Source organism: Xenopus laevis, chromosome 1S (genome assembly GCF_017654675.1).
Source record: "Xenopus laevis strain J_2021 chromosome 1S, Xenopus_laevis_v10.1, whole genome shotgun sequence".
NCBI classification, from domain to species: Eukaryota; Metazoa; Chordata; class Amphibia; order Anura; family Pipidae; genus Xenopus; species Xenopus laevis.
Window position 1 is genome coordinate 88,722,899 of NC_054372.1, and position 144,179 is coordinate 88,867,077.

General features: G+C 38.1%; 1 protein-coding gene across 1 annotated transcript; it reads right to left on the reverse strand.

Moving 5' to 3' along the window:
• Nucleotides 1-29,687: 29,687 nt before the first annotated feature.
• LOC108704663 (one cut domain family member 2) lies at nt 29,688-75,058 on the reverse strand. The gene is made up of 2 exons (XM_018241326.2): nt 73,709-75,058; nt 29,688-30,299 (listed from the first exon to the last, which is right to left on the reverse strand). The coding sequence occupies exons 1-2, from the start codon at nt 74,736-74,738 to the stop codon at nt 30,007-30,009; spliced, it is 1,323 nt and encodes a 440-aa protein (XP_018096815.2). The 5' UTR covers nt 74,739-75,058; the 3' UTR covers nt 29,688-30,006.
• Between the last annotated feature and the right edge of the window lie 69,121 nt (nt 75,059-144,179).

Below are 144,179 nucleotides of genomic sequence, written 5' to 3' on the forward strand. Positions count from 1 at the left end.
TAGATTAGAATCTGTCACTGTGTGTCAGTTGTTTTGGTCTGGTCTTTCATTCTTCAGTTACTCTGCCCTACTGTGATTGAAAACAAATTACAAGACATGGTCCTAGAAACCATAGGGGAAAACTCATTTTTAACATTTTATAAATATGTTTAAGCTTCCAAAGCAAATGTTTTATTTTATGAAGAGTTTATTTTCTGTGCATGTCTCTAGTGGCAAAACAAGAAAATGTATTCAAATATTGTTACATTTCTTCATTGGCAATTTCAAGGCCAAAACAGCCATTAGGCAAACTACATGATAATTTAGGGTGCAATAATGAGCAGAAGTTTGCAGCACATGACTTAATATTATGCTATTTCATTCCACCATAAAAATATACAGATATTGGAAATTCAAATATTCCATTTTTAATTCAAACTTCACATACATTTATATTGTCAAAAGGGTACAGAAACCTGTGGGACCAATTCTAAAAGGCAACAGAACACTCTGCAAGACATTACACTAGTCTTCTTTTGTTTTCAAAATCAGGATCTAGTATACAGTGTATGACTTGATTTTGAATTTTACTTTGTATATTCAATCCTTTCATTGATTCAGATTGTAAATGTCAATTCATTCTACACTTTCTTCAAGCACTGTATTGTATATACTGCATGTTGAGAATTCCCTCTCTGAACAACTTTATGTAAATGTTTAATGAACCTTTACTGTCACTACAACTGAGATGTCTATATTATACTCTGCAAGGGCTATTTAGGCCATTCTGCTTTCTGGTGTAAAGGGGATGATGTTTCACTCTATCACACTTGTGTGATCTGTTATAGAACAAAATGTTTACATGTACAACTTGCTCTATGGGTGAATATTTGTAACAACTGTAAGTGTTGTTTTACTTTGGCAGGTATCTAAATTTGCATACCCTTACCAGGTCGAACTTCTATGAGTAAAGAAAAAAGTGTGGCGGTTTCTGTAATACCTAATTTTGGGGTTAGGATTTTTTGCTAGTGATCCCTTGCTAAGCAAGGATTTTTATCTCCCTGTAGTTTAATAATAAACTGGCATCTCTATAATGGAGCACCTCTTTTTCTCTTATTGGTTGTAAAGAACACAGGAACTATATAATTGTCTTGATTGAGGTAAAAGCAAAATAGCCAAAAGGAACACTTCATTACACTTCATTTTTCAATGTCTCTCCTTAGTTCATCTCTTCAAGGGGTAAACCTTTTAGCCCTAGGATCAGGCTGAAAGAGCAGTAATTGGAACTGATAGCAACTATAGTTTGGCTTACTAAGGCTTGATTAAAAAATAAGAGGTAGCTGGTCAAAAACATGACAGATGGATACAGAAGGAGGTGCAGTGGTGTAGCTATAGAAGAAGCAAGCCCTGCAAGTCATGTCGGGCATAGGGTACAAAGGGGCCTGGAATGCAGTGTCTATAGCTTTAAAGAATAACTCCACCAGCTGCTTTCTTACCTTTGGCCAGGAAACTCCAGCATGGGCCTGGGAGAAAACGGGCGGGGGCCGGAAGTAGGTGGGTGCAGGGCAGATAGTAGGAGGGAGGGAGGTTGGGGATCAAAGTGCGCCAGGCCCCTCTGAAGATTTTTTTGCAGGGGTGTCTGGTGTGCTCTTCTCACGCCACTGAGGAGGTGGCAAATGCAAAGGTAAAAACTTTTAGAATTATTACCACTGTTGAACCTACAGGTAGTACATGTACAAGTAGTCGAAGCCAAATGAAAGACAAATTTAGGCTTTGGGTCAATTTAACCTGCCTGTGCATCTGTCAATTTCACATTTTTGATGTTTCAGCATCTTATAAAGGATTCAACAAGGTGTAGAAAGACAGCATTTCTAAAGGGAAAAAATGTCAGGATAAGAGGTTGCAGTTTAGTGTGTGAATTCTGGGGAAAAAGCTATAATATATTTAAATGTATTAAATGTATTTGGTATTATACCTGAACAAAGCATAAGACAACGTTGTGAGCCCCATGCCAAAAGGACCGAACAGTTGCAGGGTGATAAAGAATGCAGTCAAGGAGATCAAAGCAGTGGTGTAACTACCGGGGGAGCAGGGGGTGCAATTGGACAAGGGTCCGCACCCCCGCAGGGCCCCCCAGCAGATTGCAGCAAAGAAATCGGTGTGAAGGGGGTTGGGGGGGGCAGTGGGGGAGGGGCAGCTGCACGGCTGCACAGCCCGCATATGTTTTAGGTTTAAAATAAGTCAACTGGACCAATAACTTTCAGCTTACAAGCATGAAATGGTGCACAAATATGGGTGTGCAAGTGAATATACACTTTTTTCTCTTTATCAGCAACCCATTCACATTCAAAGGAGGACTTGCAGATATAGCCTTAATATCGGCCGAACAATCGTGCAGTGCAATCTCCCGACCTACAACTAACCATTCAGATCAAATAAAGTAGTAAAAGAACAAATCAGGCTATATTCTGACAGTTACAGAAATTGTACGAAAGTTATGTCTGACAAATTCTACTGACAGTCGCCCATTGATATCGTCAGATAGGCAATACATGCAGTTAAAATATAGTTAACCAACCAATCTTTTAACCGATCGACTAATGGTATGAAAAATTTCAGGACCATCCACACATGGTTCCGAAAATCGTATAAAACTTTAGTTCGTACGATTACATCTTTCGTCTATGGCCTCTTTGTCTTTAGACACAAATCTTTCAGCTTCCATAATGAGGTGCATAGGTATGCATCAACCCTAGTGGATGCATTTACAAGGGACCCTGGGAAAAAAATAGTTTGCATAAAAAGTTCCTTGCACTTTGCATCCAGAATCTTTTTCCTTTAGAGAGGTCTAGTTATTTGCTAGAATTTTTTGTCTCAATCCTGTGTATCAGCTGTTCACATAAGCCAGGAACAGCCCTTGTATTTCTTATAGGCTGCAACTTCCATATGATCCAAAACATGCTCATTATATATAACTTATGTTACTGACCTACTACATGTCAGCCAGTAGCCAAGGTAAGGCACCATTTATTTACTAATGAATGATGAGTCAAAGGCACTTTAAAAATGTGTGAGTTACATCAATCTTGGGAAGAATTAATATTTATATGATCACAGTTTAGTAAACCGGATGCAATTTTTTAAATATTAACTGTACCCAAATGAATTATTGTGTTGTACTGCAGTTTAATAAAATGTGCCTAAAGAGGTCCATGTCCACACACCTAAACTCAAAAAATATAACTACCATTATACTACATGTAAAAGTAATGACTCCAGTTCTTATCCAGGCAGATAAAGGGAAAGGCCCAATAGTAACATTTATGCTATAGTAAGAATCCATTCAGTGGCCGCCCACTGCTGTGAAATGTACATTACATAATAGACTTCAGCACATATTTAAAAGACAATGTTACCTGCAATTTCAAAGCTGTTCATATGCTTTAAATGAAGCATTTTTAAGAAGCCCAAAGTCACAGTGCTATGGGTAATGGCACATAATGCATTTTGGCACCAAAACAATTTCTAGCTAGAGGGCAACAAAAATAATAATTATAATAATAATAATAATAATAATGCTGATCTTGCCAGTGCACCTCTGGGTCAGGTAATTTGTGCTTGGAAATGCAAGCAATAATTTATTTTTGTGATTATATTGCAATTTTAGTGATTGCATTTTTCACTTCTGTGTTGCTGATGCTTGTTTGTGCTCCATAAAACACTGCAGAGAGACTAAGGGAACTAACATTTATTTTTCATTTGCTTTGATTGGATTTTAGTGATTTTATTGCATTCTGCATTGTTCATAAATACTTGTTTTTGCCTGCAAAAATCTGATGTGCAGTGTTTTAAATTTGGGGGAGGGGGGCTTCTACAGATCACACTGATTGTTTAATTCTATTCATATTGAATATGAAACTGTTCAGAAGAACTCTGGAGTTCATGTTTAGGAGATTATTTATGTAAGGATATATGAGAGATAAAATGCTCCTAAGTATAAACATTAATTTTCTGAACTTCCATAAAAAGACACTAAACTTAACAATCTTTGCAGTTAGGTAGTTTAGAAGTTATATGCTTGCTTATAGAGTAACACGAAAAATAGTACAAAGTAGCAGTGCACCCGCAAGTTAATAAATGTAACAAATAAATGTATCAATTGAGGAATTCCAGAGTGAAATACATAGTAACTTCTGTATCACTTCAGCAATCATCCAGTTAACTAGTTCAGGTGCTGTAATATTTAAATACTTAAAACTCAACTTTTATTAGTCTCACTAAAACATTTTTTACCACAAAAACACATCATTGGGAATCCTCCTCAATGAAGCTGGACCATGTCCATAAAAATACACACAACTTAAAAACACACAACTTAAAAACACACAACTTAAAAACACATAAGTGGACAAGTAGGGGAAATAGTGAGCTGGTATACATTCAGCCACTATCTATACAGGTATAGTCAGATGTGGGGTATATATGAATTACCCCCTTGTTAGTGTCTATATATAGACAAATAGTAAGACGCTCAGTATTAGTTCTGATAGTTGTTAATTAACTCCAGAATGCCACAAATCAATGGCTCCACTTAGTAGCAAAAAACAATTGTGCCTTATTGTAACCAAACGTGAATGTTGTACACCAAAGATTACACTACCCAGTAAGTAGTCAGGCCTATAGCTCAGACCGCCCACCCAGACCACCCTTCCGTTAGTTTCCCAGAGTGATTCTGCCTAGCTACGTAGGGAGCAGAAAGGAGCTAGTCCCCCACTGTCCACCTATGCCTCCCAACGCGTTTCACCGGAAAACCGGCTTCTTCAGGGGCATAAGTTTAGAAGTTATAATTACAAAAGTGTACATGACTTTCTGGGATCAGCTTAGTTTTAGGGGCTCCTACTACACATCAGTTTTGCAGTCATTGAAGTAACCTCCATTAAATGCATATATTCTATATGCTCTACATTTAGTAATCCTATGCATATTGAGCATTAAACTTTTCAGAAGATATTCCTATCTATGATATTTTATTTTTGTGTCAAAGAACATGTAGGAGATTAGGGGCTAAAGTGCAACGGTTGAGTAAATTTTAACAAAACGTTGGAATTTCTACTAGTGAGCCATTTCTCTGAACTAGAAGAGCCAAATTTCTGGTTAATGACTGGAAATTCAGCTCTTAAAGGAGCTGGCTTTTTGCTGCCCTTGGTAACTCGGGGGCTGCTGCTACATGAGTCGCCTCATGGCATTAGTGCACCTGAAAGCAGCCACTGGCCAGCCGAGTCTAGGAATTTGTGCAGGCTGAAGTCCTTGCGAGTGGAGGCAAGAAGGAACTGGAGCACAGAAAATCATGATTTTTATGAAAAGTGTACACAATTTTTTATTAAAGTAAATTGAAGATAAATAAGAACTATACCCTCCAAACAATGTTGGTCTCTACAAAAATAAATTGAATAACAGCTCATATGTAAAACCCTGCTTCATGTAAATAAACCATTTTCATAATAATATATTTTTTTAGTAGTATTTGCCATTAGGTAAAATAAATAGAAAATTGGTATTTTTTAAAAAAAAGGGCCGCCCCCTGGGATCATAGGATTCATGGTGCACACAAACAAACCATACATGTTAGTTTTGTCTTTTGCTTCCACACTACTTCCTTTTACAATTCCTGGTCACATGATCTCTGAGGCAGCACAGAGACAAAATCATGTAAAACGGCAATATTTACTTAAATATATATACCAGTTTGGTTAGATTCTTTAATATGACTCGGGGAGGCACATTTATCAAGGGACAAATTTCTAATTAATTTGAGTTTTTTAAAACTCCCATACACTCCCATGAATTTGAAATTTGACTAATCGGAATTTATTAATATAATTTAATTTTTCCAACTCAGATGAATTTAAACAACCCGAAAACTGGAATCAAAATCAAATCAAATTCGATCAAACTCAATTCGAGTTTTTTCTCCAAAAAAAACCCAAAACTGTCAGGAATGCTGCTAACATCTCCAATTTGAACCCTGGACCTCTCCCGTTGAATTAAACAGCAATTCGGCAGGTTTTAGGTGGCAAATGGTCTAATTCAAATTCTTAAACAACTAGAGTATGATAAATCTCGAAAATCTAATTTGAATTTTTTAAAAACCTCGAATCGAGTTTGAATAACTCCCTAGTCGAATTTGGTAGTTTTGACCATAGACAAAATTTTAAATTTCGAATTTGAATTTTTAATTCAACCCTTAATAAATCTGCCCCTTAGTTTATTTTAAATTATCTGTTGCTTAAGTATTCATTTTTGGTGTATAGTTTTTTTTTTAATCAGACTGTCCTTTGCCTTGCCATCTAAAGTAAACTGATATTTGGAGTGTTTTTTTTTAAATTCAGTTGTGTACTAGTTTAGGATTTTGATATAAATAATTCAGGAATGTTTTGTTCAGTTGTGTTTTCACACATTATAAATGTGTTTCTTATATTTTTTCTATATGTTATCCACAAAAATCTGATTTAAAAAGCTTAGGTCCTGGAAAACAATGCGAAGTTTTCATAGATAACCTGAAAATGATTTTAATGATTTGCCTTCTTCTGTCTCTTTCCAACTTTCAAATGGGGGTCACTGACCCCATCTAAAAACAAATGCTCTGTAAGGCTACAAAATGCAGAGGCGGGCCAGGCTGGCTGGGCAACCCAGGCAGCCAGCCCCCCCCCCTTTCCTCTGTACCTCGCTCGCACGTGCGAACGTCCGTGGTGACACTCGCACGCAGTGTGCAGTGACACTCCCGCACGTGCATGGTTAGGCTCGTGTGCGCAAAAGGGCTTGTAGAGGAGGGGTAGGCAGAAGAGATAGCTGCCCAGTGCGCCCCAAATTGTTGCGCCCTGGGCAGCTGCCTCTTCTGACTACCTACCTATTTCCGGGCCTGACAAAATGTATTGTTATTGCTACTTTTGATCAGTGTCGGACTGGCTACTGGGATACCAGGAAAACTCCCGGTCGGCCCAGGTGCCAGTGGGCCTCTTGCTTCTAACCATTTGACCTATTTCATGGCTATTACCTATTTCTTTATGGGAACAAAGAGGCTTGGAATAAAAGAGTTTAGTATGTAGAGAGAAGAGACTAGAAGAAAAAAGAGGTTGAGTGAGGAGGTATGATAGTTTGGAAAGTGGGACCTCAACCTATGGTTTTCTGTTGGGCCCCTGGCATTCCAGTCTGACACTGCTTTTGATTACTCATCTTTCTATTCAGGCTTCTCCTATTCATATTCCATTTTTTATTCAAATCAGTGCATGAACTGCAGAGCTGCTCAATAAAAAGCTAAATAACTCAAAAACCACACTGAATGAAAACCAATTGCAAATTGTCAGAGAATATCACTCTCTACATCATACTAAAAGTTAACTCAAAGGTGAAAAACCTTTTTTTACATTGTTTTTACACAGATCTTAATACTATTTTTCGCTATACATATAACCTGGTAATTGAACAAGTTTACAGAAACATCTTTAAAAAAAAAAATAAGTTTAATACTCAGTTTTCTGTTAATATTTTTCTGCCAGAAGTTCTGGGTTTAAAGTATGGCCAAGCAACCGCAACCCACCACCACCAATGTTGCACAGAAAAGTACTTAGAATAACACTTGATGACAGGTGCTTGCAAAAATAAACTTCAATAATTTTTAATGAGATATATTCTCATTTCTCAGGGCACTTTGCTTTGGGAAGGCCCTTCTTGAATTTAAACATATCCTATTAATTTTATTTTTAAAGAAAAAACACAATAGTAGCACCATTAGTGTCATAAATTTGTCATATGCAACTGTAAATACATAGAAATTTAGGTTACATATCATTACATAGGGATTCTGTCATGATTTTTATGGTATAGTTTTTATTTCTACACGGTTTATACTGCAAATAATTCACTCTACTGTGTAAAATGTAATTCTTAACGCAACAAGTAGATTTTATTGTAATATTGGTGTGTAATATTGGTGTCTAGGCAGCCATCTCAGGTCATTTTACCTGGTCATGTGCTTTCAGAAAGAGCCAGCACTTCAGGATGGAACTGCTTTCAGGCAGGCTATTGTTTCTGCTACTCAATGTAACTGAAGGAGTCACAGTGGGACATGGATTTTTACTATTGAGTACTGTCTACTAGGGATCTGTGATCTGGTTACCTTCCCATTGTTCTGCTGATGGGCTGCTTTGGGGGAAGGGAGGGGGTGATATCACTCCAACTTGCAGTGCAGCAGTAAAGAGTGACTGAAGGCAGATAAAAAATATGCTCCCCATGATCAAACTTACATATTTAGCAAGGGGATGCGCGGGTAAGTTTGAAAAAATTTGGCAGACATGGACGGATGCGGAAGGACTATCTATTTTGGAGGATTGAAATACATCTCACTAGGTTGAAATGCATAAGACATATTGGGAATTGTATGTTTAACATATGATAAATGTATGGAACCCCCAGGTGGAAACCTTACCCCTTTCTTCTATCTCCCCCCCCTCCTTTTCTTGGCTTACTGCATAAAACCAATAAAAACTTTTGTTTAAAAAAAAAAGTTTATGAGAGCACAAATACCATGACTGGGGTTACCTGGGAAATTTACAAAATGTCTAGCCCCGTGTCAGATTTCAAAATTAAATATAAAAAAAATTGTTTGCTCTTTTGCAAAATGGAGTCCAGAGCAGAAGTCTGCTGGAGCAGCTCTATTAACTGATGAAAAAATGCTTTCCCATGACAGTATCCCTTTAATTTGGGTTGAAAAAAAAGATCAAAGTCCATCAAGTTCAACCCCTACAAATGAACACCAGTGCACATACAGTATATAAACATACCTATACAGACCTATGTATACAGTCACTTATATATCAAATATATATATGCAAATTAAAATGACATAGTTGTTAATATTCCTTAAGGCTAAACATATGTATAATAAAATAAAAATCTGAAGTTGAAATTTGAATCATTGAAGATCTATGCCTTAAAAGTTATTGAGTACATACTGTTTAATAAGTTTGATAGAATTAGAGAGGTTCCTGTGAATCCCATTAGTTTAAAAGCAAACACCAGTAATAACCCATACAACACATCTTTCCAAGTCCAGGTAGAGCCGCACAGGTATTGGATGGGTGAAATTTGAACTTCTGCTCAGCTCATTCAATCCCCACAGGACTTTACCAGGACTTAAACTTCATTGACCAATAAGAGTACAGAAAGCTGTTACAGGACAAGAGAAGCAAGCACCTGCGCTCCCGCCCTCCCTTCTTATTTTCGCAGCTTGCTGACAGCAGGGGGCCCATTAAAAGAAGTAAGGGCAGCCATCCAAGGGCCCTCCAAGACCCCTAAACCTTCCAGGACAACTGTCCCGTCCTGATGGTGGGCCTGATTTTAGAATCTTCATTGAAGTAGAATAAGCACAAACGAATGCAGTACTTTTCTGCAAGCAACTGTTTATTCACGATGTTGATCCTGGCGCACTACTTACTGAATTCAACCCATACTCCTGATTGCTGCAAGGTGGTAAAGAGGGTAAATTGTGCACAGGCACATGCGGCAGCAGGTTGCCATCAGGTTTGATTTATGCCTCTGCGTTGAGTGAGCTCACAACTGGGGTTGGGGACGTGAGGTCTGCACCTGAAGTGGAAGCCCTGGTGGGCCCACACAGTCCATTCTGACATTGTGTTTCAGGCCATAAAGGACCCATTCTCAAGTGCATTTGAGCAAGGGTCCTTTATAGCTGAAACATGTTTTGGTTAATAAACAGTTGTTTTCAGAAAAGTACCGTGGTGGCTTGTTCTCATACCACTTCAGTGAAGATTCTATTGGGAACATGTAAATTGAAAATATTTTTGCCCTTTTTTATCCACAACGTCAATTGTTTCTATTTGACTCTTTCTAGATTATCAGTTTCTAAGGGGCTGATTTATTATTATGTAAAAAATCTTCTTTTTTGGTGCATCTCACATAATGAGGCAGACTTTCTCTTGTTTTTTTTTCCTTCTCTGGAATTTATCATATGTATTTATTTTGACATTTGAGAAACCATGCTTTTAGTGTTTCTGACAACAATTAAATAATTAATACAATTTGTGAACCTACATAATTATACATTTGGGCAGATTTTTTTTACATTTTAGTGATATTCTAGAATCTAGATGAATAATGGGAATATATCAAATATCTCTCAGGCATTGGACAAGATCTTTTAAGTATCAACAACTTCAAGAAGCACAGAGCAAGCCTGCAAGGGAGGAAGATGGCTCTTGTGGTTAGCGGAGACTTTCTGGTAATTTCTCATTTGTATTTAGAAGTTACATTTGCCTTATTATATCAGTGCAGAAAGAAATTTTTAAAAGTCACTCTTTAAAGGGCAGTAATATTGCAAGTTCATATTTGTTGATGGATCACCTACAGATAAACTGTTTCTTGTTAACAAATATGCTATGAGAGCAGTTTTATCCAACAGTCCTGTAGAGAGCCATGAATGGCATTTGACCTCTGTAAGAACTAAACCCATTGTGTTATACATGGTTTTTCTGTTATCTGCTATGTAAACATGACCCTTTTTTACCCTGTTCTGCTTTAATGGCTGTGCCCATGACTACTACACAGTTGTAATAGTATTTCAGAAGCAGGCATTCAGTTTTTATTAGTGCAGTATTTTTGGTGTTACTGGCCTTTTAAATCTTATATGATTGAAGCAGTTGCACTTGATAAATGGTTGTTATACCTGAAACATGTCGTGTCAATAAATGCACATTGCAGTTATTCTGCCTTTGGCCGTATCCTTTCCTGTTTTACCTTTAAACTGTCTTTAAGTTTGGTTTGAAGACCCTATCAATGGTATTTGCTTTAGGTCGGCCATAACAGCAAAATGTAATACAGGTATACAATCTGTTATGCATGTGTGCATGCAAGAAGGCAACTTATATTCAAATATTAATATTTGTCAGCATGACCAGGGAAGGTAAGGAGAGGGTGTGCAGGGAGCGGGTGTGGGCCGGCGGGGCCCAAAAAAGCTGGGGCCATAAGGTTTTTCCCCGGTGTCCCTCTGGCCCAGCCTGACCCTAAGGGCAGGAATCAAAGTCCAAACAAACATGGAGCCTATTATCTGTTTTGATTCCTTCCACCCTGCATAGTAATCCGTTTTTTAATATTTCAGACCATTGGTCATTTCCATTGTGTCAAGGCCGCCGGGAGCACGAAGAGACGCGTCTGCTCCCGGCGGCGAACAATCTAAAATGGAGGCACCCAGTCGGCCCACGTGGACGCTGGGAAGCCAGCGTCGCAACGCCAACGCATGTAAAAAACGCATGCGCAAACACGCCGGCGCAAGCACGCCGGCGCAAGCACGCTGGCGTAGCGACGCCAGTGACGTCACTATGCGCCAAATTCAACTATAAAAGGGCACCCAGGACGCCAGAAGGGCGCCCATGAATAGGTTCTGCTACCCTGAACCTGGGTTCCTGTTTTCCTGTATCCTGAGTCCTGATTCCTGCTCCTGCCTTGATTTTGACCCTCTGCCTGGACTCTTGTTATTTGATCCAGTTCTGCCTGCCACTGAACTCTTGTCTGGACTTTGACCTTCCACCTTGCTTAACCCTTTGGATACTGCGACCGTGCACCCTCAAGAGGGCTTCCTCCTTGATCCAGACTACCTCCCTGGAGGGAGCTCCCGGCTCCCTGACACATTGAAAATGAATTTATGTTTGGCCTAGTCATACAGTGTAACATCAATTTTACATACCTGGATTTTAATTTTTTCCTCAATTTACACGTTTTTTTTTTTTGTCTTTTGACACCAATTTAAAATGCATAATGAATTTTCCTGATTTTCACTTTACACCATTTTTTTTCTGGTCCCCTAAAAAATGTAACATGGCGGTTCTATTATATTTAAATTTGAATACTTCTGGTGATGCCCTCTTACAACTACTTATCTTCCTACAGTGGACCCGGCCAAGTGAATTGTGCTTTTAAAGGAACAGTAACACCAAAAAAATTAAATTGTTTTAAAGAATGACAATATAATGTAGTATTGGTAAAACTGGTAAAACTGATGTGTTTGCTTTAAAAACACTACTATAGTTCATATAAACAAGCTGCTGTGTAGCAATGGTGGAAATTGAAAAAAGGCTATATGGCACAGGTTAAATAATGGATAACAGATAACACCATTATGTTCTACAGAGCTTATCTGCTTTCTGCTGTGTAACCGGAGCCTTTTCTCCTTTGGATGGCTGCCCCCATTGCTACACAGCAGCTCATTTATATAAACAATAGTAGAGTTTCTGAAGCAAACACAGCAGTTTTACCAGTGCAGGGAAACACTGCTTCATGTTTTTATTACTTTATTACACTTTTTTGATGGTACTGTTCCTTTAAAAACAGAAAACTCACCCCACTGGAGAAAGGCTGTTGGGACAATGATAAGGGGACTTTGCCTTAGATTAAGAGTTAGTAATACATTTTAAAGTAAATTGTAACTGGAAAAATATTTGCAATGAGCACATTTAAGATGACCATCGATGCAAAGATGGAGAAAATTGAAAATTGAGAAAAAAATTTCATACCATGGCGATTGGTCATTTAGTCGATCGGACAAGTTCGATTTCTATCAGCTAAAGATAATATCATCTGACAATATCAATGGGTAACTGTCACTACTATTTATTTGTACATAACACACACAGCTTTTGTACAGTCACGGCCAGAACTTTGTCTGATTCATCTGCATGTCTATGGCCAGCTTTACACCTTTGTGCAAATTAAATATAGCTTTTGCAGACCAGGAAACTGCTTATTGACCACTTTTGCTGGTGGAATTGGTTGCTATGTGATAAAACTTATTAAAAAAAATAAAAATTTCATAATTGTCGCTCTTAAAGAAGAAGGAAAGGCATCGTACACTTGGGGGTGCCAAATGTTAGGCACCCCCCAAGTGATTGTATTAACTTACCTGAAACCCCGGGCTGGTGCTCCTATCAGCAGGAATCTGCATCGGCCTGGGGTTATACCAGTGAGCACCAAAGAGCAATCCACTTCCGCCTTCTTCCTGGGGGCAAAGCATGCACAGTTTAACAAATAGCCGACTTTTATGTTAAAGTACAGCTTATCATTCTACTGCGCAAGCGCAGCCGCGTGAAGAAGATGGAAGAAGATTTCTCCGTACTGTAGTGCTCACTGGTATAATCCAGGGCCGGTGCAGTTTTCTGCTGATAGGAGCACCAGCCCGGGGTTTCAGGTAAGTCAATACAATCACTTGGGGGTGCCTAACATTTGGCACCCCCAAGTGTACGATGCCTTTCCTTCTCCTTTAAGCATGCCTTTTAAGTGCACTATGCACAATTAAATTTGCAATGCAGTCAATAAACAATATTACATGGATGAATGCATTTTTTCCGTTTACAGCTTTTATCACATTTTCTTCGTTGTGTTTACTGGCAACAATGGGAAATTGTATTTCTGTAGTTAGCAGTGCTCTGAAAACTGAGCCTAATACAGTATGCAGCAAGAAAGCAAGTTTGGTAGGAATAAGTATGATTAATCTACATAAAATCCTGATCCAAAGTAAACTGGCAGCACCACAGCGACACAGTATGGCTTAATAACAAACACTGTGCTTTGTGCAAACTGCAAAGTCCACTTTTCAAATGCAGTTTTTTCCTACCAGAATTCTACTGTCATTGTAGCTTCATGCTAAGTTCCATTTAGTGCAATTGCCAGCAATCCTCCAAAAAGCATGCTAGTATCTTTGCGCACACATAAATCAAAGCTACCATCGAGGTTGCCATGTAGCTGGCAACATGCTTGGCACACTAATGCTTACATTGTTAATACGGGCATCATTGTGCTGTTTGCTTGCTGCAAGTCAATTGTGCCTATAGATGCAAACCACATGCAGGCTAGTGGTACTGTAATTCAAGGAACCCTGGCATCAAAATGTACATTTGCTCATATTTATCAGGACAGGCTGGATAGCGCTACCAAAAAATGCAGAGAGCATGTATGGGCACAAGAAACATTTTATAAATGGCATTAAAGGCAAATTTTGTGTCACTCTCCATTATTAGCTATATCCTGACTTGTTATAATGGTATGAAGGATTCAGCTTGATTGTGACACTGTGTAAGGTTAGTGCCACATGGGCTGAAGTCGGCCTGCTTAAATACACAGCCCCTATGTGGGCATTAGCTTCTTATCTTGCCTTTATCTAGAACTGTTGTGTCAGCTTGGATGCAGGCACCCTTGGCTAATTTCAGTACTAGAATACAAATTCTTGAGTTACTTTGCAGAAATCCACTACGCTGCTAATGCCAGCGTAGGGGCTGGTTTGTGGCTTGTGTATTTCAGCAGACTAGTTTCAGTCCCCCATCTGGTATTAGCCTTTAATATTCTTCAGCATTCTAGATTGTGTTTTAAAACTATTTGTTTGTTTTTTTTACAGGGGTTCACGCTTTTTTCAGTTCATTTGTTTTCATATTTTTCACCAGAAATAAATACTTTTTAAAATAACTTTCCATTTTTTTTTTTTTATTCTTTTTTTTTTTTTAATTGAATCTTAAAATTGAATGTTCCTGTCTGGCAGTTTACTAATCCAGGCACAGATTCTGAACTGTTACAATTTGCTACATTTTGTTGCTACATTTCATAGCAGCATATGTGCATTAGCAACTGTTGTATCTATTGTAATTCTATTATAATTCTAGTATTTAATGAAACTCAGAAATTCTGCTCAGTGGGGCCAAAGATAACAAATCAACTAAATGTATCAATTTAGGACAGTTCCCAGAGCTGCTTAAATTTAAAAGGCATAAGAAAGTGAAAAATGAAACTTTATATTTGAACAGGGCCGTGTGGACACCCAGAGGCCGGCATCATCCACCTTCCCCCCGCCTTCATCCCACCCCCCCCGGAATGCGCCCACCCACAGGCACAAGACACACGGGGTGGCATTCTCCACCATCTTCCCACCCTCCCAGGATCGCAAGCAAGCACCATCAGTTGATCTTACAGAAGGGTCAGAAAGTGCAGAGATCTGCTTGCCTAGAGCCCAGAGTGCCCCACATGTGGCATTCCACCTCTTTAATTGTGCTGCCCTAGGCCTGAGCCTTTGTGGCCTGGCCACAAATTCAGGCCTGGTCACAAATAGATAACAGAAAGTAATTGAAAAAAGTTTATTTATTCGAGGACACCTGCCACGTGCCTCCTCTTCCTCCGCCATTGCTGTTTCCTAGGGCACGTGCACCCACGTCTCGTTTCTCTCATTGACGCGGACGCGCTGGTGTGATGACGCCAACGCACAAAGGGACACAATAAAATACTAGGGTATAAAAGGGGAATTCAGTCTTGTGCAAACTGCCCATGATAGGTTTATCCTGTGGTGCTTTTGAGCCTTGGGCTATCTGTTTGTTCTTGTTCCTGATTCTGATTGATTCCTGTTGTGACCCCTGCCTGGCTTTTTGACTATTCTGACTTCTGGATCCTGACCCTTACCTGAATACCGACTACCTCTTCTGCTAATTCCCTCTGATTGACTTCCTGGTTTGCCCCTTGCCTGCCTGACTACATTTATTCTCTGCCTGCCCCGACCCGGTCTGATCTGATTACGATTTTGTCTCACATCTTTTACTGTGACCTTCAGCCCAAAAACTCTTGCCTTATAGTTGTGCCCCTCTGCTTGTCTAGAACCCTTCGCCTTGCACCTCTCAAGTAGCTGAAGGCTCCTCCCGAGGCCAAAGGCGGCTGCTACAGGCAGAAGCACGAGCTGAGACCACGGTGCTTGGCATCGGTTCTAGATTTAGGGTGCCAACCGTTACAATTATAAGTTACAGAGAAGTTTCATGACCATATAAAAACAGGAGGCCGAAGGGGTCTGGCCTTGGGGGGCAAGTGTTACATTTGTGCAAGTGTTACATTTGTGCAAGTGTTACATTTGTAACATTTAGTAAGATAGAGAATGATCATAAAAATGTGGACAAATCATTTTTATAGTTGAAAATGGTAGTGTAACTCATGCAGTACCACTTCCAGGAGCTGCCTGAGGCAGTTCCTGCAATGGTGCCCCCCTTGCCCCCATTGTGTATCTGGGGCAGGGGCCTGCTATTGTAGAGAACACAGTTGCACTCTCTTATAGACTAAGACCCAAATGTCCGGTTTAAAAACCAGGAATGCAGCTTTTATTAATTCAGCTTTTTGCCTCACCATTGTTGCAGCGCCCCTGACCACTTCCTGCATGAGTCAAGCATGAGAACCTTGAGTAGAAAATGTAACTCATGGGAGTGGGGGTGGAATCAGTTAAGTCACCTCCAGTGATGTGGGGTAGCTCTGTACTCATGCCACTGTTGGGACCCCTTTTTTCAATTAACAAAAGTTCTGGTATTTTGTATGCATGTTATTCTTTGTAGCATTATAGATTCCATTATTTCATTTCCCTAGTTACCACTATTGCTTCTCTTGTCACGCATTTTTTTTTTACATTTTTGTGTCTAGTTAACCTCTTGGTCCCGAATCTGCTAGTTTGACTTAGATTTAGTTTTGCTTATGCTACCGTATGTGGGATTGAGATGTTCGTTTATTGCATATCCTATTTTTGGTCACTGGGTGGCAGTTGTTCCTTTCTAATCGTTGTTGTTTACTCTAGTCTTTGTAATACATATTGTGGTTATTGTTCTACAAGCACTGGGGGAGATACTTCTTGTGGTCAGTTAAGAGGATGGGGTGGAGTAGCTGCCATTTTGCTTGCCAAATTCTAGAACGAGCTATAGCTGTTATTGAGAAAGAACAATGTTAATGCTTGATAGACCAGGAAAAAGAAGGTTCAAGTGATCTGACCAGTGGATAGTTAGTTAGAAAATGGCCTTTCCTTTTGAGAAATATAACATTTTAAATTGTTACTGTTAATAAGGTTGCTGCATACACTGCTGCCTTGCCCTAGAAAAGAATCCACATTGATTCAGCACCAAAGCTCGAAATGATTCAGTGCCTATTGGGAGGTCAGCTTACTACATTGTTTGTGCACAAGCTGGCAGTTGCAATTTCTTGGTTACCAATGCAGCTGTTCTATATGCATACTATTTTACAGCTATGCACCACAAGAACCTTACATGAAGCTCGACTATCTCTTCTCTTGCTCTAGATAGCAGTTGTGGAAGTTGCAGGCTTTTGGTGTCCTTAGTCACAAGAAGCTTAAAATTCTTTGTCCATTACACATAAGCCCCCCTCCAGGTTTAGGAAGATGGGGACAATGCAGAATTGCAGTATGATTGAAAATGGGTGTAAATATAAACTTTCTGTCACTTTGTTGCTTTTCAGCCTAGAGGCGTACGCATAGAGCAGGCTTTTTGAACTATAAGGCCTTTTAAATTATAAGAAGACGGGTGCATAACTGACTTACTATCAATGCCCAGGGAAATAGGCTAATCGGGCAGTGCACTGAGATTTTACAGTTTATTATCAAACTGCATAGTAAGTTTAGTAGGGATAGAGAAGGCAATCAGAGTATATATATGTAGATGCTGAAGCCATTATGCACTGCTCTGATGGTATAATAGTGTGCTTTGGACACAGTATCCACAATATAATGTGCTTAAAATGCCATTGTCCTATGCACTCATTGAGCCAGATTCAATTCAACAAGTAAAAATAATTTCATGGCTTATCACATGAAAAACCATGGACGAGATTCAATTCAAAGAAAAAACTTTTCTCCAAATTTAGCCTATTCATGTGATAAAGCATTCTGAATTGAGTCTTGTCCATGACTTTTCACGTGATCTCGTCCCAGGATTTTTAATGTGATAAAACTTTTTCTCACTGAATTCAATCTGGCCCATTATGCTGACATTTTCCTTGTCCTACTGAAAAACATGCTGGACTTGCCAGAATAGCCAGTGGCCTTCAACCCCATATATTCTAGGGGTTGTCATTACTCACTGTTCTCAATATAATGTGATGGAGGATGCCAGTATTCACTGCTGCCACTGCATACAGAGGGGCTGCTGCCATGAGGTAAGTTCAGGCAGCAGCAGCCTGCAGGTTACCAGTGGCAGCAAAAAGCTGCTCCTGGTAAATTAAAGAGCCAAAATTGAGATTGCAAATGCGTTCTCTGCACTAGCGATCCAACCAGACCTCAAACCACTCCGACACTTGGTGTGGGGGCAGCAGCTGAAAGGCCACTTCAGATGGCGAAAACCCCAGAAACGCCCCTGACTACATAACATGCTTTTGGTTAACAGTGTTTCATGATTTTGGTGTACAATATGCTAATACCCATGGTACTCTCTAATAAATTGGCTAGTGCTCGCTGCTAGGTTTTCCAGTATCCCTGAACTCACTCTATAATATCTAGATTGCCAGTAGACACCTGCTGCATAGACCCGGAATACAAATACAAAAAAATGGAATGCTAACTTTCTTTAACAGTGCAGACTTTGTAGAGTTAAGTATTCATCTTCAGAGGCAAGCTAAAAGGAGAAGAAGCATAAAAGTTGTTGCTCCTTTGTCCCTAAACTGCCCCAACAATTTAATTCTATACTCTCCATTGTACACGACAGGTCTGCAGTTAGGTCATTCCCTCATTGCTGTATTTAACTCTTGACCCACTCCTCACAGACCTTAACTACAAATAATAATACAGCCAGGGACATTGCACCCATGAGTTGAAAAACTTGCTTTAGGTGGCAGCACTGAATAAGTAACCAGGGGTGGCAAAAAGCTCAACTCAACTGAAAAAGTGTTTGGAAGGTGAACAACCCCCTTTAACCCTTTTACTGCCAAGCACATGATCTGGCAGCTCAGCAGTACAGAGGTTCCTTGTTGCACTAGTGGTGTTTGCCACCGTGCAGTGAGTCCTAGCTGCCCCCATCCCCCTAGGCAATGAGCCTAGGGGGCTGCCACGCCTGTCCTGTGATGTGATCATTGCAGGACCCGAATTTACCTGCTGTTGCCTCCTTCTGACCCTGGACCCAACCATGTGTGATTAGCACTGCCCACTCACTTCCTGCTGCTGATCTCTGTGATCCTGGACCCTCCATCTCTGCAAAGGACCCCTTCTTCTCCTAGAAATGGTAAGTGCCCCTTTTTTTACACATTTACACACATACACTCATAGATGCATTTACACATACATACATGCATTTACACATACACAGTACAATAGGAAGTTTTTTTTATTTATCTTCTGGCTTTTTTTGTTTTTCACACAAATGCACACAGTCACATACACATATACACACATTTATACACTTTTTAGAGCTGTACACACACAGGTATAGATTTTTTTTAGTTCTCAATTTTATCAGTTTCCCTCTTGTTATTTCTCCAAAAAACTGTTGATTTCCTAGCGTGATTATCGGATCAAACAATCTGACCTCCAACCACTTTGCCGGATCAGTTATTTTGTTATTTTATTGATTTGCCTAATTGTATTTGATATTTGCGATTTTATTGCGGTTTTTATGCTTGCATTGTTGTATCTTGTGTTTTTTTAGCATTGTTTGCAATTTGATCATTTGGACTACAAACACATTTTTAGCAATTATGGATTTGTCAGAATGTGTACTTTACAAAATACAAATTCTTTTTAAATAAAAAAGATGGGATAGTTAGGTTCTGTGAGGACTACAGGAAACTGACTACGTTGACAACGATATTGCCTATCACGTTATTTAACACTTTAAATATAGTACTTTAGTGACATTAGGGAACAGAAAAGTGATTAAGCTAATAAAAGTTATTATCTGCATTGCCGATCTAGCTATGCATTTTCACATAAAGAAGGTTATGTTGACCTTATTACCAATGGCACTAGACTAAACAAAGCTAAACTAAAAAACTGCTGGCCATTAGATCAGATTAGCCTGAAAACCTTTATCCAGAAAGTTCAAAATTACTAGAAGACCATCTCCCATAGAGTCCATTATAAGCAAATAATTAAAAAATTTAAAACTTTTTTCCTTTTCCTGTAACAATAAAATAGAACCTTGTACTTAATGATTAATCTGTAATTAATTCTTATTGGAGGCAAAACAATCCTATTAGGTTAACTTTATGATTTTTTAGTAGACTTAAGGTATCAAGATCCATATTATGGAAAGATCCCCAGAAAACTTTAGGTCCTGAGCATTCTGGATAGCAGGTCCCATACCTGTATTCCAACAATGTTTCTTTTAGTTGTTTGTGTTTTTTATAACTTGATGAGCTAACAATGACTTTGCATACATTTTTATATGTGCAGTGTATCAAAATAACTGACTGCTTACATTAAGTACTACTCCTGGAGGAAAAAATCTTCACACATCTACAAATGTGCAAGAAAAGCTGTTATATCAAGAAACTTCTTCAGTGCAAGATAATTCCACTCATCTCAAACTTCAGTTGGATTATTGCAAGTGTTGATATAATTTGGTTACTTCAGATCATATGGAACTGGCGCATCTATACAACCGTTATGATGATACCATTGTGCTACAGAACTGTACTCGTCTCAGGGACTTTAACGTGGATAAGTGAGAAACTTACCTTTTAAAGTAGGAATGTCATGTATTTAACTTGAATCACCTTTTCAGTTTTACCCATAGACTTATTAGAGAAACATGGTCTACCTAATATGCTTACCTGACCTTATTAGCAAGAAATAAACACATAATATGTAATCATATACTTTATTAACAATGATCTAATAGCTTACTCTGGTAATAATTTGTATATTTTCCACTGGTGAATTTGTTTCATTTTTCTTTTTTTCTGTTTTTTAAAAAAAAGAGAATTTTCACCAAAATAGAAAAAATGAAAAATCTGACTTGTTTACCAAAACCTCTCACTACTTTCTTCATCCCTGCAAATCAATTTTAAATGATAGATACAATGTAATTAGAATTTTAAATACAGGTATGTTTCCTGAGAAGTCGCATTTTTTTCAGTGGTGACTGAATGGGGCTGACGTCACATCAAATGATCAAAAGATCAAGATTTTTGTTTTTCTTAAAATCCACTCAACTATGTTTCTTTTAAAGATAAAATTAATTCCATAAAGTGGACAAGATCTAATCAGACTAATGGGTACATAACATTTGAATGGAAACAGGGTTGGACTGGAGCCTTGGGGGCCAACTCAGGCTGCAAACGAAGGACCTTCCTAGCATCCCCGGGGCCCCCCTCCCGACCTTCAGTTACCTGGCCCACTGCGAGGTCAAGCACGGACACTAGTAATGGGCGAATAAATTCGCCTGGTGTGAATTTGCAGCGAATATCCACATTTCGATGCAGGCAAATAAATTTGCGAAACCCACAAAAATTTGCCGGCTCAACTTGCCTTACTATTAAAGAGTTAGAGTTAATTATAATGATTTCCCAAAGTTTTCAAAATATCAGTGAAAACATGTTTTTACCCTTTGGGTGTCCCCTCTGAAAGAAGGAGTTTGCTGGGCCCCAATTTCATTACTCAAATGCAAAAATAGGCTACAGGAAGTAAGAATCATACACAGAACAACAAAACTTTTGTTGCTACTGTGCATGCCCTGTCTCCTCCTCATTTCTGTAAAACAAATGTACTTCTTTTTAAACTTTGGTGTATAAGGTCAAGTAAGTGTATTTGGTTGTCCATATATATTTTATACATAAATGCTTATTCTTTTTGTCCAGGTGAATCTCTTTTCGCTCCATTACTATTTATACTAAATATATATCATAGTCAGTATAGACAAAAGTCAGCCCTTCTGCACCGCTGTTAAGTAAAATAGTTTTTATTGCTTTGGTTCTTCCGAAGGGCAGCATGGCAGTAAATATGCCTGGCTTCTCATCTAATGCTTTCCTTATTGAAGCATTCTCAACAGTCATCAACAGAATAGTAAAATCTGTGTTTTAGCACAATGATTGCTGTGGTTAAGAGAATACTTCAGCAGATGACAAGGCAGTTCCCTCATTTGTGTATACAGCACTTTGCATATTTTTTTCTGTTTAAGGAAAAATGTTGACCATTTCTCATGAATGAGTTATGTCTTAAAGTATGATACTGACATTTTTAGCTCAAACCACTTGGATTCATTCATGTTAAAACTGTATTAGATTTTTCAGAACTATCAGATATGGTATATTTAGTTCAGATCAATCCATTAAAAAAGCATTCTATCAATATTGAACCAACATCAATATTGTTGAATTAAACAGAGAAAATGTATAAAATGTTATTGATTTATAGAATCAATCGGACTTGATAAGCCAGTTGGATAGAATTGTTGAAAACGACTAAAGGCTTTTCAGTTAATTCTATGATATCTCTGTCTATATTTTTCGATTTAAAAGCTTTACATGTAATAGATTAAATACTTTTTTCCCCATTTCATTTAAAGGCTAGGTTTGTAGAAATTCTAGTGCTTTCATGCTTATAATTTTTATATTTGCTTTGATTAAAAGCATTTTTAAAATGAAAATGCAGCAATCGTTCATTAAATGATTTAAAAATAATTTATTGAACATAAATTGCAAAAACATACAACACACTGAAAAACAGGAACAGATGAACACATGAAAGATGCAATTGTCTTCAAAAATGCTCAAAAGTTGGGTGTCAGTCTGCAGCAGGATGCAAGGGTGGTTATCCTCCGAGACTGCCCCCTACAGCAAGGCCCTGGAACTTCACACTAGACAAGAACACATTATGCTTTTGGGTAAAGTGCCAAACACAGGACATCTTTGGTTCTACTATAAATAGCATTAACAATATCATCATGATACACAGTCACAATCCTCCCAGCAACATTGTTTCTGCAGAAAAGAACATCTTTGGTTAGAGATTGTCATTAACCCCTCAACCCCCCCCCCCAAAAAAAAATTCTCTAGTTTTTTTTTCTTTTCTTAGTTTTCTTCATTATTTCCTTCAAATGTGTGAAAACAAATGTAAATATTATCAGGCTTCATTCCTTAGATCATAAGTCAAAGGTTTGTGGACAGTGACATCAGCTAGGGTTTATAAATACCATTGATATATCATTAAATTTTCTTGGAGATAAACATGGTATATTTATTACAACCAACCACAGTCCCTGAGAGGGCTTTCATTTTTAATATCGATCTCTTTGCTTCAAAGTGAATTCTGTTATGTCTGTTATTGATTTCATATGCCAACAGCAATTTGCCATGCCACATGGCCATACACAGATTATAAAATGGAAAATGTTTTGCAATCCTATTGTTCTGTCTACTGAAAAGAATAACTAGGGATACATAAAATGTAATAAGTCCTCAAAACACACAACTATAGCTAGCCAAATGTGTTATCAAAAGCAACTTTGAGTTATTTTTGGTAAAAGTAATATTTTCACCCAAGACAATGTGACAGATTGATTAGTAGCACAACTGTTACCAGGTAAGCATGCCAGTGTTACTAATAGGGAAGAAAGTGGCAAACTGTTTTTATACTTATTGTCATTTTGTGGCCCCTCTTCATCATTACGCCTGTGGGAGGCTTGCCCAACAAGTAACGCATACATGAAGTCTCCAGTTCAGCATAATCCTGAGCTAAATTCTGAATTCGTCAATTCTCTTCTACTAACTCACTAACAATAAGGTTACTATCTTGTTTTAAACCACCCTTCTCACATAATTTAATCACTGGTCTGGCCTAACACAGAGACAGGTATACTGAAGTTTGCCAAACTGCTTGCTGCTATCCAAATTGGTTAGCCTTCTATGGTACAAACTACTGGGTTCAGCCACCTCTCACTTGTAAAGTTTATTAAACCCCATTTAACATGTTCTTGCCCTAGTGCTTACCTTAATGTCCATTTCACACCTATGCAGTTTTTTCCATAGATGTCTTAACAAGTAAAAACGAATGTATGTGTATTTTATGATATTCCTAAACATACATTGTTTGTGAGTCTTGAAAAAAAGATTCAAGAATCTAAAGCAATCTATTCCATACTGAAGATGAAAGAAATAGATAAAACAGAGCACACAGGCTGGTAACCTTAATTTATATTAACTTATAGTTTAATAATGGGTAACATACAGTCAGACAGTGCATTTTTGTAATTTATGAGTTGTTTCCCAAGCAGAAGTGGTTAAAGCAACTGACCACTCCACTTAAAAAAATTGCAAACCATTTTAAAGTTTATGTGCTTCAGATCCTCTCAGTTACTGTACTGGGCTCCAGGAACACCCAAAAGGGTTAAAAATTGCTTTACGTATGGCAGGGATTGTCAGTACCTATAAATCTTTGGTTAATACTGGGGGATCCTGGAGTCATACTATTAACTGGATGGTATCTTAAACTTTTAAATAGCTTGTATTTAAGGACTGAAAATGTTTGCAATACTAATGTAAGATGCTTCTCGCATCTCCCGACCTCCAAGTGTAATTGACACTAAACTGCTTCAAGGTGAGTTAAGTGCATCTTAGACTTTGTATAGAGATAATTACTTTGGTATCTTTCTCCAAATACAAAGAGATTCTTGTTCTTGCAGCAAGTTCTAAATGTCGACTTGCAACCACACGGGAGAGAGATCATATTGACAATACAGATGTGTATTGACATAATTTGGAGCTGGATCCTTAATGAGGAGTTTCCAGTTAAGGGTTGCAAAATTGTATAGGTCCTTGTATTGACCATGTGATGTTCAGGCACCTCCATCCTATTAGTGAAAGAACCTTTATACAGTTTGCCATTGATTCATGTTGGATTACTGTTTCATGAAAATAGCTATGTATTCAAAGTAGATACTTTGATAACTGATTGTCTCTTTCTATTCCCTTAGACAAAGACACTCATTAGTTTGATACTATGTTAAACACACTACAGATAGTGCCACACTTTGACTCTGACCATGGCCTATGCCACACATCTTATCAGCTGGAGTTCAAAGACCTGGAGTTCAAAGACCTGTGATAGGACATAAACGAGAGAGCTTGAGTTGTTGCTTTATGGAAACCTTTCACAGTCCAGAGAAATGTCTGAGGGTCTTGGTAAAATATTACATTGTAGAAGCTAATTAGTAGAAAACCCTTCTTTCACAAATCCATATAAAACAAATTCTTAATAATGCTTGCAAAGTCAAAGAGTAACACACATATATTAACACTATGGCCCCTGTGAAATGAGAATTAGAGAATGATCTGCATTTGTGCAGAAATACCTTTTTGCTGTACAAAATGGTGCATAATAGACTTTGTTAGGCAGTATGGACATTGAATTTGCTGTCTCACTAAAAGTGCATTACCCTTGGTCTCCTTCTATTACATGGGGTACATTTTTGTGCTGATATTTAAATGTTGTTTGCTTATAATAACAGTGCAACATTTCAGTTGATGAAATGCAATTCTAAGTACAATGAGATGAGATCCCCAATCCATGCAATGCCCCTGCACCTGCAGAAATATCTCTGGTAGGATCCATCCTTAATCCCCACGCCTACAATCAAGGAAACAAAAATTACAGTACTGTAAGAAGCAGACTATTTTCATGCATTAAATTATCATGACGTTATCCCTTATACTGCTACCCTTCTCAAATTACAATTTAAACACATAACAAAAAAATATTTCCATAGGACAGGTTAGAAATTAACAGGAATGAGCAAAATAAAGGATATTTGCCTCTCATTGCATTAGAAGGCCCCTAGAAGGAAAGAAGACATAAGAACTTCATGTCTAAATATGTATTTCCTAAATTTCCTTCAATTAGGTAATTCCTTGCACATTCAATGTGTTTCCCATTTTACGCATCAAAAAAAGAACATGCCACACACCTCTGCAAAAAAAGTAATAATTTAACAATAGAAAGCTTCAAGTCACAAATTCAAAGACTAGCTAAGTATGTTCACATAAACTATACATTAAATATTTTGAGGTATTTCAGAGAAAATTGTCATAGGCTTGAAAGGTCTGTGCTGAAAGAGTGCATTTTTAATATTGTCAAATCTTAGAGAGGGTGTGGTTAAAGTTAAATTTTAGCTTAACTCATAGGTGGCATTAAAGTAGGTGCATTTGACCTGAAAGAGACTAAATGAGCCTCTAATATTTGCTTTCGGAATGCAAACAACTGTCGGCTGCTCATGAATAACAATGAAGAGGCTGAACCTTTGATTAAAGCTTATTCCATGAAAAGTATTATGCATTCTAAACAATTTATCTAAAACCAGATATACCCACTGAACCACATAGATCAATTTAAGAATGTATTTTGTGCAGTCTAAAAATATGTCAATGTTTAGAAGAAGTCGTTTGAAAGGAGCTAAACTTTTAGTGAGACTGTTATCTTTTGGGAACGAACACTGAGAGACTTATTAATTATCAGTTATGTTCAGAAATGGCAAGAGAAATGTAAAAAAAAAAGTGTGAGTTTTTTTTTACACAACCCCCAATTGGGTTGTTTTCAAAAAATAATATGTTTGACAAATCAGCCCCTAAAATCTAAAAAGACAGATATGCCAGACACAAATTATCATTTTTGGCTTAAACCTTCATATTCACATATTCAAAATGATTATTTCGTATTGTTTCATTAGTTCTATTTAATTGAGCCTTTATTTGATTGCAGAATGGGTAGACATTTTTATGGTCCCAAAATAAAAAAATACATACACAAAAAAAGTGTACATGTTAAAAGTGGTCTCCAAATAAATTATATTTTAAAGAGGATGCTACAGACTTTTGTTTATATAATTTGTGAAACAATTTAATAATTTGTGGTTTTCCTTACAGAAAATGAAATTTAAGAAATATCCTGTCTCCTTTACAATCCCTCTCCTTAGGTGCTTGAATATCAATGGGATGACTCAGGTAACTAAGCAATACTAAAGACAAGCCTGCATGTCGCTCCTGAAGACCCAGCCAGTATTATTTTCTCATTGAAGATAAAATAGTTTATAACACTGAAATCCACTTGGACAGCCCACACAATCGTGTCTATCTGATATTACAAAGATCTAATCTCCATTTACTGCTTGCCTTATGTTAAATGGCACCCTGTACAAAATAGTCAGTAACCCCTGACAATGAAAAAGACAGCATGCAACATTTACAAATCATATATCTCTTTCAATGCACATTCATAATAATACTCAACAATATTGATTTCACTGTCATTTGTGTGTGTATATTTAGAAGATCACACATTTGACAACCCATTCTATGAAGAAGCTTGTGTGGCCACAGAGGGGGAACACCCATTGACCCCTGATTTGACTGATAGTAATTAAGGAAAACATGTTCCTTCATATCTCTGCACTGTGCAATACTGATTGGCACATTAAATAGAAGATGTACCACTTTATATGGGTATTGAAGGTCAGAGAGGAATTCCATGGCCATATATTTCTACAAATGCTGGCATTCTGAGGTGATCTGCAACATCCTCATGATCTATAGCAAGGGGCAGATTACTGTATTTTTTTTTTTTTAATAACATACACAATTTACATTACTAAGCTCCTATAGTAACTGATGATATTGCTCATATGTTTACAGGGATATATTTTAAAGGTTTTATATGGCTCCTCTGCATTAAAATGCATTTCCCCATGAGGATGCGTTTCTCAGACACTGAAGACCTGTCTCTATGCACAGGTATACTTTCCAGTGAATCCAGTGTAGAAGGAAATAGATCACAAGCAAGTGCTCTTCCTTCTGAGTAGACATACTGTAGCTTTAGTTCCATTTACAATCTGTCAAGAAAAATTCTGTTAATCCTTTACCCAAGTGTAACCAAACAAGTTAATTTCTGAGAAAATCCCCCCAGGATATTACTTAGAGAATCATTAGAACATTAATGCTGAAAGGCAAATTGCTCTTATAGCAGTAGACAGTACAATCATCAAAGATCTAGCATCTTATATGAGCACAATACACAATAGAGCAGTTATCAGAAATGTTCTTGATGTAGGCCATATGTGTATAAAGAAATATATGAGTCAAAAGCCAATCTTGATTCCTTCATCATAATGAGAAACTTATAGGTTGATATAAATTTTTCATTTCTGGTTTATGCATACAAAATCTTTTGTTTATTTCTAGCATTAGTGCCCTTTAGTCCATGTGTGTGTGTGTGTGTGTGTGTGTGTGTGTGTGTGTGTGCCTTTAGTCCGTGTGTGTGTGTGTGTGTGTGTGTGTGTGTGTGTGTGTGTGTGTGTGTATATATATATATATATATATATATATATATATACACACACTAACACTAAATTGTTACATATGGTAATTAGGATACTGAATGATTACAATCTTAACTAAAAGTGTCTTTCTGAAAAAAGCTATAGTCAACCTGCCTTTAATGTTTTACTTTGCACACAATCTTCATTTCTGCCTTAAGATAAACACATATATTAGACTTGCTATTTAAAAAATGTGAAAAACTTGGGTTTAGAATATATACGTTTCATTTAAAGCCAGTGGAAATATGGCACAATTAGCAGTAAAAAGTGCATTTCAGCACAGACCAGGCAAGTAAGAACAAAATCTTTGGTATCAAGTGTGATTTTTCAACCACTAATCAAAAATTCAAGTGAGGTAGCCTTTTCCTTGAGGTTCTCACTAGAAAAGTCTTTTATGTCCACTTATTGTGGAGCAGTAGGGAAGTAAAACACCAGCCACTTGCACCAGGTTTAATATTTTACTTCTCTGTCCGGTTTATGAATCCTTAGATTTTATGGGAAAAACATTTTTGTTTCTAGGATATTTTTTCTTTGGCAAAACAGATTTTCAGATTCATTTTTTTTTCTAAATTCATTTTCTGTTCATTTTCCTCTTTCCATTCTTTAAGGAATCTTTTTCTCTTCTCCAAACAATAAGTAGATTTTTTTTTTTATTTCTTAATTGGTTGCCTTTTTTTGTGAAAGGTTTACTTTTCAATTTTCCCATTTTTGTATATATTTACATTTATTAATTTCAATAAAGGTGCCTACTTGCTAAGCACACAATTCACCTTAAAGTAAATCAAGTTAAGCCATTTTTTTTCAAACACACAAGTGATGGTACAGTTACATATATATATATTTACCCGCATCATTTTGATAAAGTTCATTAACCTCTTGATCACCATCACCTTCCCATTTTATACAGATTTTAATTCTCTGCCTCCTACAACTAAAATGGGGCAGGTATGTTGAAATGTTGTCTTCTTCAAGAACAAAGGATCCTAAAGAGCTCTTCAGTATTAATGAGGTTCAAAAGAGTATGAAGTCTTTTTTAAATGTCACACTTATGAGACACCTTGGAAAGTTTAATTTATCTTTGGTATAGTACCATCTCCTATAGACAGCATTAAGGCAGTTGTTATTGGCACTAAAAACTGACCATCCTATGGGAATAAAATCAACTAGTTGTTTCCTTTTCAAACTTGCACAAAGTCTTTTCTCCAAAATGTACATGATATTGTATTTTTTGTCAAATCATTTGAAAAGGAAATTGTATTTAAAGAAATTCCTCTGTTGTAGATCTGGGTTGTGATGCTTTCTGAGGTGGTTTGTAGTATTATGGATCAAAATTATATCAGTATAGCCACTTTCTCAATAAAAATGAACTTAAAAGTGAACAAAAGGGAAGCTTTACTTATCCGGTTAAAATGTGCTTGTAGAATCTTTAGTTTTAGATGTCCTCTCATTATTTTTTGTTCAATTTCTTTGTAGATCATAGATGACATACTTTGCCTCTCTTCGCTGAAAAACATATTTGGAATTCTGAAAGAGCAGCAAGTTAAATGTGCCTCCTTTTACAGATGTGGCCTGATTTCTTTTTTTTTTTTTTACAATAATTAGGTATATGGAAGTCATAACAGCTACCTTTGTTAATGAAAATCATGAATTCATTTTCGATTTTAAAAATTGCATATTTTGAGTCCAGCACATTTTTGCCATCATAATTCATATGTTGTATTGATTTATTTCATTTTAAAATGCCTTCAACCTTATTTTATAGGGAGCAAATATGTAGTGCCCACAATTTGTCTCCTGCAGCAGGAATTATTTATGGTTTTGTTTGGTTTTGTCTGATGCAACTGGGGATTTCCTGGAAAAAGATGACAACTCATGCTTTGGAGAAAGTGCTTGTGGATGCAGAAGGTATTCCAGGATTTGACCCTGGCTCTTCTAGCCACCGGTTCATGCATCGTCGACGTGCATTCATGAAGAAATTACTGACTGTGTTAAGCTCCAGGCCTAGCTGCTGAGAGATGGTAATCTGCATTTCTTTGGATGGACGCTTGTTTTCTTTGAAAATGGCAATCAAGGTCCGTCTCTGAAGGTCCGTGAAGACCAGCCTTTGTTTTTTGGGCTGAAGGTTGCGGTCCTTTTGCTGTTCTTGTTCTTTGCGTTTACAAGCTAAAGCAATGAGAGATAAATAAGAAGTTTTGTTAGATTTAAAAGTGAAACTGATGCCATTATAAAGCACAATCCACAAATTTTTTTTGAAGGCTGTGGTGCTTATTTGTGAACGTTGAACAGAAATGCTCTAGTGCGGCACCCCAATTACTGAGTAAATTGCCATGATCATTCTATGCCATGTGGAATACTAAAATCAAATCTGCCCAATGTTAATAAAGAAGCCCCAGTTATTCATGTATATAAAAATCAAATTGTATTAAATTTTAATAGTTGTAGTGAATTCCTAATGTATTTTACATCATTAAGCGAATGCTGTTTTAGTTTTTCCTGTTACATCTTTCAGCTTGAAAAGGGTCTAACTGAAAACCTCATGTAATATTTAAAAAGCAGTGTGGAAAACAATTATTCTGAAGAAAAAAAGTTCAGCGTTCTGACTGGGATTCTTAATGTTCCTGTCTGAGTCTCAAAAGTCTGACACCATTGACTGAACAGGCATAGAATCTCTTATCTGTAGACCTGTTATTCAGAACTATGGGAAGGCCATTTTCCATAGAGTAAATTTTAAGCTGTAATCAGACCTTGTACTTCATGTTACTTAGGCTGCACAAATCCATGTTTTTGGCACAACAATCCTACTGTGTTTATTATATGTTTAAATGATTTTAGCAAATTAGGCTATGGAGATCCACATTAAAGAAAGATCCCTTATCCAGAAACCCCAGGTCCCAAGCATTCTGGATAATAGATCCTATACCTGTATCCTATACCTGTATCTGTACCATTGCATGCAGATAATGGAAGAACTGAGGCAAGTTACTTGTGACAGGCATACAGAACTATTACTATTTGCTGTCCTGTGCATTTTGGATGCCTTGGATAAAAAAAGCAAATTTTTATTATTTAAACCTATTAAATAACATTGGTTTTTAACCAAAGTGGTTAAAATAATTAATAATTTTATAAATACAAATGTGCTTATAATAAAACTAGACTATTCTAAATTACTTAAACTGGGCATACACTCAGCAACTGGTTGGGTTATGACGTCAATTTTGTACATCTATATTTCTGTATTGCCACTTGGGAAGCAAGATAGGCTTATGTGTGACCCTATCAGTCCATGATTATCAGCCAGCTCACAAATTACAGACCCAGCACCCATTAACTCCCTCTTTGCTCTAGCTGAATGAGAGGACCATCACACGGGAACTGAATGTAGTGAATAATTCTATAAAATAGGCCCCTAAAATCATTGTGTGTGGTTCCTGGGCATTTGGCAATCCGCTACCTCTATTTTAGATGCAGGTTAAAGCACATTATATCCAAATTCTTATCCAGTTTTATCATGCACTAACTGAATATGAAGATTACAAAAAAACTATTTTGACTGCACTTACTATGCTTTTCCCTCTGCTGCTTTGCATAAACTAGTAATGTTTAATAGTAAGAGATGTGAGATACCAGAAACATTGCGCTTTTTGAAAGCAAAATGAAAGCAAGTGAACACACACAGGCAAAAGGTTCCTTTGATGATCAGTCATTGTTTCTGCTTTTTGCTGACAATGCACAACCTAGTTCTCCCTCGATCCGTCTTAATGCTGCTGCCTACAAAGAAAAATCAATCAAAACTTCAGCCACATATACTTACAGCTGAATGTGAAACTTTCACATGTATATACTTCTTGCAAAAGAACAGCCTTAATTGAAATTGTCTTTAAAGGGCCTGTAGGACAATAAAATAAAAACATTTTGTATGCATTTATTTTAAATGTAATTTGCTGTTTTCCTGCATTGGTTATGCATATGTTGTGTATTTGTTTATGAAGCTACTACTATGTATGCTTGGGAGCTACAATTCAAGTCTCCATTTTGGTAACTTGCAATCTAGTGATGTTTGGGCTGACAAAAAAATCGATCTGCACCAAACCCTAACTCAAGCAATTCCAATCCAAACCCTACCCAATACCGGCACAGTAGCTCTATTTATAGACCCGTGCCTGATAGACCTGCCCACCTCTGATGTCATGGAGTTGAGGCAGATACACATCTATAAAAAGAGGCTGCTTGGAGGTGGAAGCCAGTAGTGTAAAGTTGCAGGGAGAGTGGAAGGAGGAGCTCAAACCACACCTACCCATGACCTGGCAATCTTCTGCTGAAGTTGGCCCAGGCCCCCAGCCTTTACAACATCAGTTGGGACAAAATAGGACAAGGTTCAAACTGCAAAAAATGAGTGAGTGAAGTGACTTACACCTACCTGAAGCTCACTAACATGTCTGAATGATGATGCACAGGCAGGTGGTGGGAAGCTGCAGGGCAAGAAGTCTATACAACTGTATGATCTGTAGCAAAGATGTTAGGGCCTGATGAGTTTAAGAGGTCAGTGGAGTACTTGGGGTATGGGTATTGGAGGGTTTGAGCTCAGAGTCACTGAAGAGACTGTGGCAGGAACTGTCTGTGGATAGATGCCAGGACAGGGGGCTTTGTTGTGCTCACATTTTGGATAGTGCTGGGAGCTGTGCCCTGAATATTAAAGCAAGCTTTGTGTGTTCAGCTTGGATAACTTGGGAGCCCGGCTTGAGGATGTTGAGATGCTGTGGATGCCGGTTGCAACTCTGTGTGAGCCACGGTGAGTTAGCCTGAAGGAAAGTATCGAAAGGCTCCAGCATGTGTACCCTGTGTGAGGACAGGCATTGTCCATAAGCCTGCTACATGGGAGCAACTACATCTGTCCATTTGGAGAGGTATTTGGGTAGGTGGCGCTACCTGGAGAAAGTTTAAGAGTTCTTGAGGAAAAGGGACTGTGACTCTGAAGTGTGACTTGGCAGTGTGGCTGGTAAAGACTGTGCAGGATTGGGACTTTACCACACAGGATCCCCACAGCAGGGGCATTATTAAGATTTGTATTTTAAATGCAATTTGCCTTTCTTCTATGTTCTTTATTCTTATATAAATGTGTATCTGTTTTACTGGAACTGTGTGTTTATTGTGCCTAGTGGGGACACCCATAGGTGCATCCCAGGATCCCGCTAGGTGGACCCTTTCATTTAGTAAAGGGGAATCAGGACCTGTGTATAATAAGATATTAATGATATACCTGTATATCCTATAATACATGTGGTGTCAAAATAGGGTTGTAACTAGCTTTATTAAAACCAGTGTTCTAAAAAATGAGGAGGCAAAGAATCCCCCCCCCCTTAAAGATTTACTTTTGATCACAAACTCAATTAATGGGAAGAAAGTGGCCAAGAAAAAAATCATTCTTTTATAACATAACATATAACAAGCCGAGTTAAAGCAAATGTTTATATTGAACCACAGAATAGAATGAAGGTAGAAATGTAAGCAAATACATACCCCCATAGGTTATAAAAGGCATAAAGTTTTTCCAGGTACAGTAATCAATACCAACCAATAAGATAAATGCTTTTCAACAGGTATTCAGTAAAAGCTTTCTGCTGACTGGTTGCAAGAGGTGATTAGACCAGCAGCGACCTATTACAACATTTCCCAAAATAATATAGAACCATTAACATGGAAATAGTGAGTCAATTATCTTTCACCCAGTTCTGTGCAGAGGAAGTTAGGCAAACCTTGGTACATGCAGTACCTCCTCTTGTGGGTGGTGCACAGATTCTCTAGAAAGCAGAGAAGCTTCAAGACCCAGAATCCATAAGTTCACAAAGAAACAAGGTGAGTGAGGAGTTACATTACAACATGAGCCTAAGTTGGGTGGAGAACTGGTCCCTGTGAACACAGTCAGACTATAATGGTTTGTTTCAATATGTGGAATCAGGTATGTCTGTGTAAAAAATAGATATATATGTTTATTTTTGATGGTTTATATAGTGTTTACATACCTTCTCTACATAACCCCAAACTGACTGACTTCATGTCAGAAAAATATATATTTACCCTAAACGGCTTTTACACACTTTTTTTTTTTTGTGTGTATAAGATCCGGTCTGAGAGCACCTAAACTGGATGAGCATTCAAAGTTGCCTTTTATTGTATTTGTGTTTCATTGCTACAACATACTGCATTCTTTTGTGACACATGTTCAGGGCTATATTTATATATTGGTAGCCGAGGTCATGTGCCTAGGGTGGCAGCATTAACGAGATGAATGCTTATATAATTGCAAATTTTTATTTTTAGACATTAAAAAACATCTCCAGCAGCCACCAGAAATGACTACCTGCATCAATCTAGCGGCAGAGCTGGGTCCGGGTGTGTGTGAGCTAGTGTGAGGTTTGTGGGGGATGAAGTCACTTGTTTGTACAGTAGTATGTGTGACATCACTTCCACAAATGGGGCGCAATTAGGTCTGGTGTCTAGGGTGGCACCATAGCTAAATACAGCACTGTGCCCATTCAAAGAACAAAAGAAAGAAGATTTCTTTTGGAACACACACAAATGTACTGTGCATTTAAAAAATATGTATATACATTTATTTTTTGCTCTCAGCATGTGTTTTTAAACACATAAAAAAGACACATGCATAAGAGCCAAAGTTTAAAGAGCAAAACAATGACCAAATATTATTCCTATCATAGGGTAATGATTATGCACCAAGTAAATGAGGTAATGTAAAAAAAACAAAAACAAAAACCAGGATATATTTTCCGTTTAGATATGTAAGGAGGGCTGATTCAGCACAAGTAGGGCAATGTTTTAAGATCACAACCAATGGTACTTCTTGGGGGCTAAGATCTTTCCAGAGTGTATAATATGTTCAGACTATCTACAAGTTATCTGCACAAAGAATGCTCTATTGTCAGCTTGTTTAACATATCCAAGTTACCATGTCCTTAGAAAACCCTTTGAAACAATTATTTGGTTGCTGGTAAACTAAATGAATATAAACTAGTAAAAACTGTTTTGTGTTGACAATAGCTAATAACATTAAAGTGTGTTAAATGAGCAACAGAGCCAGCATCCTCTGTGACAAAGGGATTTTGTTTTGTTTCCATGGCCTATTACACAGTTGTGTACTTATTTAAGAGTTCTTGAAAATAGAAGTCACCGATTCATGAAAATGAAGAGCTCCTTCAAGGTAATAGGGAGGTAAATGGTCCTGTAACTCCCAAAGACAAATTGTACCACCCATAGAGAAATCTATGGAGCATTTTAAAATGACCTGATGCCTTTGTATACTGTCCCTTACTGCTTCTTGATGTCATTCTTATATTCACAAGCCCTCCTTTTCTTCTATTTATTAAACCTTTGCAATTATCCTCCACCATTTGTCTGTAATATAACCTGCAATTTTCAACACATTTTAGTTAAATGCAAGTTATTTGCTGAAAAATACAAAAGGCGTGACAACAATTCTGACAAAGATTATCTGCTGTCCTTAAGTGGGTCGTTTAACCGTTCCAGCTTATTCATAAGGGCATATACACAAAGAGGTGTTTTCCTTCCAAGGATTCTGTACAGACCCTCATTTATTTGCCTTTTAATATATTGATTTTGTATTTATTTCTTCCAGTACACATGGCTGGATTCTTCATAAAGCCCTATTTCAGTGCAGCAAGTCAGGTTGATATTTCAGAAAGGTAGGAAAATTATATTAAATGTGCCTGGTAAAATAAAAAACTCTTGCATATTTAAGCAAATGTTTCCATATGCAACTGGACAAACAATTTATTTTGCATACACTTACATCTTCCTCACACAGAAGAAAACTGGAAATGTTGATTGAAAAAATGGAAGTCTGCAAATGTGTATGCTCCCCCACTCCAAAGAATAAATCAACGGCTGTCAGAGGCTATCAGACTGCCACTATATCATTCCTTCCATCACCTACAAAAAGCTTACTTTGCTCACCAACCCCTTGGATGTTGCTCATGTGTTGTTCCCCAACTCTTTTTACATTTGAATGTGGCTCAAGGGTAAAAAACATTGTGGAGCCCTGCTTTAGACCCCGAGGATGCTACCTACAATTTTTGCAAGAAAGTCTGCAAAATCTTCTGTTCTCCCCACTAAAACATTCTTAATACATTAATGTAGCAGGTGGAAATAAAAGGTGGATGAGTAACAAATACTAAGAGAAAAGCATTGCAGGAGGGCATTTTTGGCAGGTTGGCTGAAGGTACTGTAGGTTTTGCTACCACCCAAAATTTTTCCCATGCCGCCCTGCTCTATGACTGCCTACACTTCCGGAAGGGAGGTGAAAATTCTGAGTGGGCCACAGCCTCCTTGTCCAGACCCCCCCCCCCTACTGAGTTCCAACCTGCATGCCAAGAAATAAAAGAAGTAGTGAGCCACAGGAACCATGTACTCAAACATCAGCTAGAAACCCAAATTTCATCCATTTGCACAAAATCTGAACTAGCAAGATTGATAAGGAGCTCGTATTTTTTTATGGTAGGGAATGTATATATGCTAGGGAATTAACCATGCTCTCTATATACACACACCAGAATAGAATTAATGCAATTCGTATGGCGTCCAGGTTTTTAGCTTCTAAGTAATAGATCCAGGCAGCTGTGCTGTGTCTATTCCCACAGGAGTGTCTCCACTGAATCAAATCTTTGTTGTCCTGAATATGATATAATCAGTGTAAGTAATATAATATTCAGTATAACACAGTGAAAGACTTTTGAACAAAGTTTACTACGAGAGTACGGACCTGTTCAAATATTCTCCACAAAGAGCCATGGGTAGTGTACATGCCCTTGCCCAGGTTTTAGCTACTGTATAAATACTAATGTACAATACTTAATTTTGCATTGAAGTCCACCATTCACAACTCATATGCGTGTACTAGGAATATCAGTTGATTCAGTGAACTGGCACACTATCTACCAATGCACAATATCTTATGCATCTGGGCAATGGATTTTACACGCCCCTAGATATTGCAGGCACAAGAAGACTGTGTATGTGAGCACAGTATGTACTTAATATCTGACCAGACGCAAGTGTTATAGAGCCCCCTTACATTTTGCACATGTTGGGGCACATTTATCAAGGGTCGAATTTCGAAAAAACCCTCGAAGTTAAATCCTTCGAATCCGAATATCAAATTCGAAGGATTTCGCGCAAATGCTTCGATCGAACGATAAAATCCTTCAAATTGAACGATTCCAACAATTTTAAGCGACCAATCGAAGGATTTTTATTTGATCAAAAAAATGTTATAAAAGTGCTGGGGAAGGTCCCCATAGGCTAACATTGAACCTCGGTAGGTTTAAAGTGGCAAAGTATTTTTTAAAGAGACAGTACTTCGACTATCGAATGTTCGAATAGTCGAACGATTTTTACTTTGAATCGTTCGAATCAATCGATTTGATCGAATTTGACCCATTCGATGGTCGAAGTACCCAAAAAAATACATCGAAATTCAAATTTTTTTTCATTCGAATCCTTCACTCGAGCTTAGTAAATCTGCCCCGTTGTATTATTATAAATAAAGTACCCCCTGTTGTAACATATAAGGGTATTAGAGGTGACCTTGGGGTTCCATGACCTTTAAAATCCATTCAGTCTTTTTTTACAATAGCGGGTACTTTATTCACTATATTGTTATAAAATAAATATGCACTACACTAATACATATATTGATATTGCAACTTGGGTATTTTATTAGGAAAATGAGCCTCCAAATCAACAATTTATTTTTGTGTTTTTCTTTCCTTCCCCACAATTCATTGACTACAGCAAGGACTTTATATCTCTAGAGAATGATTTTCAAATGATGGCAAAGAATTTGCCTGCAATGCAACTTTGGCGTCTTCCTAAAGATCTATTTTATCGACAGGCTCTTGCACCCACTCAGCCATATGTGTGACAATAGATTTTTCTGTCCTACTCAACTGGTTCGTATACAGAAGTTCTCAAATTTCCTGCTATGGACTGCTTTTGGTCTATGACATAACTCATTGTGTGCAGACAACCCTGAGATTTAATACAGTGTTCTCCACTCATCCCTTTCATGTATGCCTTGCTCTATATGCAAGATTTCCAGTCAACCTTATTGAGAAAAATCAATAATACAGTTCTTGAAAGAGCAGTTTATATTCATTTGGGAAAAAATAATGCACAAAACTATAAATAAACCTGTGTAGCACCCATAAGGTTTACTGAATAAATTCACAATAAATGCACCATGTTGCTTTATATATGTACTGCATATGTGTGTGTATTTATCTATACACGAGCACATGCACACACAAGGTTTTGCACAACTTACATCTAAAATTAAAAAGATGTACTGTTTGTATTTGCTCAAGACTTCACAAAACAGTACAACAGAACTGAACCAACATTCTAATCCCCCCAACCTTGAATGATAGATGATAATACACTAAACAAACCATTTCAGAAGCAAAACAGAAAATGATGGAAGACAAATTGACATGAGACATGCACATTGGTGGTGAAACAAAGGTGAATCAAAACTATCCTTCAAATACTAAATGGGCACTCCTATTTCCACATGGTGTGGACAGAGCCATGATGGCAGTGTATACCATTCAGTGGGTTCTGACACAAGGTGACAGGGAATTCAAATTCACTGCATCCCAGGCAAGTAGCCCAGGCCTCTGTCAATAAGAGTACAAGGGGGTCATATACAAATGCAAGTGCAGTGTGTAAATTGCAAAGTTTGTTGTAGATCACTATATTTTTACTGAAAATGTTTCCTATTATTGTGTAGCCAAAATTGAGTTTGCCTTTTGACTTAAATTTTGCAAGTTGTGTCTAGCACTTTCAGAGAAAAGGTTGTGTCACTTCTGGAGATTGCATTCAAAACAGCACTTGCATGCAGTGGGCACTAGTCACTGTGGGAGCCCTGAAGATACTGCCAGGTCCACAGTAAGTTTAAGGAACTTAATTAAAGGGTAAGGTCCTAAAGCCGATGTTTTTTACATTTTTCTTTCTTACATCATTATCATACTGCTTAATTTCCAAGAATAGCTGCAATGGGCAATAATAATCCTCATCCAGTTTTGGCCTTTATATAAGTAGGGCTTTAGATAAGTGTAGTGTGATGTCAGTTTAATACAGCTAACCATAACCCACTTGAAAAATTTATATCATGCCATTAGTCCAACTCACTTTAAACAATACGCGTTTACTCAACAGTATATCTAAATATATCACTAAATAAAGTCATCTATATACCCTATTATCCCAGTACTCCACAATGTGCTTTTGAATGAAATCAATACCTGCCCATTGTTTCTGCATGATTAGTAGAAATATTTTCACAAAGGAAAGGCCTTGCTTGGCAATTGATGTAGGGAGGAGTGAGAATTTCCATTGGGTTCAGTATAATAGTTAAGCCCCTTTTCAAGGTTTCTGATTTTCTGTAGCATCTTGTGGAATGTGATATACTGGCATACCAAATTGCAGACAAAAGGACATAAAGGTAATCTCTTGCGGGCAAGGACCTTTATTTATATATATTATTTAATTTTTTTGTAATTTTATTGATGAGTTCAATTACTGTAATGTACAGTGCTGCATACACAAGTAGGACTATACAAATAAAAACATATATAAAATACCCACATACAAATACCTTCATTTTGAATATTGGGTGAGTAACCTAAGAGGACAAAACACTGAACCCACTTTTCCAAACGCTCTCTATTTTGCCATCACACAAGCCTCCCTATTTATATGTGTACAAGTAGATGCAGGAGATGGCAGGCCTCACCATGTTGAGGTAAGCCCTTAAATTTTTTGGATTGTCGCATGAAAACCGCAATTTTTTGACGCCAGAAAAGTCTGAATTTTTAGTAAAAGCATCGGAAAAGCCCAAAATGTAAACCAGCGCAGACAATAATATCTTCAAATTGCAAATAGGACCACTGCCATTGACCTTGACAGGTTGAAGATGGAGTATTTTCAGATTCAGACAACCCGAGGGTTTTTTTGTCCACTAAAAATTCAGATTTCATAGTAAAAAAATTCAATTTTTTTGAGTTTTAAGCATTCGAACTTTAATAAATAACAAATTTAAACAAATCATATCTATTTATTTTAGATAAATTTCCCTTTTACTCTCTTACAAAGTAGCTTGTATTTGTTAGTAGCTAAATTGCATAGCTCCATATTGGTGGCAAAATAATCCTGTTATGTTTTTGATGTTTAAATATTTTTAGTAGACTAAGCTATGGTGATTCAAATTATGGAAATACCTCTTATCGGCAAAGCCCCATATTCGAAGGTTTCTGTACAACAGATTCCATACCTGTACCGAACAGGAGAAGTTGAGATGTGTTTCTAAAGCATTATAGATAAAAACTAAATTTGAGAGAATGTGCAAGTACTACTACTGGCCATTTGTCAGTAACAGAATCAATATGTTCAAAATAAATACCTGATGTCTGCACAGCTATTAGAATGGGTGCCTGTCTCATTATGACAGCAGTGCAAATGCATTGCCCAACTGGCAGTTATCAGCATCTAAAAACCATTTGTTTATACATAGCCTTTAACATTTCCCTTGTACATTAACAGTTTACATTGGCTGCTGATTCAATTAAATGTATTGCAAAGCATGTTGCCAAAATATAGTACCTATCTGAGGGCTTAGCAAATCCTTTATCAGAAGTTTACATTTAGCATGGCTTATTGGTACAAGAGCACAGAGTAGCACAACAGGGGTATGATTAAAAAAATCAGAAAATAACCCAGTGTGTTTAACTTTGGATACCGTATATATTCATTGCCAAATGCATACTAATGTGCTTGAGAGTGTGTGTCAAATAAAAGAAGTGTCAGAGCAGAGTGCCCTGACAAATTCATGGTCACAACCACTACCAAATATCATGTACATTTTTTAAACCCATGACCACTTTGCAGTTTAGCTTTTTGTGCTTTTAATTAAAAATGTATCATTGTTTCTTTATTCTGTATCTGCAGATACACTTTGCAAGAAATGCTTTCTTCAATTATAAAACACCATCAGTTCCTGATCTGGCAAAAAGGTGTCTACTGGCAATTTGACACATTATATACTAAGAGCAAGGATAATGGTAGTATAATCCCTGCACATAATATAGTCATAAAGTAGGTACATCCATCCCCGTGTTATTACCCAGTGATAGGAATAGCGAATGGAATACCCAACCTATAGTATTCAAGGAATAAGTGAATTGCCAGCACATTATACAGTCAGAGCAACAGGTAATAACTTCCATATTATACAGTGAGCGCAATGAGTAATGAAATAGCATCCCCGTCACATAATTATAATGTGACCCCAGCACATTATAGAGCAAAATGGCTTAACTATATTATATGATGGCAGCAGTTGGTGAACAGTGAAAACAGTGAACTGTGGACTTTGGCCTAAGAAATCTAGAAACTGAGAAGAAGTGAACACAGAAAGTGAATTATATTTTGAGAAACAGTGGGAACTGGCCCTCCAAGCACATTATACAGTAAATAGGTTTTGGAGCTGAAATCCATTATATTGGCAATGGGTACTGGCAATACAAGTACATTATTAGCTGAGGACATTGGCACTACTACACATTTACAGTAAGAGTGAACAGTGGAGTCTGAAACCCGAAGAACATAAGATGCAGTGAAAGGCAATGTAAATTTGTTCCCAAGCACATTACACTAAAAATCAGTGGGACGCCTGTAAACACAATATACAGGGTGAACAGCAGAGGGAGGAATTTGCAGACTATTTCACACCACAGCTTTGTAAACATGTAATTCATTCCATTTTTAAAATATGCCCAATGCCATAGTACATTACATACTTGTTCCATTAGATGCAGCACATTTGCAGGCACAATTAAAAATATTATATCTTGATGGTCTGATGCCAAGTTAAAGCCTTCCTAACTTTGACTGCCAGCTATTGATGATAGTAACATAACTAAAATCACAGCAAATATTGCAGGATATATAATCTTCTGATGTTTTTAATTCAAATTCCCTTAACCCACGGGTAGGCATTTCAAAGAAAAGGAAATCTGAAACTGGATTCTCTTCCCAACCTTTCTCAGAATAAAGCCACGAAAACATAAAGGCAATGGAATGCAAGTGGGATTTAAAGTCTTTATAAATAAACATTAATGGCACAAATTTTTCTCAAATCATACTGTAAGTTTACTTACAGCATGCTCTAAATGTGTTTTTTGTAAGATATCTATTTAATTTGTATCTCTTTCCCTTTTAACTCCCAAGGTATTTCACCTGTTATCCAGAATTCTCTGGACCTGGAGTTCTCTGGATAAAAGATCTTTCTGCAATTCAGATCTTCATATCTTAAGTCTACTAGAAAATCATTAAATAAACTCAATACGCTGGTTTTCAATAAGGGTTAATAATATCTTAGTTTGGATCAAGTACAATGTACTTTTTTATAACAGAGAAAAAGGAATTCAGTCTTAAAAATGAGGAGTCTATCTACTTTCATTTTCTTTACCACATTTTCCTTTGCTTTCCAGCGGTTTCTTTGTATGACATCATTTTATTGTGATGTGGCCCTTCAGACATGTGCTAAAGTGGAATCTCTGACCCACTACCTGGAGAACAGCATGGAGCATAACATGAAAATGATAAGGATGACACTGAAATTCTTTTACAGGTGTTTTTTTTGGCTACCTGGAACATTTACAGAGTATAGGCTATTATCAATGACACTGCTTAGTGCAACGTGGATTGAGCTGTTTATTCATTGGAGGGCTGCAGAAATAAACTATGACCAGTAACATAAATAGTAGGAACTTCAGTAGAGATCCAGTTTAACCCCTAAACATCTGGAAACATCAATTTCAAGGAAGAAAGCTTTAAAGATCTGTGAGACAACCAACCAGTATTTCTGTACAGTGTGCCAAGTTTGCTGTAGAAACCCAGAGCAAAACACTATTAATTAAATCATGGATCAATACTATTTTATTATTTACAAACAGCTGAGACTGTAGGCTACGCATTAAAAATGAGAGTTATTAGTTTACTGAAACTCTAGAAGGCTGAAAGTGTCACATGTATGGCTGCTTAAATATTCTGGTAGCCTTTGCAGGTCTGTATTCAATCTATTTATTTAAAAAATGGTGAACCCGCACACATTTAGTTTAAAGTTAGTACATATTTTTCTAAATCTCTGCATTTTTATGCATTTTATAAATGTGTGAAATATTCAGCAATAATAATTGTAATATGTAACTGCAGCGTGGTACAACCACAAAGGGTCCCGGGGAAGAAAATAATCAAACTTTTACATTACAGGTTTGGTAAAGCCAAAAAGGGCCAAAAGTTAATGATACATGGATGGAGCTTATGATATAGGTAGACAAAAGACTTGGCATTGTTGGGGTGGTGATACTGGTGGAAAAGGAGGGTCCAGACCCAAATTTTACAGTGAAGCCAGTGGGCATTTAACTGCACCACTGCACCAAACTGACAAAAGGCAGCACACAACTGCGTTTCAGTAGAATGCATCTTTTAACGTTACTGAGGTATGCTTTACCTTATGTAGCATTACTCAGAAAACAATGCTTGGCATTTGCATTATAACCCTTAACATTGCAGGACTAGCTTTCCTGTCAGCCGCTCAGAGAGAACACTTGGATTTTTTTCTGCTGTGAACTTGTTACCATGGTGAAAGGTTTGCAAAAAAAATCAATAAATATATTACATTTTTATTAATGCAAACCAATCTGCACTTTACTGATATCTGCAAATTTTTCCCACATGGCAGCTAATCGCAGTGTTATCTTTACACCCAGACCTAAGACTGATCAGGGGAATCCCAAAATTCAGATTAGAGATTTATTAATCTGATTTATAAATGTGCTGGGGAATTAACATCTTAGAGGCTGGTCATACCGAAGGCTCTAGGATGCAAACATTTGTACTAATTACAGTACAAGGTAAATACACAGAGCGACCTCTCTCATGAAATAGAAATCGCCTCTGCATTAACAAGTGATTATTAATGCCAACATTCCCTCTATGCCTAATGTTAAAGAATTTTTTTCCACTTCCAGCCTCCAATCAGTTATTATATCTGCCAAATTGCAACTGGTAATTTGTAAAGGGGAACTGACTAATTTGTGACATGCTGCATTTAAAGGATTTTATTTAGTACAGTTTTGGTTATATAGCACGGTTATTGCATAATATGATATGATATGAAAGTCTCTCATAAAGATGCAGGTTTTTTAGAGGAGAATGCAAAGAGAGAAAGCAATGGGAGGGATGCTTATCAATCACATATTCGTAACCAGGTGTCTTTCTCCTTTATGGAACAGTGAACAGAATATTCATATAATGTTTGTCTGAAAATGTGAAATTTCTCTGCAGAAGTGCCTTGGTTGAATCTCTGGCAGAAGGAGGGAGGGGACAAGAGAAGCAAGGAGAATCAATATTGCCTAGGCCTGTCAATTTTATTGATACCCCCTGGAGAAGCGTTAACTACATGTTTGATATTACTGGCACACTGGTCTGATAATTACGTGTCTTGGGGTTGTTAAGACTTGGCCAGAGATAATGAGATATGGGGAGTCAGCCGCTCACACTAGGAGGAAGCTGTTATGGAGGTGGAGAGAGGTTTTCTTTATTTCTGTTCTAGTATTCATCTTACAGCCTCCTTTATTTTCCACTCAAATAACCAGCAGACACAGTTCCAGTGTTTCAGGGCAAAACGTTATAAAATAAGGGCTTCCCTTCCAGGTCCATCAACGTTATAAAATAAGGGCTTCCCTTCCAGGTCCATCAAAGTACCAGAGCTTATCTGTGAAAAGTGAACATAACGTAACAAAACCTTTTAGGAGCCATTTATTTATACTGGGAATTGCTCTAAAAATGCACAGTTCTCCTGAGAGCATCTTGAATGTAGTTACCGAAAGACACTGATGTTCATAAAATATGTGCTGTAGAAGCACAGTTTAAAATGGTACTGGTTTCTACAGATAAAAAGCCTGCCGTACACTTTGTAACCTTCCATAGGAGATTTCCAAACCAGCACACTACAGAATGAAAATCTTGTGTACGCTGCCTAAAAATAAGCCATTTTCCTTGGCATGGCAAAATTGGGCGAGGTATGTTGAGTAGCTCCATATATTAAAAAAATCCCTATTGCATGCCTTCAAAAATGTTGTGTTTTAAGTATCTAATAATTAATTTGCTTACCAATGATAAAAATTATTTCAACATGTGTGTGGATGTTTTCATTCAGGTAATGACATAAAACAACTGGAGTTGCTGAGTAATCTTTCAAACATTTTACCACTTAAAATTCCATCTAATTTTTTTAGGCAAAGGTTGGCTGAGGTGTAAATTTTAATAGAATCATTATCACCCACTTACAAATGTACCAAGAAGCTTATTGAGGCAGGTGATACTCCGTCTAGTTAGTACATGACTCTTTGTATGACTTGTGAAACCGCTGGGGTAAAGATGGTAAAACGGCATTGCTTGTGATTGACAAGTAATTTTGCTGCCCAGTTTCTGTCTGGTAAAGTGTCAAGTTGCATTTGTTGTTAACTTTTTTGAGTAAGAGAGGTAAGTACAGTTATGGTACCTGTTATCCAGAATGCTTGGGACCTTGAGGTTTTTCAGGAAAAATTATTTAAACATTAAATAAACCCAATAAGAATGTTTTGCCACCAATATGGATTTGTGCATCTTAGGTGGGATCAAGTACCAGGTACTGTTTTATTATTACACAGAAAAAAAGAAATCAAAATGAATTATTTGCTTAAAGGGGTTGTTCACCTTTAAATTAACTTTTAGTATGATGTAGAAAGTGAAATTCTGAGACAATGTGCAATTGGTTTTAATTTTATTATTTGTGGTTTTAAAGTTATTTCGCTTTTTATGAAGCAGTCGCTGATTTGCAATTTCAGCGGGATGGCACTCGCGGTGCTTGGTTTTCCGAAGTCGCCCGAAGTTGCCTCACAAGAAAACTTCGGGCGACTTTGGAAAACAAAGCACCGCGAGTGCCTGCCCCCAGGCGATTTTCTTCTTAGCCGGAGGAAGGCAGATCGGGGAGATTAGTCGCCGTGAAGAAGAGGAGATTTGTCACCTGTTGACTAATCTCCCCGAATCTGCCCATGTGCCCCGACCCTAAAGCTACATTGATGACAAAGTAGAATTGAATTACTGCTTCATCTTATTATTGTATAATATTAACAAAGCAACCCTCACAAGTCAGGAGCTGTCACATTGATCATACAATGGCACAACTAAAAAAGAATACTGTATGTTTAATGCAGCAACCTAACAAGGTATGATGGCATGAGTAAATATAGGTGCAAAAAACCACAATTTTTTGTTGAACAAAGGCCAGTTATACTATGCACCACGGTCAATTAATCAGTGGAGTATCCATAGAGGGGTAAGTGACTTATCCATATTGTCTGTGGTTTCTACCCAAATTACAATATGAGTTAGTAAAAGACAAGCTGAGAATACTATTTCATGGTATGTGGTCTAAGCTTATCATCTTAGATGACTAACAGCTCATTATTGGACAAGAGCAATGCATTTTTTGTAAATAATTATAAATGGTGCTCAGTTATATGATTTTTGCCAGATGACACATTGAAACTTGTGTATTATAAAAAAAAATAGCTCACCACATTAAAGTATAAGGATCCTATAAATCACCAAAGCCTTCAATCTGGTGGCCATGAAACTCTTTGGTGACTTATAAGATCCTTATTTTACAATAGGGGGTACATTATTTCCTATATACAGCACCAAAAAAGGCAATATGTTTACTGTTTTAATTACATCTATAAATATATTGGTTAATCTATTGAACAATACACTCTTTTAGCACTTTTTATCTCATTTTCTTCTCTGTAATTCCTAATGAGCAGGACCCCCTCATTTTATTTTTCCTTTTTAAAAACATCAGTTAATAGCAATCCCCGAGATGAATCCCGTAACAAAATTGCTCTGTCTCTCTTTACTGCTGTACTGCTAGTTGGAGTGATGTCAAACCCCAGCTTTCCCCCAGCAGCCTTTCAACAGAACCATGATCAGATAACACGGTAACAGCTGTCTAAAAGGACATGCTTTATGCTGTGCTGTTTCTAAAAGCACAGGGTCTTGCATAATAAACTGATATTAACTGATTAATTAAAAAAATGTCATTCATTGGTTTGAGAATAACATTTTAAATGGATGGTAGAATGAATTGATTGCAATGTATACATTGTAATATACTGTATAATAAAAATCATGACAATTCAATTCAAAATTGTAAACTCTCGCATGCAGCCCCCCCCTTGAACTACTACCAATATGCAATTGTAACTGTACAGCTATCCTTGTAAAATGTGTGTATATGTTTTGTCATATATTTGTATCCCTACTCTGTAAATTGTTGCAGTAGAAAATGGTGATGGGTGAATTTATTCGCCAGGCGCGAATTTGCGGAGAATTCCCGTGATTTGCTTCCGGCGTCAAATAAAGGGCGCCGTCTTTTCGTGAATTGTACGCCATTTTCCGGATTTCGTGGGAAATTCGCAAGTTTTTCGGCGAAGAGAAACGCCCCAAATTCGCCCATCACTAATGGTGCTATATAAACAATACTTTGTTTTCCTTGATTGATCAGCTTTACAGCATGTATTGTGTTCCCTTTTTGTATGTATGTGCTACTTTAAACAGAGTATTTGACTACACTGAACTTGGGGGGCAGCTGCCTGCTCGGAGCATAGGTCCCGCAATGGTTTAAAGGGGTAGTTTACTTTTGAATTATCTTTTAGTATGATGTAGACAATTATGTTCTTGACTTTCAAAGTTGATAAAGGAAATGGAAGGTCTCAATTATTTACAAAAAAAAAAATGAAAAGGAAAGGAAAAAGTTACTGAAATAAATTTTCAGTAAAAAGTTGATTCAGGAAGTAGTGGCAAATTAGAGAGACTTCACCTTTCTTTCCTTTTACCAGAGCAGTTGCACATATGTGTACCCTTTCTAGCTCATGAATAAAATATATATATATATATATATATATTCTCTGTTGCAAAAAAATTAAGCAATGTGATTGCACAAAATGGGGCGAATAATATCTATTTTTAAGATGAGGTTGTCAAACTGTTTCCTGTTCACTAACATATAAATTAAAGTGCTTTTCTCTAACAAAAAGGGGACCAGAGGTGACTGAGTCATGACCTCCCACTCAATGAAGCTATACATTTATTGTTTTGTTGGTGTTTTCTTGCGTTTTACAACTAGAGCCAGAGGTTATTTGTTGATTCATGACCTCCCACCTATGCAGTCAGTTATTTTTTGTAGTACCTCTGAGTGCTACTAAAACTGTTATTGTTCAGATAACACCTTCTTCACTAAGATGTAAATACTGCAACCTGCAAGAGACACGACGGGGGTTATTTACTATAATACAAAAATGGCTCACTATTATGTTAAAACAACAACTCCCATGCTTATCTTTAACGTATTTATCAATACATTTACTCAAAAAAATCTGGTGTGGGAAAAGACTCTAAATAATCATGAAAAGATCTGAAACGCACACTTTTTTCCGATTTGATGCCTGAAAACACAGATCTTTTCCTATAATCAACCGAAAACCACAAAGTAATGGTATTATTGTACGAAGCCCAGCACAGATCATGATATATTGCAATTGTAAACGGGATATCTGCCATTGACTTCTACATGAAGTCTGCAGGTCTGAGTTGGAGTACTTTTTTTGTCGGACTTTAAACACCTTCGGGGTTTAATAAATCACGTAAAATTCAAGTTTTTTTCCTACAATAAAATTGTGTTTTCCCTTTAAAACTCTGACCAGAAAAAATTGAAGTTTACTAAATAACCACCTAAAAGAAAGTCACATACATACCAGAACTGAAAAATAATATGGTCAATAAATATTGCAGGAAATCTTACCGGAAAACACTGAGAAAATCCATAATATGTCTATTTACATTAAAATATGTACTAATACATTTTCCTGTTAACACATCATGCAAAAATAGATGTATATACGAGCTGACTGGGTTTAATACACATCGTTCAACGTACAACATAGTAATCAATGTTGACAGAGGCTATTATTGCAATTTTGGAGTGGGAAAAGATTGTCTTTCTTATTGTGAAAATAATTTTCAGGCTTTATTTGAGTGAGAGAGAATTTTTTTCTCTACAAATATTTTCATATAAAGTCACTTTGCTGTATATAGCCTTCTTAGCTGGAGAAAATACATGTCAGGTTCAGAATTTGAAACCTGGCTAATAATATTGTTTATGGTTACCCTAACTGTAATATTTTGTGGGTACCTATTATCACCAGATGGTTCATAGAACCCTGTAACCCAAAAAAACTGATTGCTGAGGGGCCTAGGAAATCCATTCACATACCTTGTTTGGGTAGGGATAGATAGATGATAGATAGATAGATAGATAGATAGATAGATAGATAGATAGATAGATAGATAGATAGATAGATGCTCAGCTCAGACCAGACGAAGTGCAATGGAGTGCATAGTACTAAATCCCAAAAAATGTTGGCGTCTTTTACTTTTTTTACTTTCAGTGTGAAACTGCCCTTTCTTTGTGTATAAAACATACAAGATATAATACAAGATATAGGCAGATTTTAAACAACTGTTGATGCATTTTATCTATCAAAGCACAGTTACTTCAGCTAATGTATTCAAAACAGTTGCTAAATATAGTGACCCATTTTAAGGAAAAAAATAGATTTAATCCTAAACTGGTAAAAAATAAAATATGTAACAATGGTCAAGATTCAGTTCAGTGAGAAAAAGGTCTATCATGTGAAAACTCATGGACGCAATTAAATTCAGAAAAAATTATCTCCAGGTTATCACCTGAAAACTCTATTGATGTCTATGGTAAAAACCAGAATTAGATTTGGAGAAAAGTTTTTCTCCTTGAATTGAATGCATGAGTTTTCACACGATAAACCATAAGATAGTTTTTTCTCACTGAACTGAATCGGACCCAATATTTATTTTTTTAAAAACATTGCTGTTTATAAATTAATAATGTTTAGTTTTTAATGTTATACCATGTAGTATTTTAAACCATTTGTATGGTTAAGTTCTTATATGTCATTATGTGTTGAGGAAGGTGGTTAATATATGTGCACTTGAAAGTCTGTATGGAGATTTTACATTAGGGTTACATAAAAATAAACATTTCTTGATATTGGCTAATATGTCTGCTGTTTGAAATTAAGAGGATGTATAAAAATCAGAATTTTTAATGGAAAAAAAGCTTGCATTTTTCGAGATTTATTATACCCAGAGGAAAATCTGCCAAGGTTGTATATAAGTCAATGGGAGAGGCCCCTATCCTTTATGGAAGTTTCTGTGGTTTGCACTGGAATTAGCCCAAAAATTCAACTATTTCTGACTTTTTTTTCAGGCAAAAATTCAAATAATTTCGGCTTTTCAGGAAAAAGGACCCAAAAGATTGAGCGATTCTGGAAAAACTCTGAAAAAAATCTTAAGATTCAGATTTTTGCTAGTTTTTTTTTCGTGTTTGTCCCTGATCCGATGAAATTGTGCTTTTTTAATAATAAATAAGGTCATATCTAGATTCTAGTGTGGTCTGACTTTTTTATTTATAGTGTCAGAAATTGGAAGGGATTTTGATAAATAAGGCCCCACCATGTCTGCTTCATATAACTGCCGACAATTACTGAGAAAGAATAGTATAAAAATAAATATTGTTCAAGCAAATATAGTTCAAATCTAGCATTCTTTATTTTATTGTTACAAGAAAGTAACCAAAAGCCACGTGTTCTAGTGATTTTCATCTGCCTCCGGTGCATCTACAGATATTGCTTTTACTGTTACACTTTGTTATTCCATGAAACAGCATATAAATGGAATGTTCATACCACAAGAGAAACTTATCGAATTTGATTCCCAGTGGAAGACTGTAGTTTTTACTGACTGTGGTATTCAATCAAAGACCTGTCCCTAGTTTATGCAAAAACAATGTTTCATTCATTTTGTCTATTTACAGTATATAGTGAGTTATTTATATTATTCCACAGCACTGTACAGAGATTATTCGTCATTCACATTAGTCACTGCCCTGTGGAGTTTACTATCAAAGGTCCCTTTTACCCTTAACGGTTAATTTTATCAGGGGCCAATTAACCTGTGTCTACTGTATGTGTTAGAGAATGGGAGGAAAACCACACAGACACAGGAAGAACATACAAATTCACTGATCAAGCTGGAGTTCAGGTACTGCATGCAGAAGTGCTTCCCATTATAATAAGCAGGAGTCAAGGGTGATTTAGGCCAGGACAGATGTTTAAAGGAGAACTTAACCCTAAAAATCAATATGACTAAAATGCCATATTTATATTTTGAACTTATTGCACCAGCCTAAAGTTTCAGCTTCTCAATAGCAGCAATAAGCCAGGACTTCAAATTTGTCACAGGGGGTCACTATCTGTCTGTGACACTCACATGCTCAGTGGACTCAGTGGAGCAGTTGTTGAGGGGTCGTCACAAATTATCAAGCAGAAAATGAGGTTGGCCTGTAATATAAGCTGAGCTACAAGGCTGATTATTAAATTCTGATGCTAGATGCACTGGTTTCTGTTCTTCCATTTAGTAATTATCTGTATTAATTACTAATCAGCCCTATATTGTGACATTTAGGGGCAGATTTACATAGGGTCGAATATTGAGGGTTAATTAACCCTCGATATTCGACTGCCGAATGTAAATCCTTCAACTTCGAATATCGAAGTCAAAGGATTTACCGCAAATTGTTCAAAGGATTTTAATCCATTGATCGAACGATTTTTCTTCGACCTAAAAAACATTATAAAGCCTATGGGGACCTTCCCCATAGGCTAACATTGACTTCGGTAGGTTTTAGGTGGTGAAGTAGGGGGTCGAAGTTTTTTTTAAAGAGACAGTACTTCGACTATCGAATGGTCGAATAGTCGAACGATTTTTAGTTCAAATCGTTTGATTCAAAGTCATAGTCGAAGGTCGAAGTAGCCAATTCGATGGTCGAAGTAGCCAAAAAAAACATTCAAAATTCAAAGTTTTTTTTATTCTATTCCTTCACTCGAGCTAAGTAAATGGGCTCCTTAATATGGGGCAGAGTTTTAAAGTATGACATTAGAACTCATCACAGAAAAACTCAATTTCTATTCATTCCTATGGGATTTTTAGAATCGTATTTATTAATGGAGTTCACCATTTGATAAATATGCTTTTAAAAATCCCATAGGAATGAATAGAAAGTGAATGAGATTTTCTGTGGCGAGTTTTAATCTCACACTTTGATAAATTTGCCCCAAAATGATGTGTACTGTATATTTTGAGTCGGTCCCTCAGTTCAATAGGTGAGAGCAGCACAGAGTATGTGCAGTGAATCAGCAGAAAAGAAGATGGGGAGCTACTGGGGCATCTTTGGAGGCGCAGATCTTCCCTACTAAAGGGCTGTGGTTCCTTTGGGCTGGTATAGAAGCATAAAACATAATTTACAACATTTCTAGCTACTTCTTTAGTTAAGCTTTAGTTATCCTGCAATATTATTATCCACATGTTAATTCTTGATCACTGTGTAGTTTTCAGACATGAAGCTCCAGATGTTGGCAAATTTGCTGGGTTGATTCCTATTCATATAAAATGGAAAATAAAGTAAGTGGGCACTATTTTCCACATTTTGACTCCCAGAAGGGAGATATACTAAAAGTGAGCAATGCAGAATTAGACACTATGCAGAAGTTTGCCTTGTTCAGTATTGCAGCTAAAACAGTCATCATTTGGTTGTAGGCCCATTTTGTGTACTCATTGTGGTATACTGTATACATAGTACTACAGTTTATATAGAATTAGTTTGTCTCCCTTAAGGAGGACTGCTCAGTGCTCACTCCTCTGTTTTCCTGAAAACATTACAAGATACTGTAAGTGTACTCAGATCAATATACTCTTCCCCCCCTTACTTCCCCCCTCTTCTCCTTTCTCTTCTTTCTCTCTCCAGTTTGAACAATATATTTATAAGAGGGTGCATTTGTAATTTTGTGCTAAGTGCAATAAAAAAGAAAATCCCAATTTGTCATGTTTTTACCCACAGTGGAACATTGTTTCATATGATTAAAAGTTCTGCTTATTTAATAAATTTGGAGCAAGTTGCACTGGCATTAATGAGGCTGTTCCAGAACAGGCAGCATTCTTTGCATTCTGCTCGAACTATGGAATTATATTTACCATCTGTTCAGATCAGGGGTAAAGTACAAAACTCCTATTGTGGCAGAGTGCACTGTACCTTGAGTTTTCTGCATGAAAGTAGACACAACAGGCAATGCAATGCACAGCACCAGAATGAGGGAGTGCATATAAGAGCAAGCACATTAATGGAAGCTTATTGTTAAATGGTGCCATTCCACGCCCTTTGAAAAAAAAAGTGCTGCATCTACTATCATAGCAGACTATTGCCCCAAGCATATCAACAGATTCACAACAGAGTCTCTAAACCTATCAAACTTATATAAAACAAGTGCAAGAGAATTCTGTAGGTCTTTAATGAGTCAACTGGATAGGTCTATCAATCATCCCGCTTGCCTCCTCCCCATCACCCTTATTTTGATGTACTGCACATCCTTAGCTGCTGTGTAATAACATTTTTCAAGAGGTGGTTGGGGAGTTGAGTTTGCTTGATCACAGTTGAGGCTGGGGCCATGCTGGTTTGTGAGTGAGGACAGAGAGGGGGTGGACTCCTCTCTCTGCATTGCTTTGGCAGAAATCAATACAGATTCAGTTCAAACCAGCTATAGATCAGGTCTCTGAGCAGCTGGCTGTATATAACACAAACAGCAGAAAATAAATCAGAAATCAACATATCCAATCTTGGCAAACACTTTCCACTCACCCTTACTTGACAAACCTTGCACATAGCTTTTAGTGGGTGTGAACAAGATAAGCACTGGGCCAAAGCAGAAAAATAATTTGGTTTATGTCTATAGAATAGCCTCAGGCATAACAGTTTACAGTCACTGTCCTGTCAAGCAGTACAAAACAGGAGTTAAAAAACGGTGTACATTGTTTGCACTGCAAAATATGAAACAAATGTATTCACCCATGCATAAACACAGACACATATACATTTTTTTAAGCTTCCCTTGTGTAGATAGGTAATTAAATACCTTATATGTTTTATACTGCTGTGGCAATGTTATAAACAGAATTAATTAGGCACAAGGAGTCTAATTACATAGAGCTTATAGTCTATGTTTTAGGCTTCTGATATCCAGGTGAATCCAGAAGAGTTGCCCAAAATTTGTACTTTAATGTTATGACGAAGCACTGAATAAACCCTGTATGATTTTGGTATCACATTTTTACAATATTTTTTCATAGAAAAATGCTACAGCAGTGTTTTCTTATTGATTTTTCTGCATGAACAATGGCCTAGCTGCTTTATGTTAAATCTGTGGAATAAGATATATACATACATATATACTGTATATAATTATTTTTTACTACTATACAAATTCAAATAATAAGCAATAACAAACATTGGGTGTTTAAGCTTATATCATACTATGTTAAATCTAAATAGGTTTAATACAGTATTGTATTTACATAATTGACATAATTGACATAATTACATAATCTAATAAATGTTTTAATACATTTATTTATTAAACACTTTAACCAAATCCTAATGTGTTCAGCCAAACTAAACTTGAACCTTTGAAGTATATCTGCCTGGGCAACTGCCCACATCATTTTTTTGTTTCTAAATTTTGCAATTTTTACAAATATAAGTGTAAATACGCTAAATCCAAAAAGTATTCTTTTGGTGTATTGCCATTTTAAAGTTATTCATAGGAATCAATTCAATACAATGATAACCATCACCTGTCTATCATACAGTACCTTGATATTATGATGTATTATGATAATATGATGTTGGCTTTTAAACAGTAAATGCTACCTGCTGATTGGTTGCTATAGGTTACTGCTCCTGAGCAAATATAGTGTCTTAATTTACATAACCATAAAAGTGTGTTGTGTATTGACATAAGATGCATAATTTTTGAATCTGAAATAACTGCTTTGCCATCAGTTAAATATTTTAAAAGTAACGCTATACTCATAAGACCCGCCCCCTCATGCTACTTGCCATAACTGAGCTGACTGTTTAAAAAGTTTGTTGAAAAGTTTTGATATGAATGTCATAATCACTATATTCTTTGCTTTATGGAACTATGTACAAATGCTCTATGTGATTATAATCTATTATCCTATAATAAAAACAAGTTATAAAAAAAAAGTAACGCTATACATATCCAACAAATATGTGTAGCTTCCTTGAACCTAAACGGAAATCATAGAAATGTTTATGCAATGGGGATAATAAATAATGTAATTTACTATGAACTGCTAAAAATAAGTATTATTTAAAGGATTTTTTTGAAATACAGAGACATGGGCATAGATTAGGCAGACAGCTAAAGCATATGCCTCTTTACATATATGATAAGTTAATGATATATTGCCAGCATATTTAAGTAAAGTGTAGCAGCCATTGACTATGTGGCACTTAGTTGTCACTCTCAACAACCTCCAACATCACCCTAATTATTCACCAACCATTAGCCTAAAAATTGCCATAAAACAGCTATTCACATTCAGCTGCATCAGTAGCAAAAGCAGTCACCCGCAATTAATTATTAGTGGTCATTGTTCTCTCTAAATAAATCACACCTGTCTGTATTACACCACCATGCAATATTTTACTTTTATTTAATTCTCTCTTATATCAAGGAAACATACAACAAAACTAAAAATACTTGTCTTACATATAGTATGCATTCATTTGGAATGTTTTTAAGCACTGATTTTTAGATCAGCTCATCCGGCAATGCAATTTTAGCTTAGCAAAAGAGTATTTCTATTAGGACTGGTTAGGGTGAAAAGGGCTGAAAGGAGCCAAAAAGCCCTTAGCTAGCAATTATATGCAAAGTGATGCCTTCTGAGTCAAGTCCTACTTCTCAGAAGCCATGTTCCAATATCTTGCACTGATGAGATCTAACAAGATCGAAACAGGCTGTCTACAAGTTTGGCTATATGGCTCTGAACCATTAGGCTGTATCTGTGATATAAACCAACGGTTCTGGATGCATAGTTGGCCAAAGGGACACAAAGGAGTGATTTGCATGTCTCCACCCATGATGCCTTATGGAAGAATTAAAACTCTAATTTTTGGTATCTAGGCAGTGCTGTGTATATGGCATGAGACTAGTAAATACCTTCTGATAACAGAAGGGATCAATTTGCATATTAGGAATCATAAAACAGCAAAGAAAAAATTCCTCCCAGTTTCCTGTTACCTTCTGATTGACACTAGACATGCATAAACACAGACACTAAACACAGACACATATACATTTTTTTAAGCTTCCCTTGTGTAGATAGGTAATGAAATACCTTATATGTTTTATACTGCTGTGGCAGTGTTATAAACAGAATAAATCTGGCACAAGGAGTCTAATTACATAGAGCTTATAGTCCATGTTTTAGGCTTCTGATATCCAGGTGAATCTAGAAGAGTTGCCCAAAATTTGTACTTTTATGTTATGATGAAGCAATGAATAAACCCCGTATGATTTTGGTATCTCATTTTTACAATATTGTTTCATAGGAAAATACTACAGCAGTGTTTTCTTATTGATTTTCCTGCATGAGCAATGGCCTGGCTGCTTTATGTTAAAACTGTGGAATAAGTATGCATACATATATACTGTATATACTTTATTTATATTTTTTTTTACTACTATACGTATATCATACTATGTTAAATCTAAATAGGTTTAATACAGTATTGTAATTGACAATCTAATAAATGTTTTAATACATTTATTTATTAAACACTTTAACCAAGTCCTAATGTGTTCAGCCAAACTAACTTGAACCTTTGAAGTATATTTGCCTGGGCAACTGCCCACATCATTTTTTTGTTTCTAAGTTTTGCAATTTTTACAAATACAAGTGTAAATACACCGTTTTTTGATAACAGAAGGCATCAATTTGCATATTAGGAATCATAAAACAGCAAAGAAAAAATTCCTCCCAGTTTCCTGTTACCTTCTGATTGACACTAGGCTGCATTAAATCTAGAGAATCATATTGATGAAAGAGACAGGAGAAAATTGTTTTCTAAACCCAAAATGTAGTTCCAGAATAAAGTCGACAAATTTATTTTTCTGTTTTGGTTTGTGGAATATATGAAAACATATTTAAAAATGAATGAAAAAGTAGTCATGTAAAAAGTACATGCTGAGATTAGTATATGAAATTTTAAAATATCCAAATAGGAAAAATAAAGAGGTACCTGTTATCAAGGTGAGGGAGATAGCAGAGGTTGACCACTAGAGATTAGGTGAAGGCAGATAAACTGTAGAATGTCCACCTGGGATGGCTTTGAAAGGGGGTTTGGAAGTGTTCTTGGATAGGTAACTATCCAGGATTACAGTAGTCTCTAAGGCTACAATTTGAGTGTGTATGTATGCATATAAACAGGAAGAGAGACAAAAGGTAACCCACTCCACAAGCTCTGTTGGAGCCTGCTTATTTGGTCATCTTGCTCTTTCTAGTCACTGTAAGGTACAGATTTACAGTAGATTATTTTATATATGCCTTTCCAACAGAGCAACTCTAGTTTCAGTTTTTTTAAAGATAAAACATTAATTAGTCATATCCAAAAGGTAAGCATGGTTCCTCCGCTGGATATTTATTTTATTATTTACACTTTATTTGGAAGGAACTATTCACACCCATAAAGCATAGCTCTACACTATGTTAGCGAATCCTTTCCCTCAAAAGTTCTAATAGTTTACAAACCTACTTCTTTACTGGAAACCCCTGAAACAGGTAAAAGGACAGTTCCTCCTTGCCCAGGCCTAAGCTAGACTTGCTATTACATAATGATAAATATGCAGAATCTGAATTTTGTGCACACAAAGAAAGCCAATATTTTTTACTCTTCTATGAGATAAATGTTAGATTAACAGATTAACCCCCATATATATTGATGCAAAATCACCCAATTTATACTTGCTAAAATACTGTTAGAATGAGTAATAAAAATAGTTACACATATTATAATTTAGTTTTGTTCCTTCCCCTTTTAACATGTTGTGATAAATGTATGTGCAAAAAGTCCCTCCAGCTCAATCCAGGCTCCTGCATTTTTACACACACAATCTCACAAACATTCTTATATTGATAGCTAGTTAAACGAATTCTTCATAATGCATAGTTATTTATTTAAAAGTATTTTGAACACCAATTAAGAACAAGTAGGTATTTGGGCTACCCAGTAGAGTCACATTATACCTTTCTTGTACCTCTTAACACAGGTGTCTTCCAACCTCTAGATTTAAAAGCAAAGGATACTAATATTTTACCATCAATTACATTGAAGCATTGAACACATTACAGGAGGGTGGTATATTTTAACCTGAATTAACACAAATCAGGATGGCATTATTCATTTTTGCACAAGATGAGGCAGAACTTTACTATAGGAATGGAAATCAAAGAAAGACAGTTATTAACTGCAATGATGATCTCAGATAACGCTGGTTAATTCCCATACCCTAAACTACAGGGACCTTCTAACTCAAAGCTTGAGGAACACTTGAGTGATACACAGCTCAGGATTTCCGAGAAAGCACTACAAGAAACGCAGGTCTGTTCCTTTCATCTGCATGATATGGTGCAAGCTGTGTATGATGCATTCTATGTCTTGCGTGGAAAATGCAAAATCAAATGATGGGAAGAAGATCCCCAGGGAGCGACTGCGGTATAGAACTTCTGCTCTGAGGCAGCTGAGCTTTCTGGAAATCCTGTAAAACTTTCCGCTCAGGGAATAGCTATGGAAGGCATTTCAAGGTTAAGGTAAAAGTGGTAGAATCAGGGAGAAGGAATTAAATAGGGGTTAAAATGAGCCTAGAAGGATTATCTTTTAGTTTTCAATTTTTTTTATATAAAGACAGTGGATTTATTGTATAATTGACTCGGAAACAATCACCTAAAATTGACCAAAAAAATTTGACATTATTTGAACCCTTTTAACACACACCACAGGGCACATTTACTAAGGGTTGAATATCGAGGGTTAATAAACCCTTGAATTTGACCCTCGGGGTAAAATCCTACGAATTCGAATATCGAATTTGTAGGATTTACCGCAAATCCTACGATCGAACGATCGAAGGAAAATTTGTTCGATCGAACGATAAAATCCTTCGAAGGATTTTAATCGATCGATCAAACGATTTTCCTTCGATCAAAAAAACCTTAGAAAAGTGATGGGGAAGGTCGCCATAGGCTAACATTGTAGCTCGGTAGGTTTAAAGTGGCGAACTATGTAGTCGAAGTTTTTTTTAAAGAAATAGTACTTCGACTATTGAATGGTCAAATATTCAAAGTCATAGTCGAAGGTCGTAATAGCCTATTCGATAGTCGAAGTACCCAAAAAAAAAAATTTTAAATTTGACGTTTTTTTTTACTTCGAATCGTTCACTTGAGCTTAGTAAATGTGCCCCCACATGTGACTATTCTCTTTCCTTAATGCAATGGATATTAGTTACTGAATATCTACTAATAATTGTTATACTATTTCAAAGAACAAGCAATAATTCTTTTTTACTTATCCTTTTAAGAATAAGTTCATTACTTATGCTATTATTTCTCCTGGTTTGACTTTATTTATTTACACTTTTGGCCACTGTTAATTCTGGCTTATTAGAACAAAAGGCATATTCATTCTTCAATATGCCATTACTAAGTATAATTATTTTTGCTACTATTTTTCCATTTCCCATTAAGGCCTATTATTTAGTACTGCTGTTTTTCTCTTTTTAGTCAATGCTTCTGGGACACTGTCATGCAATCATCACACAATGAACTGGAAGAGCAGGAACATCTGCTTAGACCTGAACAAAGAAGTATTGGGTGGCAGGAGTATAATGTCATGCCTTGTAGACCCCTGCACATTTGAAGAAGCAGGTTGTGAGGCAGGACCATGTGTCTCTTTGCACTCTTACTCTCCCCTGATATTACTCTCGCCCAAGTAAACATAAGGAACTGCCCCAGGCATTCCTGAGTTCCCCTGTCTAAAAAGGCAAACAGATTGTAAGCCATACAGTGTTATTCAGTAAAAAAGTTTTTTTTTCTACCACTGACATTTTGGTTTTGTCGCTTCTCAAATTATATTCAGTGCTAAAGAGTTGTATGTACAGCTCATACTTCAAGCATTCACATTTTTAGGGTTCAAGTTCCTGTTCTACTTTGACAGATATTTATACAACCTACAAAGTTAGAGATATATGAAATATGGTCAGAATAGTGACTCTGCTATCTAGAAATATCCAGAAAACCAAATTAGCATTAATCATGTTCATTAATCGCATTCAGGATTGACACCACATTTACTGCTTTGGTCTCCCAAGGTGGCCCGCCCCACAGTTTAGGAATATTTGTTATAGAGAGCACAAATGATATACATTCTCATTGCCAGTGTATTGCTATTAAAGGAATACTCAACCCCCAAAATGTTAAGTAACGAGAGTTTACATCATATTAAGTGGCATATTAAAAAATCTTAACAAACTGGAATATATATTTAAGCCCCCATTTTATGATACTTTATGTGCTGTCTCAGAGTTCACATGACCAGAATTAATGCAGCTCTAACTGTAAAAGGAAGAAGTTTAAGAGTAAAATACATAATTTTGTCCATTAATTGGCTCCTGTGTCCTAACATATAATTTGTTTGCTTTGTTTGTTTGCACTGTAAATCACGGGGCGGTCCTTATTTCTTAAAAGGGCAATTTTCTATTAATGATTACCCAATAGCACATACTACTAAAAAAGTATTATTGTGAAAATGGTTTATTTACATTAAGCAGGGTTTTACATATGAGCTGTTTTTGCAATATATTTTTATAGAGATTGTTTGTGGATGTAGTTTTCCGTTAAGGTTAAATAAACTGGTGTTCATCAAATGTAGTACTGTACTAATTAAACCCTACTGTAGCTGTGAATAGAGCATTACTGTTCCAGTTTTTTTAAAGAACATCCCCAGGCTACCTATAGTTATAGCTCATAACATTGGCTGATAAGGGAAAGCCGCTTCTGTCAGTGACACTGGGCTAGGGCAGTGTGAGCAGTGCAATTTTTGTCATGGCAATGCAACCTTACATCAGACAGTACTTTACCAGGGATCTGTTATTTGGAAACCAGTTATCTAGAAAGCTCTGGATTATGAAAAGTCTGTCTCCCATAGACTCCAGTTTATCCTAATAATCCTTATTTTTTAAAATGATTTCCTTTTTCTTTGTAATAATAAAACAGTACCTTGTACTTAATCCAAAGGAAGATATAATTAATCCTTATTGGAAACTAAACCAGCTTATTGGATTTACTTAATGTTTACATGATTTTCTAGTAGACTTAAGGTGGGCATACAAAGGGAGATCCGGTCGTTTGGCGATTTCGCCAAAAAAGCGGATCTCTCCCCGATATGCCCACATTGAGGTGTGCAATATCGGGCTGATCTGATCGTGGGCCCTAGGGCCCAACGATCGGATCAGAATGGAGGCCATACAGGTCACTTTCTATCTCCATATTTAAAAGACATTTCACAACAACAAACTACATTTGAAGCAATATGAAAAAACATTTCACGCATGTACAAAATTTTATCGGATCATCTCATTCAGGAAAAATCGAGTCACATTCTAAAATGTGAAGAAGATCGTCAGTTAACTTACTCGCTACCTGATTGGATCAACGCAACCAATGCGGCACTCCAACACTCCAAATGCACGAATCATATTGAAGACCAAAGAAAGTGCTGGAGATGCTGGAGATGTAATAAAGCAGAAGGAACAATGCTTCATATATGGTTGGCATGCCCCAGAATAATTCTATTCTGGAAAGAAGTACCTGGAATCCTCCAACAAATTACGGGGATATTAGTTCAATTTACACCAGCGTGAGCCTTGCTTAACTGCAGGAGTATCCACAAAATGTTAAACGAATAACATTTCATGTACTCACTTCAGATAGACTTCTTATATCTAGGAAATGGAAATCCTCACAAATACCAAACCTGGACGAATTGAGCACTTTGAGCACTCCAATCTATCATATAAGAAATCTTTTCTATCATGAAAAAATCTATATTACATGTAATCTGAAAACATAATAATAAAAATTTCTAAGTATATATATATATATAAAAAAAAAAAAAAAAACAGAATGTAGGCCATACAGGCAGTCAGATCGAGGGACCACATTAACGAAAAGATGTGGTCTCGATCCGATTTTTAACCTGCCCGATCAGCTTCTGGCCGACCTTTGGCCAGATATCGAGGGACGCCCGTTGGATGGCCCCACACATGGACCAATAATCAGCCGACTTGGTCTGTCAGCAGCTTTTATCGGCCCATGTACGGGGGCCTTTAAAGTATAAAGATTCAAATTACGGAAACATCCATTGTCCGGAAAACCCAGGTCCTGAGCATTCTGTATCCCACAGCCTATGCATAAGCACCCCAATAGGCACGAAATGCATAAGGCTTGTCTTTCATGTCCTAATAAATGTTTTTTTAGTTTTCATTTTTTGGGAAGACTCACATCTTCTATTCTGTAACAAGTCCCACACCTGTATTACTAAAAGTGCTATGTCTAAAACATTTTGCTGTGTTTTTAGCCACTAAAAAGCAAGCCCTGCATTTCTTATGAATGCAGCTCAGCTTCCACGTATTTGATAATGCTGGTGCAATAATATTTGGTAAATATGTTGCAATGCACAGCCATGCTGTGGTTGTGTCAGAGTGTGTAGTGTCAATGACTGCATTTGCAAGAGATTCAATTGACCCAACTAAAAGTATCTGTGCAATATGCAAAGAGAAACCAGGCTATGTATTTGCATAAAATAATTAAACAGCGTTATAAATCTGTGTCCTTTTACAGGGCATACAGTTGCATTAAAGCAGGGATATACAGTATGGTGCATCTCAATGCTGTTCTGTGTGTGTGTGTGCGTGCGTGCATGTGTGTCTGTGTGTGTATCTGTGTGTGCGTGTGTAGGGCTGGTTCTGGAGTGTATTTATGACCACCATCACAACTGTTGGCAATCTGGTGTTGATTTCTGTTATGTGATTTAATACTTTCTCCTAGCATATAAAATACAGTATGTCCCTCCTTTTTTTACTAGTGATCTGTCACCTTATTAATCTATACTGTATTAATATAATCATTTTTTTATATATTTCCATCAAATTATGCAGTGATTTATAGAGTATATTAAATCATTCAAATCAGGTTCTGCCTCCTTCATGAGTGGGGTTTAAAATCAATTTTTTCTTCAATAGACACACAAATACAGTTTTTTCAGAAGTCAGTTAACCTACCAGTATGTTTTCGGACTATGAGATATTACCAGGGTAACCCAAAGAAACCCACTGAAACACATTGATATACTACAAACTTCATGCAGATATTGAACACCCAAAATTGAGGCATATAGATAGGTGGATAGAGATTTGAATTGGTGAATAAGTGGATTGAATTTACAATTGGTCTTCCCTTTTTATTTTTGTGTGTGTCTTTTTTTTAATCTAGCTTTTTGTTCAGCAGTTTTCCTGTTTGGAATTTTAGCAGCTATCTGGTTGCTAGGATGCAATTTACCTTGGCAACCAGGCAGGAGAGTTAATAAAAGAGGCCCTGAATAGATAGAAAAGTACTGAGAATGAGTCATAACCATACAATTGTAGCCACACTGAGAAATAGATTTTTGACGGTCAGTGTAATTTTGTACACCATTTGAAATCTCGCTTTGTCCTTTTTGATTGGAAACTCTATTGGGCAGAGCCCTCTTCACCTCTCATATCCATTATAGGTTGCTTTGTATGTAAGTTTGTATGTTTAATGTATGAAGCCCTTTTTTGGAATATAATCATCATAATTGAAAGAAAACGAAAAATAAATGAAGAATAAGAAGTGAAAGGCAAATATTTAAAAAAAAAAGAAAACTTTTACTCACAACTGATCATTTCAAATTTTTAAAATGTATGACTCTGTTTTCAAAACCCTAACTTGCCATCACTCATGGGTGGGAGAAGGTACAAAGTGATGCAAAAAAGAAGACCAACCCGGACCCACCTACCCACACCCATAGCAACATATGCATTTCATATTTGCATTACTTTCAGGGAACTAAGAATTACTGGACTGAGAGTTAGATCAAGTCAGTGCAAGATGATGAGAGTAGATTTGTTCTTGTAGACTGAGAGGAGCCAAATAAAATGTGTTGGGCTCCCCATAAGAATATATCCTGATCTACTCCTAACAGAGCTATTCAGAGCAAGTTTCTTGGGTATGTAACCAGGAGAATTGTGGAGGGATTCCCCATTCTGTCTTGGGGACAACACAATCTCCTTAAATATGAACCGGATTCCTCACTTGGAGAAGCTAGCCTATTTAGCAGTATCCAGTTAAAGAGCAGGTTTAAGGATGAATGAAGGGATGGGTAACGTTACAGGCTCTGTAGGACTTTAACTCTGTTCATTAAAATGTCATCTGAATGAAGAACATGACATGAAAAATTTTAGGTGACCTTAATGTATTCATTTCAAATTAAAGAGGAAGTGCCTGTTAAATCATGTAATAAAATTCTGCCCCCTCATATTTTTAATTGATATTACAGCCATGATCAGGGCAGCCATCAGGGGGGGACAGGGGGGAGAGTTGTAGGGGGCCCCCAAGGGTAAGGAGGGCCCAGCCACGCTGCACTTTCTTGATTAGCCGGGCCCCCCAGCTTTCTGAGAGCCGCTGACTTCGGGAAGGCAGGGCGGGAGCACAAGGGGAGGTATCTTCTGTCCATTACTTCCCCTTATTGGTCACTGAGTTTAAGTCCCGGTTGAGCTGCTCAGGGATTGGATAGCTGAGGTTTGAACTACTCCTCATCCAATTACCATGCAGCTTTACCAGGACTTGAAATTCTGTGACCAATAAGGGAAGAAAATGTTGTCATGGAAGAAGATGCAGCCACCTGTGCTCCCCTCCTCCCTTCTGTAGTTGGCAGCTCACTGACAGCAGGTGGGCCACACTAATGAAGTAAGTGTAACATGGCAGGGCCCCCCTAAAGGTAACCCTTTGTGGTCCCTGTTGTGTGGTGGGGCCCTGGGCACGAATTTTTTTTTAATCTTCTGGGGGGGCAAGTTTTTTTACATGGAAGTTTAAGGGGGGCCCTGCCACCAATTTTCTTATAATGTGGGGGGGGCTGGCAACCAATTTTTTCCCCCATGTGGGGTCCTAGCCACAAATATTTTTAATGGGGGACCCTGACCACAAATGTTTTCTTCAATGGGGGGCCCTGGCCACCATTTTTTTCCCCCATGTGGGGTCCTAGCCACCAATATTTTTTAATGGGGGGCCCTGACCACAAATGTTTTTTTTTTTAATGGGGGGGCCCTGCCACAAATGTTTTTTTCAATGGTGGGGCCCTGACCACCAATATTTTTTTATTAACATGTGGGAACCATAGCAACCAATGGTTTTTTTTTTTTTTAGTGTGTGGTGGACCTGTGGGGTGGGGAGGGCGGACCTGTAGGTGGGGCTTGTGGTGGGTGCAGCCCAGGGGGCCCAGGAAATTTTTTCGTATGGGGTCCTGCGATTTCTGATGGCGGCCCTGGCCATGATGATATATCTAACAACGTCAGACTAGAAGTGATGGTTAAAAAAAACCAAAAGAGATTATAAATATCATACTGCAAGGCTTTTATTCTCCTTAAAGGGGATGTAAAGGCAAAAAAAAATAAAATCTCATGTTTACTTTATTTAATGAAAAAGAAATCTCCAATATACTTTAATTATAAAATGTGTACTGTTTTTATAAGAAACTAACTGTATGCAGTGAAATTCCCCCTTCGTTTTACTTGCTCTGACTGCTGAGGATAGGAAACTTCAGACAGTCCCTAACTGCTCTTCAGGGATCATACTGTTAAACACCTTACTTCGCAGAACTCGAGCAGCTTTGTTTGGTTGTTTCGCTGTAGAGCAGCCGGTGACTGTTTAGAGATTCAACTCCACAGGCCCAGTGCAGTCTGCATATTTTGAAAATTAATCTGCTTCTATGGCTTGTGCTGTTTTGAAAATTTATGACAATCCCTAAGTTTAACCTCCCAACTGAAGCCCAGACCACACTGAGCATGTACGTAATCTTGGTCTTGCAAAGATGTTTAACAAAGTTACAAGATGACAGACCCCGGCAGCCAACTTTGAAAGCATAAATCATTTGTTTAATTGGGCTTCTGGTGCAGTGAGTTTATGTTTATATTTAATATACAAAATACAGCATTGCTCGCATTATTCTATTTTAGACTTTAGTTCCCCTTTAACAACCTACACGCATGTTTATACATTTTACAGCAATGTTCCTTCTTGCTCTCCAGCAGAAGTAGAAATCCCTAGTTCCATCTAGGTTGCTAGGGGTTGTTTCCTTCACAACAGATGAAGCTGCCAGGGATAACCCCTCCCCTTTTCTGCAGGATACATAAGCAGGGTCAGACAGGGGGGCCCAGGGCCCACCGAGACTACTGTCCAGGGCCCCCCTTCCGAACCCACTACTGTGATGGTGCACAGTGCATAAGCGGGAACGGAGCCACGGGTACCCATGAGGGCCGTGGTCCACTAGGTTTTTTCCTGGTGTCCTGCCGGGCCAGTCCGACCCTGTACATAAGGAGAGGCTTGCTATGTCCACCTTACCCCCTCCCCATTGCCACTATTTGTCTCCTTCTGATCTCAAGATGTTACCTTAATAAAACAATCTGCATTTTTTGTGAAAGACACTTATATATGTGCAGATAATAAATCGAAAATCCTTATTTTAAGCATACTATTTTTCTAAATTGTTAATGTTATTAGGGATGCACAGAATCCACTATTTTGGATTTGGCAGAACCAACTAATACAAGTGAATGTGAATCCTAATTTGCATATGCAAATTAGGGGTGAGAAGGGGAAAACATTTTTTACTTCTTGTTGTGTGACAAAAAGTCACAAGTTCCCTCCCCGCCCCTAATTTGTATATGCAAATTAGGATTCGGATTCGGTTCTGCAGGGCAGAAGGATTTGGCCCGAATCCTGCTGAAAAAGGCGCATCCCCAACCAAATCCTGGATTCGGTGCATCCCTAAATATTATACCTTTGCTCCTATAAAGAAGGTTTTTACCTTGGCACAGAAACTTACAAGACACAGGTGTATTTTATGAATGATTCTCCATTGGAATGTTTTTTTTATAGTGCTACTCTCAGGCTAAGGCCACACTAGGCGATAGCGCCGCGATTTGACTCGCGGCGACTTTTCGCCGCGACTTTTAAGCCGCAATCGCTGGGGAAACTTTTGCGCTGGCGTCAATGGGGAATCGCGAAAAATCGCCAGCGTAAAAACACACGCGGCGATCTTTTCTCTACTGTCGCTCGAAATTGCCTCGCTAGGCGATTTCGAGCGACAATAGAAAAAAGATCGCCGCGTGTGTTTTTACGCTGGCGATTTTTCGCGATTCCCCATAGACGCCAGCGCAAAAGTTTCCCCAGCGATTGCGGCTTAAAAGTCGCGGCGAAAAGTCGCCGCGAGTCAAATCGCGGCGCTATCGCCTAGTGTGGCCTTAGCCTCAGGTCCCCTTCACAAGGAATGGGAAATTATAATAATAATGCTGAACAGCTCTTGGCCAATGCATTGTGCTGGCTTTACTGTAACATATCCACAGCTATAAAAAATAAGGACTCTGTGAAAATGATAGCTATCCCCCCTAGATTGTAAACTAGCATGCATGAATTTGCTCGGGCACCTTGGCTGGTATGGTCAATATGGACTATTCTGTGATCGCAGTTGATCCGTTAGATTTAAAAGTGATTGGCTCATAAACAGATCGACCCATTTTTGCATCCACTGTGTGACATATATTCTGATTTGCTGTTATTTAAATGAAGCAGAGGCCAGTGTAATGAAATATATAACTGGGATGAGAAGTATATTACATGTGCACAGTTTTTCTTTCTATAAAAGTATCAAAAACCCTGTTTGCTGGAATGAAACATATGTTCTCAAAAAATGGTTAGGTATTAATAGATATCATTAGAATATTGTTGTCATGGTATTTTCTAGTATTCCCTCTATAGTAGAGAAAAGAAAAGACGCGCATTTAAAAGCAATAACAAACAGCGTGTTGCAGGTGGTACTGAAAACAGTATTTTTTTACACGGGTTACCCCAAAAATACAACTCTCTCTTAGCAGAGCCCACAGGATCCCGACAAGCCCTCTAGGATGGATGGGCAGGTATGTGTCTCACTTTTATTGTATAGGGTATGACATTTGTAGAAGTACAATCAGATTTGGCCGCTAAAAATATGAGCGATGCGCAATATGCTCTAAAAATACCTAATAATACATTCTTGGGGTGCTACTTATATCAGGAATCACAGGCCCCTTACTGCAACAGCCGCGCTGCGTTTCTGATTTCCGTTTTATCAATGGTTTCTCAAATTCTGTTTTGGTTTATTTTTTAAATAGCAATGATCCGCCCAGTCTCCTTGCCAGTTAGAGCAGCGCTATCGCTGTAACAGCGCAGCCCCCCCCCCCCAATCTAGGGATCGTTCTGTTTTTACACCAGTCTAGACCTGTTAAAAATATGGAGTTTGGTTCATGCTAACCATTAAGTAAATGCTCCTTTTTCACATAGTGGGTATATATAAATCAGGCATGTCCAACACATTGCTTTCAAGCTGTTGTGGAACTACAAGTCACAGAAAGAAGAAGTGTAAAAGAAATACAGGTGCAGTTTAACAACAACTGGGAGCTGGAGATTGGACATCCCTGATGTTTACATTGAAAATGTCTCAAATGATCGACACTACATGCCCTGTGTACTTGTATCTACGTCCCCAAGAGGGGTCCCTCTGATAATGGGGGCCCTGGGCCAATGCCCTTTCTGACCTACCCTAAAACGACTCTACACACACACCAACACGCTGTTTTGCTTCACTTCAGACTTGCAATCTAAACAATATTTGAAGAAGCCACAGATGAAATCGATTCTCCTGACTGAGATGAATTAGGGTTAGTAATTCGAATTTATTGATCCAGCTTCTTGCATCCCCCCCCCAAACACACATACACACACACACCAGATCCACCCAATATAATTACCAGTTTAAATGTAATCAGAGAACTGCATATGCATGAATGTGTGAAGCTTGGATTGTAATCTCGAATATATACACTCCAGTATATGTCTGTGCTTGTATACACACTAATAGGCAAACACATGGGCTGAGGAGTTGATATATACATACATAGAAATATAGGAAATATAGAAATGTTTATTTATCCGCAACATAGTGTTATGTGTCACTAAATGTATGTTACAATTTATGACATACATAGACTCTTTTTTTTTTAATTTTACATTTGCTATACATATATATTTTATGTATTGTTCAGGGTGTTTACAAGTAGCTCTAAATCTGCTTAGTAATGTAGAAATCTATTGCAAACCATGAAGTCTAAAAAGATTCGTTTTTGTTTTTTGAAGTGAAAGATTAGTTTTTATTAAAATAATACAAAATCCATTTGTCCCTTTAATGTGAATATTTCCACAAATTACAAAATGTTACCGCTTCCCCTATTTGCATCAATCCAGCAGATCCATCCCTAACCCATAGGCTTTGGCTGCTGCAACATCCCCGCTCCCTGATATGGTTAATAATTAATCTGCGGTTTATACCTTTGTTTTCATGAAGCATTGATTAATATATTAACAGAGCATATTAAACATGCATGAAAAGAAATGCAGCTAAATTCATTAGGACAGCAACCCCAGAACTGATTAAATGAATTAAATGAATTTGTTCGTGTTCAATAAGATCAGCTCAACCCGTGTTTGACTGTATAGTTGCACTGTCTGTATTGATGTAGAGTAGTAACACACACATATTATATATATATATATATATATATATATATATATATATATATATATATATATATATATATATATATATATATATATATATAATGACTTTGCCAATATATATATATATATATATATATATATATATATATATATATATATCTCTATCTATCTATCTCTATATCTATCTATATATATATATATATATATATATATATATATATATATATATATATATATTATAATATATATATATATATATATATATATATATATATATATATATAAATAATGCCTTTGCCAGAAATAGTACTGGGACTGTATAAGTCCATAGCAACACAAATAATATATATATGTGTGTGTGTGTGTTGCTATGAAATTATACAGTCCCCAGTACTGTTTCTGCCAAAGTCATTATTTGTATATTTGTGACCAAGATATAAAACTGAAACTGCTCAATTAGATAGAACTAGAAAGGCACTTAAAGAGCCAATTGTGGCAGTGTTTAAATCTTTATTTACCAGAACCTTGTAAAGCCAGAACAATTTGCATTCTATTAACTGCTTTTCAATAGGGCATTGACTGGAACTAAAGGATGCCACTATCCTGCCCTAATTACAGCCATCTGAATTACACTACGTGCATACGAATAGGCGCATAGCACTCGTGGCCTCTCCTTATACTGGGAGAACTGGGTTATGTGATCATTGGGGACTGTACTGGGAGACGAGGCCGCATATATACTGTATATTTTTTTTGGGGGGGGGGCATAATTGGGAAAAAGGGCTAGTGAAGGAGGCAAGAAAGAAATGTGGTATCTGGTGGGACTAGAGGATCCAGAATTCAACTTAAACATTGCGATGCAATTAAATCCATATTGCCCATTTGTGTGCCTACTGGGTAAATTGTAGAAAGTAACTGTGAGGTTTTTTTTGTTTGTTTGATGTGTAAATTTAGATCATGCTCTCATGGGATCAGGCAGCTGCTACAGTGAGCACAGGCGCCGACGTTGATGTCTGCCCAGCAGATGCATAAAGTGCAGTGGCCGCTAGACTTGCGTTTCTTGCGTCTTTCCGCGGCTCATACAGACACCAATTTTGAGCACAGGACACTCAACTAAGCATCATGCTCGGGAAAAAAGATAAAAGTGAGGTGTGTAACGTTTGCCTTTAAAAAATGCGCAATATATATTACTCTAATGCAATCTAACAGAAATTATAGCAACACTCACGTTTTTTGGTTTCCTATACAATGAGCATATTAGCATTGGATCCAAGATTACTGCTAGATGCCAATTTCGTGGGTAAAAATACCTATTCAACAGTAGCTGGGGGGATATCACATAACACCCCAATAATGGCAAAGCTCTGAAAGGGCAGGTTGGTTAGCTGGCACTGGGGGAAAGAGATTCCCCAGTGACCCAGTCTGTGCGCTATAGATAATTGATTGGATCTGCCATTTGCGAAATGAAGAGGCCTCGGTGAGATCGATAGGCCGAGAGGCAGCTGGATGAGGATATAGTGAACAGTTTCTCTGCTCCTGATAACAGCTACATCCATCCTTATTATTTTGGAATTGGTTTCCTTCACTACTATCTGTGTGTATACCTTCTCTAACGTTTCGACACTCCTTTCTACCCGGACACTATAGTGGATTACATTTACCCAAAGGGAGCATTTATTGAAGCTAAACTGGTGCAAACATTGTATGAAAATTCCATGGGCACCCGTTTTAGAAATGTATTCTCTCAAATGTATAACCCCCCAGGTTCTAGTCCATTCGAAAGTGCAGCATATTCGCTTCAAAACTGCTTGATTTAAGCGTGGCCTAAGTCTATGTTATATATATTTTTTAATATAATATATTACATTTATATTATATTATATTGTTTCAGTTACTCTTAGCATTTCTCTGCCCGTACTGAAAATGTCCAAACAGGTTTTGAGATATGTTTTGAGGTGGAATAAACACTCGATATAGTTATATTCATGTCCTAATAGTTTTATTTTACTCTGATATAACCTGGATGATTATGAAACATTTTTGAATATTTGCTGTTTTCCCGTGTGAACTTTTTTTTATCTTGGCACTCACATATATTCTCACAGGTACCCCAGTGATTGCTTTGTACTTATAAGTAGTGTTTCTTATACACTGTACCCCATACACAATATGAACCTGCACCACCAGTGTTTGCCATGCACATTCAAACGTCTAATTAAAAGACTCTCTATGCCCCTGTACCCTCAAACCTCCCCACACGATGCATCCCAATGCACATACCTCTAAAGTCTGCCCTTCGGCTCACAATTATTATTAGGGAACATCTTTCTGTGCCTTACCCCTGGCACCACGGCTTTCCAACCCTGTGTACAGTGTATGCCAATCAGTCTCGCCTTCCAACATTATATAACTCAATCCTTACCTAAATGTCTATTTTGCACCCTTGAACCACTCCACAACCTGTATCTATTGGCTTACCCAGTAATTGATACCCCTATATCAGTTGGTGTTCTGACAATTCAGAGCAAGTCTTGGGCTACATTTAGATACTATTTTATACAGGGCCTGGGGAAAAGAGATACTGAAAGTTACATTAGGTATTCATTTATAAATATATTCTAAATACATGGAATAGCTCAGGTGCTGTGGAAGCACTATGCATGGTTTAATTAATATCAGCCTAAGAAGAAAGGAAATGTAGATTTCCAAATGTGAAATTTTTAAAAAGAGGGGACAAAATAAGTCTATAGTCCCATGCAAACATTGTTTGAGGAAGGAGGCAAAACAGACCAGACAATTCCCATATGATATGCCCAAGTCATGGCAATGCTATTGGTATGCAGGCCCGGACTGGCAATCTGTGGATTCTGGCAAATGCCAGAGGGGCTGCTATAAGGTGCCATAGAAAGTCAGTATTTAGTGGGCTGGTGGGTCTGTTTGAGCCTCTATGTGGGCTGATTGGGCCTCTGTGTACCTGAAATGGCAGGGCCTATTTTAATTCTCAGTCCGGACCTGTTGGTATGTGTAGTGGAGGTATTAATGGTGTTTCCTCTGTCGTGCATCTCTTCTTCCCAACAAGAGCACGACTTGACCACTGAAGTGCTACTGGGTAGAAAGTTGGCACAGAATGTATGTATCCTTGTCTCTATTCATTGTACAACAGACAAGCATTGGTTAGACATAATTTTCACAAAGCAACTCATATGTTGTGGACACCTCAACCAAATGATGTATTTTCCGAGAATATAATGGTACATTATTATTATAATTGGCATCTCAAAAATGGAACCTAATTTAAACCTTATCCTTTACCACACCCTGAAACCTCCGAAGCAGTTGAAGAGCCCAGCAATTCAGGATCGATCTCTCAGTTTTCTGGAAGCGCAGGGCAATGGCCTGGAACATGGCACATCCTATGGCAAACAGTTGCTTTTGTACACATGAAATGATGCTCTTACCTGCCAGCCTGAGAGCAGACATTCTCTGAAACTCAGGCTCTTGGAGCCACTTCCACATTCTTCTGAAGGTCTCTCGGCCAGACTTAAGCTTACTCCAAGGTTTTGGATTTCTCAAGAGATCAGACAGGGTTCCCTGTGACCTGCACAAGATCCTTTGGGCAAAGATGGCTTGTGGGATACTGTATCGCTTGAGTTCGGCGGTGATCCGCTGAGCCACCTCTTTAGTATTAATCTCCTCCACTTGACCATTGCCTCCCGCCTGAGAGCCAGAGGTGGACGCCTGCCTTTCTCTGTCACCGAGGAGGGAGCCATTGGATGAGGCGTGGTGGTGACCATGTGGGTGCATTCCATTTAAATGTGGCATCATGCCAGCACCTGGGCCACCCAAACCCCTGGTCAGATGGTCTTCACTCCTCGAAAGCATGGCCGCATGGGAGTCGAAGCTGTTGGGTGACAGCATTTTTTCATTGCTCAAGTGTCCTCCTGGGCCATAGGGCCCCAGTGACTGCTGTGAGTTGTGCAAAGTGCCCAGGCCATTGGAAAGAGGAGACAGCGGCTGCCCCATTGCTGTCATGTCCTTTGGATAGTGGCCGTAGATGTTTCCCATGGATGCCAGCCCTCTCTCATCCCTCATTAAGGTGAAACTGCCGCTCACGTTGCCAGCCAGTCTCTGGTGGTGATGATGGTGGTGGTGGTGATGGTGCGGATGGTGGAATTTGTCCGATACGGTGGATATGGGCGGCAGGTGCTGCAGGGGGGTTAGCGTGGTGTAGGTGCTGCTGAGGCTCATCCCTGATGGGGATTCACAGGACATGTTCATGGCTGGATGCAAAGGGCCGCCTAGGGTATGCTCAGATCTGTATTCCCCTCCGTCCAGGATGGAAGACATGCTGGTTACCATAGCAGGCCGGCCGTGGGACACCAGGTTCCTGTGGGATGTCTGCCTGCTGTGTGAGGAGCTCATTATATCCCCAGCCTGAGAGTGGGTCACACTGTGTAGGTTCCCTAAATTCTCCATTGTGAGCTCCATCTTCCTCGCCAGATTCCGTGTATTGCCCCCTCCTCCTCCTCTCCTTTCTTCTCCTTTTGCTTTCCAGGCTAATTCAGATTCAAAGCTTTGCCATCGATTACCTTCCCCTATGCAGTCAATCCTGCATGACTTGATGAGCTCTCCCTCTCTCTTCCCCCTCCTTCCCCTTGGATACAATAGCTGCGCGTGACTCCGGGCTGGAGGTCCCCTCTCTCCTCCACAAGTGATGGTCCTGGCTCTGTGCTGTGTCTGCTGCTGCTCAAAAGCTGCAGATAATGTTACAGCTCAGACCTCCCGCAGCCTCAGTCTCACAGCCAGCACGGTGTGACGTCAACATCCCCAGCTCATCGATAAACACCTTTCCCTGCTCTCTCCCTGTCCCAGCCTGGCACCACTGGCACCAGCGAATATGCAACAGGGTCCCGCTGCTCTTCTCGCCTTGTACTGAACATACACTTGTCCCTACCTCTATATAATAATAATAATAATAATAATAATCCTGACAGAAGTGATTGTGTTTATTGAACATCCCCTCCCCTCGCTGCAGGAAATATGATTGAGAAAAGGAGGGTATATTAGATATACTGCAGGACGCATCACTTGTTGTCAAGGCTGCTGCATGGGGGTGGAATCAATTCCAAAAATTACGTTTATACTGTGAACCAGAAAAAAGAAATACCCTGAGCAGGTTCCAGTTCCAATGTCTTAGAAAGCAAATGGGACACATACTGAAGGATGGAAAGGGTTAGCCTTAAACCGAGTACTGCCGAAATATGGCGTGGAACTGTCACTAGCTATACTATAACTGCTTGTGTTATTAGGAGCTGGAGGTAGGAGGGTTCACCAGCAGGGTCAAAGCTCACAGGGCACTTTCACTTCCTTTACTTTACCTACAAACCCCTTGCCTCTGTATTATACTTAAGGGGTGCTTACAGACGAATGAATGTGTGTGTATTTGTATATACGTACATACTGTATTAATATGCAGCTAGACGTATCGACATATTGTATCATTTAATTATTGTATGCGTTCCTGGATACTATATACTAGTAACATACTTTCTCTAGGCTCTAGAGATACTGTTACATATTGCTTGCTTATTTTGTAGCACATGGATATTAGTTACTTTCTATCTCTTATAAATGCAATATCCGTATTTATCATGCCAGCAGTCAACTGTCAAAGCCAGCGATCGATAGATAGATAGATAGATAGATAGATAGATAGATAGATAGATAGATAGATAGATAGATACAAAGATAGATAGAAGATAGATAGATGAAAGAAAGGTAGACAGATAGATAGATAGATAGATAGATAGATAGATAGATAGATAGAAGATAGATAGATAAATATATAGATGACAAATAGATAGATAGATGATAGATAGATAGATAGATAGATAGATAGATAGATAGATAGAAGAAAGGTAGACAGATAGATAGAAGATAGATAGATAGATAGATAGATATATAGATGACAGATAGATAGATAGATAGATAGATAGATAGATAGACAGATAGATAGATACAAGAAAGGTACACAGATAGATAGAAGATAGATAGATAGATAAATATATAGATGACAAATAGATAGATAGATAGATAGATAGATAGATAGATAGATAGATAGATAGATAGATAGATAATAGATAGATAGAAGAAAGGTAGACAGATAGATAGAAGATAGATAAAAAGATACATATATAGGTGACAAATAGATAGATAGATAGATAGATAGATAGATAGATAGATAGATAGATAGATAGATAGATAGATAGATAGATAGATAGACAGAAGAAAGGTAGACAGATAGAATATAGATAGATAGATAGATAGATACATATATAGATAACAAATAGATAGATAGATTGATAGATAGATAGATAGATAGATAGATAGATAGATAGATAGATAGACAGACAGACAGACAGACAGACAGACAGACAGATAGACAATAGATGGATATAAAGGTAGACAGACAGACAGACAGACAGACAATAGATGGATAGAAAGATAGATGGATAGATAGATAGATACATACATACATAAAAGAAAAGTAGACAGATAGAAGATAGATAGATATATAGATATACAATAGATGGATAGAAAGATAGATAGATAGATAGATAGATAGATAGATAGATAGATAGAGCAGTACACACAGACAAGAACAGAAAGCTTTTTCACACAATTTATGCTCGCTACTTGAGTATTGCAGAAGTGAGAAACTTATATGATACTCGCAGAAAAAGCTGAGGGAAACACAATTGAAATTCCCTACATTTTGGAAGGCAATCGCCTCCCTTATGAGATCACGACTAATATTCAAACTGGTATTGAAAGGCTTCCAATAATTTCTATGGGCCTCTTTTTCTAAGTCATTTAGGTCAATAGAAATTCAGGCTGAAGAATTGCATTGAGCTGAATAAAATCTATAACTCGCCATTTTAAAGCACCAGGCTGCTCAGAAGCTCCAGTTTTAATAGGGCCTATCAATACTGCAAAAACGTATCATCTTAATGCCCTAAACACAACTTCATCTTATTATAACATTTGTTTGTAAAATTGTAATTCCTTGCCTGTCCACACCCACATAAAATCAGTGTAAAATGAAGAGGAGAGACTCGGTGATTTTAAACTGTAACAGAATGGATTAGATTTTCTCACACCTATCTACACATTTATATTTTTCACATTTACGTGAGCCTCTACATAAGGTTATTCAGTTAGTCTCAAAAGTACAAGTACTGCACACACACTATCGCTCTCTCTCGCTATCTAAATGTGTGAAACTCAATTGCACCGACCTTGTAATAAAGCTATAATCTATCATCATTTATATTTGTGGTTCAAAATTGTACACATGAATTTAAAGCCGAAGCTGTATTTCTTTTCCCAGCTACAGGCCACCAATGACTGAATTTTACACGAGAAACATGAGTATATAATGCACAGCACAGTTGTCACAGGTGCCCACTTTGAATGAAAAGTATTACCATAAAAAACATATTTGATTATTCTTTTTAAATGCACATTCTACAGACACATCTACTCCTGCCTTGGTTTTGCAGCATTTATCAGGAAAGCCTGATTGGTATTGAGAAACGTTTCTGAATGCATAACCTTGAAGATTCTGCGTGTTATCGTCTAAAAGGCTGATTCTAGGTGCATATATCCTCATAATATAACCATATTGCTCACTCTTCATCTCCATCTATCAGCCGGATCAATAGGATTGGTGTAGCAGTACTAACCTCTGGCTTGTGCTCCTTGGCAAACACTAAACAGAATTAGAAACAACAACCAGGTGCAGTACAAGATGGCCCTTTTAAAAGGACAAAACATCTGGGATCCCAGTTGGGATTTGGGGATTTTGAGGGATTACTAAAAGGTAGCAAGAAAAGGGACCTCGGGGAATAAAACAGTATCTTGTGCATCCAGACCAGAGTAATCCCTGCCTCACATCGAGGAGAATAAACAGAAGCAGATCTCCAGGCTCTTGGGAAACTTTCTTATTTAGCTTCGCGCATAAAGATAATTAAAATCCATAACACTTTCATGTATTTTCTGGGAAAACTCATACCCCACGCTGCTATTTGTGAAGCGCACTTAAAAGACTGTAGAAGGCAGAAAAATATGTACTCCCTTCACTCATACAGCGATAATAGGCAAACAAATGCGCACAGGCGCTAAATTCCGCTTCCAGACACCCTTAACATCTTCATTCAAGCGCATAACGTGCATGTTAATTACATAACAGGCGCAAATACAGTCACTATAGCGCATATTCGCTCTTACTGAGAAAATGCCGGACAGATAATCATAAGCTGTCTGTAATTCAGAAATATACATACACAAGGTCTGCAAAGCAACTGGTATTTACAACAATTTATAAAGTGCTTTATTATATAGCATGTATGGTAAATAGATGACAGACGATAGATAGATAGATAGATAGATAGATAGATAGATAGATAGATAGATAGATAGATAGATTAGATAGATAGATAGATAGATAGATAGATAGATAGATAGATAGATAGATAGATAGATTAATAGATGTTTATATTGCTCCACTCTTTACACTTGGTCAGATGCTAATCCATTATTTGCCAAGCTTTGCTAAAATGCACAGTGTTCTTAATTTTGCTCCAGGACTGTTATTAATTGAACATCCCTACTGGAGCCTGGAAAGAGGTCTTTTTAGTAATTAGTAAAATATAATTGAGCAATGCTAGCATGAGTTCCTATTCTGAGACACCCCATTGCTCCTTGTTAATCGATAAAATATCATTAAGCAAAAGGCAGGGAGGGAAATGTGCTGATCTACATAGTGGGGAGACGTGCCTGAGAAGCAATTGCAGGGGATGGGGGGGGGGCAGGTGTAAGACTGGGGTGAAAGAGAAATAAGAGGCTATGTAAAATCAAGAAAACTGAATGTATTGGAAAGCACAAAGAAAATAAACTATGGAGGTAGGAGGTCGACTGAGAGATGACAAAATACCATAAAAACAACCAGTGACACTGACAAGAAGAGGATTCCATAATAAAGAAACCAACTACCAGCTTTGTTGTTAAAAAGAGCCCTAGATGTACTGGGGCTAAATAAGTAGGGCTGCGTTTCCACTGTAACATACAGTAATGTGCATTTAAAAATAACCCAAATGGTAGACGATATCATCACTAAAAAGTGCTGAGTAGAAACTGCTACTAATAATGTAACCCACACCAGTATCTGCCAGGGCTGAATTAAGCAGTAACTATGTTCCCTGTTACCTCTTGCTGGTACTAAATGACAGTTTAGGATTGATGGTTCTGAAGCTCACATTTGCCTGATTCGATTCCTTTTGGACAAGAGCAAAGCAAATGGTGTTGATGTTATGAAGACAGATATCAGAGCAATATAGTCTGGCGCTTCAGTTATCTCATCAGAACCCAATTTGACTAAATAAAAGTCCTGCGGGGCTTCGGCCTGTTAACAGCCCACTTGTTATACCACAACAGCCAGTGTGTGTTGAGAATAAGGGAAGGGGAGAAAATATTTTCTCTGGCTTTTGGCGATAAGCACACCTTTTAAACCAGTTACATGTCACTATAGCAACATAAATGATTTCATTCTTAGGGTACCTAATTCCAGGGTTACAATAAATGGTTAATTACTGGATTACTGATTTGCACAATTTAAAAAAAAACAAAAACGTCTCAACATGTAATCCATGTTTGCATTTCGTTTAAATATCCCGTGTAGCATATCCCACCCATCTGTCAATTTCTTGATCAGTTTGATTTCAGCAAAGTCAATTCACTTGATAACCGAACAATTTAAAGCCCTGTTTCCAGGTGGCTTTACACACAACAGTTCCATTATACACGGATATACTGTAAATAAAACATATCAATAAATTATCTGTTGCTTCGTGGAGGGTTAATATGTAATAAGTTTATGTTGCTAAAAAGCAATCTGTTTACCATTTGCTAGCCTGAATATTCCCCAAGCACACTTGCCTCCATTGCAGACTGAAGAAGCGATTATTTTGCCCTAACCCAATAGCAGACATCACTCATCCCTAAAGAACCAATCTGCAGGAGAAGTCGATTCTGCTTGTGCTTATTCTTGTTTTAGATTCCATTTGTCTGAAGACTTTTAAATGCATTGTGGTGCAGAGCTAGAAATCTATACTAGATATTAAAAATAAAATATAAAAATAAATTATGCTTGGATATATGAGCAACCATGGTTTTTGGTCATTTAGTTACCACTTCTGTCCCCTTAAGATTTTTTTTTTTTTTAAGAAAACACTCTGGATTCGTAGATGCTAATCCCAATGTATTGAAGAGCTGCCTATCTAACTGCCCACTATCTTATTTATTATTTCATTTAACTCTTTCATCACTCGCGATTCTATCGTAGCGTTGAATAGGTTTCTGTACATATCCAAGCCTGGGAAGTAATGTAAATATGAAGCTTATCCGTATATAAAGGAATAATATTAACATTTATTTAAAGCCCAATGATGTTGGTTTGATAGAAATCGTTCAAGTTAACTACATCGCAGCGTTAGGCTATATCAAAATCACTTTTTATGATTTATCGCTTAAATGCCTTCAAATACAATGGTCTATTTGCATGAAGTTTTAATAAATGCTTACTGGTTTGTTTTATAACTCCATTGTATTCTGAAGTGCCATTTTTCTTTTGTTTTGTCCCCATATGTCATTGCTCTAACGTGTGAGTATATTCTGTTAACCTACAGAAATATATTTTTCCTTGTAAAGCAACAATTCTTCAGCCATTTCTAACAATTTGTATCCAGTCCAAGTAAATATTTGACAACGTACCAACCTTGCTGAGAGGATCCCCGTAGCAATGCAGAGGTGAAATAATTCCTTATACAAAATTCTCTTTACTTTCGTGTATTACTGCAAAGACGTAGGGGGAGGAAATATCGCCTTTTTTTCTATTTGTGGCCCCAAGTTCTTTTTTTTAAACGAGAGCAAGACAAAAGGAAAATTGTTGGCAGGTTTAAAAAAAATCAATGGTAGACTTTGCAACCTGATTTAATTTGCAATTTATTAGAAAAGTTAACAAAAGCACACCTCTTATTGTGAACTTTAAACCGTCAGGTTTCCTGTTTCATTTGTACTGAGCCTGCAGGTCTGGGAAAGTTCAAATATACTCCCAGTGATATATGTATGTGTGTTTGTATAAATATATATTATATATAATATATACATGAAACTCATAGCTTTACCGATTTGTGCAGGATTGTATGCATTGAAACAAAATGATCCCATTGTTGCATAGACCTGTCTGGATTCTTAATATTATTTAATATTATCTAGCAGATGTTGATCGTTTTTCTTTGTTCCTTGCATTGCAAATAAATAAAATTGATGGGAATATATATATATATATATATATATATATATATATATATATATATATATATATATATATATATATATATATATATATATATCATAGAATTTCACGGGAAGATATAAAATACCCTAAGCACTATTAAAAGTTTAGCTATTTACCTACCTATCCACCTATCCATCCACGCACACACAATGACAGGTGGATAAATGCAAAAAGAAAGGTGTAGGGAATATATTCATAGACAAACTTGGCATTTCATATTAATTTCATTAAAGTATACTGGTTTAGCGATTATAGGGCAACACATCTATTCTGCATACAAGGGAAAGACACTCCTCAGCAGCCCTAGTGCAGAAGCCTGAGATGAATCTGTAGTCCTTGGTTGGCACCCTGAAAACCTTGTCATATGAATGTGTTGTATGGGAAGCTGGGTTAAAAGGAATATTAAGAGCAATTGATGCTGGCAGCTCAATACAGTTTAGCCTGGTTGGAGCCTGGAGATTTGCTTTTGAGCCAGTATGTTTATGGCGGTAACACAACTCCGACGGTGTCGCTTAACTCTTTCAATCCCTGAGCACTTTCTTCTGATCAACCTCTTTTTGGAACCTCTAACTTCATATAATAATTGCTGTTGGCCTGTCTCACCTTCACTCCCATTGGAGAGCAAATGTTCCTTGTGTATTCTGGCTGGTGTGAGTTAAAAAAATGCCTTTCAATCACTGAATATCAAAAGAGTAGTCAATCTATATGCAGCCGTCTTTCTATCTATCTGCCTGCCTGTCCATCTATCTCTCTTTGCCTGGCCTGAGATATCTGTAAAATGCCCAATTCCAGGGCAAAATAACGCTCTGACGTTTTGGGGGGAACAATTCAATATCATTGGAAAACCTATTGATTTTGGATGGGAGGTGTGTTTATCTAAGAGTAGAGGTGGAATAAATTAACTGATTTAGTGTCAGGGGAAAAAAAATCCAAATCCTTTTTGCTTTCAAAGGTACTTAACCCTTTAAGACAGTAAGTGATGCACAATGAGGAAATGGCTTGAAAGTTTAAACTTTTCTTCTTAGTCTATTAAAAAAAAAACATAGACACAAGTTTTTATTAAAACAGATATAAGTGGTGGTCATAGTAAGTGCGACAGCAACTGAGCGATGTCACAATTGAGGAGAATGCTAATCACCCCACCCCCGTCTTTCGCTTATTCCACTGTTTGCACAAAATGCCCACAGCATTTCCAGTATTTGACCAGACTATGAATAGTGTATTCCAATGGCTGCTCCTGATTTATGGACAAACACAGCAAAAAGGGAATAATTACTAAGGACTCTTCATATACCCTTTTTCTGCACTATCCCTCATCTCAACACACCCAGCATGGAGGTAGAAATCTGAACTGTTCACATAGTTGTCACAACAAGATTAAACCCTATTAGGGCCCTGGGCCCCCAATTTCAGCTGCCAACTGTATATTTTATATTCATTATATTGAGAGGAAATTAGAGCTGATCCTGTGTGTGTTCAAAAATATATTCAGAACTTAGTATTTGTTTAGCTATTTGTGCTCCTACAACACCTTTATAAGTTCGTACTTTGTTCGGACTTTAGATGGGTTAGTCTACATCAGTGATCCCCAACCAGTAGCTCATGAGCAACATGTTGCTCACTAACCCCTTGGATGTTGCTATCAGTGGCCTAAAATCAGGAGCTTATTTTTGAATTCCAGACTTGGAGGCAAGTTTTGGTTGCTTAAAACCAGGTGCACTGCCAAACAGAGCCTCAATGTAGGTTGACGATCCACACAGTGGCTACTAAATAGCCAATTACAGCACTTATTTGGCACCCCAAGAAGATTTTTCTTGCATGTGTTGCTCCCCAACTCCTTTTACTTCTGAATGTTGCTCACAGGTTCAAAAGGTTGGGGATCCCTGGTCTACATGAAGGCCAAATATTCTAAACATCCAAAACCCCCTAATGAGGCATTAAAAATAATCTTATGCCTCTGAGAATATGTGTTGTAAAGGTGTGTACAGGTGGCAAGGATCAGCCTGTAGAATGAAAGTATTTGTTCAGGAGTAATATGATTTGTGTTGATGCCAAGGATATATATATATATGTATAGGTACTATTCCAAAATAATTAATAATTCAAAATCAAATATTGAAGGTAATCATGAAGAGTATACTCACAATTCACCCCAGTCCTAGGGTGTAGGTCCAAGACAACATTTTCAAAAAAGGAAAATGTGAGTATCCCCAATTTTTAGGGATACTCACATTTTCCTTTTTTGAAATATTTGTTCAGGAGACCTTATTCCCAATAAACTGCAACCAAGCAAGGAATTGCTGCCCCTAGATAAAATATGCCCAAACAAGACCACTGTGTAGTTTGTAAGCTTCTTTCTCACTAAGGCATGCACCAAATCTTTTTATAAAAGATAAATACAAATCCTTTTTTTTTAAATAATTAAAAAAAAATAATAATTTTTAAAAATCTGTCAAAATCATCAAGTCACATGATGTTATGGTATAAAGTCACATTATATTAACAGTTTAGATTTAAATTGACCAGGTACTTGGATTCAGGCTGCTTGTATTCTGCTGAAACCTGGGATATGATGAATCCTTACAAAATGTATTGTTACAAATAGTACAAATACACACATAATGACATTTTTTGAACTGGTTTTTATTTAAGAATTAAGAGCACATAGTGAGGCTGATGCATTAGTGAGGTTGAGCACATGATACATCCCTTAGGTGTTAAGTTGGGATGAGTTAAGGACAGTCCAGTTTCCAAACTGTTTCCAAAAAAGTAGGAAGGACAGAATTTAAAAAGTAAATGTCTCTTTAGGCTGTAGCTGTTTAGCTGGTTCTGGTGAAACAAAACTTAACTTTACAGTATTATGCATTCAGATCAGTTGAACTGAAGAAGCTGCTCGGATGAGTAGTGAAACGTCTTCAATGATTACTCAGCAAGTCCAGTTGTTTTAGAATTACTTATACTAGATATACCATAATCTGGATGAATGAAAATCTTCATAGTCAAATAGGTAATGTTCTCCAGGCATTTGCCAAACCCAAATTTATGTCAGACTGCCAGATGGTGAAATCTGGCTGATGATTGGCATTATGCAGTGTGATGATAGGTTTGTTTGATTTTAATCAATGTTAAAAGCTGTACACTCCCTATAAGTGGTGTATCTGTAGAGGAAACAAACCTCCCAATGATGGGCAGGAGCAGGGCCTCCATCAGGGGGGGACAGGGGGGACAAGTGTCACGAAAACAGCCAAAATTGAAGTCCTGAAGCGGCAAAAAGACCCAAAGTCACGAAAACAGCCGAAATTGAAGTCCTGAAGCAGCGAAAAGATCTATAGTTACGTAAGGAGGTGAAGTTGAAGTCCTGAAGCCTTGAGTTAAATTCTACTGAACAATCCCCTGATCACCAATGTATTATTTTAATATTCTATAGGCCCCTGCCACCAATGTTTTTTTTTTTTTAAATATTTTTTGGGGCCCCAATTTTTTTTAACTTGTAAGGGGGCCCCTGCCACCAATGTATTTTTTTAAAAAAAATGTTGGGGCCCCAATTTTTTTAACTTGTAAGGGGGCCCTGGTGCCAATGTTTTTTTAAAAAATATTCTTTGGGGCCCCAATATTTTTTAACTTGTAATGGGGGCCCCGGCCACCAATGTTTGTTTTTAAAAAACATTTTTGGACCCCAATTTTTTTTTAACTTTTAAGGGGGGCCCTGGTGCCAATGGTTTTTTTAAAAAAACATTTTTGGGGCCCCAATTTTTTTTTAACTTGTAAGGTGGGCCCTGGCACCAATGTTTTTTTAACTTTTTTTTAACTGCTGGCCGGGGGAAGCCAGCAGTGTTTCTTTGAATGCTACCCCCTGGGGGCATATTTATTAAATCTCAGATTTTTCTAGTAGAGTTTTTAAAGGGGAAACTTGAATTTTTAGAGGGGAAAAAAAACTAGAATTTTTTTGAGATTTATTATGCACTGAAGCTGCTTAACGTTGGAAAATACTCCAGCTAAAACCTGTCAAAATCATGTAGAAGTCAATGGCAGATGGTCTCTTTAACATAGTTACATACTGTAGTTACATAGTAAGTTAAGTTGAAAAAAGAACACGTCCAACAAGTTCAACGTTTTAACTTTTTTTAACCTGCCTAACTGCCAGTTGATCCAGAGGAAGGCAAAAAAACTCCATCTGAAGCCACTCCAATTTGTCTTAGAGGGGGAAAAAATTCCTTCCTGACTCCAAAATGGCAGTCGGACTAGTCCCTGGATCAATTGGAATATGTTTTTACCTTCAGGATTCTCAATAATTTCCATCTCAATAGTTCAAATTTTTTATTTAAAAGGATACTGTCATGGGAAAAAAATTTTTTTTCAAAATGAATCAGTTAATAGTGCTGCTCCAGCAAAATTCTGCACTGAAATCCATTTCTCAAAAGAGCAAACAGATTTTTTTATATTCAATTTTGAAATCTGATATGGGGCTAGACATTTTGTCAATTTCCCAGCTGCCCCAAGTCATGTGACTTGTGCTCTGATAAACTTCAATCACTCTTTACTGCTGTACTGCAAGTTGGAGTGATATCAACCCCTCCCTTCTCCCCCCCAGCAGCCAAACAAAAGAACAATGGGAAGGTAACCAGATAACAGCTCCCTAACACAAGATAACAGCTGCCTGGTAGATCTAAGAACAGCACTCAATAGTAAAAACCCATGTCCCACTGAGACACATTCAGTTACATTGAGAAGGAAAAACAGCAGCCTGCCAGAAAGCATTTCTCTCCTGAAGTGCAGGCACACGTCACATGTCTTGGGGCAGCTGGGAAATTGACAGAATGTTTAGCCCCATGTCAGATTTTAAAATTAAATATAAAAAAATCTGTTTGCTCTTTTGAGAAATGGATTTCAGTGCAGAATTCTGCTGGAACAGCACTATTAACTGATTCATTTTGAAAAAATATTTTTTTCCCATGACAGTATCCCTTTAAGATAGATCTAAGAACAACACTCAATAGTAAAAACCCATGTCCTACTGAGACACATTCAGTTACATTGAGAAGGAAAAACAGCAGTCGGCCAGAAAGCATTTCCCTCCTAAAGTGCAGGCACAAGTCACATGACCAGTGGCAGCTTGGAAATTGACAAAATGTCTAGCCCCATGTCAGATTTTAAAATTGAATATAAAAAAATCTGTTTGCTCTTTTGAGAAATGGATTTCAGTGCAGAATTCTGCTGGAGCAGCACTATTAACTGATTCATTTTGAAAAAAATTTTTTCCCCATGACAGTATCTCTTTAAATTATAGTGAGAAAAAGAGTTGTAGTAAATACCCCCAAACATTTGTGTGTGCAGCTGCACAAGCAGGGGGTGGAGCTTTGGAGATTTGGTGGGGGCAGTTTGTACACACTGGGCCCCTCCAAAGATTTTTGGTGGGGGGCCCTGTGTCCGTTTTGTCCGTATTGTCTTTGGCAAAATTTGATTTTCAGGGACATCTTACTGGACTGCAATATATTAGATTAGAGTGGGGAAAATGAAAGCATTTATTGTAAAATGTACCTTTTAGAAAAACCATTAACCAAAAAAAAATGATTGGGCTCTTGAAAACAGTATGTTTTGTAAAATTAAACAGCCCATTTAACCCTTTTTGCAATGTTCACTAACCCCTGGCAAAAATTAACTTGTCTACATTTCTTTGCTAGGGCCACCATTAGGAATAACAGTGCTCCATACTGTTTGCACGGATGTCATTCCCAGGAGGCCCTAATTATTAATCTTTTGGTTTCGTGGGCCCCTGGAAGGAAGACTCTACCAAAAAGTATAATGGGACCCAAAGGAAAAAAGCCTGACACATGCATTATCATGTCCCTTACCCACCTAAGTTAGACAATATTGTGTGTGTGCTTCAACCACCTTGTTTAACCTTGTAGGTTGGGTGCAAAGCAGTTCCTTAGCATATCCCTGCATCTCCCACTGTTTGTGTATTAGATATAGAGAATTTTACTTACCTACTTGATGTAAATTCCTTTTCTTCTAGTCCCAACATGTCAGTACACATGGGGCATTGCCCCTCCCAGACCTGGAGGTAGGACCTATAACATAGCCAATCAAAATGAATCATGACCTATAAGACCACATGACTTCCTCCTCACCACAGTTATACTTTTGCCATAGCAGTACAGTAACCAAAATAAATAATTGGGATGGGAAACCCTGTACTGACATGTTGGGACTAGAAGAAAAGGAATTTACGTCAAGTAGGTAAGTAAAATTCTCTATTTCTTCTACATCCCTCCATGTCAGTACACATGGGATCTACCAAGCCATGCACCGAAAACAAGGGGTGGGAATAACCAGCATAATGCAAAAACCAAACTGATGCTAAGGAGGCCCTGAGAAAAGGCCAGCATCACATCCATCCAACAGGGGAGCTGATAAAATGTATATCTCCTGAAAAGGGTAGATAAAAGGCACAAGAACAACATGTCCTAGGACATGGTAAACGATTAACAAGAGCTACAAAATCAACCACAAAATTACAGAGACCGGTACTTGAGGATCCAGCATTGCAGATTAAGAATAAACATATTCTGTTTAAAAAGGTTCCCTCAGTGACTAGAGGGATACCTGCAATATGGTTATCTGACAAAACCCCACCTGGGGAAGAACAAAAATCCTGCAACTGTTAAAACAAAAAAGGTGCCTTAGGACAAAACCAGAATGATGGCAATAGCCATCTCAGAACTAAAACACCCTAGAAACCATCAGGAAATCAATCAGATCAGAAACTAAACAAAACTTGAATGCATCTATCACCAGTGCTGGAGAAATACACGATCCTCAGCAATAGCAAGTGGCCCTAAAAAGACTTGGCCCACATTAGCCTAGTCCTGCATCTTAATGGAAGCAGCTCAAACCAGTGCTGACCGGAGTCACCTCCACACCAGGGATCAGTCCAAGATCCACCAACTCCAAGCTAATAATACCTAATGAAGACTTAACTAAATGAACACCAACTCTGGGTTATCATAAATCAGCATATCATTGTAACCATTGTAGAGCCATGCTGGTACAGCCCAGTAGCTCCACCAACCACCAAATCTAAACTGGGTATACAACAGCACAAGGATAAGCTGCTGAACCAACCAATGTGACTTAAAGCCATCTACCAGTAAGCTATGCTGTTGCCCCAGCCAACTGCTACACAAGCAAGCAATGGGACCCAAGGCAATTACAGTTCTAGAAAACACCCACAAAAGCCGAGTCCACTACAGCTCAAGCTGCACAATGCTACAGTTTATGCAAAAACTGAACCAAACCTGTGACCATACATAGAAGCTACTGAACCAGCCAACAGCTGGGATCACAATCCAAAATCAGGCATGCCAGAAGCTTATAGCCTACAAAAACTGGTACCAACCAGCAATGATGCACAATCCACTGGCAGAGAGCCAGCCACCATACATGCAACCAGTAGTGGACCAGCCAGCTATTATGTATTCCAACATAGATGTGCAAGGCCATTGTCACACTAGCAGGCCAAGATGCCCGTCAGCTGAAGTGTGTGCAAAAAACCAGAGTGGAATTCGAATACACAAGCAATAGTAAATAAGCCAGCTATTGTGAATGCCACCCTTAGGGACAAGGTAACCAACTGCACTGGCACCTGACACAAAAGTCAATTTCCATACATGCAACAACGGAGCACGTCAGTTGTTGAACTTGCAAAACCCTGGTCCACAAGCCAGCCTTATTGATAATAAGCAGTGGCATACAAGACCAAAAACAATGCATGTAAGGCAGAAGAAAAGGTTAGCTGTAAGCCAACATATGACCAAGATCAGCTGCTGAATACCAATCAGCAACAAAATTAGCTATGGGCTGTGAAACTCAGAGCAAATACCAGCTGATGGTACAACCCATGCTAGATCCAACCAAATAGTCAATCATGCCTACTGCTAGTGTAACCAGAACCATACCTGCAAGGATTGCAGACAAGACAAAACCAATGGCTGTTGTCCTGCCAAGGATTGCCGCAAGGCAAACAGACATGCCCACCAAGGGCCACAGCAAGAATAGTAACCATGCTGCCACAGCCTGGCTGGTGACCTATGCACCATAGGTCACAGCCAAGACTGGCAGCCACAAGCCCACAAGGACTATAATAAAAACTAGCGGCCACCTTAGCCAGGGGCCACAGAAAAGGCCAACAGCCCAAGAACCCTGGAAAAAGGCAAGCAAGCACCTAAGTTAAGGGCCATGAAAACAGGCCCGCAGCCATAATAACCCAGGTAAAAGGACAACCAAACAAATGTGCCAAGGGTAAAAGACCACATGAGCCAAAGGCTCATGCAACAGGCCAGCAGAACAAGAGCCCTTGTAAAAGGCCAGCAGACCCAGGAGCCGAGGACCATGGTAAAAAGCCATGGACCAAAACAAGGGCTCTAACCCAAGCCAAGGGCCATAATGAAAGCCAGAGGCCACACAAACCCAGCTCCCTGGCGAGATGCCCGAGGCCACACAAAGGGCCATAGACTACAAGCTGGCTTCAAGCATGTTAAGGTGCCAATAGACATAACAGTAAGTGCCCTTTAATCTACCAACAATTAAAGAAGGGAAACCTACAGTCACAAAAATTCAGTAGATGTAGTATAACTACAACTGAGCTCACAACAAAAGCCACCAGATGTCAATAGAATATCTAAGAGAAGGCCTACATCACACAAAAAGACACCATATAACTCGGAACACTGCCTGTTAAGTGTGGAAACATCATAGGAAAAAATGGGGCACAATGCTGCTACAGCAGAACAAACCCCTAGCCGGTCCTGGAAATACCAGGTGTAATAAGAGCACACTTGCCTACTGTGTCTGCACAGAGAACTCGGGCTCACAAACCTAAGACCTCAGATGACAAGGAGTCAGAGGAATACAGGCACCTAACCAGATAATATGCGCTAGACAGTAGGAATAATCCAGACAGATCCTTGGTGGCAGACTGCTTCTAAGGAGCAGACTCAGGGGCGTAACTACAGAGGAAGCAGACCCTGCGGCTGCAGGTGGGCCCAAAAGGTATAGGGACCCATGAGGCCCAAATAAAGAGCAATTTCAATATGTATTGGTAAAAAAGCACAACCTCTGGATATGTTAGGGGCCCTAAAATGAATTTGCTGTGGGGCCCAATGACATCAGGTTACAGCACTGAGCAGACTCAATGTAAGGAAGGACGGGGCTACCATACTGCTTCAGCAGTGCAAGCCTCCAGCCAACCCTGCAAGCACCCAGTGTAATAAAAGGCAAATATAACCTCTGTGTCTGCACAGAGGACAATAGAAACAACAGTAGCAAACTGAGGAGTATCTGCACATTACCTGATAGCAATGAAAAGTCCGCAGGTTGGAAACTTCAGCTAGAACTCGGATAGGTTTCAGCGGAGGGACATAATTAGCTTATTAACATGCAGACTTAGTACCTTGTGTAACTGCATTTTGCACAGAGGACTCCAGCTCACAACATACGACTTCATATAATATAAGAAGGAACACAGGAAGCTTACCAGATAGCTCAGACTTGTCAGCAGGAATATCCAGTCCAGTGGAACACTGCTTGTTAAGAGCAGACTCATAAGAAAGGAAGGAGGTGCCATACTGCTTGAGCACATGAGCCAATATAACCACTGTGTCAGCCAAGAGGATGCAGGTTCACCCATACAAAACTTAAAATATTAAACAGCAATAGCAAAGGGGCCAAAGGAACACCTGCACCTTACCAGATAGTGACTAGTTAGCTTGATGGAATGTCCAGCCAAAGCCCTGATAGCTTTCAGCTGAGGGACATATTAAGCATATTAACATGCAGACTTCCCAGTGAAATTAATGTTTCAAATACACAATGGATACTGAGAAATCAAAATCTCTGGATTCAGGTACCACACTGCTTAGGCAGAGGGATTCACCAGCCAGTACTTAAAGTCTAGCAAGAGCCAATACTGTATTTTGCACAGAGGACGCCAGCTCACAACATAAGACTTCAGATAATACAAGAAGTCAGGGGAACACAGGCACCTTACCAGATAGCTCAGGCTTGTCAGCAGGAATATCCAGGTGGAACACTGCTTGTTAAGAGCAGACTCATAAGAAGGAAGGAGGTGCCATATTGCTTGATCAGTGCAACCTCTAGCCCTTCCTGGAGGTGCCTTAGTAACATGAGCCAATATAACTTCTGTGTCTGCACAGAGGATGCAGGTTCACTCATACAAGGCTTAAAATATTAAACAACAATAGCAACGGAGCGAAGGCACACCTGCACCTTATCAGAGTGGCTAATTAGCTGGATGGAAACTCCAGCCAAAGCCCCAATAGCTCTCAGCTGAGGGACATAATTAGCCAATTAGCATGCAGACTTCCCAGTGCACTACACACAGTAGATAATGAAGAATCATACTCACCAGCTTCAGGCAGTTATAACTAGCCCATATGCATACCCACGGCCCTTTTGCAGAAGTTCTGTAGAGTTCTGTAAAGTCTCACATAACTCAAAAGAAAAGGGGAGTCCAAAAAGCTCACAGGTAACAATGTGGGAAGCCCACACCTGTCTGTTCCCAAAAAAGCACTAGATTGAATCTTGTGCCTCGCTGGGCATATAGCAGGGGGGCTGTTTTAGCACAGGGCTAGGACCATGGGTATGCCCACACTTGCACTTCTTCCCAATAAGCGATAATTTACAGATTATGCGTCTTGAGGCATCAGGTAAATTCTTCTCCATTACCTGGGAATCATCCCTCTGTGTCCACACAGAGGTAAAAAATAAGCAAAAATAAATAAATAAATAAATAAATAAAAATACAGAAGAAAAAACAAAAGGCTCACAGGTAATAATGTGGGAAGCCCACAACTGTGTCTCTTCCCAAAAAGCACTAGATTGAATCTTGTGCCTCGCTGGGCATATAGCAGGGGGGCTGTTTTAGCACAGGGCTAGGACCATGGATATGCCCACACCTGCATTTCTTCCCAATAAGCGATAATTTACAGATTATGCGTCTTGAGGCATCAGGTAAAATCTTCTCCATTACCTGGGAATCATCCCTCTGGGTCTACACAGAGGTAAAAAATAAATAAATAAACAAAAAGAAAATACAAAAGAAAAACAAAAAACAAAAACTGTGTTTGATTTCTCTCAAAATTCAACAAAAAATAAAAAGTGAGGAGGGAGATCCTACCTCCCTGTCCAGTAGGACAAAAAATAACTGTGGTGAGGAGGAAGTCATGTGGTCTTATAGGTCATGATTCATTTTGATTGGCTATGTTATAGGTCCTACCTCCAGGTCTGGGAGGGGCAATGCCCCATGTGTACTGACATGGAGGGATGTAGAAGAAATATTCTTTTCTAATAACGAACATCTCTGTATGCTTTGAGAGTGTGTGGTCAGATTAGTAAATTCAATTTTTTGATGACACACTCTGCTCTATCTAATGACAGAGACAAACAGAGAAGCTACTTGCCATGAAATATTAACTCTGCTATTCATTGGAAATGCATCTTGCCTTGTGTAATACAATAGACCAAAAAAATTATATACATTTCCCCTATTTAAGCACTGTGCTTTAGTTAATTTCATATGTGAACTAATGTGTGAAATAATCGTTACCACTAAAATGGCAGAAATCCTACATTTGACTTCTGTTATTTGTTATTACTAATTGCATATTCAGGCCCTCTCCTATTTATCTCCCAGTGTTTCATTTGAATCACTGCTGAAAAAAATACCAAAATGAATGCTAACATGAACAAAAAATAAAATGAAAATCAATTTTTTCATAACACAGGGGCAAATTCGAAAAAGGTTCGAATGTGAGATTCATCACACCTCAACCCTAGAAACAGTTCTAATTCGAATATTCTCCACCCTAAAAGCTGCAGAGTTCCTGTAGAAGTCAATGGCAGAGGTCCCTTGAACTATTTGAAGATGTTACTAGTAGTGATGAAGCAAATCTTTGGCAAGTATCGCTGCGAAAAGGATGCCCCATAGATTCCAATGAGAAATTCGAAATTTAGACGTTCAAATTTTTTCACAAATAATATACAATTCGAATTGTGAATAAAATTAGAATTTTAAAAAAAATCACATTACTCTAAAATTCAACCGTTGATACGTAATCCCCATCATAGATTTAGCCATGTTGCATGTTTAAAATGCCACAATACATTGTAGATAATTGTCATTTTAAACTTCAGTATGTCAGCTTCACTGGAAATTACCGAAGGCATAAGATGTTAAAAAAAAAAAAAACAGTTATTATTAGTGAATTAATCAATAATTCCTCATTTTCAAGGACCAGTAGAATTATCTCTTAAAAAATGTGAAATATTGTCCTTTAGTAAAATCGATCGTTGGAGTTATTATAAGAAAATGTTTTACTGTTATCACCAGACTGATAGAAATCTTCAATTTTACAAAATCTTAATTAAAAACACATTTAAAAACTTGATATTGTCTAAATGACTAAATACTGATATTATCAGGGTTTCTGGTAGTAATTATATTAACTTTTATTGGTTTCAAAGAGAGTCAAATTGTTTTAAAGGTTTGTAAAACAAGTGCAGTTATAATGCCTAGTGGTACATTTCAATTGGTAGCAATTGACTGCAATGTGTTCAGGAGAAAATTGATCAGCATTATTTCTGCTTTGTCATACTGAATATAAAAAAACATTTCCACTTAATAGATGTTAACTGTTGTTAATATTTTGGGAGTTAAGCAGCTTTTTAAAAGGAAAACTACTGTATACTTTTTTAATAGTATGTGCACTGAGAATTGGGATCCCACTAGTGATGGGCGAATCTGTGCAGTTTCGCCAGACAATTTGCGAAATTACAGCGAAATTCGCAAAAGGCGAACAACTTTTTTTTACACAGGGAATTTTTTGCGGGCGAATTGTTGCCGCAGTTTCGCAAATGAATCGCTCACGCATGAAACGTGGAAATTCACCGCAAACTCATGTCTGGTGAATTTATTCACCCTCCACTACAAACCATACGTTTTAGGTCATACAAGCCAATTAACAGACAAGGTTCTGTCTTTTGCTTCCACACTTCTTCCTGTTACTGTTAGATCTGCAGTATTTGTGGTGATCTCTGAGGCAGCATAGAGAATATTATAATATTATAAAATGGTGGCTCAAGGGAAAAGATGTAAAAGGGCAATATTTACTTAAATGTATATATTCCAGTTTGCAGGGGCATTTCAGGGGCTGATGCTGCCCCCCCTTCCGCACTGAGCTTCTAACTTCTAGCTTCGGATTGGGTTAAAGGAGAAGGAAAGGCAAAAAACTATGCTACCTTCACTGTGTTCTCCATCCTTCCCCCTTCTGAAACGCTGCAGTTAAAATGCTTAAATCCGTGCTCAATCTGTGCACAAGCGCTTGGAAGTTTCTCCCGTTAAAGCAGTTTAGCGCCGCCATTTTAAATTTGAGCTTCTCTTCCGCATACACTGCCTTCGTGACCCCGCTGACGTCACGTCAGTCAAAATAAAATCTGTATTTGACTTTATGGCTTAGTACAGACCTCAGTCAGACAGACCCGATCCTTGGCTGCCTTTTTGTATCGCCCCCCTTCCTAAGCTGCTGCGCTCGCTCACTGACAGATTGTAAATAATATCAGAGCAGCGCAGCAGCTTCAAAGCTTCCCCGGGAAGCTGCCTCAGCTATTGGCTTAGATTTATGAGGCGGGGCAGAGAGGTCAGCGATGACATGCGGCTGGGTCACGTGACCGTATCGTCATCGCAGCAAGGGGAAGAAAAAATAGTCTTGTGCGCATGCGCAGGGCACGGATTGAAGCTATTGCGCATGCGTGTGCCCTACTTGAACAGATTTCTTACAGAAAGAAAGGTAATCTTTTTCATACTTGTCTTTACTTTTTGAAAAATCGATTGGAGCAAAAATGTTGTTGGAAAAAGTAACAGGGGAATGCTTGCTGCAAACTATATGTACCATATATTGGCAACGCTTACAGCTAAAGTTTGTTTTTGCCTTTCCTTCTCCTTTAAGGGGGGGCTGCATGACTACTGCTGTGAGCGCTATTGCCCTCGCTGCACTGGCAGAGCCGAATTTCCGTTTTTAAAAAATGGAAATTCGGCTCTTAAAGTTACCAGAGGCGACTTTTTGCCGCCCCTGGTAACTACCTGCTCCGTGCTGCCTGAGACAAGGTTCTCTCCTTGCCTCATGGCAGGATCGGCCCTGCCGGTTTGGTAAGATCCTTTTTTTTATCTCACTTAATATGATGTAAACTTTCTGTTGCTTCAGGGCTGAACTGCGCAGTGTTGCTTGGTCCGACTAACGCGCTGAGAGGAAGCGCATGCGACGAGACAGATACGCCGAATATAATGTAAGTAATAGAAATGTTGGACCTTGTAGCTGCGTGCATCCGACACGACACAACTGTCAGATGCAACCGCGCACGTAGCGTCTTCATCCGACAGTATTGTCATGTCGGATGCACGCAACTTGGATCTGACCAAGCTGCACCGTGGAGTTTCGGCCCTTAATTTTACATATTGGGTGTATAGTATTCCTTTAATTAATTTTTTGCTATCTGAGTCCTGTGAGTAGGCATGTTTCATGTAAGCCAATATTTTACTTTGTGAATATACTACAGTAAGTTGGTATCTATTTTTCTCTACCTTCATATATACTTGTACTAATTTTTTTGTTGTAAGAGCATAACAAATAGTGTGTTGCATTAGCAGATGCTGCAGAGTTATGTGGGAGTTTAATATGTTTCATTAGCGCAAGAAACATTCGCAAACACCATTGCGAATGTTAGGGACCATGTTTACGCCAATTTGGACTTCCTTGCTAAGTTTGCCACCAAATTGCTTTTGTGAACGTTCGCCGTGTATGTAATAAAATTTTGCAATCACAAACCATTTTTTCCGACAAAATATTTAACGAAACTCCAGAGCAGGTGTTAAAGATTTGCAAATGCACAATTAAGATTCAGAATGCAATAACAGCCTAACGAAGAATATTACATTGTGACAGGCTGATTTTAATTCGCAAATTCCTGCTATTTGTGTATTATAACATTTCCCCCCTAGTATCTATTATTTAAATATGCTTGAACAAGATGCTGGCAGGCCCGGATTTGTGGCAAGGCCACATAGGCCCGGGCCTAGGGCGGCAAAAAATAGGGGCAGCATGCCGCCCAGCCGCATTATGGGGACGTGTGCATCCCCATTCAATTAAACCAGCTGCGCCAGCGTTTTTTTGCCGGCGCGCTAGGGAAGTGTAGGCAGGCGCTAGGGGCGGCCGGCAAAGAAATCTGGCGCTGGATGCTGGCAATATACTTCTTTTCAGTTTTCAGTTTCTTATGTTCTTACCCTGGATCAGTATTGCCTACATTATATTAATTCTGTCATCTATTGCATGGGAGTGACTTACTCATTATTTTTTTATCATAAAGTTTTTAAACTTTTCCCATTGTATAAATTACTTAAGTAGTCAGAAATGCTTATTTTCAGCAGATACAAGTGATTTTGTGTTTTTTTCACGATACAGACATGGAATCTTTAATCCAGAAATTAGATATCCAGAAACCTCCGGAAGGTTCATTTAAGCAAATAATGCAACATGGTTATATTTTCCCCTGTATTTGATTATAACAATGATGCATACATCTAGATAGGTATAAAAACAATGCCATTGGGTTTATTTAGGGAGTTATTAAAACTTGATTAAAACTTTTTATAGTCCTTTTTTTAAGTGAAAAAACAATATTCACATTTTTCAAGATTTATTATGCCCTGAAACTGGTAAAAGTCAGAATCTGAAATTCATGTATAATTCAATGGCAGCTGTCCCTTTAACCATTTGAAGATGTTTTTAACCTTCATGAATTTTGGGAGTTTTGGGGTGTTTGATGCTGGTTTTCACTGAAAAACTCTAATAATTCAAGTTTTTCAGATACAAACTCAATAAATTCAAGTTTGTAGCAAGACAGTTTGAATAAAGTAAGTTAATTCGAATTGACACTCAATTTTGTTGAGTTTTTATCTATCTGATTTTTTGAGAAAAATTATTAGTAAATTAGCCAAATTCGTGGATGGGAGTAAGGGTTTGTTTAAATGAAAAAGTGAGAAAAAGTCGAGTTTTAGTAAATAACCCCCTTTATGTTTAATTGGCTTATTTATCAAAAATATGTGAGGTTTTAGAGATTTTTTCTACTTTGAATAAAGTAGATACCAATTTAACAAAACTTGAATGTTTGTTTATTTTATGATTTATAAAAGTTTACAAGCTAAAGAAAACTTGATAAACTCGAATTTGTGCGTTTACAAGCTCAAAAGAACTCAAAAACCTTCAAAACCTCGAATAAAGCAAAATGGCTTGTATTGTGCCTAGGACAACTCCCATTATCTTTAACATGAACTCGCAAGCTTTTAGATGTCAAACTTTTACATTCAAGTTGTTCAAATTTTTTGTGCTTAATAAATACCAAACATTTGAGTTTTTGAAAATATAATTTGAATCCTGGCGAATATTCAAATTTGAACATTGATAAATCACCCCCTAAATGTTTTTAAGTTGAACTAAGATATACAAACCACCCCAGGTCTCAAGCATTCCAAATACTAGACCCCATACCTGTGCTTTATTTTACTCTGCCCATTACTCAGTGAACTCAAGAGTATTGGTTAAAAGTGAATTTGACCTTTTTTGCCACTTTGCTTTCACTTTTCTTTATATTGAAGAACAAACCCAAGTGAATTTTATGAAAGAGATAGGCTGAATTTCCAGGGTACTCAGCTTTACCTTTGTGCATACTAATTATGTGTCTCAAGCTTCAGTTTCCATCCAGAAAGTTTGCTACATACATCTGCAGCAGCCATATCGGCATTATCTTTAAACTCCAATAAGCACTTTATTGAGCTCTAAATACGCCTTGTACTTCAGGTTTTAAAATATAAAGATTTTTTCTAACAGCACTTCCTACAAATAGATTATTGTATAATGAAGTCGGCAGAAATACAATTATCTATCTATATTTCTGTTTATACTTATCTATTTATTTTTCTGTCAATAGCGTAATGTCTATATCTGTCTTTCAATCTACCTGTTAGCTGCATAAGCACAGCAAGGGAAATAAGTAAAATGCAAGATTATATTAAATTATTTGTTCTTATGCAGTTGTCATTTCAGAGATTGCCTGCTGTGCTTCTAGGTATAAATATATCATTAGGGCAGATGCTGCAGAAGAGTAAGACCTCAAGGGCAAAGGGCCATATATCATAGTAGAAGAGCAGGTGCTGAAATGTATAGAAAGTCAACTCCTACAGCCCAGCTAATCTGCAAGTCAATATAATTGCCTATTATTAAAGGGTGGTACGAATGAAAAAACAAAAGCCAAATACAATTTAAAAGTGATAAAAAATATGAAACAAAAAGCTTTGCATGATAAAAGAAAAACTAAAAGAATCTGAGCCACTTTCAAATGTATACATTTTCATTGGCATCATAGTTATTCCAAATAATATATTATTGAATCAGGAGCTTTGATACTTTAGGATAATGGGGCTCATTTAAATAAGAATTTGACATTGCAAGGGAGCAACTTGAAGCTTATTTTTATTTTGTAGATTTTATTTCTAATTTATTTAATGCGAGAGCGTTACTGGGCCTGCAAACACCGCGATCCGTCCAAAGCCGCTCTGGCTGCGGAGACGCAAAGGGATAGCAAGTTAGATTGTGTGGACGACATCAGCAGGCAGGCTCCGGGGAAACCAAACTTGATTTAAAAAGTCCAATCTTTATTAGGTATGGTAAAATACACAGTACCTGATCCTGTGCATTCAAAAAGAACCAATACTTCACAATGGAACTGCTTTAAGATAAGCTATTGTTTCTTCTACTCAATTTAACTGGAGGAGTCACTTTGATGGGACTTTAATTTTTACCATTGAGTGCTATTCTCATTTCCACCAGGGACCTGTTATCTTATGTCACGTTTCTATTGTTCTGTTGAGAGGTTGCTGGGGGCGGGAGGGGTGATATCACTCCAACTTGCAGTGCAGCAGTAAAGAGTTTATGTATAGGTTTATAAGAGCAAGTTACAATGCCAAGGGCATTTGAGAAACTAACAATATGTCTAGCCCATGTCAGATTTGAAAATTAAATTTAAAAAAACCCTCTTTGCTCTTTAGAAAAATGAATTTCAGTGCAGAATTCCACTGGAGCAGCACTATTAACTGATTTTGAAAAATAACATGTTTTTCCATGAAGAATGCCTTTAAATTGGACAATGTTTCCTTTTTAATTCTACATCAGTAACTTGGACCATTTTCAGCATTAAAGGAGAAGTAAAGTTTAAATCATTAGGGGTGCCCAATGTAATCACTTGATACACCAGGCTGGGCCAGTGCTCCTGTTAGCAGAAATCTGCACCAGCCTGGGGTTCTTTTCATTTAACACCATGGAGTGATTTTCTTTCTACTTTCTCATTCTTCACAGGGATGCACATTTGCAGTAAAATTAAAAGCTGAACTTTGACAGCTCACTCTACCACGCATGCCTCTGGCAGGGGGCACTGAGGATAGAAAAGGATAATTTAATTAAAATTAGCGCAAACCAGTGCAGTTTTCTACACATTCATTTACCCTGAGGAAGTCAGTTTAGCTGATTAAACTTGTAGGTTTATATTTTCTATTTAATGGACTGGTCAGGACAATCCATGGAACTGCAGTAGTAGTTATTCCTTAAATGCAAACCAGGAATTTTCGTAGGCTTTTATTATCTGACATATATTTAGTGCAAATTTTTCTCAATTTTATCCAAATTATTTTACAAAATCACACTATTGGCTTGCACCCTTCTGTATATTTTTATGTATATATTTTTTTGTATATTATCAAGGGTCGAGGTGAATTTTTAAATGAAAAAATAATAATTCGTCCGAATACGGATCTATGCGATCGAAAATGTACCTATTCGACCAAAAAGAGACTTTGATTTAATTTTGGTTGGTCTTTTTGAATTTGAATTTCGAAGTTTTTTCAATTCGAAATTCGACCCTTGATAAATATGCCCCTAAATGTCTTTTAAAAAAATCTAACATAGTGAGACACAATATCATGGCAACCAGTTCCTTCATAAACCAAATAAGTAAATCATAAAATGGTATTACAACAGATAAACCAGCAGATCATATAAATGTGCTTAAAGGGATTCTAATCACAGGAAAACATCAGTTACGAGTGCTGCTTTAGCAGAATCCTACACTGAAATTCATTTTTCAAAAGAGTAAATATATTTATTTAATATTTGATTTTGAAATTTGACAGGGGGCTAGACTTGTTATTAGTTTCTCAGGTGCCCCCAGTTATGTGACATGCTCTGGTAACACCTCTTTATTGCTGCACAAAAACTTGTATCACCCCCCCACTAGCCTATCAACAGAACAATGGAAATGTAACCAGCTGCTCCCTGACACCTACATTGCTAAAAATGCTCGCATGCTCCACCTTGTGTTGAGAATAGCATTCAGTATAGTGATGTGCGGTTCAGGGTTTCCCTGACCTGCACCCGACCCTATCCCGCCCTGCTAATACCCGCGCTCGCCCACACCCGCTTCCGGGGGTCCTTTTATAGACCAGCCCCGCCGATGACGTCACAAAAGGGTCGGGGCAAGCAGATGCGGCAATGCCGGCATTTGAAGGTGGCAGGCTGGGAGAGCAGGAGAAGAGCTCAACCCACACCCGCCCTCCACCCGCGAGGAACACTGCAAGCTCGACCCGAACCCAAAAGTGCTAAACCCGTGGGTCCCGTGGGTATCGGGTCGGCCCCCACATCACTAATTCAGTAGTAAAAATCCAAGTCCCACTGCAAATCCTCCTGTTAGTTTGAGATATTTTATCTGAAAGTAGGTTGGTTCTTTCGGAAAGCACAGGATCAGCCACCATGACCTGAGATGGCTGCCTACACTTTTTTTTAGACACTTTTGTGTAGAAGATGTATTAAAGCTCTCTCTTTAAAAATCACCAGAAATGTAGAATTTGCACCAAAGTCAGTTAATTTGTTAGATTTTGTTTGTGATGGAATAATTTTAAGTGATTTCTAATAATACAGCTACTAGAAAAGGGAGCCAACCAAAATCTGTCACCCAACTCCTGAACAGATGCTGAGAGATGGAGAAGATAAACTTGATTATTTCAGAAATGTTACAGAATTTTTTAATTGATTAAATGTAGAAAGTTTCTTATTTCAGTATAAAGAAGCTTATTATTATTAAATTTTTACAGCATTGGATGGGGACCAACCTGGGGCTGTCACCTCAAGGGCCAGCACACACCCCCGGGCACCCCTCCCCAGCCGCAACCCCCCCAGGCCCCCTGCCACAACCCCCTCTGCCCCCCCCCCCGCATATCCCTTAGTTTTTCTTGTTGAGGCTGTGATCAGGGTCAGGAGGGGGGATAAGAGTGCAGTGCCCAGGGCGGGGAGCAGGCCTGGGTCAGTTTTACAACAAAGAAAAGGCATGTGTTTATAAAGACAAAAAGTACAATTAATTGTATAGGTTAAGATACATGTAGTTGATTATCATTTAACAATTTGAATCTATTTAGAAGTTAACATTTCTACAGGGACAGTTTTTTTGCTGAAAACAGTGGGGAAAGTAAGCTATGCTCACCAGAGAGCAAAATCTTTTGCTTAATCTTTTGTTTCCATCTTAAAGCAAACAGTGGCAGTGAAATGGTTAGTGCAATACGGTAACAGTTGTTTCCCAAAATAGGAAGCCTTGGGAATTTTCTGCCTTCCTGGAAAACCTACTCAGGTGTCAGACATACCCAGTTTGTCTGTCTAGCACCAGAGAAGGTCAGCCCATTCAATCCATTTCAAGAGTTGATGTACACATTTCTTGCAACACATAAATAAGATTTCCAGTCATTTCCTCTAAGATTTACCGACTGTGTCTTATCATTCTATACATTTGAAATTTGTTTTTCTTCTGTTTTTGTGCAATCACCAACCACTTATGAAAAAAAAAAAACTTGTGGAATTGCCTTGTGGAACTGTACTCTGTGTGAAGACATTTACCATATATATATATATATATATATATATATATATATATATATATATATATATATATATATATATATATATATATATATATATATATATATATATATATATATAAACAAGGGAAAGTTGTGCTCACCACTAGTTTTTAAAATCATTAGGCGGGGGTGCAATGAGGGTGTGACCACAAAATACATATAGACAAATACAAGATTCCTCTGCACTCAACCCATTATCAATATATTTAAGACAGAGACATTTTGTGCATACTGCTACTGAAAAATGCCTTACCCTTTAAACAAAACAGGGATTGTTTGTCCATATATTGCAATATATTTAAGCTGGCCAACTACGTCAAAGTCATCCCATATCTGGCCAGTCCTATGCTCAATTTTTATAAAATGTATAATGAAACCATAGAATTCTTAATGAATCAAATGAAAATTGAGCATAGGACTGGCCAGATATGGGATGACTTTGACGTAGTTGGCCAGCTTAAATATATTGCAATATATGGACAAACAATCCCTGTTTTGTTTAAAGGGTAAGGCATTTTTCAGTAGCAGTATGCACAAAATGTCTCTGTCTTAAATATATTGATAATGGGTTGAGTGCAGAGGAATCTTGTATTTGTCTATATATATATATATACAAGCCACACTCCTAGGTCTTCAACGTTTCGCACTCCTAGGTCTTCAACGTTTCGGCAACTACACACGTGCCGTCTTCAGGAAATTCAGTCGAAATTCGACCAACTGCAATTTATTTAAAAAAAATGTAATCTTTTGTACTCGGGTGAATAGGGTCGACCTGAAAACCCGAATCGAATTCGAATCAAATTTGAGTTTTTTCCCCAAAAAGCAGCAAACAACTCCAAATTGATCCCAGGATGTCCCTCCATAGGCAGGTTTAAGATGACGAATAGTCGAATTCGCGTTCTTAAAAGGGCCAGTGTATGATACATCGAAAATCAAATTAGAATTTTTAAAAAAAAACTAGAATCGAATTTTAACAATTCCCTAATCGAATTTGACAGTTTTGGCCATAAAAGACTCGAAAATTCTAATTTTCACTTCGACCCTTGATAAATCTGACCCATAATATATGAGTGCTTCTTTTGGATTGATGTGCTTCTCTTCATATTACTCAAAAAAATATGTCACAGTAGCCTCTTTGGAATAGGTGTACTTGCTCATATACTGTAGGTGTAGGGGTTATTTACAAAGTACAAAGCGCAATAAAACAGTCACACTTCTCTTTTTTTTTTTGCACTTTGTACCCTACTTTCCACTCTAGTAGAAAAGTCACAAGTCTTTGCACTCTGTTTCAGAACAGAGATCTACAGTCTCAGTATTGATGAGGGCCATATAGTCCCTTACCAAGGCTGTATTAGGAACCAGTACTTACCACCAGCCCCCTGGTATAGACAGAGAGCCATTCAAATGTGTGAAATACACCCTGTGGTGGGCAAGTTATTTGAATGTTGGTAAAGAGATTCAAGATTTTGTTCACTATTATAAGTAGTAATCAGCATGGTTCTAAGAAGGATAAGTCGTGGCAAACAAATCTAGAGAGAGGGACTGTAGTAGATTTCATCTATTTGGATTTTGCCATAACTTTGTTATACAGTGCCACATAAACGACTGCTTTCTAAACAAAGGTCTGTTAGTCTTAATAATGTTGTTTGTACAGGGGTGGTCTTTATTGTACAATCTGCACTTAGAGAAGGTTCTTAGTGGGTTCCAGCAAGGTTCTGTATTGGGCCTACTTAAATTGAATTTGTTCATTAATGACTTAGATGCAGCTGATACAAAACTATATAGGGCAACTAATTCCATCCAAGATGTGACATCCTTGCAGCAGGATCTTGAAAATCTGGATTTCTTGGTGACTAAGTAAGTGGCAGATGAAATTCAGTGTTATAAATGAAAGCTAATGCACCTGGCATGTAAAAATATCGAAGCCACTTATACTTTAATGGGACTGCACTGCACCATAATGGAGAAGGGTACTGGAGTTCTTGTAATTATTAAACTTGGATATACAAGCAATACCAGTCAGCAGCTGCAAGGGCAAACAAGGTTTTGTACTAAAGGAGTATAGCTTTGTAGGAGGAAAAGAACTGGTAAGGCCCCATCTAAAACTACTTGCACCTGTAGCAGTGGAAAATTAGGATTAAGCACATTACTCCCCAATGCCTTTCACCCCTAGCAGGGCCAGAACTTGGGGTAGGCAGAAGAGGCACAGGCACTGGGCATGTACCTCAGCAGACTGTACTACTCCCCTTGTTCAAAGCTCAAATGCCAGCTGTTTTAACAATTGCCTACACTCCACGGGTCTCCCTCCTGCTGACAGGAAGGTGCACCCATTGTTTGGGGTGCCGATGTAATTTGGCCTGGTGCTGACCCCTACCTTGCAAGATCTGAATGACCCCTTGTGCCACCGGCATCTTTCCCTTTTGTGTAATCATATTGAGAATAGAGCAAATCTGTAGTATCTCATCTAAGGTAAATTTTATATTTTGTTTTAATTTATATTTTAATTTATTGTCATTTAATTTACCTCCTGTGGACTCCATTTTAAACAAATAATTTGAATGATAAAATAACATTTCCTTTTTGTAATAATAAAACAGTACCAGACGACTTAGCTGCATGAATCCACATTGGTGGCAAAAGAATCCTATTGGGTTTATTTAATGTTTAAATATTTTTATTAAAAGTATTGTGATGCACATTACAGATATATGGAAAACCCCAGGTCCCAAGCATCCTGGATAATAGATACTATATCTGTAATTGTTTAATGATGAATAGTATATGCAAAATTGCAAAATGCAATCATGCTTATTTTTGCAGCTATAAGTTCCCATAATAGGGTTTTTACAAGCCAGTGTACATGTGCAAGTTTGCAGCTGAGGTGGGTTAAAGCAATATGTGGGTGTGTGGGGAAGATGTAGCGGAGAGGGATGGGTGCAGAAATAAATTTGCTTTGAGTAAATAATCAGCTACTGAGCATTAATAGAAAATGAGGCACCATTTCACCATTTTTTATGTAGAATTCTGTTTTGATTGATAACCCAAACTCGTCGTTTAATTCAGAGCCGCTGATGCAATCCTCAGCATATTAATATATTTAAACAAAGTTCATGAGCATAATATGCGAGATGCTTCATCCAATTCTGATCTATTCTGAGATTTAATGAAGTCGACAGCAGAATTGACAAGTGCGTGAAGGAGAACGATGTCAATACCTTTCCTATACAGAAACTCCATAGGAATCTGATTAGCACAGATCTAGGACTAAGGTCAAAATCATACAAAGGGGGGAAAAGTAGAAGACCTTCAAGAGAATGTAACCTTTGAATGAGAATGGAGGATAGATACAAAAGTTTGAGAAAAAGTAAATTGGTTTAAAGCTAGCTTGAATTTTGCTAGTAATGTTTTGGGTTTCATTTTTTTGCTGCAGAATAGTTATATATCCTACCATATGTGGAAAAAGCTTATCATACATTACTCAAGTAGCAAAGCCATAATACTCAAATATATATAAGAACTCTTTTAGAAACTGCAGTGTGTAAAGTGCAATCATAGTGCCTTTTATTACATATGGGAGCATATGTAAACTCTAGTCTTATAACTGAGCAAAGCTACATTTGTATGGGACAGGGGCGATCCTGGCCCCTCTGCCACCCTGAAGCGACTTGCTGCTGCTCAGTATTTCTTCCTCCGTTTTAGAGAAATCATAGGAAGAGAGAGGGAATAAAGGCTACAATGGGTACATTGGATGGTATAGAACCTGAGACCAAGAAAGGTTATAGTTCAGTTGTGCTCCTTCCAACTTCTTATGGCTGTAAATTCAGGTGTCTGTACACCACCAAAAAATTGACAAATTTCAAAGTACAGGAATCAAATCGCTGTAAGGCAGTATTAAGCAAACAGAAAGTGTTATTTTATAAGCAGTGTACACTACATGTTTCAGGCCAAGCTCACTTTCATGCACTTTCTCTCACTTCTCTCACTCTTTGTTAATGGACAATTTTTTGCAGTGACTTTTTTTTGATAAATAATTAGGGTAAATGGACATTTTTCCAATGTTTTTTGCGATGGTATTATTTATATTTTTTATAAACCCTCCATGGCACAATGGCTCAAGGAAAATCTACCACCACCCTTTGGTGCTTATTCGTTTCCATTCGTAAAATTTGTAGTGCTGCTACATGGAGTAACCCAAATATATTTATCCCAGAGAGTAGACTTCTTAGTCTCTCAGGAAGCTTCCTTTGCCAGAAAAATTATCCAAAGGTCATTATTACCAAAAAACCCCACCCTTTTTAATTGTTAACTCTAATTGTTGCTGCCATGTGGGACATGAGGGAATGGCCAACTTTATACGCCAGAAAATATACTTTTACCCCATTAAAAGGAATTGTTCACCTTTCAAAAACTTTTTTTCAGTTCAATTGTTTTGAGATAGAAAGTAACTGCAAAAAGTCTTTATTTCTGGTGAACAATCTGAAACTGAACTGAAAAATGTCTTGGAGGGTGAACAACCCCTTAAAATAATTGTTATAATACGGAGGATTGTCTGATTAAATGCTTATAGGATTAATTTTACTCTTTTCTTTTCACTTGTCCTACCTAACAAGAAGGAAGAATAATCTTGTGGTTGCTGCAGATGGACTAAGGAAAAAGTAAATTTTGTCAAGGATAAATTGACTCAGTTTCAGTGGTCACAATGCTTAGTATTAGCTATGTTAACACAGAAGGTTAAAATGGCCAATACACATTTTAAGTATTCAGGCATTATAAAATAAATAAAAATGACTGCCCTTTAGTGAATAAACAGGGCCATGGTGGTGTGTTTAGAATGTTCTTATTTTATTTTTAAAAATAAGTGGATTTGTTAGTTGTTTCCCTTGGCTGGGGGTAGCTCCATAGAATATGAAGCAAACAATCTTTACTGCATTATTATTTTATAAATGACTGCTAAATCTTAGGGGACAAGCAGTAAAGTAGCTTCAAGTTTTAAATGTGTTCTGTGTACCATGAGCGGAGTTTAATTTTTGCTTGGGGAGTAAGTAAGAGTAAAGGGGTAGTCTTTAAGAATCATTTTTCACTAGGTGAAAAATAGATATAAAAATGTACAAGGTTCTTATCTTGGAGATTGTACCCATGCGACATGGTGTGTAAGGGAGCCATAGGGAGCTTATGGAGTTTATTGCATGACTATTTAATTTGTGTAGTGTAGTGTGGGGTGTGGGATTTTATAGAACAGTCAGAATACAATAGTCAGAATTACAATAGTGAAGTGTATGTGAGATAGCTAGAAGTTCAAGCAGCAACTACTATGCAAATAAAGACAGACAGACAGAGACTTGGGAAAAATGAGCATCTAGAGATGAATGGTGCTAGCCCACATGTTAGCAAAGTAACTGGGTAATCTGGAGTTGCAGTGACAGTCAGGGCTCTTACCAGTCAGTATGATGCTGCAAGCAAGGTTGATACTTTATTCTCTTCACAACATGCAGAAGAAGGAAAGATATAACATCGCCTCATGGAGATTATTCCCAAAATGCACATGTTTCAATAAAACTTTATGAACTCAAAACAACATGAACACTGAAAAAATATCATGCTTCTTCCACTTTCAAACAAAGTGTGGTTCATTCTCTCTGCAACACCATATTGCTCTGGGTTTTATGGCCTCCTGTATACACTTCCATGTCCCTTCTCTGATTACCAGCATCTTTAACATCTGTGACGCTAATCTGGTTTATCCAGACCACAGATAGTTAATGTCCAGCTAATGGTAATGAGTATGGGTTACATTGGACTCACACATCAGGATCAGGGCCTTCGCTAATTGGAAGTCTCCCAATAAGGTGTAGTGTAACTATAACACACAGGCTACTGTATAGCAAAAATAGGAAAGATATTGGATGCCAGGAGGTTCTTATGATGAAAACAGAGTGGATGGTTTATTGTACAAAGATCAAAAATGCACGTGACCACAGGTTTACTCATGTATGAGGATGGTGTAACAATCAAAGAGGAGGGTAGATAGAGGAGGATGAAACAGCAATTACAGATGTCACTCCCATTAGTCAAATAGTCAAGCGTACATCAATTCCCTCAGGCAGATACACCTTTAAGGGGATCCCATCCAGTGGAGTGGAGATTATTGCCAGAATGCATGTTTCTTTATGAACTTTATGAACACACAATAACATGAACACTGACACCTACTGGCAGATGTAAACAACAGTATAACAGTAAATAAGAGAAAGGTTTTTGTTGCTAACTGATGGTATGACTATACTTGGTATGACACTTCAAATCATTTTCAATAGCAGAGTTTGTGCCATGCTGCATTATTGTGTTAAGCTGATCTTCTTATTGGGTAATGTCATTGTTCACTCCAGAGTGATGCGGGTTGCTGATGGACGCATGCACAATAGCAGCAGTTGGAAATCTTAGGCATATGCATTACATTGTACTGCCACACTGGGTGAGCATGAAAAAACTCTTGCCCAGTATAATGGGGCAAATTCACTAACCTCCAAAAATTTGCCACTGACAGCTCCCCTCAAAGCACCATATGTTAGGAAATGTAGGGGGGAAGCCAGTTACCCCCCAAAAAAATTATGCTCTTTTTCAGCCTATCACCCTGAAAAAAGGAAACTTTGAAAAAAAAAATGTTCAACTATTTTTTTAGGAACTCCTATCCTCTATTGCACTTCGCCTGGTCTGATGTGGCGAAAGCAAGTCTGGCGCAAGGGGTAACGTTCAGTAAAATCCACATCTCAGTGAATTTGTGTAGTTTTGCCAGAGCGCAAATTTGCCAGGCGTTAGGGAGCGAAGTACCACTAGAGTCCTTCGCTAGCGAAGTTACGCCAGCGACCGTTAGTAAATCGGCAAAGTACCGAAATTCAAATTTTCACCCGCGTTAGTCACTTCACCCTTTAGTAAATTTGCCCCAAAGTCTGATGCATTGATGACCAGGCAAGCATCCACTGTAAATGTTATAGCTAGTTTGATTATCTTTTGTTCTCCTAAAAATTAGCAAAGATGACAAAACCTACCGTATATACTCGCGTATAAGCCGAGTTTTTCAGCACCCAAAATGTGCTGAAAAACTCGACCTCGGCTTATACGCGGGTCATACCGTAGCAACAGTAGCCAATCCCTCAGCCGGCGCCGCTACCCACGTGGCGGCCATGGGCGCCGCCATTTTGAGAGCGAACGCCGGCAGGGAAGGACGCGCCGCCCGGAGCTCCTGGACCTGCTCCGGGCGGCGATCACACAGACAGTCCTGCGCTATGAGAGAGGGAGGTGTGTTGGGGCCGCGGAAGGAGCGTATCTGCTCCTGGACCTGCACAGACAGTCCTGCGCTATGGGAGAGGCACAGACAGTCCTGCGCTATGGGAGAGGCACAGACAGTCCTGCGCTATGGGAGAGGGAGGTGTGTTGGGGCCGCGGAAGGAGCGTACGGTTCCTTTTTTCTGCTTTCCTAGGTGCAGCACCTCATTGATCTTCTGAGCAGCCATGACAGGTGGGAGGTCACAGGGAAAACAAGTGGCAATTGTCCAGCTAATAGTTCTGACTCTTTTAAATCGTTTTAGATAGATTTCTATGCCATAAAACATGATTACACATTTACACATTCACATTTTGAAATCTGACATGGGGCCCCTAGGCTTATACACGAGTCAATACATTTTTCCAGTTTTCTTAGGTAAATTAGGTACCTCGGCTTATACACGGGTCGGCTTATACACGAGTATATACGGTATTTGCATTTTTGACTCATTCTGTGCCCACACATAGGGGCAGATTCACTAAGCGCCGAAGCGCCGAACGCTAGCGTTAATTCGCTAGCGTTTGGCATTTTCCGTACTTCGCAAATTCACTAACGAAAGCTGGCGTAATTTCGCTAGTGTAACTTCGCACCCTTAGGCCTGGCGAATTTGCGCAACAAACGAAACTACGCAAATTCACTAACATGCGCATTTTTCTTTACGCCACCTTTTACGCTAGACTTCCTTCGCCACCTCAGACCAGGCGAAGCGCAATAGAGTAGATAGGGATTGCTTCAAAAAAAGTCACAATTTTTTCTAAGTCCCAAAAAATGCTGGTGTGTTTTCTACATTATGGGTGATAGGCTGAAAAAGATCGAAAAATTTTTTGGGGCTCCCCTCCTTCCCCCCTACATTTCCTGACTCATGGCAACTTACCTATACAGGGGCACATGTGTAGGGCAAAATAAAATTTTTATTTGATGTTTTGAAGGTTTTTTAGGCATTTGTAGTGCTGATACGTATTCCTCCATTGAAATTAGAATTTGGCGCCGTATGCAAATGAACCATCGCTAGCGAAACTTCGTTTCGCTTGACAAATTAACGCTAGCGCAACTTCGCAAACTTATGCTACCCCTGTGCGCAACTTCGGATTTTAGTGAATTTGCGGAGCGCTGGTGAAAATACGCCTGGCGAAGTGCGGCGAAGTGCGGCGAAGTTGCGCCTGGCACAACTTTGAATCTTAGTGAATTTGCCCCATAGTCTCTACTATGCATTATGTCACTGGCTCTTGTGGGAGACAATAAGTTCAATAATGATTCAATAAGTGTGATATATAAAATATGGCATTTCTAGCTCTAATCATTTTTAGGATTTAGTTATCCTTTAATTGTATTTTTGCTGCCTTTTATATTTGCCATAATAGTTTAGACACAAAGTTTCATATATCTTGATTTCAAACACACCAAGTTTTTAGCTCTACTTTGTATACTGTACTGTATTTTTATCCAACATACTTGAAACAAAACCCCACCGCTTCTTTCTCTGTATCCTGTCCTGAAATTGATATAGATATAGACTGTCAGATTTTATGATTAGTTGTTTGACTAATCCGGCCATGTAATGTCGTCTATTCTATCCTTTTTGTCTTTTTTTAAATGTTTTATGCTAAAGATATGCATAGTTATCATAAGAAAGAAATAACCCTTAAATACACCACTCTACATGATAACTTAAGTATATATAATTTTATATGAAATGTATGTGCTCTGTATTCAGGTATGCTGCAGGAAAACAGTAGCAATGTATTGAATGCAAATCAGTAAGAAAACACATCTCTCCTAATTGAAATTTGTTTCAGTTAAATTGATTAGTGCAATACAAAGCATTTCATAGACAACAACATATTTTCATTTAAAAAAAACATCCAGCTACTCGCAGGTTTGCTTAAAATTTCCCATTATATACCTGAAAATGACTCTATGGAAGGCATAATAATTCAGTGATAACTAAACTAACTGAAAGATAAAGGATTGATTGTGCACTGTATTCAGGATGTCAAATTACACCATATTTACAGTAAATTAAACAATGCACTAGTCTTTATACGTTCCAAAATATGGAAGAACCCTACTCTATGAAATATCTTAATTCATGTGAAATACATTGGTAAAATACAGAAAGATCCTACTTCACTTTGAGGCAAGAGAACTGAATTAATTCACTAATTCATTAATTCTCCCCTTTTTTTCCGGTGTCTACTTTGGAAGTGCCGTCTTCCCAGGGTCTACACACCAGACGGATATCCGTTTTGAAGGGTCCGGGTGTACACGTGTCTTTCTTGTTAACCTTTAAACAAACCCCCACACCAGTTCAGAACCATTCAGATAAGACTTCCAAATCTGGTCATGAGAGGGATATTTGCTTGAGTGTGCTGTATGTGATGGGCCCATATCTGACTGAATTACATGTTCAGCTTTTACCCTAGCAATGAGGGGGGCTAGCATCATGGTTGGTTTCATACTGTATGCTCTAGTGATGAGTAAATCTGTACCATTTCAATTTGTCAAAAAATTAGTGGCAACTTTTTTTCTCACTCCAAATGCATTGAAGTCATTGGGCATATTTATATTGCGGAGGGTCTTTTTTGTCTCTATGACTTTTTTGTCTCTGCAACTTTTTGTCTCTGTGACTCCTTTTGTCTAGGTGGCTTTTTGTCTAAATGCAATGAGCGTTTTTTCTTATGCTGACTGCAGCAATTTTGTTTTGGTGAATTTTTTTTAGCTGTAAATTGTTTCCCGCCTAATTTTTTCTGCAGAAGTGCGGAATTTCACGAATCCACGCCTGGTGAAAAAATCTGCTCATTGGTAGTATGCTCTACTTGTATTATTGTGGCAGCTAGATTGTCTGTCCAATGCATGTGTATCTGAACTTGCCGGATAAGATATCAATTTAGATTGGTCCTACGCATGTACATGTGTTAAATTGAAATGTATATATAACATGTTACACATAAAACAAAATAACTGCCTAATAGTTGTATCCCTTTGACTCACAGAGGGTTGCACCAGCAAGCCAACTTACCATATGGTCTCCCAGTGGGCCCCAGCAAAGAGCAATGTTATTTGGTATGCCATTTTCCCTATTGTAATGTGGTAAAATATTCATTGTAAATCTGGAGTAAGTAAAAAAAAATACAATTTTAAGTTATGTTGCAGAGTAAGGAGGATACAACAACACAAATCTTGTAATGACACAATATCCTTTATTGAACACACTTAAAAATATTTTGACATTTGCTGTATTTGCATACTGTTTTTTTACTTTCTAAATGCAGACTTCTCCTCACCAGCAATGGAGTGCTTTTGAGTATTCCAATATCCTGCTACTCACACAGCACAATGCCACAGTTAATATCCATATACCATAGTCAGCCTTATATCTGTCCAAACCATATATAATACACAGTTCAGACACTACCTTTATTCTCACTCACTTCAGCTCACTAATAATAAACTGTAAATCTCAGTTCTTGGTCCTGTAGCCCCAGCAATTTCCAGCACTTTTGTAAAATAAATGCAGCAGGCACTAGACAATCTGACTTCTTGCCTACTGGCAATACACTAGAACTTATATTCTGCATTATGAGCCTCTCTACTGTTCTAATTTTTAGAGTAAAAAATCAGTATATCTTACTTACTATATGCCCAGTTCCACAAATGCATCTTGCAACCATCACTCCCCACCAAACTTAATTTCCAACCCCCCTGACTACAAATGACAAGGAGCAGTGGCCTAGCACGATAAGGAGCAGTTCAATACTCAGATAAAGGTTAACCTAAAGATTACATTGATTTCTTGGTTTTAAGCTGCCATGCCAGAGCAGTGTCCGAAGACATACTTCTCTCCAGCCAACTGACCACTTGGCTGGACACAATAAGAAGTAACCAATCAGCAGCCATCTCCCCCATCCAGCACCTTTCCTTGTTGCCTGGTAACCACAGCCCGTGAGGAGAGAGATGGATTTCAGATAGAAGCAGAGAGGACAGATCAATGGAGGAACAAGGACCGCAGTGGCCAAGTAAAAGCTTCTCCCCTGGCAGTATATTGATCCAACTCTGCTAGACCCAGCAAGTCAGCTCTAGCAGCCTCAGAGTATCTGAAATACTTTCCTAAATTTCAATAACCCCACAGCTCATGCAGAGACATGGCAGATTACCAAGACTGGTTCAGCTGTGCCAAGCTGTGCCTACTACATGTTAACTAACTGAACATTATCAAGATCATCATACTGTGCTATATTTCTTTAACTTTTTGTGGTTGTGGTCTTGTGGCTACAGATCCTCAGAACAGGACCAAGAGATTAACGGGGTAGTTCCTGATGTCATACTCTGAAATGAGAAGGAACAAGCCAAGGCAAATTATTGGATTGTATTAGTGGTCTTACAATGTCATACACACAAACTTAAGCTCCCCATAGACGCAAAGATTTCTCTTGCCGAACGACCGATCCGACCAATCCGTCAAATTATCGTACGGTTAGTGGGATTCGAACGATCGTACATTTTACGATTATTCATTTGACATCTGTCCGAAAATTGATCGGCCATGTTAAAAAATCTTTATCGGTCCCAGTGCAATCTATCTATGTTTGCAGGGACAAGCAGGCAGCTACCCTTTGTTTTCCTGGCAAATGGTCTTTTTAGTTGATGGAGAATTCATATGGTTGTACGATCATTTCGAGATAATCGTGGTCTCACGATGACGATCGGATCTTTTAAAAATCTTTATATCTATGGCCAACTTTAGTCATTTCTTCCACATCCCCAGGGAACACTGCCCTTCCTTAAAAGTGTGCCACTTTAACACAAACAAGGCCTCTGAAATCTTATAACATCTTTATAAGTGTCAGACATACAGCTGTCCCCTTCCTTGCCATCTCAAAGAAAATTAAAAAATTCATTAAGTTTTCATGCAGTATCAAGAATCCTTAAAACAATTTGCTATACAATGACTCAGGTGCAATTGCTTTGAATGCAACCATTCTGATCATGTTAAATTCTGTGAAATCTGCTCAGGCAGAGGAGGAATGATTATGCTGCTGTAGCAGTTTAAATTATATTAACATGCTCTTTACTACTGAAATTTGGTTTCAAACAGCATTAGGAAACATTAATTGCCAAATCAAAAGTTTTTCACAATGATTGACTCTGTTACAGAGGAAGGAGTGTATTGTATAATTCACAAATATAATTTGTATGTGTTGCCAAAAGTAAAGCTAAATATAATGGGCAGAGGGGAACATTTGCCTTTGTTATTAATTTTCGGCAGAAGTATAGATGCAACTCCAGTTTATTCTATGCTAATGACTAGCAGCAATCAAAATGCTCTGGCTCAACAGCACTAGGGTCCTAGGTCTGAATCTAGCTAGGGAACTATCTGCAAGAAGTTTGTATGTTCTTCTTGGGTTTACTCTAGGTTCTTCTTTTCCTCAAAATGCTCCTGAAAAAATTAGCCATAATGTAAGCTCCACCGGTGAAGGGTATTATGTGAATGGTGTATAATCTTAAAGGAGACATAAAGGATAAATGAAAAAACCCTAATTTTGTAGGCAATTATGAGTAATATAGGGTGTTGCTTTTACATGTTGCTAAAAAAATTACTTTTTTAAGCACAATTCTTCTATATCTAAATGAGTATAATGCGCTGGTACATTCTTATTTTTTACACAATAGTCTCCTTTATTAAAACAATAGAATCAATCTGTAGTGTTTCCAGTCCTCTACATCTCTTCTACATGAAAATACCCTTAATTAAATTAGAAGGAAATGTACAATACATGGGGGGGGGGGGGTGCCAAATGTTAAAGCAGCCCAAAGGATTGTAATGACTTACCTGATACCCCGGGACAGTGCTCCTGCAATGGCCTATGGGGTGCTGTTTGTCCCAAATGCATTCTGTATACAAAACTATCCAGAATGAATGTCTCTCATGGTATATAAGTATTTGTGACCAAATACACAGATAAAAAATATACAAAATACTTATTTCTATTGAAGAATGAGAAAAAAATCTGGTTAGTGCACAAAAGGATGTCATTATATCACAAACTACATTCTGTACATTTTAATAATCAATCGGTCTCACAAATGTATAACATTTATGTAACAGACCCGCTTATGTGCAAAGTTACTTACAGGATAAATTATGTAAAAAATAAAGTGGACAGAATTGGTAGTGGTATAACTAACTAGCGCATGCCAAGCTAGATTTGAATGACAAAATAGTTATTTGTGACAAAAAGCAAGATTTTATAGTACAGGATTCATTCTTTCAACAAAATGAAAGCTCAGTTTCACAAAACAGATTAAATATCCATTCTGTGAAGCAATACTGTCAGTCACATTCCTGAACCAATAAGAACAATGCTTATTGCCATATAACAAACAGGATGAAAAGTTGCCAGCTCTGTTCCACATGGCTGCATCATCCCTGGCCTGCTAGAGTGCATAATATCTGGCCTGCTAGAGTGCTCTTTCTAATGTCCCCTGTGCTGCATAGTAATAAACATGAACAAACATTTCCTAAAAGGTTCCTAATTGGAAGTCCTTACAAATGTCTGAGAAATATAATGCTGCACTGATAATGATTCTAGAGAAAGAAATTTATTCAAAACATAAATATGATTTAGGTGATATGGCTATTTTTATTATAGTAACCAGCTTGTTTGGACATTTTGGTTAAGGGCATTCCTGCTGTTTTGCCATTGTCTTATGGTTCCTGTTTCCCTCTTCCTGTCTAAGCTGAGAGGAAGCATGAAGCAGGCCATACCTATCTACCATGTTGTAATATATGTACCAGAAGTTACTGGGGCTCATTTATCTACTCTGGGAAAATTTGCCCATGGGCAGTTCCCTATAGCAATCAATCTTAGATTAGCTTTTTGAAGCCAGGTGCAAGTAGGACAATGAATGCAGCAATCTGATTGGTTGCCATGGTTTACTGCCCATGGGTAAATTTGCCCAGTGTTGATAAATGACCCCCACTGTGCTTGTCTGGCTGCTTCACCTGAACTAACACAGCAGAATCATTTAATCCAGTACCAGACAGTTTATCACACTTATTATCTTGCAACCTAACCCATCATTATAATAGGCCTAATATCCCTTCAATAATATCTGACAAACTGTCAGTCAGGTATATGTTTTGTATTTGTAAATAGTTCAACTACTACATAATAGTTTTAGCCACATATGTGGGAGTGAACATATGAATATGCACATTCTGTATATTATGATGTGCAGGTCTTATGAGCAGCCTCTCCTGTACTGTGTGCAAACAAAAGGGGTAATTTAGGCAGGGGCAATTTTAGGGGATCATAATTTATTTATATAGAAGCAGCAAGCTGCACAGTGCTTTACATTCATTATAACAAACGGGGTCTTATGATGCCAACCCCCTTACCTGCCCAGTGCTTACAGATTTCACATCAGAGTAGGTTGTGGAGGGGGAATAACACTAGTGCAAAAAGCACAAGTGTGCACATGTCACACACATGTCACATCAGAAATTACGACACCCAGAATTAGAAAAGAGCAATTGGGTCTGACAAATAATTGTGTATATTGTAGCGCATTGGATGCAGTTGTGTCACATGTCTTACCATGGCAACTGCAAATGCACCTACATTATGGCAAATGTTCTGCATTGTGGTTAAAAAAACATGGCAATTGCTGTCATAAATGACCCCTTTAGTCTATGAAGTAAAATGTGTAGGGGACGTTGAATAATCAATACTGCCAAATCTCAACTAAGCAGTTCCTTGCCCAATGGCAATCCAGGTGCATATCATATAATAATATAATTAGAAAAACAGCCCAAAAAAACAACCCTGGCCCTGCATCCAGTGCACTACAATTTGCACAATTACTGTACATTTGTGCTTTGACACAAATCAGACTCGCTGCATAAATGAACCCTTTTGTTTGTACACAGTACTCAGGTGTGGCAGCTCATAAGACTTACACATCATACTATACAGAATGTGTGTACACATGATCAATCCCACATCTATGGCTAAACATATTCTGTAGTAGTTGAACTACAGCCAACTATGAGACTTCTCATAAGACCCACTCTTCATATTATACATAATATGTGTGCACATGATCAGTCCCACATCTCTGGCTAAACCTATTATGTAGTAATTAAACTATAGCTAAGCACATTCTAAGGGTAGGGACACACTGGATGATTTGTCGCCAACGTTTTTAAAAAGCAAATAAAAAAATTAAGAGACTGCTAAAAGCTAACTGGTGCAGGATTACAGCTAAGAGGAAACATTGGAGCCTAACAATCATATACAAAACTGATAAACTGACTCTGAGAGTTTGTTAGACAAATGATTTTGCTTTGTTAGTTCAGATGAAGCACCAGACAAGCACAGTGGGGGTCATTTATCAACACTAGGCAAATTTACCCATGGGCAGTAACCCATTGCAACCAATCAGATTGCTGCATTCATTGTCTTACTTGCACCTGGCTTCAAAAAGCTAATCACAGAGTGGTTGCTATAGGTAACTGCCCATGGGCAAATATTTCAAGTGTTGATAAATGAGCCCCAGTAAGTTCTGGTACACATATTACAACATGGTAGGTAGGTATGGCCTGCTTCATGCTTCCTCTCAGCTTGTAGAGGAAGAGGGAAACAGGAACAGGAATATGAATCATAAGACAATGGCAAAACAGCAGGAATGCCCTTAATCAAAATGTCCACACAAGCTGGTTACTCCAATAAGAATAACCATATCACCTAAAAGTATCATATTTATGTTTTGCATACTTTTCTTTCTCTAGAATCATTATACGTGCAGCATTATATTTCTCAGACATTTTTAAGAACTTCCAATTAGGAACTTGTAGTGTTAACAGCAGCCCTTTTAAGAAATGTCTGTTCATGTTTATAACCCTAATTTGGTTACTGTCTTTTTAAATAGCAATTAACCCGTGGCAAGCCAGGGCCCTGAGTCCCTTTTGCATATGAAAAGTACTAATATCTGGGATTTAAAGCACCATGCCTCCACCTAAGGAACACTGAGGAGCACACCTCAGGGGATTTCCACTAGGAAAAATAATACACACACAGTTTGCAATAAAACAAATATAAACTTTATGTAAACTGTATTTAGTAACTGTAAATGCAAATCACACAATATCACTTTACTCTAGGGAACCTGTATCAACCCCTGGCACAGTTTGTCAATGCCACAGTACCACACTCTACACCGGGTGGATAAATGTAGAATAAATCCGGTCAGTTCAATGTCCCTTCCCCAAGAGCTCTTATGTCCCCAGGTAGTGCTACCTGCCCCAAAGTATCTTTCACTTTGAAAGTAGTAGCCACTTCCACTATCCAGGGTCCCTCTTTTTAATCCATTTCTGTAATTGCACCACGGCTCATTAACAGTCTCAGGTCTTGTTCTAGCCACACATGATAAGCAGACAAATCTTTCTTCTCTTTCTGGAAGGTAGAGTGGAAACAATAGAGCATCTCTGCAGTACTCTCTACAGGGCCAAACATCACCTCCAGAACTTCAATCAAAGCACCTGAAGTAGCGTCAGGGTGACCAACCAGATAAAATTTCACAACATCCACAGCAGGACTGCGAAGACTCTTAAGGATCTTCCTTCTCATAGTTGTCTCGGGGCCAGTCCAGTCTCTCACAGACACAACAGTAGAGTCTCTCCAACTCCCAAAGGACTCTTCACCTGCTGGTACAGGATCGGTACCTGAAACTAGGGGCAAATTCACTAAGCACTGAAAATGCGATATCGACGCCTTCGCCGCTCTTCGCCAGGCGAAGTTTCGCCAGGGCGCTGCTAATTCACTAAAATTCTAGGTTGCGTTCAAGGAGGTGAAAGGTAGCGAAGTTGCGCTACCGTTAATTTGTCAAGCAAAGCAAAGTTACGATAGCGATGCCTAATTTGAATACGGCGCCAAGTTAAAGTACAATGGATGTATATGTAGCAGCAAATACATTACACTACACAAGGCTGGGAAAGCTTCATAAAATAAAATAGAGTTGTTATTTTGCCCTACACATGTGCCCACTGTATAGTTTAGGTGCCATTTGTTAGGAAATGTAGGGGGGAAGGAGGGTACCCCCAAAAAAATTTACGATCTTTTTCAGCATATCACCCTTAAAAAAGTAAAAGACACCAGTATTTTTTGGGACTTAGAAAAAATTTCAAATTTTTTTGAAGCAAGCCCTATCTACTCTATTGCACTTCGCCTGGTCTGAGGTGACGAAGGCAAGTCTGGCGCAAGAGGTAATGTTCAGTAAAATGCGCAAGTTAGTGAACTAGCGTAGTTACGTCCCTTTGCAATAGCACAACTTCGGCTGGCGTAAGGGTGCGAAGTAGCGCTAGAGTAGGTCCACTTCGCTAGCGAATTTACGCCAGCACCCGTTAGTAAATCGGCAAAGTAACGAAATGACGTCACACTGGCGAATTGGTGCTAGCGTTAGCCACTTCTCGCTTTAGTGAATTTGCCCCCATGTCTCTTAAAATTACCATTCCAGGCCAGCTACATCAGTTGATCAGTCAGTTGTGCCAGCACTCTCACAATCTCTTGGGTATCCAGCCGGCCGCCAGAGCTATGCCGACCTCTCTTGGAGACCATGCTTTCACAGGATGGACATCTCTTTACTTGATTCTTTTCAGCTGGCGTAGTAACGGCATCTTCTGCATACTGGGTAGTAAGGGCATCACCCTGGGTAGTTAACGCACCTGTGTCGTCAGACACTTTAGGCAGAACAATCTTCCATGACCCTTCACTTTCAGCATCAATATCTGGAGGAACCCAGTCACGGTCTATCTCTCTGGGGCTGTCTATAAGAACATTCAGCAGTACCCCAGCAGAATCTCACTATGACGCAGCCATCCTTGTGCGATAAAACATCTGTCCCTAGTCTAAGATTTGGTGAATAAATAAAAAATAAAACTCTGGGCACCATGGTCCGAATGCAGTACACCACTGGCAAACACTTTGTGTAATTTCAAAGGCAGACATATTTACATAAAACATATCCAGGTTCCTAGTCGTCATCTCAGCAGTGCCTCCAAATATAACCGTAATTTGGTTACTGTCTCTTTAAATAGCAATTAACCCTTGGTAATCTAGGGCCCTGAGTCCCTTTTGTACGTGAAAAGTACTGGGAACTGGGATTTACAGCGCAGTGCTTCCACCTAGGGAACACTGAGGAGCACATCTCAGGGGATTTCCACTAGGAAAAATAAAACACACACAGTTTACAATAAAACAAATATAAACTTTATTTAAAATCGTATTTAGTAACTGTAAATGCAAATCACACAATATCACTTTACTCTGGGGAATATGTGTGGACCAGCGCCGTTCCTGTATATATTGCCGCCTGAGGTGGCTCCAGTAATGCCGCCGCTCCCCCAGCCAGAATCCATTTCCAGGGGGAGGCAGCAACATTTAGTGCGTTACATTTAAGCTGAATTTCCGGTTTAAAAAACTCTTAAAGGAACCAGGAGTGGCTTTTTGCCGCCCCTGGAAACCTAGCTGGCGATGCCGCCTGAGGCAAGTGCCTCAGCTCGCCTCATTCGTGGATCGCCCCTGGTGTGGACTATCAACCCCTGGCACAGTCTCTCAATGCCACAGTCCCACACTCCACACCTGGTGGATAAATACAGAATCACTCCGGTCAGTCCAATGTCCCCTCCCCAAGAGCTCTAATGTCCCCAGGTAGCGCTACCTGCCCCAATGTACCTTTCCCTTAGAAAGTAATCCCATGTGGCAGGTGCATGAGCAAGACCTGCCCCCTCCCTGGGGAAACACACAGTGGCCAAAGTATCCACAGGCAGGAGATAGAAACTGGCTCTCCCTGATGCTCAAATACTTTCTCCAGCAGAGCAAAATGCAGCCTTTCCTTCTCATTCTTCCTGGAAACTCATTTTAAGCAGCAGTATCACTCCCCACAGATCTGATTCCCTCTGGCTGCTGCAGCAGGACTCCCTTTATAAGCTGTATTGGAGACCCTGTGCATTTGGCTCCAAAGTCAAGCACTCCCCATCTCCCAAGGATGCACTGGGGAGATTGGACATTTCCTTCTCTTTTAACTCCTCTAAACTCCAATTCACCGAAAAAGATGTTTTGCTCCGCTAAGTAATCTTGTCTAATTTGATGCTTGCTATTTGCCTTGTCCGAAGAATGCAAAAACGTACTTGCTTTGCCTGTCCCTGCAGATTCAGCTATGTGAATCCTCTACCTGCTACTGCAGTTAGCTGAATGCAAATTTAACTCTTCACATACACGGTGTGCAGTAGCAGGTAGATGATTTGCTGGGTATGTGTGGGAATGGAGACACCCATCTTAAATGTCAAAATAGTGAAACATCGATTATAATACAAATGGGGTGCTTCTGTATAACAGACTTTCCATGTCAAATTCTCCCTCAGAACTACAATTCCTAACAGCACTGAAAATTGTGGAAGTTATAGTTCAGTAACATATACAAGAATGCAACATTGACATCACTTATATAATATACATAAATGTCACTGATTGCTCATAACCTAAATAATAATGATTTAGGCCATTTTGACTTTTAACAGGTTACTAGGAAAGGCAAAGGCTCTGTATTATTTCTGATTTATTTGGCGGCAGGGAAGAAATACATTTTCCTCAATCATTAATCAGCGGGGTGTGAGGCAAGAACAGGAAAATGAAATTAACTCTCTGACCTTTGAAGGCTCAGCTACATGTTTACAAATGCTTACATATCATATTTAGGCACATTGGTACACACTACCCTAGATTTTGTAGATTTTGCTAATAACCTATAAAATAAATAATCCTATTATATGGATATTGGAGTTAGTGCAAATATTTTCTTCACTGTAGAAAAATTTTTGCTTTGTGGCTTTTTTCTTGCATATATTCATGACAACTCTTGTACTGATGCAGGATCTTCTGGTTTAGCTGTAGAAAAATATGCAAGTAAACACAAATGTAACAGAACAAACCCCCTATTTGTCAGTCTCTGATGTCACGGTAATTAATATTACTTACACCTTCTGGTCCCATAGCTGTGTATGTTATCTAGACAGAACCTTGTATTTCCAATATATAGATTGAAGCAGAAGAGCGCATATAGTTGTAAATTGTAGAATGAATGCTCTCTAGTGATGTATCTCATATAGAAAGTGAAACAGAATGCGGGCAGACTGTCTACCTCATAGGGTGGGTGATACATAATGAGTGTGTGCATCTCACATGGAATGTGTAAAAATAATTGGGTCTACAGCACACAAAGAATCTGTGCATTTATACATGGTAATGTACAGAAAATTTGTATCTTTAGGGAATCTATCATGGACTGATTGTGTGCATATTGTTTATGTCTAATTAAATATTCCTTGTGTTTACTTAACCCTGATAGCACTGGGTGCCAGTGGCAATCCCCCTTTCGATGTTACCTGCAGGCTAATTGACCCTTAAAGGGTTAAATCAATTGTTCTGCTGAAGACAGGTTGCTATGCCTTTATGCCTTTGTAACAGTTGAGGTTCCTCAAGGCACGGCCATAATACAGTGCAAAAGCACACCCATACTACATCAGAGGTATTTAAATGTAACAAACATTCATGCGGTACATACAGATTGTTATATTTTTCATATACATTTCATTATATACATGTTTAAATACAATCAGAACATGCTAGATGCCTTCGTATATGGTACAGCCTTACATAACAGTGTTGCAAACAAATGTTGCTTAGTATATCACTCAGCATACAACAACATATTATTATGAGTTAAAGCCTGATGCTGAGAGCTGCAGTCCACTGTGAAGTCTGCCTGCTGTGATCACCTAACCTCCTATAGTTATTTTTAAGGGTATTCGCCTAATTGCTTCTAGCACAAAACATTTTAGCAGCACTATTGTCCACCCTTCTGATGTTTGATTGCAGTTTAATGCCAATAAGTGAAAATTGTACAGTAATCTCCCTAACTGTATTAAGCACTGCATGATATTCACTTTCTGAAAATTTGAGCAGTCTGTTATTGATTATTGATTTTAAAATATTGCCCTCTATTTCCAGTCCTTGATTCTACTACCACTTAAATGGAATGAAGCATTGTAGTGATTTTCCAGTTTGGAGTCAGTTTTATGCTCTCTCACCTTCTTGTTCTCACCTCTTGCAATTGAAAGATCCATGTTCTGCATACAATTCTATCTGATATTTTCATTAGTGTCATTGTTACAGTGCTACTGGAACTGGAAGAAGGTTGTCTTTTTTTAATTGCCCTTTAGATTGTAATCTCTTGAAAGCAGGGCCCCCTAATCCTACTGTTTTATTCTGTAACCCTTTGTTAGTTTACTGTAAAACAAAAACACACTTATGAAATTTTAAGCATAACTTGTGGATGCTATATAAATAATGACAGTGGCGGAATGATGATTCTAGATAAAAGCAAGATCACTGATTGTGCCCTGGCTATTAGGATTCTCATTTAGGAGTCCAGCGTCGGACTGAAGGCCTGGAGGCCTACCGGGTCTTCCACCACAGGGCCCCCCCACACCCCTCCTCCGGCTCCCTACCTGTCACCACTCGTACCTGTGCGGCAGTTGCAGACATGATAAGGGCTGGGGGGCGCAATCAGGGGGCAATGCTGGCCACAGTAGTGTGCGGGTCTGGGTCAGCGGGGCCCATGAATCGTCAGGGCCCACCGAGTTTTTACCCGGTACCCCACCGGCCCAGTCAGACCCTAGAGAAGTCTAGAATCACCTTCCGATGACCTTCTTTTAGAGAACTGAGAACAGAAAAGTGGAATTGCTAGGGGTTAGCTTGTTTTCCTTTTAAATAGAAAGTCATACATGATAAGAGAAGATTATACAGTATTCATACTTAACATGATCTTTCTTTCCTAGACAAACTCCATGTCAGTACTCACTTGAATAGCCACTTCCAGACTGCTTCCATCAGAAGGACCCCACTAAATCTTTTAAAAGACCACCCCCCACTAGTGTCCTTGTAACAAGCTTCTAGAAACCACTGGAAAAGTACTGGGAATGTACTGACATGGACTTCATACAAGAACAAAACATGGTAAGTATGATACAAAACCGGGATGTAACAAGCTTGTTTTTCTTCAATGGGGGGTTATAGGCCCTGAAAAACCTGTAATAAGTAAAAGTAATAACATTGTACAAACCCACAATTATGCAACTTCTATAAATGTATACAACTTCCATAAGTAAATATAACAAACCCCAAAAGTCTACAAAGATAAGAATGAAATGCAGTATAGACTATTCTATATATAGAATCAGTGGTGTGGCAAATGGCCAGAGTGAGGGAAAAACAGGACAATATATTGCTACAGGCATTACCTAAAAAAATGAGCACACTAAGGGGCCGATTTACTAAGGGTCAAATATCGAGGGTTAATTAACCCTCGATATTCGACTAGGAACTAAAATCCTTCGACGTCGAATATCGAAGTCGAAGGATTTAGCGCAGATAGTTCAAACGATCGAAGGATAATTCCTTAGATCGAACGATAAAATCCTTCGAAGGATTTTAATCCAAAGATCGAAGGAATATCCTTCGATCAAAAAAAGTTAGCCAAGCCTATGGGGACCTTCCCCATTGACATTTAGAGAAAGTGAGAGATATCAAGGCACCCTTGAAGATGACTAAGAGAAATCAAGAGGGTTATTTATTAAAGTCTAAATGCAAGAAACTAAAAAAATATCAGAATGAAAAAGTACTCCAACTGAGACCTGCAGAGTTAATGTAGAAGTCAATGGGAGAGGTCTTGAAGATATCCTGATCTGTGCTGGGGTCCGTGCAATAATTCAAAGATTTCGTGTTTTTTTACCAACAAGTGTGAGTGACTTACTCCCCTACTGACCAGGAAGCAAACACCACATGTATGCCTAGTTTTAGTGCAGATTGAAGGCATCTTTAAGAACAAAACATATAAATCTGCCTTTCTGTATGCAAGAGATCACAGAAAGGACAGGACATTGAAAGAGCTTAGCACAAATGAGGCATGGATCCTAAAAACCCAACTGAAAGTAATAACAGGTGCCTGATGTAATAAAATCTGCTCAGAAAAATGATCCCCAAGAATCAAGAAATGGAAATGGGTGAGAAGCACTTTCATCGTATGAAATATTGCGTGGAGAAATTCCACCCACATAGTAAAAATAGTAATAATGTAGTGATGGGCGAATTTGGGGCGTTTCACTTCGCCAGAAAACTCGCGAATTTCGTGGAAAAAATTGGTGAAATTGAGACGGTGTCCATTTTTTTTTGACACAGGCAAATTTTCGCTGGCGAATTTTCACTGCGGTTTCCCAAATTTATTCGCCGGCGGCGAATCGCGGGAATTTGTCACAAATTTGCGCCTGGCAAATAAATTTCACCCATCACTAGCTGTCTGCATTACTGTTGCTCTACGTGAGCAGAGAGTTAAGGCACTGGTTCACTCTTATGGCTATGCTTATAACTGCAAGTAAGCATAGCTTGTTTCACCTGTTGCCAATCTGGCCACAGGTGATCTGTGTAAGCCATTCGACTGGCTCCAAAACCCCCTACTCTGCTCTGACTCCTTGTCCAGTATAGATCTATGTTCCATAGTTTCTGGGTGCATTATCTTGTCTGATCTTGTTATTTGACCATTACCTAGCCTTGACCCTTGCTGTTCTGCTGCCTGTACTGACCTCTGCCTGTTTGATTATTCTATTGGGTCTCGATTATTCTATTGGGTCTCGTTACTGTACTACAAATCTGTTTGGTTTGACTCCGGCCTGTGACCTCGACTACGCTTCTGCTTCCTGATTTGGTACCATATTGTCTGTTTGGTATTGACCTGGCCTGTCCCTTGACCATGCTCCTTGTTTCCTGTCCTTTCTGTATACGTTACGGTTCCCTTGCCTGCCCAGAGCTTCCCCATTGGTTCTCTCACATTAAGTCCTGGCGGCATCTCAGTAGCTCCTACTTAAGCCAAAGGTGGCTGCTATAGGCAGAAGAGTGAGCTAAGACCAGGACCTTGGGGTTTGCTCTGGGTTTTGGAACACCATAGGTTACAAATAAATGCTCATCCTGAGAAGTGGTGATCAAAGAGACCAAAGGAAAAGGAGCCTTTGGCAAAACATAGCAAGTGAGAAAAATATACATAGTCACACCTGAAGGGTCCCAGACACAGAAGAATAACCAAGTGATTGAAATGCAAATAATATCATTCACGGATGTATTCCCTGGGCAGACCCAAAGAAGCTGATTCCCTTTTAACACCAGGATGTAGCAATTCCCTTTTAACAGACTCGGCATAAAGGCACAATTTGCACCTAGAAGAAGTTAGCCATCCTAGCCCCTAAAAACACAGCTATAGAGGATGGCTGCTTCCTTTACAGTTACAATTCAATATATTTCGACCCTGTTTGATTACCTCGGACTAGTGTCCTTCATGCTTATTCACTTTGGGGGTAACAGTCTTCACTTTATTTGAAGGGGTTTGCAGTTATTGCAGGGCAATGTTAGTACTTCTTTGATCAACCTTGTGGATTCTTCATTGTGCTAGATACATTTAGATCATTTATAGGCCAGGTGCTGCTGTTGAGCTGTTACAATTTGCTACATTAGTTGATACATTTATCAGCAGCATCTGTGGAATATTAGCAATTATTGCATCAATTGTAATGGCTGCCTTTAAAAGAGAATTTAACCCCCCCAACTAATAAAAACCCCTACCCCTACCCTACATAACCCCCCTCCTTGCTCCCCCCTGCACAGGTGTTAACACCTGTAAATGCACCATGTCCTGTAATTACCCCTCGTTGCAGAGTCAGAGCAGTGGAGCTCACGGGCGCTTTTGGTGATTTGGTAATCTTCGGGTCTTCTTCCTTCCCTACGGCAATTTTCGTGACATTCGACGCAGTTTTCACAAAGTGGAAGATTGCTTCAAATGCGCACTCAGGGATTCTGCTCAGCAGGACTAAAGATAAGAAATGCATTAACTAATGTATCAGTTGAGAACAGCTGGTGACCCCATTTTTAGCCTTATTCATTTTTAGGGTTTAGTTCTCCTTTAAATCAAAGATGCCCTAAGCTAGTGCTCTTACCAATGACCAATCAGCATTGTGTGATCCATTGGTGATACATTTATATAATATGGACACAACTGAAAAAAAGGAGTTAATGTTTATATACTCTATAGGCATCCTCCTGGCAACTTACAGATCTGCCACCTTAGACCCTTCCACAAAATCAGAACTGATTTTTCAACTGTCCTCCCCCCACCACACAATAGCGCACACTGTACCAGGAAACTTATCAAGGCAAAACAGCCCAGATCAATATCTGTATCGAGCAATCTTCAAGCTACACTGAGTTTTGCAAACTTAAGGCAAAATCAGACAACCATTTATAAAGCAACTAAATAGAAAGATGTTTCCCCTATAACCTTTTACATATGCACAGTGATCTGGGAAAACATCTAAATGCAAAACCTAATCAAGGATAAATAATTTCATTCATCTAGGCATGAGATGTGGTTCTTGGATAAAATCTTAAATATAATTTTTATAATAGCAATAGAAAATATTAACAATATCCATTATCAATTGCCATCATGTAGTGAATCTGTTACTATAACCTGGGTTCAGAGAGGCAACCTTTATAAACACTCAGCTCTGTTTGACCATGCTCTGATAATCTACTAGCAGTGGATCCACTTACACTAAATATAAAGTCAGTATTGCCTTGCTCTTTGCAGGTAGAAGGTCACCTAGATATGATAGACACCCAGTGCTTTCCAATCTGTCCCATTTGCAGTGTTAGTGGATGCTGAGACCCTCATATTAGAAAAGCAGATATTTATCATGTTGTTTAATCCCCTGTAACTGACAATTTAACAACTCTCTCAGTCAGTGATGGGTTATTGACGGATCCAGCAAGCCTGTGACCAGAGGACAAATGAATATGGGAAAATATGAAAGGAGACACACAAAAGAAAGATGTGAAAAAACAAAATGCAAGTGTGCAAATGGCTTCAAAAAAAAAAAAAAATATATATATATATATATATATATATATAGATATAAAGAGCATACATAGATATCATTTAATTATTTACCATATTCTACTGTTCAGGAAACTAACAAGCTTATATTACAGTTTTTTATTTTGACTATTGAACTATATTAGCCTAGTGTTGATGCTGTTTTACTGAAACTATAAATGTGACCCTTGCTTACTGTTCCTGTTGTATGAATTCCTATGGGCACATTAAGGGTCAATGCAGAATGTGTACTCTGTAGTCTGCAACAAAGTCTTAACAGATTGCTGACCGTACAAGATCATAATTGACCAGAACAATAAAAGTGAGGAAATGTCACATGCACTCAATAAATACACTGCAATAGTTATGACATGAATCTATGCACTTCTTTAGGTCCAGCTCTCGAACGCTGTCAATTTTTCATGAATTAGTGATTGATAACAGGGCATAAAGATGGTGTAAGCGGAGAGAAAACAGTGTCACGTGTGCCTTATTTACATATTGATGTTCTTATTCGGCAATACCCTGCACTCAGCAGTATGAGATGTTAAACTGGTACTATACGATTAGATATGGAAAAAATAAAGTCCTGTGCTGTTAGAACAAATTTAATAAATGTCTCCCTTGATGTGATGTAAAATGTAAATATTTATTGTATTGTCAACTGGTACATTTTGTGTAAAAATGAATATACCCTACTTATAATTAGGGTAGTGTGTGATTAGGCTAACAAGTGCAAAACTCAATAGTGCACACAAAGGTATATCAAATCACAAAGCTACTTGTGTCATAATACCAATTGCTCTCATATTGTTGAATAAGTAGTGATTAGCGAAAAAGTGTCATGGTCAGTTTTGCAGTGAATCAACCCATTATCCATTGAAGAGATTAATCCCAGCCCTTGCAAGTAATAATTGATAATTTAATGTTGTTTTTTTAAACACTTTTTCACATTGCAAACTTTAATTTAGAGCATGGCAATGCATGCAGACCACAACAGGCCCAATAAATACTGCTTGCCCTATGGTGTTCTATAAGGACAGGCCTGGCCTCTGTCTGCCTATGCAGTGCTCTGCACCTTGCACCAGATGCTTCTTTTCAGCATGAGGTACAGCTCTACCAGCAGCTCAAAATATAGTAAAGGTAGTAAATGAAAGTGGAATAAAATTCAAAATGTTAAAATGGATTATCTGACCCATAGGATAATTTCACACATAGGAATACAAGAAGAATAGTTTTGTTCCCACTGCAAATAGCACTTTGATGAGCAGGTACAAAATACTCAACAACCACCACTTTTTTTGGTAATCTCCTGCAAGTTTCGGATGCATTAGGTTGCCAGGGGATTGTCACAACAAAAATCTTATACTAATACAGAAAAAAAGAATACATGGATCTATTCTACAAATAAACAGCCAGTATTTTAAGGCTATGAGATTATTCAGAAAATTGTGGTCATGTCCACATATTTTCTGTAGACCACAATGTAACTTTGCCAGCTTTTTGCCAAGGAATTGCGGTTTCATGCGTATTTCATAATCAATAATTCATATTCATAGAAAATGTCATTTCACATGAGGAAGGGCACACCATTTGCATTTTTACAAGTGCATTTTACACAGTATGACATGGTAGAGGGTACTGCTGTGGCCAACAGAGCTGTGGCCAAAGTTTTTTTTATCTGGCTACTGACCTAAAGGAGTTGTTCACCTTTGAGTTAGTAGTGTGGAGAGTAAACTTCTGAGACAAATTGCAACTGGTTTTAATTTTTTGTTATTTTGGTTTTTGAGAAATTAAACTTTTTTTTATTCAGCAGCTATCCAGTAATTTCAGCAATTTGGCTACTAGGGTCCAAATTACCCTAGCAACCACACATGATTTGAGTAAGAGACTGAAATATGATTGGGAAATGGCCTGAATAGAAATATGAGTAAAACATTTTGCAATAAAAATACATTGGTAGAGACTATTTTTATATGGGGTCAGTGACCCTCATTTGAAAGCAGGGAAGGATTAGAAGAAAAAGGTAAATAATTAAAAAACATATAGACCAATGTAGAAGTTGCTTAGCATTGACCATTCCAACCACCCCTTTAATAGTTTGTGCTCATAATGGCAACCGAAATATCTGAACTGAATTCATATTAAAATCTTGGACCAAAGGACAGAATATAGGGCAAGGGAAGAAAGCCATATTCGCAGAAAAATGGAAACAAATTTGAAGATGTATACCTGCAAACTCAGCCCTAGGGAGCAACAACCGAGAAACTGTATTAAGGAATTATTGGTTCTCTCAGTCAAGACATTACTTTGAGTGATAGAATATACAGTATGTAATTTGGTTCCAAAAAGTTTACAAACAAGCCTCACAAAACCTAGAAACACTGCCTGAAACACTGCAATGATAGAAGGAATGCCATGGAAATGTACAATTCTTTAATGGAACAAACTGAGCCATTATGGAAAATCTGTCTACCGCCGTCTGAATGATCATGTCAGAAGACTTAGATAAGTTCACAGTTAATTCCAAAGCAATGTCAACCAAAGGATGATTAGGAACACGGCAAAGTCAAGGGTTCCTCTGTTGAGCACAAACTGAACAGAAATATATGAATTGGGTGAATTGGATGAACAAACAACAGCAACCAGTAATATATCGAGATATAGTCACTTTTTTGATACCTGGATGGCCAGAAAATTTGGATGAATGGACCAATTTGAAGGGCTTGAGAAACCAGTGCTTTGGAAGAAAAATCTTCCCAAAACTAGGAGAATCCAATTATAGTGATTTAATTGAAGCTGAGAATAATACATGATGCTTAGGAGGAAAATCTGCAAGTAAATTAGGTGTCAAATTGGGTGGGCAGCCCGAGACAGGAACAAGAGCAGATGGGCCACCAGAGACAGGAGCCAGTGAAGGTAGGCTGGCAGAGACAGGCCAGAGCAGGTGGGCTGCTAGAGACAGGAGTCAAAGCCGTAAACTGGGATTCAGGCCTAAGAATTTGAAGGAAACTAAATTTAGTTGTAAATGCTCTAGAAATTTCTTCCTCATCGGTGGAGTCAAAATCTTACCAATCTTCCTCATTAGATATATCTTCCCAGTCATCTAATGCCATCTAAAGGTTGTTTTTATAAACAAAATAAATAAACAGCGGTCCTGTAATATGTGGGCTTTATCATCGATGCATCCTTGGGTCAGTGATAGGCTTTATCTCCCAGGAGGAATAGATTGATCAGCTTGCTTTTCATCTTGTTTGGAGTTTTTTTTTAAAAAAAATGGTATAGTATTAACTTCTTGCACAAAAGCAGAAAATCAGAAAAGAAATGTTCTTCTCCCTTAAACCTCTTAAAGGGCACCTATCATGGGACAATTTTTCCCCCACTGGATGTGTGGGCTAAGAGAGAGCGCACTCCATTTTGTGGAAACAATACTACTTTTCACACTATTTTGTACTTTAAGCAAGTTATTGCATCGCAAAGTTTAATTTAAGGGGTGACAACCAAAACCTAATTGTTTGCTGCTGGCAACTACACCAGTGATTTAGATCGAATGTTTGCACCTTAGCAGGCTGCAGTTGTTGGCAGATGTTGTTTAACAATAGCTCAAATGGTGCTCATTAAATACTGCTGAAATACCTTCAATTTGTTTTTCCCCCCTTTCGTTGTTCATTACTGTAAATTACAAACAGCTAAAAATCTAAACACTTATCTGGGACACTTAAGGGCAATTGAGAAGCTGTCAGGGTCAATAGCCTGCAATGTGCTAATGCCATCTTCATAAGAGTGATTACCCCATTGAGAGACAGACATCCGTTCACAGAATCACTTTGGCAGTGAAAAACCAATGTGAGATGCAGGCAGTTGTAGTCAGACAATAACTGGAAGGCTACATGTTGTATAACTTTATAAGGTTAGGTTTAGATAACATGAATTCATAGCAAGACAGACGTATGAATGTTGTTTAATAGGGCCAAAATTTTGTACTGCTCCTATAATGCCAAATAACAAATCAGCAGTTAGATTGTATGGGGGGAAATTCAATTAAAATTACATGAAAAATATTAATTGAACAAAAAAAAAATCACATTGCACCATGTAATATTATTAAATCGTGAATTTTCACACAAACATAAGTGGTGTTATTACATACACTATACAAATATAACGTGTAATATTTTTTACCCTGGCAGATGAGTAGCTAAATATATCCATGGGCTCCTAAACTATAATAAATTTGTTCAAAAGGAAAATTGCAGCTTTTGGCTGTAATGTTACATATATGGTTCAGCAATGTTCCTTCCTGCTAATGACATTTTAGTTTCCCTTAAAATATCCATAAGAGAAATTAATGGAATGAGGCGATCCAATATGTTGGAAAGAATGTACACCTATGTTTGTCTGACACAGCATAGAGATCATAAATATGTGTGTGAGAAATAGATTTATGAGAGGATCCATATAGTTAGAGCAGGCTTAGTGCATTATGCTAGTAAAGCTGCTCAAATAAGCAGATGTTTGCCCTGTTTGGCCATCCTCAGGCAGGGTCAAATTGGGTTGATTCGATTGCTGGGTTCATCCTACAGAGACGTAGGTACTCTTTCAAACCTGCCCCATACGCAGGTCATTAAGCTCCAAGCTTCTGTCTTGAGTGCCCCATAGTGCTTTTGTGATTTTCTGAATTAATACTTGATCCTGTTACTTTCACAGGACTCTTCTGGGTTTTCTTGTATGTTTTCATGTTTTCACTGAGAGACACTGGCTGCTTCTCCAGAATATGATTTTGGGGACAATTCTGTTGCATTTACTGCAACCTGTTAAAGAGTGCTTTTGATGCTCCCAGCCATGTCACCAATGCCTCCACTGTCTTTCTCGGGTTCTGTCTATCTGCGCATATGAAAAATAATGAGAATAAAAATTTTTTGACACGTGTCAAAAAAATTATGCACCTCGAGAAAACGCGGTTCGTGAACTTTTTGCTGTTTTGGTGAAACATCACAAATTCGCTCATAACTGCTACCTTGATCATAAAACTCCACTATAGTTCTATATTGCTCCTTGAGCCTCTATAGTTGGCTTGTTCTTGAATTCTAGCTGGTGATGGTCTTCAGCCCTTTACCAGAACTGTGGGAGTTGTGGTGTTTATACAAATGGCCTGCAGTGTCACTGTGCACATGAATTATACTGTGTATACATAGTACAATCAATACTGCTTAAGAGTGATAGAGTTGGAAGTTACTGTTTTGTAATGGCTGCATGAGTCTGCTAATAAAGGACTGTTATACTCTACTAATCTACTAATCCTCGATTACCATGACATAACAGGAGTCATCGCTGCTGACTCCTCCTCTGGCTCTGCCAATCCTCTGTTCTCACACTTCTGACAAAGGTCTTGAATTGGGTCTGCTCTTGTCAGATCTGCAAAGGTAGCAAATACTACAATAATATCTCCTCCTTCCACTTCTCACACTATCTCAGTGGGACCTACCTGTGCAAAACTCTGCTGGCAGCCAACTCAGGGCTCCTTTGCTAACATAAGTGCTAACATAAGTGTTAAATTGTACCAGTGTAGTTGCCAGAAGCTACCAACGCCAATTATCTTTTAACAGTCTACTTATGTCGGCCAAACACAGGGAGATCTGCTCGTTTGGCGATGTCGCCAAACAAACAGATCTCTCCCCGATATGCCCACATTGAGGTGGGCGATATCGGGCTCATCCCGATATCAGAATGTGGATCAGAATGTATATGGGTGGTGGGATTGCGGGACCGCATTAACGAACAGATGCAGCCACAATCCAGACTTTCAGCAAGATATCGATCGGGGACGCCAGTCGGATGGCCCCACACACGGGCCCATGTATGGGGGCCTTTAGAAAGTAATACTCTGATTGCTATGTGCAACTGCATTGGTGCAATTCAGAGCCTATGTTCCTATCTGTCCCTATGTGCATTAATTTACTGCTATGGTAAATCACCATTTGACTGAAAACAATCTGATGAATCCACAATTAACATTAATAATGTATTATATGAATTCACCCTAGGAAAATTAAATAAATCAGATTTCTTGATTTGACAGTACAAATATGCAGGGTATCGAATCAGTATTTATAACAAACACAACTTTCTTAGAGTATATTTACTGTAATCATACATAGGCATCAAGGAGGTACAGTGGGCCCTGGGGCAGAGGGGGCCCCATGACAGAAAAGGTAATTAAAGGGACGTGTCTTCCAGGATAGTGGGTGGATCATACAGTAGGTAGCATTTTGGCATAACTGGGGAGTGTCCTGAGTGGATCAGAGTGTGACTGTGCATGTAAGTGGCATTTTTTCTCACTGGGGTCACATTTACTTGTTACATAGTTACATAGTTACATAGTTAAATTGGGTTGAGCTTAGTATCACAATAGCCTTTGATATTATGTCTGTCCGAAAAATCATCCAAACCATTCTTAAAGGCATTAACTGAATCAGCCATCACAACATCACCCGGCAGTGCATTCCACAACCTCACTGTCCTGACTGTGAAGAACCCCGAATGAAAAGCATTCGATCGAATGGCTTCGATCGTTCGATTCGAATGAAAATCCTTCGATCGAACGATTAAAATCCTTCGATCGTTCGAATCGAACGATTTTAGCGGGTGTTCGAAGTTCGCGAACGTTCGCATTTTTTGCCGGTGTTCGCGAACACCAAATCGGCAGTTCGCTACATCCCTAGTTGCTTCAAATTAAAGTTCTTTTCTTCTAGTCTAAAGTGGTGGCCTCTGGTACAGTGATCCACTTTATGGGTAAAAAGGTCCCCTGCCATTTTTCTATAATGTCCTCTAATGTACTTGTAAAGTGTAATCATGTCCCCTCACAAGCGCCTTTTTTCCAGAGAAAACAACCCCAACCTTGCCAGTCTACCCTCATAATTTAAGTCTTCCGTCCCTCTAACCAGTTTAGTTGCACGTCTCTGCACTCTCTCCAGCTCATTTATATCCCTCTTAAGGACCAAAACTGAACTGCATACTCCAGAAGAGGCCTTACCAGGGACCTACAGTATAAAGAGGCATAATTATGTTTTCATCCCTTGAGTTAATGCCCTTTTTTATGCAAGACAGAACTTTATTTGCTTTAGTAGCCACAGAATGACACTGCCCAGAATAAGACAACGTGTTATCTACAAAGACCCCTAGATCCTTCTCATTTAAGGAAACTCCCAACACACTGCCATTTAGTGTATAACTTGCATTTATATTATTTTTGCCAAAGTGCATAACCTTGCATTTATCAACATTGAACCTCATTTTCCAGTTTGCTGCCCAGTTTTCCAGTTTAGACAAATCACTCTGCAAAGTGGCAGCATCCTGCATGTAACCTATAGTTCTGCACAATTTAGTATCTTCTGCAAAAATAGAAACAGTACTTTCAATGCCCACCTCCAGGTCATTAATAAACAAGTTGAAAAGCAAGGGACCTAGTACAGAGCCCTGCGGTACTCCACTAACAACACTGGTCCAAGTAGAAAATGTTCCATTTACCACCACTCGTTGTAGTCTATCTTTTAGCCAGTTCTTTATCCAGGTACAAATACTATGTTCCAGGCCAACATTCCTTAATTTAACCAGTAACCTTTTGTGTGGCACTGTATCAAATGCTTTAGCAAAGTCTAAGTAAATCACATCCACTGCCTCCCAGAATCGAGGTCTCTACTTATATTCTCATAAAAAGAAATTAAGTTAGTCTGGCAAGATCTATTACACATAAAACCATGCTGGCACAAACTCATAGAATTATGATTTGCTATGAAGTCCAGTATCTTATCCTTTATTAACCCTTCGAAAAGCTTTCCTACCACTGACGTCAGACTAACTGGCCTATAGTTTTGAGGCTGAGAACGGGATCCTTTTTTGAATAGAGGCACCACATTAGCAATTCGCCAGTCTCTCTGCACTATGCCAGATCTCCATGAATCCTGAAAAATTAAGTAAAGAGGTTTGGCAATCACAGAGCTAAGCTCGCTAATTACCCTGGGATGAATACCATCTGGCCCTGGACCTTTGTTAATCTTAACATGTTCTAGTCTCTTTTGAATTTCTTCATGTGTGAACCATGCATCATTAGTTGTATTACTAGAATTGGGACTGTTAAGAAGGAAACCTTCACTTACTGGTTCCTCATTTGTGTAGACAGATGAAAAATATGAGTTCAGAATCTGCGCTTTTATTTTGTTTTCATCAACCAGCTGACCCCCCTCTGATAGTAAGGGTCCCACCCCTTCCTGCTTCAGTTTTTTACTATTAACATATTTAAAAAATAATTTTGGATTTTTTTTTACTGCTTGCTGCAATATCCCTTTCTATAGCAATTTTAGCTTGCCTTATAGCTTCTTTGCATGATTTATTGGCCTCCTTGTACCTTATAAATGTTTCGGTTGTACCAGCTAACTTGAAAGCCTTAAAAGCACGTCTTTTCTTACCCACCTCAACACCAACACTTCAACATTTTAAAGACTTCCCATTTTTGTTCTGTGTTTAACCCTGTAAAAAGCATTAACCACTTAATATGTTGCAGAGATGCCCTTATACTGTCAAAGTTTGCACGTCTGAAATTTAGTGTTTTAGTTACTCCCTTATAGAATTGCTTCTGCAACAGAATCTCAAAGGAGACCATGTTATGATCACTATTCCCTAAATGCTCACCCACACAAATGTTAGAGATGAGTTCAGTATTGTTAGTTATTACAAGGTCCAAAAGACAGTTATTCCTAGTAGGTTCTTGAACGAGCTGGAATAAAAAGTTGTCATTCAGCATATTTACAAACCTACTAGCTTTTTCTGTCTTAGCAACCCCATTACCCCAATCAATGTCTGGATAATTGAAGTCACCCATAGCAACAATTTGACCCAGCTGTGAAGCCGCTTGTATCTGCAAGAGTAGCTGTGCTTCATACTCAACACTTATACGAGGTGGTTTATAGCATACACCAATGATAATTCTTTTTGTTACCTTTTGCCCAGTCATAATCTCTACCCAGAGTGATTCTACACCCTCACCAGTGCCAGCTATTGTTATTTCTTTAGCGCATGGCTTTAATTCAGGCTTTACATATAAACACTCCTCCGCCCTTTTTAATCCCTCTGTCCCTCCTAAAAAGGGTGTAACCATTAAAATTCACAATCCAGCCACATTTTTCATCCCACCAGGTCTCAGTGATACCAATTATATCATAATTTTTAGAGCATGCAATTAATTCTAGGTCTCCCATTTTACCTGACAAACTCCGTGCATTTGCCAGCATACAGCGGAGGTTACTACTTTTACTTTTGAAATTTGCATTACTTAGTGAAGAATTATACGTTAAGTTAGTATTATTCTGTTTTCCTTGTAACAGAGGGACCTCCTTGTTGGCAGGACCCACCACCCAGGGGGCCCAGGTGACCATTTGGCCAATAATTGTTCCACTGCAATCAATGTACTCAGTGTAAACATATGTTACAGGCAACTACATTTTCAACTTATTCTGGGGTGGTAGCATACAAATACCAGGATACTATACTACTTCTGTCTGCCTCCCCCCCCCCCCACTGCAGCTAGTAACCTTCCTTTCCCCCACTATGATGTCACAGGGTGAGTTGGCTGGCCACGGTTGCCTAGGGTGCCTGGCCTAAGGTGCCTGGCCGACTCATTTTTGGGTCCCTACACACATAGTCACCTGCTTTGGTACATCTATGCATACTGGGCAGTAGGCATCAAAGTGTTCAGTAGACCCTTTTTTTGAATACAATAAAAATCATTATACAAAAAAAAAAAGTGTTCAGTGTTTGCATTAAGTCTTTTTTATCATTGTATTTAAAATAAATGTTTGCGATAAATGTAGCAAATTTTTTTAGTACATTTTCAGAAATGGCATAAAAACAGCCAAATTTAGGAAAGCTTTGTAGTTTGTTGTAGGAAGATATAGTTACCCATTTTGTATATGTCACAATGTGTACTATTCCAAAAATATAGGTTTTCAGGGGTCCACATGCTTTTGGAGATGTGTATGGTACATATAAAATGCATTCAGGGTGCTTATTGTACAGCAGGCAAAGTGTTACCGATGAGCATATGTGTGCCTTATTTTTATTTTTTTATGAACATTGGCCAAACTGATCAGTAGACCCCTGGGATTAATATTTAGGATGGTTAATCTTGGTATAAGGATTTGAGGAAGATAAAATGTTGTTCAGCAATGATTTAGTAAGCACTCATAACTTTCCAATTGTTTTGGTCTGGTGCAAGTCCCACAGTTTCCACCTCCAACTTATTTTCAGAATTTCAGGTCACAGACAGCACCATTCGCAGATGTCTTTTCTTAAAACGCCTTTATCAAGACATGGGCTATGACCCAGATAATCAACAACGTTTCAGACCAGCATCGGTGGCTTGATAAAAGACTGATGCCGGTCTGAAACGTTGTTGATTATCTGGGTCATAGCCCATGTCTTAATAAAGGCATTTTAAGAAAAGACATCTGCGAATGGTGCTGTATGTGCCCTGAAATTCTGGAGATAAAATACTGAAAATGAAAATTTTAAGGTGATTTTTAGAATCAAAACTGCTGCATTTAGCAACGCTTTGCAATTTGGTAGTTTGGAGTAGAAAGACTGATTTATTTGTTTTGGATTCAACAAAAAAAAATATATGGCTTTCTTGAGTACATTTACTTTTTGTGACTTTATGCCATATAAATTATAGTAAATGTATTGATTTTTGCTGTGGCTGAAACAACAGAAATAATAGATCATATGGGATATTCCTTTTTGGGGCCCCTACATGCCACATGACATATGCATTGGACATCAGACTGTACAGTGGACCCCTGGTGATTTTCAAAATATTATCAAAAAAGCCAACTTTGGGAAAGATTTGCAGTTTGCTAAAAAAAACTAATTTACCAATTTTAAATTTGTCAGACATTTAGAAGCATAGGTCTTATTACAGAAGTGGGGTTACATAAAAACTCCATAAATATCTAGCATATCTTGAAAGCTTAGGTTTACCCCCCAGGAACGGGCCCTCAGTTGAAAGAGCACAAAACTGTCAAAAGCTGTCTGGCAATAACAGCACTGCAAGTGATCAAACTGGCTGGCAGTGAAAGGGTTAATTGGAAACTATTTTAAAAAATGTAATATAAACTCATGGAAATAAAAGACTTTCTAAATAAAATATTTTTTCTAAATTAAAGATTTTATCCTGTTTTTAAAATATTCAAGTTAATCTTTACTATCTCTCTCGACAATCTGTCTCTCTTCATTCTCTCTTGTCGCAGGTCAGATTTTGTGTGGGACTTTCCTAGCAAATGTATTAGAGCTAGCTCAAATAATTGATTCCTGCACAAACAAAATCTAACAAACTATCTGACTTTGGCACAAACCCAGCATGTAGAGAGAGAGATTATTTCTGGTTATATTGAAAAGGGAGTTTTAATGCATTTTTAAGCAAAGGGATCCCCCACAAAGGCTATATTATTATTATACATAACTGTCATTCAAAATCAGACTCCCGACTCCTGCATGAAGAGAAAATGAGGAAAGACAAATGCCAAGAGGGTGACAGTGAAAATCAACTTGATTATTTCAGAAACGGTACAGAATTATTAAGTTTCTTATTTCAGTATGATGAATTACATTCTCACAATAGTTCCCCTTTAAGGATTTTAGGCTAATGGAAAATGTGACTCCAGAGGGTGAAAGGTCATGTGACCTGTGATGCTTTAAATTTAAAGCAGATGTGTAACGACTCATTGTTGGCTTGATAAAGGAAATGGAGACTCTTGAAACTTTCCCTTTTAATTTTTTTTACCCAATAGAATGGATAGTGCTTCTTAATTTGTACATTGTGTGAGTATTTATCAATTGTAAAAATAACATGGATCCAGCACACAGCACCCATTTTACTTTAAATATGTTTTGCTGATCATTTAACGCTTTCAGTACTGGCTGCTATTCCGTAAGTGCATTTACTAAGTCATAAGCAATGTTTCAACATTTTGGGGGTAATGTAATATAAGGCACTAACTTTGCCCAGGTGCAATTACCCATAGCAACCAATCAGCAGGTACAATTTACTGGTCACCATTTTAAAAGAAAACATCTTATTGGTTGCTGTTGATTACTGCTCCTGGGCAAAAGTAGTACCTTTTATTACATATGGGGGTTTGTGCTCTTTCACAGTAGGGCATTTCTTCGGAGTATTGTTTACTTTACTTTAGAATACTATGTATTATGCTTTTTTCAAGACAACGTATAAGTTCTAAATCTGCTGTAATGTTTGTGTAATTTTACTTCTGTAACAAGATATATTATAAATACCTAAAATGTTTTTAAAAAAATATATTATATGGAGAATAATGTTAAAAATATATATTAATTTCACAAGAATACAACTGGGTTGAAAAGCTGAAGCTGAAGTCAGGAGATTCCTGACTTGTAGAAATCAAAAAAACACTACTGAATTTTCAAAGTATTATACCAGACATCAGCAAGCATTCTTGCAATGCAATAAATGCCACTTACAGTATGTTTAATAATGAAAAACAAAGGGCTTTTTTTTTATAATGCCCCACACAGGGGCACATTTACTTAGCTCGAGTGAAGGATTAGAATAAAAAATACTTCGAATTTTTTTTTTGGCTACTTCGACCATCGAATCGGCTACTTCGACCTTCGACTACGACTTCGAATCGAACCTTTCGAACTAAAAATCGTTCGACTATTCGACCCTTTGATAGTCGAAGTACTGTCTCTTTAAAAAAAAACTTCGACCACCTACTTCACCACCTAAAACCTACTGAGCACCAATGTTAGCCTATGGGGAAGGTCCCCATAGGCTCTCTAGGCAATTTCTGATCGAAGGAAAATCGTTCAATTAAAATCCTTTGAATCATTCGATGGTCGAATATCGAGGGTTAATTAAACCTCGATATTCGACCCTTGGGCATTGTGCAAATAGCCAGAGGAGTGCAGAGACCTGTGGCTCTCTTTACTAACACAGTGGTTAATTCTTGCCAAGAAAACATTGTAGTTACTGCCAACCTGGACACTGCAGTATTTCCAGTGTTCTACTACTACATATTTATGTCAATAGGCACTTATCAAGCAAACTTCCACCAAGAAGATCACAAGCTAATGCTGTTATTAATGCTGCATGAATTGTGTGACAGAAGTGACACCATCCCCAAGCTGCAAAATCTGGGTGGCAATGCTGCATTGTGAAAAGTGCATGGCGATTTATATTCAAAATGTACACTAAGATTTACTAAAATGTCATTTTTTTCTTAATAAATGTTTGTTTTTTTATTTCTCTAAAACTATAAAAATTTGATATTTATTATGTGTAAAAACCACGCACACTTCTAATACAAAAGTGCTCTAAGTTAAAGCTGTTGAGGTCCCATAGAATCAATGGTAGCTCGATGAATGCGCTCATCCTATTGGACCAGTTTAATCAATTTGGACTTTTAAAGTTTTTCTGATTTTCCTTTCACTAGTAATTATTTGAAAAACTTGAATGTTTAGAGGTTTTCATATTTTTTTAACGCATCGTCCAGCCTTTTTTTCCGTTCGTCCTTTTTATATTCGGATGTTTTAAAAAAATTCCATGGCATACGTAGTTTTAGAGGAATAGAGTTTAATCATAGTTAGAAAAACCTCTAAAAATAAATAAATGACGTTGTTAGGGAAAATTCCCATTGACTTCTATTGAACCTCAACAGCTTTCACTTTTAGAGTTTATTTCTGGTGACTTTTTGCAATTATAACGACTATTTGAGGTTCTGATGGATATTCTTGAGCATATTTGAGTTTTTTCTCTAATCGTGAAAAGCGAACCTGGTTAGGGTGAAAAGAGCTGAAAGGAGGCAAAAAGCCCTTCAAAAGCAATTACATGCAAAGTGAAGCCTGCATTTATTTACTTGGCTCATGCCATACACACAGCACTGCCTAGATACCAAAAATTAGAGTTTTCTCTCATAAGGCATCCTGGGCAGAGACATGCAAATCACTCCTTTATGTCTCTTTGGCCAACTATGCATCCAGAACCGTTGGTTTATATCACAGATACAGCTTAATGGTTCAGAGCCATATAGCCAAACTTGCAGACAGCCTGTTTCAAGCTTGTTAGATCTCATCAGTGCAAGATATTGGAACATGGCTTCTGAGGGGTAGGACTTGGAGAGTAGTGAAAGGGGAAACCAACCTGGTTAGGGTGAGACTCTAATAATGAAAAAATGCAAACTCAAATTTTGATAAATCGGCACCTTAATTTAATGTGCAAAAGAGCCCTTTTTGTTTCTCTCTTTTTTCCATAAAGACCTAAAAGTGCAATAAAATTGTCCAAATCAATGATCAATGATACATGGACAAGCAATGGACAAGAATGCAGGAGTAAAAATGCAATACAATAACACAAATCGATAAAATAATAATTGATCAGAAATGGTGAAAAAGGGTTAAAATATCTGAATATCTAAAACATGTCAACCACTAGTCATGCTGCACAATAAAAACTCTCTAGATTTCAACAGAACTCAAAATAACACACGTGTGTTATATGTGTTTAAATGTGTGTGTGCATGACTTACCTAGAGAACAGCTGGATGGTAACTGCTGGGGGCAGCAGGAACTGTCCAAGCAGCAGAAACATGGTTGTCATATACCTCCTTTTTGCGATTAATCCTGGGATAAGTGTATTGAGATAACTGTGCAGGTCTGTGACCATTTTACAAGCATGAGTGAAATCCAAGAGTAGCTGAACATATACTTACAGTAAATATTACTCCAAAGTAATGCTTTGGCATTGCACCCATGTATAAGTAGATTTCTAGTCATATAAAGATCTAATCTGATCTATTTTGCTTCATGAGAAATTTGCAAAACCGTGGAAAAATTCACAAAAGACATTGGACAGGGCTTTTTGCTGCATTTCTTTTCCCACACAGAATAAATTGAAGCCAATGACTGTATTTGAAAAAAAAATTGCTAGTGGTGAAACAAAATTCATGCCTGCCTAAAATTTCGATCACCCATTGCTTTACAGAA

Coding starts and splice junctions, on each gene's coding strand:
- LOC108704663 (XM_018241326.2), bottom strand. CDS start 74,738: ATGGAGCTCACAATGGAGAATTTAGGGAACCTACACAGTGTGACCCAC. Junction 30,300..73,708: donor GTCTGCTCTCAGGCTGGCAG/GTAAGAGCATCA, acceptor TCATTGCTTTAG/CTTGTAAACGCAAAGAACAA.